At 39.3% G+C, this 144,179-nt stretch overlaps 2 protein-coding genes and 1 long non-coding RNA gene across 3 annotated transcripts; 2 read left to right on the top strand and 1 right to left on the bottom strand.

Annotated features, from left to right (window-relative positions):
• Positions 1 to 21,716: 21,716 nt before the first annotated feature.
• Positions 21,717 to 38,070, bottom strand: TMEM26 (transmembrane protein 26). Its single transcript, XM_058810608.1, has 6 exons — positions 37,812 to 38,070; positions 34,679 to 34,757; positions 29,430 to 29,543; positions 28,671 to 28,891; positions 27,626 to 27,702; positions 21,717 to 25,386 (listed from the first exon to the last, which is right to left on the bottom strand). Exons 1-6 carry the CDS (start codon positions 38,000 to 38,002, stop codon positions 24,974 to 24,976), a joined length of 1,095 nt encoding a protein of 364 aa, XP_058666591.1. The 5' UTR covers positions 38,003 to 38,070; the 3' UTR covers positions 21,717 to 24,973.
• A 42,608-nt stretch (positions 38,071 to 80,678) lies between these two features.
• Positions 80,679 to 85,849, top strand: LOC131561571 (uncharacterized). Its single transcript, XR_009275088.1, has 4 exons — positions 80,679 to 80,726; positions 84,011 to 84,157; positions 84,917 to 84,951; positions 85,592 to 85,849. It is a non-coding gene; the product is annotated as an uncharacterized LOC131561571 (long non-coding RNA).
• Positions 85,850 to 92,547: 6,698 nt separating this feature from the next.
• Positions 92,548 to 143,239, top strand: CABCOCO1 (ciliary associated calcium binding coiled-coil 1). The gene is made up of 8 exons (XM_058810689.1): positions 92,548 to 92,565; positions 99,351 to 99,499; positions 102,335 to 102,504; positions 105,517 to 105,661; positions 109,778 to 109,850; positions 139,200 to 139,259; positions 139,656 to 139,790; positions 142,515 to 143,239. Exons 1-8 carry the CDS (start codon positions 92,548 to 92,550, stop codon positions 142,554 to 142,556), a joined length of 792 nt encoding a protein of 263 aa, XP_058666672.1. The 3' UTR covers positions 142,557 to 143,239.
• The last annotated feature ends 940 nt before the right edge of the window (positions 143,240 to 144,179 follow it).

Raw genomic sequence — 144,179 nt, 5'->3', positions numbered from 1 at the left:
GGCCTGGAAACTAGAGGATGAGCCACAGGAACCACAGAACCAGTTTCTGAAAGAATTGCTGCTGTGGTCCTGCTGTGAACCACAGCTCCAGCTGGGAGGTAGTTGGTATAGGGTTAAAACCCAGTACATATCATCATTCTTGAATGCTGCCAAGCAGCATTACCCCATGGAGCAGTACTAATCCAGCCCACAAAAAGGGTTATCAACTGCAAAGGAATAACCAAACACAATCTAGGAGATGCAGGGCTGTCATAGTGAAAGTTTAATGCTGAGGTCACCCCAGAGTGACTACAGCAGGTACTGATGGGGTCTGAACCCCTCAGTGACAAGTAGGTTTCAAGTAATCGTTTCAATTGGCTAAGTTCAGCCAGATTCACTCCAGAAATTTCCCTTCAGAAGGCTCAATTATAAAGGCAAAATGCAGCCCCTGAAAGCAAAGTTTCCAAATGCCTTTAACATTATTTTTATCTAGCACATACTAGTTCATGAAGAAAGAAAGTATGTGCTTTCCCTGGGCTGTCTTGATACAGAATTTTATTCTATAATAAAGATTATGGTTATCAGTGCCTGTTGCTGAGGATGCTCATTAGACATGATCAGATTCAAATACAAGAAACAACCTTTGCTCCTACTTATTTCTGTGGGGGAAATGATAGCACACGATGATTTCTAGGCATCAGCCTGCTTCTCTGACTGTTAGGTCATGCAGCACACCTTAAAGAGATGTTTTTGCTTAAAGGAGAATTGAAGTGTACATATCTAAGTGTGACCTATGGCATGGGAAAAAATAAACAAGAATTGAAACAAAGAGGTAGGACTTTCTGATTTGTGTTATCCCTGAATGCTGTATGGATAATTAGGACTTTTTAAGAAATTGTACATGGAGGTTGGTTTATATACAATGAACATTTTTAAATTAATTTTTTTTAGTAATATAAGAGATTAATTGTCCAGAAGTTGAGAGGAAGATTCTGTCAACTGTAAATGTAAGTACTGAGTGATGCAATACTGCCAGACTACCTCTGTGTTTAAATCAGTCTTGATTTACACTTTCTAAGTGTTTGCATATTCTGAATTTTATGCTGCTAATTTGAAAAGAAGAAGGAAAAGATAGTAAAAAATAGAACCTTTACTCTTCTTGTTTAATGTGCTAAGGAAACTAATAGCTGAATGTTACATGTACTGATTTTGCACTTAGAAGATGACTGGATGCAGTTTCAAATCAACATCTCCAGTTAAAGTTGATTTGTTGTCAGTTTGTTTAATATGTACCATATAAACCAGCAGTAACAATCAACAGGGTGTGGTTAGAACATGGTAATTGTATTTCCCAAGGGTCTTGGAAAATGCTGCCAAAGTCTGCAATTCCATGCACATCTTAGAGCCTATAACTGTGCTAAGGCAATGAAGCATTCAGTATTATTTGGAAAATCTGATACTTAATTTTGTGTGTTTGGTTTCTGGAAAGTCAATTTTTTTGTGGATAATTAGTAAGCTGAGTCCTGTCTTTTCTAAATTCCAGCTATTTGTTCCATTCAATTTAGGTTATTTGCTTCAGAACCACATTTTAGTAGCTATTGAGCTGTGTAGGAAGTTAAATTGATGGCAACTTTCCTGAAACAACTTCCCTTCAAATCCTGTGGTAACACTGGTGATTGCTCTAAATGGCATTTGGCTCCTTTAGCCAGTCTGTATTTGCAGATACAACATGAGACGATAGAGAGACAAATCAGATAGATTTGTGTAATGTACACCAGAAATATTCCTACCTGGAGAGCATGGGGCTTCTCCTAACCCTCAGAGTAAAGACATTCCTTCAGTTCCCCCAGATCCCAACTCTCTACCTAAGCCTCCTGCTGTAATGTTACCACAACATTTTTATGGTCCATTCCCTCCTCCAAGGAAAGATGAATGGGAATCGATAGCAAGCCCTTTCTTAGTTAAATAGATTTAATCAAACAGCATAAATTTACTCATGGATTAATGTTTCATGGAAACTATTTGGGTTTCAGGAAACTTGTAGCAAAATGCCAAGTTTCTGGACAAAAAACTGCATACCAGTTGTTTTGCTTCTGCTTCTGGTGCTCTGATATTGTTGCTCCAAGAAGCCTTGCAACCAGGGTTCATGATATTCCTGTCTTCATGCTCTATACTCTGAGAGGATTCTGAGGACTTCTAGATCATTCTTACCACAGCATGGGAAAGGAACTAAAAAGTTCCTCCTGTCCCGGGTTGTTCCTAGTATAGTGCAGCATAAGGAGCCTCTGAAGATAGACAAACACTTCCTCTTTTTCCCCTACATTAAAACCCCCTTCTCAGAATTAGTGATTTTCCAGTTTAAAAAGTTAGTTTTCAGCTTGTTTTATATCCACAAGAATCTTTAAAATGCTAAAATTTTCATACTTTGCTTGAATTTGGACTTAGGAGAATTTTAAGCTCTAGTGGTTTCTTGAAAAGTAACACATTCTCAGCACTGAGGTATGATAATGTCTGCTTTTCATAACTTGTTATCTGACCAGAACATTCCACTCCTTGATGCTTATTTCTAAGGATCCACACTAAATAATAGCCATCTTTTCAGCTTCCATGAAACAAGATGTCTTTTTACAGCTGGGAAACTGAGGGCCAAGAGGAATGTCATTTGCAATGTCATGCAAGACTCAGTGGAAAGCTTGGCAAGAAAGAGCTTGATCTGATCTGACTCACAAGGCCTTCTACTTGCTCTTCCATGCACACTCCAAAAAAGAAAGACTACTCCTTCTCTCTAAGGAATAATGCTAGTAAAAGCTGGAAACTAAACACTCTGTCCTCTGCTCTTTCCTTTCTTCCAGTGCTAATGCCTGGAGCCTTTTAGTGGCTCCATATTGCCACCATTCCTGGGCACATGGCAAGCCTCTCACTGTTCTAAGGTGGTAAGGAATGGGAGGAAGTTCCAACCATAATCTCCCTTATTAGAATGAAGGAACTCTGCCTTTGGCCAAGATCTTTTTACCCTCTTTCCCATTCAGAATTATATTTTTCTGGGAAAATCCCTTTTGAGTGCAAGTGACAGCAGTTTTTTGCCTTTTGGTTCATTTTCAAGCAGTGAGTCTCTGTGTACAGCCAGGCCCTAAGCCTCGGTGTCTAATGAGCCTGTCCTAAGCTCAGGCCTTGTGCCCTCATGCATCCAGCTCTGCAGCATTGATATGCAGGCAGGTTAGGAAAGGTGAGAGTATAGTTCTGTAACACAAGCAGAGTGCTTAAATACAGGGCTCTTTTGTCTTTTTTTGTCTTGGTAAAAATGTTCAAGTGAAGGTATGATAAAAAAGAAGAGTGGCTCTATTAAAAGAGAAAAAATACATTTTTAAAGTGTTCCAAAATCTCCCTAAGATTCATCAAATCACCTGAGGGCAGATGATTGAAATAAATGTAAAAGTAGCTGAAATTCAGAGGTACTGAAAAGATGCAGAGAAAAAAGTACTTCTGTGCATTAAAATAATAAAATACTCATTTTCTTTGCTGGAAAATGTACCACAGTTTGGTGTTCAGTTAGTAGCTGATCAGGACCAGCTGTTGGGTGATGCAGTGGCTTGAGAAAAGAGCAACACATGAGCATGAGCTGGACATTCTGTGTCAGTAAGACACCTCTGAGTCACATCTCTGGCTGATCCTGAATGGGGGGGGGGATAACAATTTTCCTTCTGAGTTAAGTTAGAGTGATGACTAAAATGCCTTTCCTTCATCATCCACTACTGACTACATCAGGCAGCAAGGGGCTGGGATTCTTTCCATCCTTCTCCACATGAGGTGGTGAAGCTGTTGGAAGAACTGGCCTTCTTTTTCTTTATATTGATATCTTGAGAGTGGCAGAACTCACAGGACTCATTGTTCTGGGGTTTGCTGTTGAGCACACTGTGAGTTGTGATAGAAGCAATGCAACTGCTCTTGCTGATGTGTGCAGCTGTTGGTGCCCACCAGCGGAGCCCATGTCAGAGGTTTCTCCTTAGTGAGGGCAGTAATAGGATCTCCTTCCTTCAGCTTGCTGGTTGTTTTCTTGGAAATGGTAGGAATTTTTCTGTTCAGTTGCTGTTGCTGTGCCAGCTTTAACTAACATTGGCTAGTGGGTGTCCAAGCTATTAGGGCAAGAAAATGGTGGCAGGAAGCGATGAAAACATTTGCATAGTATGATCACACAAGGCTTGTTCTCATGTGTGTTCTTTTTCCTTTTTCTAAAGCCAAAATATTTCTGAATTTGGCATGAATTTTTGGAGAGTTGGCCTGAGACTTCAATTTCTTTGTCAAATCAACTATTAAAATATTTTCTTGAAGTTCCATCCAGTAGCCTTGGTTACTCTTCAGTGTAGGCTGGTAAACAGTTTGGACAAGAGTGGGTCTTTTTTTATTGCACCACTTAGACACACAGGTCATTTTATAGTGTAATTCAAAGAGTCTTTCATATAGCAAGATGGAGAAAATGGTACCAAGGCAGCAGGTACCTTAAAAGAAGACTCGGTGTCAGCTTCTGCTGCCTCCTGCAATGCTAATATTCTTGTTGTTGTTGTTGTTGTTGTTATTTTGTTTAAGCTGAAGAGGCATACCATAGAGCAGCATGACAAAGAAACAAGACAAAGAATTTGTTTAATTAAAAATCGGCATCAGGATCACAAATGTATGGTGAAAATAAATCCTCCTTTTTTCTTACATAGAATATGTGAACTTAATGATATTAAAGAGAATAGATATTAGTCCAATAAACAGAAATATTGCCTTTACTCAGTGTCTGGTAAATCTGTTAAATTCGTTGTCAAGGAAGATTACCTAGACTAATATTGCAGCAGGACACTTTAAAGGTGCTGAATCATTTTATGACCACTAACACTTCCAACTCCTTAAGCTATGTGAAATCTCATGCTTTAAATTGTACAGATAGCTAGCAAACCACTGTTCACTGCTCTTTTCTTCCTTTATATCAGTGTCTACAGTTTGGCTTCAAGGTGCTTTCTGCAGTAAAGCACTAAGTAGTGACAGGATTTTCAGGATAAAAATCTTACTGCAACTTGGTAGTTCCATAGTTCCTGCATATTTTACATGCACAAAAATTCAGCCATACTGTGAATTCTGTTATAGCAACAGAGAGCTAAGAAGTTTTTTTTTAAATTTAGACATTTTAACATTGTTAGTTTGAGCTTCAGTGCTGTATCAAACTCTGTAAAGTGTTGGTCCAAGTAAGCTTCTCACCGGTAAAATACACAGAGTCTTCTTCTGGACTACAATGGCATTTTCAGCTTCCTCCAAGAACTTTGGCCCTCCAAAATACAATTTTCAGCAGTGTTTGATATGAAGTAAAAAAGGAAGTTTTTGTACTACTTCTCACACAACCACTTCCAGATAAAGTCAGGGCTTCTTGCTTCTATCAACTTCTAAAATTTTTAAGTTCATATGAAGATCTTCTCCTCAGTCAATCTTAAGTCACCTTCTGCAGTCTTATGTGCACCAGATTTCTAAATTCTTCATTTCTTTTTAAACAGTCTTTTAAATGCATATTTGCTATAGAAATATTGTCATGTTCTCATGTCCAGCATGAAGGCATGTAGTCATATTTCCTGTAGTAGAAGTTCTGGAAAACTGCATTCCAAGATTGTATTTTGTATTAGGAATATGAATTTTCTTTTCTTTTTTTTTTTTTTTTTTTGAAGAGGGCAGTTACTATGGGGGCAATAGCATATAACTGTATTCTGTACAATTAGGTCACTTCACAATTGTCACTTGCATTTGCCTCTTCCTCTCCTTTCCCCATAAAGCAATCTACAACAGACACAAAAGTAAAATCAGATGCATCTCAGAAGACGTAGAATTCTTTAAGGACTGGGGTAAAGGGAGGGCCCTGTCACTGTGTTATTTGTTGTCACAGGCATGGGAATCCCAGGATGGGATTCGTGGCAAATGAAGATGAGGAAGACAACTGTTAAGGAGGGTAAAGTTTTTGACAGTAGAATAGCTCAATAGCTATTCTGGACAGATTGTAATCATCTGTAATTGTGCCTTTCAAAGAAGGATTCCTGTGCCTTCATCTGTCTTTCACTTTTCTTTGCTATCCAGAGTGCTTGAAAGAGAAGTAGTTTGGCTGTTGTTTTGTGTGGCCTATTGATTATACCCTTCAAGACTGGTCCATTTTGAAAAGGTTCACCATTGGTGTGCAATACTGTTACATCAGATATGTCCAGAAAAGGCTGCAATCTACTGCAGTCAGCAGACATGTAAAATTAGCTGTGATTTTCAATAAGTAATGTCAATTTCTGAACGATTTTAGAATCTTATTTTTCTTTAAAGTCCTATAATTTTATATTTTTTAGTGCTTGTGTCTCTAGGACTTTGCAAGTAGCAGTTGCAGGCTTTGGATAGACATCTAGAATTACATAAATTGGTTTGTTGCAATCAATTACTCTCTGATTTAAAAGTGCAGACAAAGCTGGGGACAAAACAACATATGACTTTGACAGGGTTGGCTTTCAACCCAAATAGGAACAGTAACTGACTTTGTTGTAATTCATAATACTCAGAAATGTTTGTCCTCTGTTCATTTTAAGAAAGTGGATTGATTTGTGCCCATGGTGTTAATTGAGAAAAGAGTGACTTTGCAATGGATTTGGCTCAGCTGCCCTGGTTTACCGGAGGTGAATGAAGTGTTGTGCTGAGGTATCTAATTTTCTGTCAAGTAGGCCAAGATTTTTTAGATGGGGGAACAGAATTTCACTTTGTTACCATTTAATGGGAAATTCAGTCAGCGTTGCTTTTTCCAGCAATTAATTTAAATCTAATGTCCAGGATTTTTATTGTGTTTGTTTGTTTGTACAAATTCAACATGAAATTTAGTTTAAAAACCCTACAAGGGTGTACAGCAGCACACAGGACTTTTCTTTGCAATGTATCACTGCTCTGCCCTGATGATCTGGACTGTTCAGTGGTCAGAACACCCACACAACCTGATTGTCCATTGATCTAATTTATCTGGTCCCATCTCTTTCCCACCCTGCTTGGCAAGGAGCAGTTCCATGTCACATAGGGCACACATGAGCTGCACTGCAGCAGCACTCCTGCGAGAAGCTGCCACTTTGGTTCCAAAGTATGGGTGCAGTAATATCCTTTGTTGCTCCCTTAAAGAGATGACTGTTTTAAATAATAAAACAGCAATGCAAAGACTAGAGGGAAGAGCTGTCACAGCCTAATTGAAAGTTCGTTATGCTGCTTATACCATTATCATAAAACTCTTTATCACGTGTCTGTAAATGTGCAAATTAAAAACCCAGAGGTAATTTTGTATTTTATCTGCATTAAAAAAGATTGTGAAATTATCATTTCTTTCATAGTTAAATAACTTTAACCTGTATGGTGACCTTTGAATATGCAAATAACATAGCTTTGTTGGATGAAATACATTTTGTTAATTGTAACAGGATAAGTGGAGAAAATCTGAAGAAAACAGGAATTCATTTTGAAGTAATCATAGTGGAAGGTTTATGAGATAAGGAAAAAGGAAACATTTTATATTTATGTGCAGGCTCAGAAGAATGATTGCCTACTGGTCTTCAAATCTGTGACTCTGCAGCTGTAATCAAAACCAGCAGGAGAATTTCTAACTTACATCACCAGCAGCAAACTTGGTGAATACATAATGCGTACTTGAAGAATTCCAATAGGTTCTTAGATAACAGGGTGCTTTTTTTTTTTTTTCTTTTTTTTTTTCCTCAGTTGGTAAGGCATCTTTGAAAAAAACTTGATGCTGTGACCATGAAACTGAGTAATAAACATTTTTCTGCAGGTCAGAATGATCATTTTCACATAAAGAGGAGAGAGAATGTAATGAACACAAGGAGAGAATAAGTTGCTCTTAGGCATAGTACAAGTTGGTTTTGAACAAATCTGTCTTGTCTCTTGTGCACACAAGCATGCTAAGATGCTATCCTGCTGTCTCCAGGCCTGCTGCCTTTCCTGTGCTTGTGTGCCCAGGGACATTTTTTGAGTGACCATGTCTTGATTTGGTGATCTCTGAAGTGAAGTGGGCTTGCATTTCCCTTTATACCTGTGACCTGACTAGAGATGCCAGTTTACCTCTCCAGAGGTCTCTAGTGGGAGTCATGAGCTGCCACGTTGCTGTAGCCATTCTGGAGTGCACCCATATCCCACATACCATAACACACCCAGAAGCAGCAAAGTTTAAGCAAATTTCACCACTGATCTCAACAGGAACAGCTGCAAGCTCTCCATGTTATTTATGGCTGACTTGCAAGCACAGGTTTGGAAAGAGCTGGTAATAAGGTTTGCGGAATACAAAGCTTTACTCAAGAGATCCTGGTTTGAAGGTGTGCTTGGTAGCTGGGGCAGAGGAGGCCTGTGCTCCTGGTCACTTGCTGCTGGACCCCCTTTCACTGGCAGAGTGGCAATTCATGACTAGGCAGAGCAGACACCAGTGCTACTCTAATAATGGTGCTTTTTAAGGCAGCTTGAGCTCTGTTGGATTATAGACAAGAAAGAATGACAGAATCAAATTCCAACTGTAAATGTGAGTGAATTCCATTAATGTATTTTCAAAAGCATTTACTCATTTTCATAATTTCCATATTAACAAATGTAAATTACAGTCAAGTCTTTCTTTCATCTCTCATTTACTTTTTTGAGTGTATTTATTCTCCATTGAGCTATACCATGACCAATTCAGATTCATTGCTTTGAGGCTGAACTGTTTGTTTTGCAATTTTAGGGCATAAAATCAGAAGATAACCTCCTTTTGTCTCACTGGATCCTGCAAAACTGGCTCTTTCTCACAGTAGATCTTTCTGATTACTGCTTACTCTTTAAGTTTTGACAGGAAGTTAGACAGACTTGGAATTAAGGTTCCAAGGGGCTGCAAGCACGCTATGTTTTGACTGCTGCATATGGATATTTTTAAAGGCTGAAAACTATGCTGTCAGTCAAAAATACATCATATTAGCAAAATGTGGATTCTCTGGCTAAAGTGTGAATGGCTTTATCAAGGGGCATGGACATTTTTAACAAGGAAAGACAGGGTTAGTCAAAGTGTCTCAAAAGAGCTGGCAGTAATGTCAATAATTCTTGATGATATTTTGCTGTAAACATTTTTTATAACATTCATATTCTCAACATCATAAAGAGAAACCTCTTAGGTTGTTATGTACCAAGAAGTGCAAGAAAGTATATGAAAGTAGAGAAAATTGAATTTTAACATGTAGGTAAGTTATGGACCACTGGTTGAAACAATCTAATATTTGCACCTGCCCTGTAATGTTTCATGAAGAAACTTCAGTGCTGCCATCATGCAAGTCACAGCAGCTAAATTTTCTGTCATTTTCTCACAAACTCCTTCCTATGGGTTTTCATTCCAGAGTTCAGTACTTCTGTTGTTACCTGGTTTTTGTAGGCATCCAAATCATAAAAATATCATGAAGAACTGGCGGCAAATTCAAATGTGGGCCAGACTTATTTCCTTTCAGTCATGGAGTGCACCTCATTCTTGACATCAGCTCAGAGCTGAAATCAGTGGGAATTGCATAGCTTACATTTCCTACAAAATTAAATCTCTTAGAAACTATGAAAATATCAAGGCGTTGAGGACTGAGGGCACAATACAGGAAATTATCACCCTTGGAAACTGTCTGGGCCTCCTCCCAGCCTCCTGCTGCTGGCTGGGGGCAGCTCCTGGGACATCACAGCTCGAACGCCCACCCTGGGGCTGTAGGGGAGAAAACTGTTTTACATGGGTCAGAAACATGCCAGAAACTATTCTGTCTGCCTAACTCCATAGATGTTCACACTGAACTGCCTACAAGTGTTTGGGGCATTATTTAATTAATTCCTGTGCTTCAGTGCAGCCATACAGGGCCAAAGAACTGCCATGAAGAGGCATAATCCAGCTACCCATCCACTGCTTTATGCACTCCTGGGAGTGCAAGCAGAGTTGTCTGGCAACAGCAAGCTGCAGGGGCTTCATGTGGTCTGAACTAGGATCCTGCAGGCATCTGCCTCAGGAACCCTCAATGGAAATTTATTTGCTGTGCTGGAAAAAACTTTGTTAGATAAGTACCTTTGTGTCTTATCTTGTATTTCAGCTTCCTTGGCAAAAAAGGTGATTGCAAAAGTGATTGTGGTGGTGTTTGGATTACTGGTAACGGAAAAGAAATTCTGTGTACTTTTATTTATTTTTGTGTTGCAAAGATAGGAGACTGCAAAAGTTAGAAACATGAGCAGAATAGTAAAAAACATGTTTGCTACTGGATTCTGGGGAGTATTCATATGCCAAAAGTTTGTTTGTGCCCTCATACTGATAAGAGGCTTATCCCACCAGGAAAGTCAAAGTGCAGACAAACAAATCTAAAAAATTTGAATTCAATAATGTTTCTACCTGCTGATTTCTAGACATTTTGAGGGAGAAAGTCAGCTGGGCCAGAGCAGGAACCTGTCCTAAGAATGTATGAAAGATTCAGCTGCCTATTACTTTCTCTTGCTCTGACTTTATACTAGCAATAGGAAATCTATTTATTGTTGCTGTTCCTAAAATGGAGCTGAGCTGCTGAGGACAGAAATGCAAGTGACAACTTCCCACACATCTTCCTGTTTCCTCTGTTACCAAAGAAAGCCAGACCTCATTTAATCATACTTACCTGAGTATTCTCATCCATTAGAGTTTAAAAAAAAGGAGTGCCATCCTGCGGGAAACCAGGGTTATCTCTTTCCAGAAGCTCCATTCCATCAGTGGGCTCATTTACCTTTTCAAAACAGAAGAGCTAATTGTACCTCTGAAAATGCAATATTTTAATATTTGCCATTATTCGGTATAAAAGTGTAGCCGTACATTAACAACTCCTGTGACAGAACTGAGAAGCAAACATCCTTGTCTTATGCTGAAAGGCTGCATTAAAAATAGGTACAGATTATTACAGAAACTTAATAGAAAAAAATCTTTCCCACCACCATATGGTTGTGATATAACACAAAGTGTTTTCCTGCCAAGATATCACATTTCAATGGCAGGCTGCCAGTAGCTTCTCTCTTCCTCATTTAAACAACAAAAATATCCAAAAAGAATTCTTTGGCTGAATGAGGCTGTTGCTTTTAAACATATACTATTGGCTGGTACTCAATCTACATCTCAGTTTCTCTAGAGGCAGTCCATTTCACTGTGTTTTATTCAGATGAGTACTGGAAAATGGTTTACCCAGCTCAGTAGTGCTAGGACAGTTCTTTCTGTTCCTGGCCTTAGAAAGAAGAGGTCTTACATGGCTGTAGTCATCTGCTCTGATTTCTAGCTCCTGCTTGAACTAATTTTGATGACGTAAATTTCAAGCCATCCTGGTCATCTCTCCTTGTCTCTACATTAATACTTGTGCAGCTTGAAGAGGTGTGAGGCCATTATTTTACAGTTTGGTACGGTTCATTTGTTCAGTAGAGTTCAGACTCAGAAAAGCCTGCTGAACTAAACCTTGTCTCTGGTATAATATGCACTTGTCATGGGATCTATAGTTGCTTCTTAAGGCTACTTTATGTGGTTAATATATGTGGCCTCAAATTGTAGTTTCTGTGTGTTAAAATGAGGAAGCTGGGAACCTTCTTTCTTTCTTAATACTTACAAGTAGAAAAAGCATAATGTTTTAATCACACATCCTAAGGTAGTCACTAATATCCCCAGCACCACAATGCATGACTAGCTGGGGATGCTCCTTCCTTACCCAGATTGCCCACAGTGGTGCTGATGTGTGTTCAGGAAGCACCAGATCTTTGAAACCACTGGTACCTGTTCCTCTACCTGAAATACTCACCTCTGGTGAGCACCTGAAGTCTTAAATGAGGACATGGGTGTATGTTCAGCCACATCCTCAGATGGTATAAACTGCTTTTTTAAAAAAGAAAAAAGCTTTTTTTGGCTTTTTCACAGACATATTCAATTTTCTACTTCTGAACTGTGTCTATCTCTACTAAGTAAAATGCTGTTAGAACTAGTTACTTTGTGACTTGATAGCATATCATCAGGACCACAGGACATCTGACTTCATTATTGTTTTCTCTGTCTTTATTTGCACCTTTGTTCTGTGTAGCTCCCTGGAGATCATGGTTATGTATCAAACCAAATAACTGTCCTTCTTGGGGGGCAAAGCAATATTTGCAAAATATTGAACAATTTGTCTTTAGGCAAAATAATTTCTTAGTGTGTGTGCTTGCTGAGCTTTCAGCCTTGTTGAGCATAAGGGTCCTATTTTTCATACTGTCCTCACCTCCAAACCAGTGAGAAACTGAGTGCAGCCCAAAGAGATGCTCATGTTGCACTACAAATAATTTTCCTCAGTTTCATCTGTGTTAGTATTAGTCACAGGTAATTTCATTTTGTGTGGACAGACTAATGTGATTAGCCACATTTAGATTTATGTGGATGCTGACTTGAGCTGCATTACATAGCTGGTTTTTAGGTGCAAATGGTATGGTGGATGATGTAATCATGTTCTAAATAAGTGTGTCATCGTGACACCTTGCTGCTTTTACTAATAACTACATTGCTTTTTAGTTCAGCTCCTTTAGATGAAGATTGTTCACATGTTCTTTTTCTCAGACAACTAATGCTGGAAATCTTTGGAAAGCAATTAATGAGTCATCTTGGATACTGCATAAATCTTTGACAATCAGCTTGAAAAAATCAAGAATGATACATGGAATGATAGACAGTGGTCCCCATGGCTGTCAGCCAACTGAGGGGTTGCCATTTTCTTGCAAAGAATTTGAAGGTGTATGACCATTATGATTGGCTGTGAGTTGTAACAGGTCTGATCCTGTCATGCTCTGAAAAGCTCTGAAGTAGTTTCTATTTAGCATTGCTCTGCTGTGATTCACACTGGATCTTGTAGCCTTCTAACACATGAACAAGGGTGGAGAGACTGATGTGTCTGCCTGCCAGGCTCCCTCCCTTTGGTCACCTGGCTCTGCAGGTGAAGTTCTGTGCTCTGGGACGGAGAAGATGCAGTGACCATTGTGTACAGAGCTTCAACAAGCATTTATGCTGGCATGCTTGTAGCAGATTGGAAGGCTGCTTGCTGGTAGATGCTCAGGAGAAGAAATAACAAGACTTTTTTATTTGCACTTGTAGTTTACTGAACACTGGGGGCCCAGGCCTAGACTTGGCCTTCTATGATAACAGCGCCAGCTGTCACAGTGAGACTGAGGGTGTTAGACCAAGTGCTAAATCTTGGTTCAGTAAATTGCAAGACAAAGAAATTTTGTTAGATTAGGCACAGTAAGTGACACATCCATTTCTTGAAACTCAAGGCTATGAAGAAATTAGCAAAAAATCTGTAGCCTCCGAAGGAAGAGTGGTCTATTTGCAGAGATGAATAAAGATAATTATAATATCAAAGTCTGTCAGAACCAGAGAAGTTGGTGGCTAGCACACACAACACCCTCTTCTTTATATAATTAATGACTGTCAGAAATTGTCATTGATCTTTAGCAAAACTCATGTCTACCCAAACATGAGGGTCCAGTTGATATGCTGTTGTAGTCATAGAGCAGCATGAATAGCTGACTGTCCACTACTGACTATTCTCCACCTATGGCCTGACAGACTGGGAAGGTTTTAGAAGACCCTCACTACACAGTTGTGTTTGTGCTCTTCATTTCTAGCCTCTATTGTCTTCCTTTCACTGTGGCTGAAAATATGAATAAAGACAAATAGAAAACTAAATTAATCACTTCATATTCAGGACAGCTGTGGAGCCCTTAAGAACTTTATATCTTGTAAAAATTGCCAAAGTGGGGACTGTAAGTCACTGTAGAAAAAAATCTCCTAAGTCTCAGACCTGTCTCTAAAATGGTGATTTAATGCAATTTTTTTCTTCTGCTCACAAGCCAACTACAGCAGTACTAGTTATTCCTTGTTAATCCTTTTTCCAGACACATTTGAATTCAGCCAGAGCCCAAAGTGGATGAGGCCAAAGAGATCTTCACTGTCATTGCCATGTGGGATCCCAATTCTCTTTGCTATTAAGGAAATATAGAGATGAGGGAAAACAATGGAAAACTGGCAGAGGTGCCGTTTTCTACTTGGGGAAAAGGGTTCATCTCTCTTTGGTCAGTTCTCTACTCCATTTTCTCATCAGTGTCTCATAGTCTCTTGTTCCAGTTGTGAGCACTTATTTTGAATAGATTTGTTTCATTTAAACCAGGAAAGAATCCAGCCACTGCTACTTGTCCTTCCTGGGATCCTTTCCAAGTGCAGGCAAACCTGAAGAGCTTTCTGCTGCTCTGTTCTGTTATGCACTGGACAGAGATAGCTTTGGATAATCTTCCTGTCATATTATGGGAGTCAGCAACGGAGAAAAGAGAGTTTCAAGTCAGTAACAATCCACTAAATGCAAGCCTCGTTGTTCAACAGTTAAGTATAGAAATAGTTTCCTGATCTGGCTCTTTCCAGTTAGGTTATGTGAATTGCCACTCATCAGGCAGTAAGGCAACACAGCTGAGTTTATGCAGCAACGCACAGCGCCTCCTTTCCCCTGCCTCTGCTGCTTGGTTTTCTGCTGAATTCTGTCCAGGAGCTGCCAATTGCCACCAGGTGAGCCCCGGGAGCTGCCAGGAGGAAGGGAGGGACTTGCTGAACTGGCAGCTGCAGGGTACAAACTTCCTCTTGCAGGGGGTGAATTTGATTAGGTCAAGTGTTTATGTGTCTGTATGTATTCTTGGGTTCTTAGATAGGAAGTGGACCACCCTGATATGGTAAGAGCATTTTCTGTTCTCCTGTGGTGATAATGAAATTGTGAATACAGAAGCTGGTTATTTTGTAAAGTTTTCCTATGCTCTTGGTCAAGGCAGACTCAGAAAGATGTTAATCATAACATGTATAGTCCCACAGCAAGGAGAAGGGAAGACCAAGCACCATTTTCTAAATTGGATGGTTTAGGAGGATTAATTTGAATCTTGAATGGAGTAGAGGGGAAGGTAACCCCTTCTAATGGGTCTTTGTCCTTTTTGAGTCTGTTCTGAAGGTTTCCCATTTACAGGACAATTGAAAGCAAAGGTATCATAGGTACAAGTGATGATTCCTACTTATCTCTTCATCCTGGAAGATGTGTGGTGTGAAGAGGTGTATGTTGTTCCATGGCTGTGTAAAATTGTGTCAAAGTTGTTAAGGAAGGATTTGAGTATGGTGACACTGGGGTTAACCAGGTGTACCCTCCCTTTGCTCCAGAGAAAGGTGTAAATGCATGTCCTGTTTCTGAGTACCCTTCTGCCCTCCCTGCTTCCCTTCCAGCGCCTATGGCCTCATTGCAATAGTTTTGTGTATGGGCAAAGCAGTTGAAAATGACATTCAATTTTATCTGAAATGTTACTAAGTTTTTGAAGAAGTCATGATCTCTCACTGTTTCTTTGAAATATGCAGGCAGAGGGTTTAGCTGCATGTTTTTGTATGAGCTGAGAACCTCCCTGTGGTGATATCCTCTTTTCCATGTTCATGTGACTGTTTGCTTCTCCTCACAAAGCAGTATTTCCAGCTGCAGTAACAGTGCATTCCACCAGGACAAGGGTTTCTGTTCCCTTTAGCTAGTGTTCCCAACTGCAGGGAGATGAAGTGGGATTTACTCATTTTTATTTTCAGGATTTTTGTAGTTTGGGACTTATCTTTCAGAAAAGTAGTAAGAAGGGATCCTTGTCCATGCAGCTCCTTGGAACCAAACCTGTGTAGGAGCAAGTGGATGAAAGGAATCTTGCAGAACAAAGAAAAAATGTAGAACAAGGAGCATTAACTACTCTTGCAGCCATTATGACTCAGTGAAGGACTTTTACCTTCATTTTTTTATAATATATTTTCCTCAATCTAGAATAAATTCCTTCATGCTCTAATTTGAGTGTAATGTTTAATATTGTCTTTGCTTCTGCTTAGACCTCTGATCTTGCAATGTGCTTATGATGGCTGTGTTGCTAACTCCTCACCACACTGTGAAGCTGTGGATTATCTCTTGTGGGATTGGGCTGTCAATTGAACAATGGATCTGGTTTGTTTTTTCTAGACATTATGAGGGCAGTATAAATGTGAGGTAAGGAAGAAGTGCAAGCAGAAGCAATTGTTTCTGATGACAATAAAGTAACCAGAAAAGAGCCTGAAGCCTATAAATAGGACATTACCCAATAAAAATTAGATAATGGGAGGATAGGGAGTGTAAAATACTAAAAGTGGAGAGCACATGGTGTTTTATAACCACAGGACATGTTTTGTGCTCTGTTGTGGCTATATTGTATTTGAGATCCAAGAGTTGCTGATATGCTTCAGACCTTTTAAGCCCTAACCATTCTGTGGGGAAAATACTGCTTTTTCTAGTTCCTAGTAGGCACCACTTTGTCAGTGAAGTACAATGAAGCTGCTTTTCTGAAATGGTTTGGTTTTCATGTGATGTGAGCAGTCGGTGTTATGGCACATCTGTTGAAACCACAGTGCCAGGCCCTTTAAATAGCAAAATGGAAATTTGCTGAAGTTCCTTATTGGAAACACTTCCATGGAAAAGCCACTTCTCAAGAAGTAGCTGAGATGTGTAGTCAGTTCCTGTTGTGTTCCCTTACAAGCCACATGTTTTTCCATTTTCACCGCTTTAAAGAGAACCTTTGCTGCAGAGCTGGCTAAAAGGACAACTTGCTCTAAAAGTCCTGAGTCCTAAAAGGATGACAGGTAGACACAAAAACATTTGGTGCAAATGAAAATGTCATCAGCTGGAGAGTTTTTTTAAAGGAGGTATTAAATTAAGAGGCTTCATGTATGGTATTCCATCTATCTTTAAAACATAAGCCTTAAAGTTTTTCTGGAGGAAAGAATAGAAATCTTCCCTTCTATGCCTTTCTTAATTTCAGAAGGGCACGTTTACTGTACCAGCTAACAAACTGCAGGGAAGTACTGTAACTTCTGAACTGTGATATTGGTAGCTATGTTACATGATATTTTCTGGAGAATTGCTCTGTGGCTTTAAGGACCTCAGTAGACTTCCAAGAGGTGAAAATAAAAACTTTTCCTGGTCTAGTTTTATGATGTTGACTGTCTCTAGGCCAGTCTACCTCTTGTGTTTTATGCCCTCTTTCTGCAGTGGAAAAAGTGATGTAGCTGGTCCTTTTTAGTAAGGAAATGGGTTTGAAATCATCTGATGAGTGTGCTGTTGAGGTAACACATTCAGGAGAAAACAAAGAGCTTTTTTAAACCTCTTAATTGTCCAATCGTGAATCCTTTCCAGAGTCCTGGAAAACTGTATCCAAATGTAGTCTTAATTTCAAGTGGCTAAATGTTGACTACTGTGATTCATAAGCTGCAGGCAGAGTGTGAAGGTTGAGTGTCTTCTCTGGAAGTAGCCCAGCCTCTTAGTGTCCTCCTTCAAAATGGTGTGTGTAGGGCAAGCTCTCTAGGCAGCCCCTCTCATTTACCAGCTTTTGCTTGGTGCAGTGCTAGAGATGGGATTTCTGTCTGCACGTTTATCCTTTTACCTCAGTGTTTGTTGCCCTGTGATAGACAACTGCCATTGAATTTTCCAGCCTTCACAAGCTTTGCCTAAGCTTATCTTTTGATGTAGGGTCTCTCTTTATTCAATTCTTCTCATATTTCAAAGGCATTGTCCCCCTTCAAATATCTCTTTTGAACTTACATGTTATTGTGGGTTATACTTACTGCTTCTTCTAATTATAATCTACCTGTGAGGTTTTGGGGTATGTCTTTGTTACTACAGTGAAGCTCACAGCCTTCTGATATAGGAATTAGTGTTTCTTTATAATGTAACTTTAGAGTCAGCAATATTATATGAGTGAAAATACATCTGATCCCGTGGAAAATAACTCCCATACCTTTAGTCATGTAAGCTTTCAGTTCTTAGCATTGTTCATTTGGAAAAACAGAATCCAAATCTAAACATCTCTTGGGTGTGTTTATTTGTCACAAATACCCACTTGTAACTTCACAGTGTATGTGTATGCATTCTAGGAAAAGTCAGTGAGGGCTTCAAAGTATCCTTAGGCCTCTCCATAAGTGGCTGCTTCTCCCATCTTAAGCTGTCCCCATGGTAATTTTGACTTCTTTCCCAACCATGTGTTTTGACAGGTTCGAGCTACAATCATTGCCCCATCTTCAGGTGTGGTGAGCTTTTATTTGTCTCCCTATGTAGCCATGGCATCTGTCCCTGTCCGAGCTCTTGCAGGGAACTGCCTGCCTCTGTAGGGTCCAGGTTTCTCCTCAGCATTTGTTCTATTACCTAGAAAAGGGTAATATCTTGAAGATGTGTAGGGGAAAAATTAAAAGTGCAAAATATAAGGTGATGGAATTATGATAAATATTTTATGTATATTCTCTGTGTATTTCATAAAGATTTTTTGGATCAGTTATTTTCAAACCTTTAGAAGAACCCTATTGTGCTCCTATTGCAGTATTCTGTATTTTAGAGTGGGTTTTTATGCTTGTTCTCTGTGTCAGCAGTCCCTACAAGGTTATTGAGTATTGTGCTTGAAGGGAATACATTCATTGTAATCAGGCTACTGCAGTGTATTGCTATTCTCTGAAAGCAATATTAGTATGAATTGATGGTGGTATAAGGGAGATTACTCTCTAGCCCCATTAGTTTAAACTTGGAGGAAGATAATCAAAACGAAATGCAGTAGTGAAATCTAGGTTTCATTATGCATGATTTCAAATAAAATTCTGCAAAATTGTTAGTTGATTTGTTTTATTGTTTGTGGATTGCTCTAAACTGGCATCTATTATTGTCAGTTAAGAATTCCCAAGCTATCCTTTACAACCATGCTATATTTTAAACTCATTTTATTGTTCTCACCTTCTCCTTTTCACTGTTCCCTAGCTTACACACTGTACTGCAACACTGAAAAGGTGCAAAAATTTACATAACAGAGTGGTAAGTGTATTTGTCCTTCTAGAACATACTCTATTGCAGCACAAGTACCTTGTAGTGTAGAAATTGCCATAGTAACTACTCATTTCTTATTGATTAGATGGATAAAAATTCTCATAATATACAAGCAGAGTAACTTGCTGGCATATGGCTTCAGGCTACCCCTGTGGCAAATCTTAGTTATGCATTCTCTCATTTTTCTGCATGTAAAAGTTTTTTTTTTTTAATGAATTAGTATTCCTTGGATTAGACCACAAATAATTCTTTCTTTTCTGCCACAATGGAGCTTAAATTTTAAGTTAGACTTGATATGCAGCTCCTAAGGCAGAATGTTAACTTGCATTGGTTTGTTACTGGATTACGACAACTAGATTTCACCTCAATGTGAAATCTGGATGGAGAAAGGAGACGAAAAAACCACCTCCCAGAGTGACAGAGAACTCTAACTGCTTCAGAGCTGACCTCTAAAGAATGAAATACAGTATTTTAGTTTGGCAGTTGTGATAAGTCTTTTTGGGAAGTGCTTTTTGAATGTTCTAATTGGTTGCCTGAGAAAATGAGCCCCGTTTTTTGTTTCTGTAGTAATACTACAGCCATAGCAGTGCTCTTGAGCTGTGGCACTGTGAATGTTTACTGAAGTTATGGTGTCTGACAGCTGTCTCGGTCCATGTGCTGCGCTTGCTGAGCATCCCATTGTCTCCTGCAATCCCAAAAGATGCTCCAACAAGGCTTCTACCAAGTTTGTTGTGAAAGACAAGCTTTTTGTGAATTCTATCAGGGGAATGAAATTGTGAAGCACTTAGGCAGGATGTCAGATAAAATTAAGCCAAGCACATTCTTCAAATGTGAAGCATCAGTTTATCCAGAATAATATAAAATGAAAGAACAGCAACACTCAACCAGTTTTTTACACTGTAAATCTATTCTAATGTTCTTCTGGAGTCTTCTGTGAGGCCTAGGTATTAGTTGTGATTATACTTGTTCTGTCTGATTTATTTTAGGATAATATTAGTTAGATGTATGGGAGACTGAAGATTTTAGAGCAATTTTTAATTCAGCTCTTCCAAGCTGCTATTACAGATGCTACTCATGCAGACCTGTTTTACTTGGCTTGGAGGCCTTTCTCATCTCCCAAAATTAAAAATGCTGAGTGAGGTCATCACTTTTATATTGTACCACTTTTCAACTCTGTTATCTTTACCTACAGCCTGACAGTCTCATTTCAAACTTTGTGTGACCTTACAGTTTGAAAGAGATAATCCATAGGGCTACAGGAAATGATGCTGCTCTTCCAATAAGTTAGTCCTTCACAGAGACACTGCTCAGGAAAAGATTCTTCTCCCTGTAGTAGGCTAAAAACAAATGGAGGAAATGCTTTGACAGCTGAAGATAGCTTTCATCTTTGAAAGGAAGAAATAGGCTTGGCTATTCTTAATCTTTGACCTGAATTCCTGTGTGCTTTTTAAAAGACTTCCAGAGGCAGCAGTGGGAGGTGCAGTGTTTAGAATGTTTTGTCTGTGCTGTGATCTGGAAGGCAGGCCCAGAAAACAGGCAGAAATGTGGATGAGCAAAGAGCAGTATGTAGAGGGTGAGGTAAGGATTTAGGTTGATAAATGAAGGGGTTTTTTTACAGTTGCATTGCTTTCACTCCCATGCCTTTTGCCCAGTCTGAAGGGAAAAGACACAAACCAGTGGAGACAAAATTAGGAAAAAAATTGCACAGAAGATTTCAGTGATACCTTCAAGAGAGACTTGGGATCACTGGAATTCCTGTCATAGCACCTTATTGGGGATATTGGAGTGGAGCTGGCTGTTGAGAACTCTTCCTGTGCTGGCTCTGAAGGGCCAGGAAATGTTTTCAGAGCACAGCTCATGTATGGTTATCTCAGTCATTAATATCTGTTCCATTAGGGGTCTGTACTGCTGTATTCCCCTGCTGGTGCAGTGACCAATCCTGGGAAAACCTCTCTGCTTCTTTTGCCTCTGTGAGTCACTTTTGTTGCCTTACCACTACAAACTAGGAATGATCTGGTTTTTTCCTCTTGAAAGGAAGGAGAGAGACTTCCTTGCTCATATAACAGTGTGAAAAAAAAAGTGGAAAATTGAATCCAAAAACAGAGGGGCCAGGACCTCTCCAGCCTCCTGATTTCAAAGCTTGCCTATTTTCTATTGACACAGCAACAGTGAAACAGCGTTGTGCAGTTTTAACACCTTCTGCTGGTGTGATGTTCTAATGCTCACCTAAAAAACTTTATTTTTGAGGGGAAACTAATGCTTGGGTAAATTTCATTCAACTGGGGAAATCTACATGGAAAGAATATATTCCAGGGAATTTTTTTTTTTAATCAGTGTTTTATTCAGAGTATGGTATGCTTATCATTTAAGTTTCAAGATACTCGTAATGCTTAGGTATTTTCTGTTTTGGAGGCATCTGCAGAGTGTTCTTACTGGCAGTTTCACAGATTGTTACAGAAATAAAAGCTGTATATTGGGCATTGCCAGGTGTGTGTGAGGGTATCTTAATGCATGTATGTATTTGTGTGTGTGTTTAAAATGCCTCCTGTGTGCAGATATTGAACACATCCTCTTGGGGACTGCAGTGTGACTTGCGTACTTGGAGGCAAAGGTTCGGAATAAAGAACCTACCCAGAACAGAGCGAAATTAGCTGCAGTTGCTTGTGGGTTTTCAAGGCAACAGCAGCAGTCAGAATCTGGCCTAAGTAATTAACTTACGAAGCATGGAAAGGAAAAGCAGCATGTGGAAGATATAATTAATAGGAACATATAACAGTCAGCTCTCACATAATAAATTGGCAGCTATGCCTGAGGTAACTGCCTTTTATTTGCAAAATGCTGTTGGAATTTTTTTAAAGTAATTGCACATTTTCTTCCATTTCCACATGGTCACAGAGAACATAGTACAGTACAAATACCAACAGGAACGCAATAAAATCATCGCTGTTGTTTGTTGTTTTTCCTGCTTAGGGCTATGATCTTATTTAAGCCAATGTCCAAACGAAAGGAGGAATACATTTTAGCCCAGGAAAAGACAAGTGGTAAAACATTTTAGTGAGGTTTAATATGGAATAATTTAGAAGGACAAGGCAGGAACAACCAGAATAAATAACAGTAAATGGTCAGATATCTGTTTGCAGAACAGATTTATTAATGTGGTCTCCTGGCTTGAGTAAATAACGGTTAAGAAAAATGTTCTGAAGTTCTTCCATTTTGGAGGCTTGAATTTTCCCCATCTGAAGGTTTACTGCAGCTTTTCCTGCGGAGCAAGCATGACATTTTTGGGTACACCACAGCTTCTGGCAGATCTTCAGGTGAATCCAGTCTACCCCCTTGCCTTGTGCAGAGCCCTGGAAGGCAATGGGGTGGCACCAGGGCTCCCCACAGCCAGCTGCTGCTTCAGCTGCCTCCAGCAGCCTGCTGCAAACACAGAGCTGCAGTCCTGCTCCCAACATTTGAAACAGGAAACTGAGGAGGGCTTGCAACTGGGGTTGGCTGCTCTGCCCAAAACATACAAGTTACTAGACTTTTTAATTGCCATTTCCAGGCTTCTCAGTGGAGTAGAGGGAGCTGCATGTCACTCCTGCTGCTACCTGGTGTATGTGATTCCTTTCTGTACCCAAGTGGGAATTTATAATACTGCTTTGTTAGCCTGGATTTTCTTTTGGTTTTAAACAATCTGATTGCCATCACTGCAATAGTGGGGACGAAAAAAGGGAAGCCCAAATCTACTTTATTGTAAACGCTAAGAAGATCTGCCCTATATTGTCTGTGAGTGAACGAGGATGGGATTTTGTAAACACCTAACACTGGAGTGAGTTCTTAGCACCATAAAGGTGATTAGAAGCTTTACTGCTGTTTAAAATTGAACAGCCCGAAGACCAGGAAATAGAGTTTGCTGTGAAATATTCCTGCTGTAACCAGTCTCTGTACTGCCGACCCCAGGGGATCTTGCATTTGCTGCAGGCTGAGTCTAGTAGGCAGTTTGTTGCTGAAGGAAGATTTGAAATAGCAAGTTTTAAAAAAGTACATCCTTGCAATTTTTGTGCTGATGAATTTAGAATAATGTTCTAGCAAGCTCAGTACACTCCAAATTAATTAGCAGTGATCCTTTTAACAGGATAATTACTATATCAGCAAGTGGTAAACTCAAAATGAATATGAGTAGTTCCGGCTTGCATCCACAAGGAAGAGCTGTCTTATGGTTCTACCAAGTGATTCTAAATTCATCCCAGTGTGAAAGGTTTTAGACAGCACAGATCATCATCAGAGCTGTCACATTTTTTACCTCTAGACTTGAATTAAAATCCAAAATGAAGCTGCATTCCATTTTCCATATGTCTACCTCACAACACCATGGCAAGTAGGGATTGGCTTTTTAAAACTGCTGCTGGAAAAAGGCTGAAAATAAGCAGAGGAGGAGGTGTTGCACAATATTACTACTATATAAAGGGTAGACAGGGCTATGAAGCACGTGATACTTCCTTATGGCTGTGCATTTTCTTCCTTCATAATGGAAGGGTCTTATCCTGCACAGAACAGTAACAACTCACAAGTATAAATGCACGTTCACATCTTTGGTGTTTGGGCTTTTCAAAGAATAAATGTATCATTGTTTATCAGGCTGTGGATAAATAAGTGTATGACTGCTGCAATGATGGCAGAAACACTTCCATTCATTCCTGAAACCAGACCCTGGTTTTCAGATAGCTAAGGCTTTAGAAAACAAGGCTTAATTTGGTGCTTTAATAGTGAAATTACCTTAATTAGGTCACTTTATATGCTTTTCTGCTCTCTTTCAGAATGGATGCAGGAATCTGTAAAAGCACCTGCCATTTTCTCTGAAAACAGAATTTTTAGGCAGACTTTCAAAAACCACTTATCTTACTTTCAGCTTCTCTAAGCTAAGTCGAGCAAATGATCTTACACTGATCTCAAGTGTGCTCTTGGGAGAAATTAGGGCCCGTGTTGTTCACTCCAAATGTGAAAGTAGTAAAGTATTAATTATTAGCCATTTCTTAAAAATGGATCTTGACACTCATCAGACCAGACAATCTCTCAGGTTATTTCATGGGACCTTGTGGTGCTTTATGAAACATGAAGTGCATGCCTAAATCCTTTGCCTTAGACTGCCTTCAGCAGCAGTGCTATCTTCTTTCTAGAGAGTGTCTGTGTCTGGGTCAGGCTACTAATAAAAATCATACAAAATTGAGACATTTAAAAAACTGTCTCAACTGTAAAATCAAAAAGAAAAAAGTATTTACAAATACTTTGGTGAGGTTTTCTCCATGTGTGTTGTGTGTATGTTCTAACTGGTAGAAATAGAAAGGCAAGCAACTCTGTAGAAAATGCCTGTAGCAAATGCAGCTGGCTTGCAGTGATTAGGGGGCTGATTTTTCTTTTTGTTAAGGTTTAGGTTATTCAGACCAGGCAGGTCACAAGAGTCTTTTGTATGTAGTTTCATGGTGTTGCATAGTTCTTAACTGAATCCAGCCAAAGATGAGGTAACATCTGAAGGTTTCCTTAAATTTCTGGAATGAACAATGTTCTCATGTCACAGTAACAGCACTAACATGCCTGCACAGTTGTTGCTGCTGAAGTTCCTTCTGTATATGGCAAATATATTGTTCATCACACTGTAGTCATAGCCCTACTATTTCAGTAGAGCTCAATGCTTTTGTGCTTCCTATAAAGGACAGGCTTGTCCTTCCACTTGAATTTGTGCAAGCGCATAGGTCAGCACAATGCCACCAACGGTAATAACCATTCTTGTTAGTGCTCCCAACCTTTCTTGATACTACAAACTATGGCTACAAAATCCCTGTGAATAATATAATATGGAACTAGTCAAAACGCACCATACAAATGGATTTTTAAAAGGTCCCATTGCTAACAATTTGCTTGAGAAAAGTTCCCCTACAGTTTAGAAGAAATGAATGTTCTCTTGATGGAAAAGATGACTTAGGCACTCAAGATGTATTTGATCACAGAAACTGACACAGCCCTTCTGAAGAAGCTGTGGGAAATGCAACCTCTTCCAAGTCAGTAATTGCTCAGTGATCTTCTGAGGGAGCTTGGGATTCCTCTTTTGGAGGAACAGCAACAAACTCTTTCATTTCATTCTCTTGGCGACCAGTAGCATGAGCATGAGCTTCATAAGGCTCACATGGGCAGCAACAGACTTCTTTCCTGCTCTTCTGCAGAACGGTGCTACGGAAGTCTAAGGTTATCACTGCCAGGCGGTACAACTGCAGAGTGACAACTAAGATATTCTTAGCTGTAAAAAACACCAGCATCTGATTGAATATTCTGAAGTGGCCCATGAGAATTGAACGCACAATGAAGAAGGGGCCATCCTGTATGAAAAGACTGACACCAATGTTCCACAGTTCCGCACTGTACCTGCACAGCAGCAGGCTGGGGATCCGCCTGGCCGACGCGCTTGGTTTGCAGCCAATATGCTGTACTGCAAGGAAAACAGTCATGTTAAAACAATTTTGTGAAGTGGAGCCAGGGTTGGCCTAAAGGGCACTCACAATACAGAGTACTCTGGATTATAAATACATTCACCTGTAAACTGTGCAACATATAGCATATCCAGTTTCTGGGATGTTTTTCAGCAAAACACGCTGAACTCACCTGAGGCACTTATGTGGTCTGACAAACAGGATTAAAAACCACTTCCCCTTTTGTATGCCTCAAACCTCCCAGTATTTATACCCTTCTATGACAAAAAGCAGAAAGAGACCACCTAATGATTCTTTACAACTTCCCCAGACCTTTTATTTGGTAAATCAACAGGCCAGACCCATATGCATCCTTAAGAAAAAAACTGTGCTGAAAAGGAACAGCCAGTGCTGTAGCAGTTCACTTTCTTCCATGCTAAGACACTGCTTTTAAAATATTCACTAGATAACCATTGCCTTTCTCACGTGTCATAGTAAGAAAAAGGTCTGTCAGTGCCAGGCAATATTGAGCACTTTGTGGTTTCTGTCTGCCATGTAAGACTTGAGGCACAGATACCTGTTTTTAGCCTTGTGGGTATCAATATCACACAACTGCTGGAACTTGCATACATGGGTTCCCCTTGGCTGTAAAGGTGATGGTGGGCTCAAATGCCCTCTATGGTGTAGTGTCCAGAGAAGGAGCATCAGAAGGGTTTGTGTGGGGAAATTTGGCTGTGTCTCACAGAAATACATGAAGCTTAATTAACCTGTCTCTTGGACAGGGAGATTTCATTGGTTTAAAAAAACATCGCTACTTGTGATGCGGTAACAACTGCCAAAAATTGCAGCTTGCCAAAAGAATTCTATTGTTTGAGTCAATGCTGGGGTGGGGGGAGAAAGAGATGAGACTCAAATGGAAAATGAGTTGTAAAATATAGAAATTTGCTGAATCCATTAGGCAAAGCTTCAGCAGCAGCTAATTTTTTAATGTGCTTCTGTGCCATTGCTGTTTAATAGTCCTAACTGCACTGCTGTAGTCTAATAATAAGTGCCTAAAAATTTCTTTTACGTCATGTTTGTGTGAATAAACATTCTGATGCTTGAACAAAAAGTACTATCTGTGCAACTGTATAGAACTACCTAAAATGAACTGTACCCATAGTAATTTCAGGGAAATAGGTGTTCAGTAATTTAATTTTAACTGGTAGATGTAATTAAATAAATGGAAAAGCAACGGCTAGATGAAAAAAATGAACAGATTGTTTAAGTGCTATCTGAATTTTTTTGTGTGGTGGTGATGTATATAGGATGCTTTTTATTTGGTTGGTTGAGGTTTTTTAAACCTGACTGCTGTGCATCTTTAATAGAATATATTTTAGCAGTAGCAGGAATTTTAGCTATGATAAAGCTGAAATGTGATTGCATCTGATTTTTTAGGAGGTGAGCTGCTGAGCTGAAAGGCTGAAATATTTTCATAACTTCCCTGTTGGAAACAAAGCCTAGCAGCATCCATGAAGAAAAGACTAATGAACAAAATAATATTTAAGGAATTTTTAATTTATTATTCTAGTCAGCGTGTTAGCCTAGAAATCTATTTTGTATAGATGGTACTGAGGATAATGCATTTTTGGACTGCTATGGTTGTTGCAAACTTGTTGTGATTGGAGGCCAAAATGGTTGGAACAGATGATGCTCCATACAGCTTTCATTGTTCTTTTTGGACAGGGAGAAGCTCTTTCTGCCCAGGAGCAAACACAGCCCTGAGCTGGCTGAATAGCTGGCCCTTTTGGATTAGGATAACATCATACAGTCCCAACATCATATGGTCCTTTAGGTCTCCAGTGAATAGGTAATTTCTCCTGTGCTTTTGGCTGCGCTGTTCTGTGGTTCACAAGTGCCTGCCTCTCTGTAGGGTCTAGGACCTAACCAAATTTGAGGCATAATAGACCAGCTCTAACGTGAGAGCTCACATAGTGAAGTTTAAGGCAGTAATAGGCAACTGGAGCAACACAATAGTGCAATCATTTTTTCCTTTTCCTGAAAGTAGACAGCTCAATGAGAGAGATCAGAGGTTAGCCAGAAACAAGTATTTCCTCAAAAGAAACCACAATGAGCTTTCTTCAAAAGCTGCTGAATATGAATTCCTCTCCATCAGAAGTCCTTAGTACAGCCTGTATGTAGTGTGTGCACAACCACAAGATGTACCAGCAAAAACTTAAGGGCATTTTTCTCTTTTCTTGTTTGTGTGCAAGTACTAACCTGCAAGATCAAGTGGAAACTGTAACATACTCCAGGTCCATACAGCAAGAATTGCATTTATGAGAGTGTAATTCTTCCTGTGGGAGGGGAAAAAGTGGTAACAATGAAGATGCAGTTTCCTTATGAGATCACAAAAAAGTTTCCTGTAGTGTTTGTAATAATTTAAAGGGTAGCTGAGTGAAACAGTGATTGGTTTATTTATATGTGCTTTTACAATGCAACACTAAGGAAAACAGAAGCACCTTTTTGTATGGAGTTTTTGCTGTTAAGGCTTACATGTTCCAGCTGTGTAATTACACTAAATATCTGAAGCTAATGTTATAATAATAAGCATATGAGAATAGACTCTGTGGCTCAGAGGGGATATCTTTACCCTTGTAGTGATTACACATTCTTTGCAAGCCTGAAGCTTCTCTGCCAAGTGGGAAGGACTGTTTTCCTGCTCTAAAAGCCTTGCTATGATACTTACAAAAAATAAAATAGTATTTGTTAGAGAAGATGAACATCTTCTGTGACTCTTTCCTTATGATGGATGTTCACAGCTCATCTCTCAGCAGTGTGAGGGGGAGGTGAGCTTACTTTCTCGGGGAGAGATCAGTGTTGAAAATTCACACCAGACTCTGCCATTCCCTTTCTTCTTATCTTTGAACACTTTGTCACTCTACCATGAGATAACCAAAGAAGCAACTTGGATAATGAGTCACTTAAGCCAGCTCTAGTTGCTTCCCTGCCCATCTGAAACAATTCATTAACCTGAAGGAGGCTTACTGTGTATCCAGTGTTTCAGCTCCTGTAGCTGTAAGAACTCCTGGCAGTCAGGCTGCTTGCTTGGCTCCCTGAACCCTTTCATTGTGATGATGTGACATGCTTCTCTGCTGGCAACACATGAGTAATCCCCAACAAAGCTCACAGGACTTTCACGGGGGAAAGGCAAGAGCAGGCACACAGAGCCCTTGAATGCAGCCTTCTGCTTTCTATGGGAAATGCAATTTTATCAGTCTGAACACTGCACATTACACAAATATCATCAGCAAAAAATCCTTACCGAACATCCTCAATGTCCAAGGTCTCACTAGCAAATTCAAGTATATCTGCTGCTGTTCCCACAAACATGAGAAGCAGCTGAGACAATTGATCCCGGGTGATTTCAACTCCAATGGGAAGAAGCCATCTCCCAACTACTAGCAGCAGTAGAAAAGTCTGGTGGAGAGCCAGTGTCCATACAGTCTCACAGATTGTGGAGAGCTGATTGACAAAGACTTTAGCCTGTTTAAAAGACAACAATAATGTACTGTAACTTCAGGAGACTGATGTTAGAGATACTGTCAGAGACTGTATTTGTCTTAGAGCCTGCTTTTGTTCTCTTTCACATTGTATGAGAACAAATAATTTCCATCTGGCAGGCCTGGTTTTAAAAGGCACTTTAATACAAACTTTGGATAATGAATATCAAATCTTTCTCTGTGTACTACTCCTCCTGTTCTCATTTTTCAATTGAGCATTGTGCTTTGCAGACTTGTTACCCAGGCACTTTCTAAATTCAGTTACTGAGATTCACAAGAGAATGGTAGGGTCACCTCTTCTTTACACAGAGACTGGTCTTAGCAACAGTAGCATGCTGTATTTTCACAATGTGGTTTTCTAAACTACAAATATATATAATATACATGTCCTGGGTTGTTTGCCTTTTTTTTTTTTTTTTTTTTTTTTTTTGGTTTTTTGTTTTGTTATTTTGTTTTACTCACAAGGTGCTTATCTCTAATTGTCATAAGATCTCTACCAGAAACCAGAAAAGGTGCCCTACCGTCTGAATGATGTGGTGATCTGTTCCCTCACTTCCATGACTGCTCTCTCTGGATTGATTGAAGTCTTGATTGCTGACATTGACCTGAACAGCCCCAGGCTCATTGCCACAGTACTGTTGTGAACAAAAACATGACACACGTGTAAACATCCCACCCAGGAGCAGATGTGCTCTATGGCTGTGTCCTGTTTTGCTGAACTGCAGAGGGTATCTGATGTTTGCAAAGGTCCTCGCTCTTAATGTAATTCCCCTCTTCTTCAGAAGGGAGGAATTCCTCTCATGAGGACAGGAGGAATGTGTTGGTAGGTTCCTAAGAAAGTACAGGGTTGTACTCCAGAAGAGCATGCAAATTCAAAGGCCAATGGAGTGGCCTTCAACAAAAATTTGTTCTCAAAATATCTGCTTCTGTTTTCTACTATCCAGGAAAAGTTCTCTGAAAATGTCACTTTTATTTTTTTGTATGACTTCCCTCAAGGCTGAAAATTAGGTAGGATATATGACTTGTATCTTCCACCTCTCCTGCCCCTGCTGTGCCTTATTTTGTATGGAAATTCATAGGGTGAGAGGTGAAATAAAGGAGTATTTAAGAGAACTAGACCTGTATTTTTTGCCTATCCCTTTGAAATAGAATAAAGGATATTTTTACTTCCTACAAGTACACAGTGATCTGGGAAATTGAGTGTTGCCAAAACATATTGTTACTCCAACTACAGTACAACAGTGGTGTCTGCAGCACTGTCCTGCCTTTCTACCTTCACACCCAAGGTTGGCCCAGGAGCAGCTGGGGGGCACGGCTCCAAGATCTGTCTTCATAACAATCCATAACATCTCTCTCCATTGCAATAAAAAGAGGATAATTAGAAAATCAAACCATGCTGTTACTATTTACAACCTGTCCTATTTTCGCCAGAGAATTGCAGATGATTTGCATTTCCCCACTGGGCCCCCACCATTTTTTTGCATGGGGATTGATTTTCTGCAACAATTGGAATGTGTTCGAGAGCATACTGAGTAGTTGTGTTCAGCATAAAGCCTGCCAATATCAGAGCAATGTTTTTCAGGAAATTTCAGATTCTACTTTGATACTTTTCTTGGTCTCTGATGTTGTTCAGTATCTGGGTAAATGCTGCCTCTTGTCTGACCTTATGGTAGATAAATTTCCTGTGCCTGGAAAAAACTGGAAAAAATGTCAGTGCTTGCTGCTTTTAGAGTTGGCGCTAAAGAGTCTTAAGCTGAATGCTTGTTTTATTTGAACAGTGGGTGTGAGAGTCTTGAAAGATTGACACACAGATGTGGGGAAGATGATGTTTCCATTTAGTCTCAAGTTCTGGGCATGGAAACAGTGAGATGGAGGGGCTGGTACTCTCTGCCTGGCTACAGCCTTGTAGGGCTAATTTCCCTGGGTTTGCCCTTCAACTAAAGGAGAGAGAGGGAACGGCTTGTTCAGAGGATGCTTTGGAAATGTAACTTAATTGGTGCTCTGAAGAGGCATCTGTATCTGCTGCCTACAGAAAAACCCTAAAGTCTAAGGAGACCCACCCCAAGGTCAAAGTCAGGCTGAGTTACTTCCACTGGCTGTGTGACACAGCTGAGGAGACCACAACCTGAAAATACTGCACAAGTGTCCTAACCACCCTAGAATACTAAGAAGTGAAGATCAACAAGTAGCCTGGGTAGGGAAAAGGGATGACTAACCTGTGCAGGAGGAGGAAGGCCGACTCTGACAGCCTTTGGTTTGTCATTAAGTCTGCATTTAAGCTCACCTCTCTGGCCCCTTGCCTGGTCTGGCATGGTAATAGGAAAGCAGCCACGAACCTGCACAGAACTTCACATCCAAGGCTGAGGAGCTGCAGGACTCAGCAGCTTGACTGCTAGAAGGAGGCAGAAGAAACCATGCCTTGGCTTGCAGGGGAGCTCTTTTAATGTTGTTCTAGTGCACAAAGTTGCAGGAAATACCTCTAAAAATTAATTCACATTATTGGTGTCTTTGGTAGGTGTCTTTCCTTCTATGTCATTTTTGTGAGTACTTTCAGCTGAGAGGTGTGTTACTATTTCAGAACAAGGCTCAGTGATCTTGGACTGATTGGCAAGCTCAGGGCCAGTCCACAGCTCTTCTCAATTGCTTCCAGACAAGAAATGGAAATCTGCATCTGCAAAGCCAGTCTCCTGTTTTTGTTTTTTTTTTTTTAAAGCAGGTTTCTGTTTTTTCATTTAAGTATGTTCATATCTTGTTTGGGTTTGTGCTTCTCTGAATATTTAATAAGTGGTGATTGTGAAATGATCTTTGAAAATCTGGAGAAGAGCCTTTTTTTACATCATGTATATGCATGTAAATAGGACCGCTGGTGCTAGGCATATTTACTTATTGATTTATGGATGTGCAGTGACTAAATGGGAATGTGACAATAAGCAAGTGAATACTGTTTTACTGTTTCATGGGCATTTGATAAACATGATTTGCCTTCTTATTTTAGACCCCAGTAAGTCCTAAATGTTGACTGTGCACCAAGCTAAATAAAAATGGGTTTGTTTTCAGGTTTTTCTGTGCAAAGATAAAAGGAAGAGGCTATACACATTTTGTATTAACTCTGACTTGGCTTACTTTATTTTGTTTCTTGTGAGATGAAGCTTACCGATTCATAAGCCATCTAATCAAAACGGAAATGCTGTTGCATGACATGGTGATGGCCTGCAGAGAAACTCACTGCCAGTGCATGGGGGACACCTGAAACACCAAACTAATTCAGCCAATTTCTGCTTGCACCTCATTCACAATCTATTGTTTTCAAATATAACTGAGGTTAGCTAAAACTTTTCATAATGGGGCCAGCACTGGGGTGTAAAATTGCAACTTGAATATTAGGGTGGAGTACCCTCAACCTATTAATGTGCATGGAGGCTGTCAGTCTGAGGACATTTTGGAAGAGTCCAGCCCTTCCCTGGAGCAGGCCCTCTGCCAAGCAACAGGTACCTGGCTTGCTGTCTGTGCTTTGCTGCAAACAGTGTGGCTGTCACTATGGAAACACATGTGATGTCAGAAATTCAAAGCACCCCTGACTGCTTCATTTTGCTCATACAGGAAAGCTGAAATGTAAAACATGAAACAAAGATTATCTAAGTTGTTTTCCAAATTGAGGAATATAATGGCTACGGCAAGGAAGGAGTGGTGAAAGATGTAAGATCACTTTGAGGAGCTCATTATGGTATAGTTTTAGCTGGTAAGAGAATCCCACCTCAGAATGAGGCTGAGGGAATGGACAGTGATATTCACTATATCCCCAGAGTGTTCAAGTTAAGGTGGTTAAAAATAATTACAAGGTTTACCCAGTGTCTGTCTTATTCCTGACTGGAAGCCTGCATCAGCTAGAGCCCTGGTAGTTGGGTAAGCCCTACAAAAGGTGCTCAGTTACTGCTTTCTGTGGCAGTGGCACACCAGGCATCAGCAAAGGTAACAGAGCCCTGAAATCCTGAAAGAATGTTTGGGTTTTTTAATGGATTAAATGGTTTCAATTTGCTTGACAGCAGACAGCAATTTTTTCACTCTGTACAGTTCAATTGACTTTATAATCTCTTCCAAACATATATTTCACCCCCAAATACATTACCACAAAGCAGTAGTTTCTATGCAGTCAGTATTTCACCTCTGATATATGAATGGCATTATATGTCCAGTTCTGCAGTACGCAGAGGCAGAATTGCCTCTGTCTTCAGGAAGAGAGATGCCTATTAGCACCTGCATTAAATAATAGCACTGACATGAGCAGCTGATGCTTCCTGGTAAGGATTCAACACAAGATCAAAGTTCTACTGCCTTAAAGACCACACACTGTTTTCATAGTGTATATATTAAAAGTGTGGATCTAGTGACCGTATAATTACCCATTCTGTTTGCATTTAAATAATGAAATCCCAGGAATACATCAGTTTGGAGAGTAGTGCTAGTCTGAGTGCTGTGTTTGAGATTAATTGTTAGGAAAGCTACTCCCCTTCTGGAGGTATTGTTTTTGAATCTGTTAGATTGTGTGTTTCCAGAACTCTCTATCCTATCTCTCCAGGTATAAACTAAGCTGTTAACTTGATATACTCCCTCTTTAATTCACCATAGCAGTATATCAATAAGAACAAAGTATGCCATGTTCTAACATCATTTTGGGAAATAAACTGCTGCCTTTGACTACAGAATTAGCCTGTTTCTTGGACCAGATTTAACTATGACAAATGTTCTCAATATCCACATTACCTGTCTGTGACTGTTTAAGGAGATTTGGGAAAACAAGAAGACAATAAATTCCTGCTGTTGTATTTAGAAAATGCCTGAGGCATTTTTAGTGTAAACACAATTTTGAATATTTGATTATGCTTCTGTGGAGTCTAACAATGTTTCAAAGGAGAAAATGAGGCACTAGGTCTGCTTAGTCTAATTTATGTATTTTCTTCTGTTACTTTTTGTTCTTGTTCCAATCAGAACCTTTACTGCTATGGATGTAGGGCACTGCATATGTGCAAATACAGGCACAGACAAAACTTCCTTTTCACTGCATGGAAGTGCTATAGGGACTTGAAACAAGCCTGCATGAGCTTGACTCAGTGAGACCTGTTGGGTGAAGTGGCTCTGTTCTGGCCCTAACTGACCCCAGAACACTTGCCCTTAAAAATTTTACCATATGCTTTAGTCCTGAATTGGAATCCAGCTCCTCTCTCTCCTAGATGATTATGCAACACAAAGAAAGGAAGGATATAAACATTTTCAGATGTATTTCCAGCTGTGGTAACACTCTGTGTGCTCTCCTATGTTGTAGCAAACATGAGACAATGTGAGTTTAAGACCCCTTTCACTGATACCTGTCTCAATTTTGACTTGCTTGAAGTTGTGGCATTTGCTTTTAAAGACTGTCAAACTCACTTTATTTTGCAAAGACCTCTAAAGCAATGGCATTCTTTTACCCTACTGAGCAAGATTCATGCTGGTAACCTGGGGGTGAAAGGCTGTGTTTTTCAAACCTGTAGTCCTCAGTTCCTCAGATAAATACAGATACATGGTCTCGTTTTTAGCTAGGAAAGAGTCTCATTATCTGATAATTAGGAAGTGCACAATAGTCATAATATAGCTGTAGCTAGACTGGGACACCCACCAATATGAAAGAGAGAACTGGAACAAGACTTTGCAGACTTCTGACTGCATGCCTGAAGCCAACCCATCAAATAATGCATCAATTTCAAACTATTCCATCTTGTCTCATATTAAATACCTGAGTCCCATGATGAATTTCTAGTAGCCATAGTGATGGTACTATGCAAATCAGATATAAAAATATTGCTGGTGAAAACCTGTGAAGGAAAAGAAAAGATATCTTGGTATTATGATACATCATAAATACTTTCCAATGCAGATAATGTTTGGATATATTGTATTTTGTGCCTCTGCCATATGGGATATTAAGAAATAGGGTAACTGCAAATAAGAATTGCTATTCTTGCTGGTTTGCTTGTGCTGTGGGAGTATTATAAACAGGTTTTATCTGTACATCCATCTAAGGTCATATATGGAAATTTATTAAAAATTTCTTTTTTAAGAGCTGACCAGAGGCACTTTGCTGTTGGTATTTCTATCACAGCATTTTCTGTATTTAAAAAGCCTGTAGCTAACATGCTCTTTCTGATTTCATGAAGAGTGAATTAATACATTGAGTCACTTCACTGAGTGATGCTGAGATAAAGGTTACTCACAATCCTGTGCATTGACACAGGAAAGGTAGAAATAGCATCAGTTTGCCTAAAACAAGCACTGCTTCAGTAGATCTTTTAGATGCAAGCTGTGCATTTAAAATGGGTTCATAAAAATGGATCTTGGCCTTGTTTCCCCACTTGTGCTAACAGTGGTAGAATTTTCTAGTTCTTTTCTCCCTGCCAGTGTTCTATATAACTGTGATGGGTTGGTGCTGGCTAAATGCCAGTGCACCCACGAAAATCATTTATTCAACCAAAATCAGCACAATAACTGATGTTGATGAAGCTTTGTTATCTTCAGCTTCTTTAGCTGGGTTTATTCAGAAGTAACAGAGAGATTTCGTAACTCCTACAAGTAGTGATTCTTGTGAGAGTGAGTTGCTGCTGTTTTCTTATTAAACACGTGACATTTGATTGAGGTGGGGGTTTTTTTTGGTAATTCTGTACTTCTGGAGTAGGAATGAGGTGCAATGCCACAAATTTTGTATCTAGCTCTGCATGCTACAGTATAGACTGGGCATTGCTGCAATGCCCTGGGACTAGGGGTGGGTCCACCTTGGGACATTTGCTTGGTTCCTTCTACTCTGCCTCTGGCACATTCTGCAATGAATTTAAACTGCTTATAAGTAAGCAACTGCAGCAATATTTTGGCCAAATGTCATTGCATTTACTGTTTGTCCCTATGTTGAACGTATCTTTATTTTAGTAATCATGACTTTTCCAGTGAAGATTAAGTACTGAGGAAAAACAAAATATCCTGGTGCTTAGGGAAATTACTGGGTTGCTAAACTGCTCTGAAATGTTTCAAACTATTCCCTCTAAGATAGTTTGGTTTTAATTGTGTTTTTTAGTTTTTCAGGGTTGAGGGGGTGTTGGTTTTTTTGGCAGTGGGTTTTGTTGCTGTTGTTAGCTTTTTTTTTTTCTCCTAAAAAAAAAAGGGGGGCTAGTGATTGTGTGGGTTTTTAGCCTGGTTATTTTGGGAGAGAACACACCTCTCATTTGAATGGAAGAACTAACATTTTACAGTATTTCCTGTAGGACTTCAGCACACAAAAAATCCATCCAGCTGGCAGGTTAGCAATACTGAGCTAATGATATCACATCAGGCCAAGAGACTTCAGGGGCTTTAACCCTGCCTTTCTTTCAGAAGGAGCAATCTAGAGGAAATATTACATGGCCAGGCTCACAAGAAGACTTTTTTTCCACATGTGCCATTAAATGTTTTAGGCTGGTGTAATAAGTAACAGTCCTCTGTCAATAATGAACAGAGAATATCAGGGTGTTGGAAACAGGAGTCCTGCTGCATAGCCTGCCCCTTGCCTGGATTGGTGATTTTCTGTGGAGTTGTTTCTACAAACACTGATGATGTTTGTTCTGTGACTGTTTTCCACTGGAGCAGAAAATTATCCTGATGCAAATAGATGCTGGCCATTTGTCTACAGTACTCATCTATATATGTACTTTTATTTTGCTGCTTAAAGTGTTGCACCACATCCATTTTCAAAATTTTCTTCTAGATAAATTTAGTCCAGTCTTCTATGTATGCATCTAACATGGATCTGCTTTTGGTATCTATTTTTGTTTGGATTTTTTAAAAGCTCCATTAGCAAGTCTTCCTTCATGAAGATTCTGCTGCCTCCTCTCCCAAAATAACTGGTACTGTTCAATCTGCCTGTCTCATAACTGCATTTAGGGCTCTGCTGTTGCTCAATTTTCCAGTGTCCCAGACTTTATCACTGCTTTTATTACATTCAAATTTAGAGCATGGAACTCTTGTGCGAATTGTCACACAACACTTCTTCTGTTATAATGACTTTCACAGGTTGCAATGGGCAGGATTTTAAGAACATGGAAATACTCCAGGGCTCTCTAGTACTCTATTTTTCTGAAGGCCTGCCTGCAGTTTGAGTTTTTAACAATAAAAGGTCCTAGTGAAATCTTGACAATTAGTTATGTGACCGCCTCCTTTTCACAGAGCATTTTGTTTTGGCTGCCTGAGCACTGATGAGCTGTAGATGACAGCAGTAATTCTTTAGATGCATGTAAAACCCCATGTGCTTGGCCAAGCTCTGCTATGACTAACTTTTTTGTTCATTTCTCGGGCAGCCTTTCACGCATGAAAGTTCCTCTCAAATCCAAGTAGTTAAGCCACTCTTGCTGTATCAAAACAGTTGCAACTCATCTTTTATTTTTTTACGAAGTTTAGGTTCATGCCGTAGCGTGGCGTTAGCGCTGTTGCACGGCGGAGAGCAGGGGCATACAGTCCTAGGGCAGGATGAGCAATGCAGGGCACGGCAGGATGGGTGTACATGCAGGGCATGTGCAGGGGCCCTCCTCACCCTGTGCCCCTGCAGGGCTCAGGAGGTGCCCGGTGCCCCCAGCCCGCTGCAGCCCCACAGCATCCGCCGCTTTGACTGCAGCAAGAGACACACACAGCCGCACGGAGTGCCTCCCGCGTAGTCTGCTGTACCACTGCCCCTCCTGAAAGCCCTCTGCCTGGCAGCAGATTAGCCAAACTCTACCAGCCCTCCATCCCTGCCTCCCGCGATCCCCGGGCGCCTGGGCCAGGGCAGCCCCTGCTCTCGGGGGGCAGCTTCCTATCTGCAGCAAGGAACATGCAAAGAAGCGAGCGGGGCTCCGGCGGAATATGCTCACCATTTGTAGCCTCTGCCTTGCTTAAATTTGAGGGTGAGCCCTGTCTCCAGGCACAGGAGAAGATTGAGCAGCGCCAGCAGCCAGTACTTGGGTTCCTTCTTCACGGCGGTCACTCTCCAGACCCCGATGAGCGAGTGCAGCACGAAGAGCAGGCGGGTGACCAGGGCATTGAGCAGCACCATCAGCTCCATGCCGCCCTGCCCCGCGCCGCGCTCAGGAGCCCTGGCGAGTTACCTTGGCAGGCAGCGGGGAGCCTGCGCCTCGCCGGCACACAGACCGCTTCTCCTCCTCCATCTCCACAAAGGGGCCCATTATAACAAAAAAGAAACAGCATCGCCCCTCCCCCAGACTTCCTGAAAACTTTTTGAAGGGGAAAAAAAAAAAAAAAACAAAAAAAACACGCTTCCATGCTGCAGTGGTTTGCAGGCTCGGAACAGCCCTGGCCGGCGCAAGGCAGGGGTGGGGAGCGTTGTTTCTGTCTCCTCTATCATCGCTCAAGGACCGAGCACGGCGAGGTTTTCCCTCTCGCCCAGTTACCATCGCCCTGCAGCCCCACTTGCTGCTCTCGCCTCGTGCATCTCCAGCAAAGACACAATGAAAGGCACTTTGCTGAAAGCTCCACTGCATTTCTGAGAGTGCAAACCAAACCCCTCTTTCTGCTCTTCCTGATTGGGAGCTTTTATAATTGTTTAATGTGGCAATATAGAAAGCAGAACTTGTATGCTTAGTTCAATACTGGAATCCCTCGTGCAGCAGAAGTCAGAATCTGAAATCTAGTCAAACCACTCTATTGTATGATCTACCCCGTGCTTCAGGACTAAAGCAGGCCAGGGCCAGAACTCCAGAAACAGGGATGAAATCTGGGCTAACACTAATTTTACTGAATTGATCAACAGAGGCATATACAAAAAAATACACTTAAGTTTGACTGTTAGGTCAGTTACCTCCAGAGGGACTTTTTGTATCCTGTGGGAAGGTGGATGAAGTACAGAATTTGTTTTAAAATTGCCTTAATGTTTCTCATAGAGATTATAAATTGTATACAAATTTAAACTTTTCTCTACCAAAGAGAAATATCTTCTTGATCAAAATTGGCACTGTGTTGTTCTAGTTGTGTGTTAATTTACTGCCAAAGCGCTTAAATTGAGATAGCCGACTGTAAAATGCAAGTGGAGAATCAAGTCCATGTGAAGTACTGTGGTGTTGCAGAGGTCCTAATTTCCTAGGTATTCTTCTGAGAGTTGTGAACTTTCTAAGAAGGTATTTTTCCTCAATTGCTAAGATCCAAATTTTCCTTACTGCAAAGCCAAGCCTCTTCCTTTATGAAGTGCTGATGCTGGCCAGCTGATATCCTTGGGGGTGGGGGATAAGGGAAGACTACTTTACTTTAACCCTGCCCAGAAAAAAAAAGGAAAACAAAAATCCATTCCACAGTAGAGATGACTCGCTTGGGAAATGCCTGAATAAATAAATGGACTGTGTGGCATGCCTTTTTGAAGGAACAAAAATCAAGCTCCTCACGCTCAGAGGAAAATGAATTCAAGTCAAGGACCTGCTATAGATAGTTTCTGCCAATAGCCACCCTGCCGTATCATGCCTGGGGTGCTGCTGGTTCACAGCCCTTCCGCTGGTGTTAAGGTCAAATGTAGTTAAAGAGGAAACTGGGAGCAGACAGATTGAAGAGATTGTTTAAACAAGATATTCCTCCGTGGGAGTGCTTAATGTCAAATGACTTGGGGAGCTGGTATGTCCTATTGTTCATGGAGATCCTTCCAGGGCAGACAGATGTCACAAAACTTGGAAAGATGATCAGTGCAACATTCTCGTGCTCAGGAAGGATGCAGAGAGCTTTGCTGAGAGCTAAGTGATTCTGTATATTGAGGACATGCGGGAGCTGAACTGCTTAACAAGGTAATTTCATCAATGAACAATCCAAACCTCAATCAGTGGAAGTCCTAGACTTAAGTAGGAAGAAGATACAATATTGACTCTGCCTACTCAGTGGTGGACCACGATGGCAGCACAACAGCCTGAGTAGAGGGGCAAGTACTCATGGACAGCTTCATTTCTTTGGCCTAGAAGAGGCAAATATTGCATCCAGACTTGACAGAGTGCATTTTTAGGTGTTTCAGTGGCTGTTTTGTGGAGCAGCTGGTTCAAGAACCAATGAAGTCAGTGCTTGACTTGAATCCTGAGTGGTTTATGGGATATGATGTAGGAAGTAACAGCTGAAGAGGTCATCTGAAAGGAGGATCTTAATGTGCTTAGATTTGTCATCCTGGCAGGAGTAAGACAAGCCAGAGCTCTCTACCATTGCTCTGCTCATCTTCAAAAAGGAAAACTAGACGCAGATCAGCAGGCATGTTGAAAATAAGACAGATGGAACACCTAAGTCTTTGCAGGGAGTGTGGATATTGCTTCTGTAAATCACATGGGGAGTGCAGAGATAATAACTGTGCATCAAGGGAAACTTGAGAAAGAGTGAGAAGAAGCCGGCATTTGCAGGGTAAGTGAGACTGCAGGAGCAAGAAGGCATCCTTCAAGAAGCTGAAATGCTGTCCAGCTGAAGAAAACTGAAAAAATTATGAATTCTAGCATGGACAAACATGATACGGCCGACTGAAGGAGTGTGAGGGACAATTAGCAATAAAACATGGTAGCTAAAATGTCTGTTATCTGTTCAAACATGTCGTGACTAGGAAGTCTTCCAGGGAATTGTTTGGTCAGTGGACAGCCAGGTGGCACAGAAGCCCTCAGGTGGTGCTGTTGCTGGGGGGAGTGGAGTCCCAGCATGAGTACAGATGTACACTGTAGTATGGGAAAGAACTGACTTCTGCACAGAACCTTATAGAAGGGGTTTTTTAGGATTTTTTTTCTCTAGGACTCTGTATGTGCTAGTGTTCTGTCATTTAAATTCTTTCATCGTTTCTACTGCATCTGCATAGTTCCATCTGCATCTTAGACTTGTCTGGCTAGTTGATCATGGGCTAGAGAATTCTTGAGGGAGAAACTTTGTTTACCTTGGTTTTGTACTCTTTCCCTGAGGATGGAGTTAGGTCTAAGGCTGGATGCATACAGTGGAATTAGATGGACCTTTACTCTGACCTGAAATGGCTGCTTTAGTAGAGACTTTCTGATGTCTGAAGAAATTGATCCAGAGTGGGTTGTAGTGTTGGATCCAAACTGAAAGCAAGACTTGTGTCTGTCTGTATAGAGGGCTGTACTAATGATATATCCTTTTTCCTAGGTTTTTTCTTTCTTTCTTTTTTTCTTCTTTTTCTGGAAACTCTGTTCTGTGTCTGGGAACCCTTGAGAGTTAATGTTTGCAGGAGCTGCTGTACTCTGGCAAAGCCTGGACACAGTGGTGTGAACATGCATCACACTGCGTGGGATTTTCATCCAAGACACCTTGGCAAGATCTGCTGCACAGCTTTGCCACATAACAGCCAATTGCAGCATGTTTGATGCATTGGGGAAATGTTAAACCTTACTGTGCCCCCACCACCAGAAGTGACCTTCTTTTTGCAGGAATAGGGAATCTGGCACTTTAAACACTGTGCCACAGGATCTCTGTGCTTAAATTGAATAATTCCTGCCTTTAGGCCAAGTCACTCTGATGATTGCACTAAGCAGACCCCATAACTTTCAGAAATGTGGAATTGCACCAGTTTGCAGAAACAAACTAGGCTTGGAGGTGGTTCTCTAGCTGAACGTGAGTCAGCAGTGATGGAGGGCCACGCTGGCAGGTAGATGCCGAGCTGAAACATGCCAGTGTCCATCTGGTGTGCTTAGGAGGGCCTTAGCTCAAGTGCTGCCCTACCTTGGCTCAGTGAGGGAGGAACCAGTGGGGAAGGGCAGGAGTGTTTCTATAGTAGGAAATTACTTACTTAAACAAATGGTTCTGTTTCAGACAGTTAGTGACATCCTTTTCAGGTTGAAGTACTCATAGAATCACAAGACCCCTGTTCAAGCAGCTGGACAGACTCCAGTTTGAGCTGGAGTGCAGGGCTTAGGAAATCCTGTGAGGAGGAATTCCAGAACTAAAGTTCTGTGAGATTTTGTGATAATATGCAGTGGGGTTTTGTTCTTTTTTAGGGTGGGTTTTTTTTCTTTTCATGGGAGCTCTGAACAAAGAGCCTCAGACTTGCTTACAAAATGGGATGTTTTAGGCAGTGAAATTTAGGGCTAATGGCTAGTTGCCTTTGGTTCAAGAGATTTTGAAGATGTGATTTACAATATTCATAAATAAATAATTATAGGGTATTAAGCTGGAGGAGACCAGGGATGAGAATGGGTCATAAATTCAGTGTGAGTCAGCAGCATTGTTCTGCTGTGAAGGAGGCACACTGGGATGTGTAAACAGACCTGTAACATGCCAAATTTCAGTTATTTCTTCTGCCTTCCTTGGTGCTGGGAAAAACCTCACTAAACTACCCTAATTCTAGTGATGCTTTTCCAAGGGAGAGCTGACAAGATAGAATGTCCAGAGATGGACAAGGCTGCTGAGGAAAGAATAAGATACCATCATTTAGTGTAAAGAAAATAAAACTGAGGAGAGATGGAAGTGGCCATGTGTTTAGGAATTGCCTGTTCACCAGGCCCAAAGCAGAGGGAAGGAAGTAAAAGGCTTAAAGAAGAAAAAAGGAAAAAATATGCAATTAGATGTCTGGAGACATATCTTGCTAGGAGGGACAGTGAAGCACTGAAATAGATTGTGAAGAGATATGTCCAAGTTGCAGGCTTTTAAGCACAGATTAGGGAAACATCTGTCAGGGATGACAGCAGTTTAGTTGATCACTTGGGATAGAGGGCTGACTAGATCATCTCTGGAGGTTTTTTCAAGTCTTTTACCTCCTAGGGCTCTAAGGTTTGTTTCTTTATTATCTAGTCATTGTCTTGAGTCTCTAAGGAAGTTTCTTGCTTAAATTAATTCTGTTTAGTTTTACTTGCATAGGGTTCTTAAAGAAGAGGAAATTGTTCTGCTTTCTCAATGCTTGACTGCAAACTGTGAATAATTATGACAGCCTTATAAAGAGATCACCACAAGTGGCAATTAACATACATGTTGAAACAAATGAGAATGATTTAGTCATAATGTGAAACAAAAAACTTTTCCAATACTGTCTTAAGTGAAAGCCTAACTATTGCTGATCAAATGCAGGAGGGGAAAGCCAAATCTTTCAAAATATGATATGTGATAGAAGGTACTAGCTATAGCTCAGTAAGGGTGTGAAGGAAATGGATAAAGGAATGAAAAAAACAGAGTATAAAAAGATTAGCTCTCTAGTAAAGAGCCAATATGATTGCAGAAGCATTAAAATCCCTGCAGGAGATTTACTGAAGACTCTGCCCTGGATTAGAATTTGATATAAAATAATTTAACTGAAGTCATACAATTTCTATGCCATTTGTAGCTGAGTTAATAGCATATGTTCCTGGAGGATTACAGTCAATGATTAAGGAAATTAGGTTTTGTTTGAATTTAATTTAGTTGTATAAAGCTGCTACAATAATTTACAGCTTTGATATTTAATATTTAATAACCCAGATCTTAAAAGAATCCGAGGTATAGCAATGTCATAATATATTGAAATATTATCCCCATAAGTCATTTATATTTGCTAGTTGAGAAGAATGTTCATCAACTAGATGGGCTAAAACAGAGCTACTTGATAAAAAACCAATGCAGTTTTATAGGTAGTGGTAGTGAAATTTTTCTGTATCTGTTATCCAGTAAATCATAATTCACTTAGAGAACTTCTCAATCTCAGTTTCAGTCTTCATAAGAATATAACCCTGATAGTTTTCTTTTATCTAATTTCCTAGCTTTTGGCTTTATGAACATCACAAATCCTGTCTGTTCTCCTATAAGCATGCTTCTGCTGCTCCCTCCTTTCATTTAAAAGAAGTAAAATGCTCAGTCTCCAATTTAGCAGGGTACCCTGTTCTGTTCAGAGAAAAGGAGGCATCTAAAAACACTCTCATCTGAAAATCAAACCCCCAGTATTTTCAGGTACCTTTCTATTTGCCCTTAAGTTTATAAGAGCTTACAAGGCATCCTATAAGAGTTTACAAGGCATGGTCCAAGTTCCCCCCCATACTGAAGCCAGTAACTGCAGAATCCAGTCTCAAAATATTCTTGTGTAAGCTTATCATCCAAAGCAAACATGCACCTATGAAGCAACAAAGCAAAAGGTTTCCAGTTGCCAGCCTGATCTTACATTTCTCCATGCTTGCAGCATCTCTTCTTGTGCTTGTAGCCCTTTCTCTCCTCCTCTGTACCCTTTCCTAGGAGGGGAGGACCCATCAAATGGTTGGTTGTTTTGGATAGCTCCCACCTGTTGTGGGCCACTGCCTTCCAAGCCTCAGATCTGATAAAGGAGGGGGAGCTTAGCACAGACTTCAGCTCGTTTTTAGCACACTGTGAGTGCAGACTTTCAGAAAGGAAGGTGGAAGCTCTGTCTGCTTGGCAGGACAGTTATGAGTGGCCCACGGGTCTGCCACAAACACCAGGCCCTGGCTGGAGTGTGAGGTGCTATGAGCTGGCAGAGCTCCAGACATCCAAACTTCTGCAGCCCCAAAGTAAAGCAAAGAGGGTTTTCCCCTCTGATTAAAGCTGGGGGAAAGCATGTCAGCAGTTTATAGCTCCCTACAGGTATACATCTTTTCTGTTGGTTTCATAGTTCAGAAAAAAAAAAAAAAAAGCCCTCTGGAAGACCATCTTTTTCTTGAAGAACAGAAAGAAAAAAAGAAAAGGTTTCAGGTATTTTATTAGGATTTGTAATTCCTCCTTCAGCCTGGGTTCTATTTCTGGGAACACAGAGTAGTTCTGCAGCACTGTATATTTCAAAGAAGAATAGAAGCAACCTTGTTCTGCAGGCACTGTTTCAACATGACTGAAGTGGAAGACCTGAAGTTACAGTGAAAAACTGTAACATTTGTCCTCAGCAAAGAGAAAAACTTTTAATTTTTGGCTAGGAATCCTTGAATTGTCTTCCAAGTTGTTCTGTCCTGTTTTCCAGTGTAAGGATAATGTAATGAACTGAGTGGAATGACATTGTTATTGTGTTTGGGGCACAAATAAATGGAGGCTGGGCACAGGTTCCTGGTAGAGCAATTGCCAGTGAAAAGGCCAAGCTCCTCTCACAGATGGAACAGAGGTTTAGACAATGGTTGTCAAGATAAGCTGTAAGCTGAAAACTGGTGGCACTGTTTTTGTTTACCCTCTGCATAGTCTTAACAAATCAGTTTTTCCTCCATGGTCTGATTTTACTGGAATTCCTATAAAAGTGTTTATTATGGCACCCAGCCTAAGCTAATGAGTCTGAAGTCAAGCCAATACAACCTGAGTCTCACTGCAACTTGATTTCTTGGGTGTGGTGTGCTGCTAATTATAATCATATACCTCTGATAAACTCAAGTCATAAGTAAGACGTATGAAAAAATATATATAAAAAGAAAATCCCCAAACCTGTAATATTTGGGCTTAGTACCTGGGTACCTGTATTGCGTCAGCTCTCACAAAGCCATGCTGTATCTCATCAGGAGACTCATGAAAGGACACTGGTTTCTGTTCTTATCTGTGCCTGATAAAATGTCTTTTTTTTTGATTTTTTTTTTTTTATTTTCAATGATGTTGTGTGTAGGTCTTTGCTGTGATCTGTGCTCAGAACAGTTGAACAATGGTACTTGGCTATGGTCCTAGCAAGCCACTTTCTTCCCTGCTGATATGGGGATCCAGTGATGATCATCTGCATGTATATTTTATGGGTATTTTTATATACCTATATAGATTTTGTCAGTCCCCTGACACATTTTCAGAATTTACTGAAGAAAATAGTCATGAAGCTGTGTGCAAAACTCCATAATATTTTTACAAGCTAATTAGTTAAGCTGATATTAATCTCTGTGCTGGAAGGGGCTGAAAGACAGGACTGTACCACAAAATACAGGTTGGCAGATTGGGAAATTACTTCACAAATGTAGCCAGGGGTAGGGGGAGCATGTAAAGAAAACAACTCTCCCATCTGCAAAAAACCCTGCTAATCATATTCATCATCACTGCAGTAGGAATATGATGACATGGGTTTTTGTCTGAGAGCAAGGCTTCCATAAACGTGTCAAGCTGCTTAATTATGGTCTGCTGCACTGGACTGCCACAACCTGCTAAGAGGAAAAAAAAAAGGTAGTTAGAGTAGATACTCCTTTTGAACCAGAATAGTGTGCTGACTTTTCCTGTCCTCTTGTTATCCGTGAAAACTTCCTAAGGACAAAAATTTCCACATCTTTGTTGGTTGCAAAACATATTCAGTTTTACAAACAAGCTTCTTCCTAAAGGCTGCAGCTTCTGAACAAACCATCTGTTCAATCATTTTCTATCCTGGCAAAAAGAGAGGCTGAGTGCCAGAATTTTTTTTTCCTGTGATGTTTACCCATAAGTTATTAATACTTATCTGACACCCACAGAGAGCTTCAAACTTTTTTGTTGAGTAAAACAATATTGCTGACTTGTCTGACAATATCCAAAAATGAGTGAGCCTTGTTTCTGATCACCCCCACCGTACAGCTCACAATGCCAGTTTGTTTATAAATAATGTCATCTGTTGTCTTCTCTGGAGTGTTTTATCCCACTGACTATACTTCCCTCATCCTTTATTTGAGACATCTGTCTCTGCTGGTCCTGGTTTGCATAATGACTTGAGAGGATGGGAATAAAGAGAGCTTATATGGTGTAATAGGCACATCCAAATGTGTTCTGGAATTTAGACTCAGCAATGTCACAGTGTGGTCCTAATGGTCTTTAAACTGCTTTGAAGTCAGATGTCAATTCTGAGTACTGCTGATGGGAAAAGCCACTTAAGAAAATCCAAAACCCTACCACCAAAAAAAAACCAACTAATGATCCCAGAGAACGGCTACTAATTCTTGTGGATTTGCTAAGTCTGATAAAACAGTGTTTGAAATAGCAAAATTTTACTTGACAGGAGAATCTTCAGCATCTGGCAAGAAATAATGAGATGTTTTAGACTTAGTTTTGTAACTAGTTGCTGACTTTTTCCTGTTTACTATATACTAGTAACAACATTACAGGGTTCAAATGAGATGGCAAAAGAAAGGGTCTGTAGTGATAGGTCTGGCTTGTGTTTATGGCAGCTTTATCCTCAGACTCCTTCACAGAAAAGTTTAGCACTATATCCAAGTATTTACCCCGCTAAATAACAGTCATGGGGCATCAAGCTCAGGTTTTTTGGAGGTTTTTTTATGGTAGTAGTGGGGATTCCGTTTTGGGTTGTTTTTTTTCCAAGAGTAAAAATTAACTATTTTTATCCCACTGCAGTATTTTAGTTATACCATCTTCTGTGAAGTTTCACAGTGAGGCGAGATAGTCCTGTTGCTCTTTAAAAAACCTTGGCAGATTAATATTCTCCAGTAGCTCTGTGTTCTGGGGGTCTGATTGGGATCTACTCATCTAGTGTTCTTACTTTAACTTTGTAGCAATCAAAGTTTATCCAAATGTAATATATTTTTAGAAAGAGTGTATTCTTTTTGTCAGCAACTGAATTGGAAAACAGAGGCTCTTCTAAAATTGGATTCATAAGATCCTTTCAGTTCTTTACTTCAAAGTCCCTTTCAGGGTCTCAAGGACAGACAACATGGTCCTTAATGCGCTTGGAAGAGTGTTGAAAGAACTGAGGGAGGTATCTTCTTCACAGAAGGAACTTTTTTATTAGTTTTGACTGCACCAAGTAAAACCAAAATCTTTTAGAAGAAGCCCATCTCATTGTAGATGACAGCCCAAAGACAAAGCTGCTACATTCACAAGTGCTACAGAAATGGACCACAATTAGTGTTACATCAAAAACCCTTGTGTTAGTAATTGCAGCTAGTCTGAGTGGTTTGAGTTTCAGGGGTTTGTTTTAGGTATATCAGAAGGGGGTTTTGGGGTGTGTGTTTATTTGGTGAGAGTAGGAACCAGGGAAAGAGAGGTGAGCAAGGATGGTGGGGGGCTGATCAAGCTGTCCCAAACTACTTTCATTACACAGAGGTAGTATAAATCATGGTAAGGTATGTTAGTGTGAACTGAAGCCCAAAATGCTCAGAAGCTCAGGATCCTGATTTACAACACTCTGGGCTAAAGACATTTTGCCAATTCTTTCATTTCCGTGGTGAGTCAGGAAATATTTAGTACTTTTCTTGACCATATTTTGAAATCTTGGGCTTTTCTTAAAGTTTGTCTAATACTGGCAGGAGAGGCCTTTGCAAGGCAGATATTCAGAAATCTTTATTCTTTGAATTCACAGAACATGTGGCTCCCAATTGTTGCAAGGAATGTTGCCTTGTGTGACTCTGGAATGCCATGGCTGTTGTAGAAGTCACGTAACACTTACTCTGCAGTGGTAGATGCAGAGAAGTACTGACCAAAGTGACCCAGTGGCTCTCCAGAACTGGAAACTGCCCTCAGTGTGCCAAACCTGAAGCACCAGTGTGACAGAATGGCACATGAGCATAAAAATCATAATTTTTAGATCATACTTTGAGGAAATCATACTTTGAGGAAATGTAATACATGTGAATCCTGTCCATATTGTGAGATACTGATGTTGCAATATAGTAGCTCTGGACTGGGTCCAGTTTCTGCATAAACTTTATAAAAAGATTTAACTCTTTAACTAATCTTTGCCTTGACAGTTCTTTTTCTCTTAACTGTCTTATACATGTTTGATGGCAACAATGAGCTGCAAGTCTGTGAGCTGTCACACACAAAGGAAACAGATTATTTCCAAATATGCATTTCTGGAACAGGAAAAGTTCAACCAGAAAGAGACATGTTTGTTTGTTTTTTTTATTTCTTGTTTTAATTATTTATGAGCATGTTTATTACATGGATAGGATGATAGTATGAGGAGTATCCAGGTATACACATTTATGATTCTCTTTTTTTGTCATTGTATGTTAAGAGCTTTCCTGTGGCACCATTTATTTCTGCACAGTATGTTTAATGAAACTTAATCCAAATTGATCGTCCATTCAAAGGATTGAAAGGTAGTGGGGACTGGGATTTGACTGGAAAATAAGGTGCAAAGTTGAATAAACCTTTTGTGTGTTGCTATGGACTCCAAGAAGCCAGGGAGAAAGTTGGTGTACCAAATGCAGAAGTTAGGTGGTGTTAGTGTGTAATGAGAGGTCACCTAGAGGTAAATTAGGATAATCAAAATAGGCACAAGTTGAAAGAGGCATCTGTAAAGGAAGAATTGAGCCTGGACAATGAGAACTAGACTTTGAAATCATAGAATGATTTGAGTTGGAAGGGACCTTAAAGATCATTTGGTCACCAGCCCACCACCACAGGCTGGACGCTTTCCCATAGACCAGGCTGCTGACTGCCCCGTCCAGCCTGGCCTTGGACCCTGCCAGGGATGGGCATCTGCAGTTTCTCTGGGGAACCTGTGCCAGGGCCTCACCACCCTCTCAGGGAAGAATTTCTTCTTAATGTCTGGTCTAAATCTACCTCGCTTCAGTTTCAAGCCATTCCCTCTTGTCCTATTACAGCATGCTCTTGTTAAAAAGTCCCTCTCCAGACTTCCTCATAAAATGACTCATCTGCTGGTGCTCCAAGTTCAAGAATCTTCCAGTGTGCTGACTGGACATGCATTCCTGAACTTGTAATAACAGTCAGTTCCTGAGCCTGATGAGGAACCAGAAAGGCAAGATGCAGCTGAGATTTCAGATAAGGCAGAGTTGAAGCTGTGTTGGAAATGTTGGAGGGCAGATTTAAAAATGCAGCAGGGACTGAGAGAGGGCAGCATTGTATGGTATGATGTCAGTAGTGAAGCATGAGTTAATATAGCTAGTAATAAATGTAGCACATTGTGCAGTGTCCTAAAGGGACATAGAGCATACTCTGGAGGATGTGGATGAACTGTCCACCCATTCTTGGCAAGCTCTTCAGTTTTGAAGTCCTACACACCAAGGTTACAAAACTGAACATTTAAAAAATGAGGCATTTGGGAACTGAAACCAGAGCTGCATTATGCTGTACATAAATATGATTACAATCAGAGCTGAGTAAAATCGAGTAGAAAGAATTTGTTTCTTATAATCTGGAGTCACTGGCTCTTCAATTTTTATTTTGAGGAAGCTACCCAAACAAAATAGAGAAATCATAGGATTACTGATTCAGTGGCAGCAGAGAGGTTTTACAAACTCAGCTGGAGTGGCAGGATTGGTATTTGATGGTGGTTTAGTGTTTTGTTGGTTGGTTGTTGTTTGCTAGCAGCTGTGCTGCAGGTTTGTGCAGGCTTTCAAACTCATCCTTTTCCAGCTTTCTTCTCAGAAATATAAATAGCTTTTTTAGTGTCAGCTTTTTAAAAAGAAAAGTTACTTTCTTAGTGCACCTGGCTTCGTCAGTCTGTCACGACCAAAACTTTGTGAGGGGGGAGGAGGTTATGTGCACACTTACCATTGATGCCTTTTAGCTCTTAATTTGCAGGATTATTGCATTCCAAGAACAAGATTTTCTTTATTTTAAGAATAAGATATTTATGCTCTGTCATCCATATATTGTACACCAAAAACATTTGGAAGAGGAAAAATGTCTCAGTAAAGCATATTAAATAAGGGACATTTCATGGAATATGGAAAATATCATAAGTCAAAGTAACTGGTCTTGAAAAACTGGCAACTGCTATTGCTATAAATACAGCTGTACCAAAGAGGTGGAAAAAGATGTCTCCATGGAGGTATTTAAAGGTATTTTAGTACTTCTGTCACTACAGTAACTATATACCATCCACAGGTGCAACTGTAAAATGTTCATGTGTGATAAAATAGCTAAGTAAAAAATACCAAATAATAGCACACAAAAAAGTATGCATTTTTCTTTTGCAATGTATTTATTGTATAAAACATGCTTTAAAATAGTCTGTGTCTGTGACAAACTTGCAGGCACTTAAATTAGGATTTTGAATGGGTTCATTCCATTTCTTGCATTAGCCTCCAAGAGCAAGCTTTTAATGGAATTTTGACCTCTCTTGTACTTGCACATCAGCAGGTTTGAGCCTTTGCAGCAGGGTGGGCTGAGCTGACTCTTGGGTGTTCTCAGGGACCTCTTCTAGACATGATGTCTATGTGAGCAAAGCTATCAGCACAGGCAAATCAGCTGTGTGCTAAAGCTTGGGCAGATAAGGCACTGTTGAGTTCTGATGCTGGCTACTGGGTTAAAAGTGGCCCGATGCGTTGCTGTGTTTCTGTCTGAAGCCATTGCTGAAGGAAGCTAAAGGTCAGACTAAAAATATGTTGATGAATCAAAACCTTCTTCTGGCTCTTGAGATGTCAGCCAGGAAATCCCTGAGTGTTTGGAGCAAAAGGAAAAAAGCATCTGGGGTGGCTTTTCTCCTTGCCATGGATGATGCTGTATCACTCCAGGTCTACAGGACAGTCCTGTAAGCCAATGTTACATGTAATGAAGTGATTCGTCAGTGTAAAATCATAGGCTGAGCCTGCATTGCTAAGCCAGACACCAGTTCTTAGACACTTCCTTAAAAAATACTCCTGGCCAAGTTTTAGATAATGTAATTGAAGTTTCATATTGCAGCCCTAGAAGAATCCTGGACTTTGAGGAGCACTCACCAAGCTTAACCAATTCAGCTGCTCTGAGGTGGTCTTGGTGAGCACTGGTGAGAGCTGTACTTCAAAGAAGAGCAAACTCTTTCCATTCCAGTTCTTGTCCAGCTGCTGCCTGCAGAGCCCTGGATGGCGAAGTGCTGTGAAGGTTGCACTCACTGCTTGTCTCTTCCTCCATGTGACCAAACCTGGTGTCCCACTACCCTGCCATGCCCCTGCAGCACAGCACAGTCAGTGGTGATGGACAGCAGATGGGAGAGGGTAAACCAGAGATGGGTGGCAGGGACTCCAGTCAGCCAGCAGGGGAATTTCTAAATGCCCTTGTAATAAGCTCAGCAGTACCTCACCATAAAATCTTGTGAGTCTTGGAAACTCCAAAGAGCACAGGAGTCTCCTCACCCCAGGAGTTCCCAGAGCCCATCAAGCCTTTTTTCATTCTGCTGACTTATTACTTGGCATTGAATCAAGTTCAGCTCCTCAGTCCTTCTATTCAGAGACCCATGACTTAGGCTCAGGCCTGCTACAAGGCAGCTGACTGCTTTGGGTTTGACATCTTTCTCTTCAGACCTGATGGAGCATCCTTATGATCAAGAGGTCAGTGCCAGAAAGTAGACTTTGCAAAAGGGGTGCTGTAAGAGCAGCTTATAAATTAAGCTGCTCTTATAATTATAAACACTTATAAATTACCCCAAGAGCTAGGGACCTTCAAAGAGCTCATACCCTGTTCCACATGTAAAATACATCTCCTTGGTCTTGCTTCCTCTAAGATAAACACGTAGCTGAGTGCAGGTTTTTTTTTCTTTTAATTTCCTACCAAAACAAAATACTTCACTGCAAATGCTTTCCCCCTTGAGGGATGAGAGTACTAATGACACATGACAGATGTTAGTCATGGTCGCTTTGTACACTACTGGAAGGCACTTGGGTGCCACAGAGATGTTTATAGCATAAGAAGTTTTAGAATAATGCAATTGGAGCTTATGTTGGTATTTAAAGTTAATCACTGGCTTTCAGGTTTTTAGCCGCTAAGTTGACAATTATTTTCAAGCCATGTGAAGGACAGGAATCAGGGAGAAAAATGAGTTATTTTTCTGCCCTATATCAGTGCATTAGTAATAAATCATTTAAGTTCAAGGGAACTTGAAATCCGGCCCATAATGGTGAGGTATGAGAAGTGTGTGCGTGTGAAGGGGAAAAGCAAATTCAATGATCTACTGATGTGAGTCTCTCATGTTCTTCCCTGGCCCACTTGCTGTGTTGATAAAGATGCTAATGGGCCTCTATTGTGCATGTATCTATTTTGATAACCATAATGCAGAGGGAAAAAGCATTAAGTTGAAGTGCTGCTTCTGCAGAAGAGACGAATATTTATTAAGCTGTTCTACAAAAGACAGATCTGGGCTCCCAGCTAAACACTAGTTTCAGATATTAAATTCTAGCTGTTGCACGCATGGCATGACCCTTGTCAGGGAGGAGCTCAGAGCCTGTAATTTTCACCTGATCCTACAGTCATTGGACACCACCTGGATGAATGCAAATACAGGCAAGTTCCTTAGCATCCCAAAGGGACCTTTCCTTCCTAGTCACAAGGCTCAGCAATTCTTGTGTACAACCAAGTCCATAATGCATTTCTCTTTCCCAAAGCCTTGTGAAAGATGATGGCTTAACTACTAGCGAGCAGATTTCAACTGTCATTTTAGTCAGAGACATACAGCACACAGTTTTGCATGCCTCAGCAAGAACATCTGTTTGGCAGCTGCTTCTGGTTTCAAGTCAAACCTCCTCAGTTACTGAGAGCTGCAGATGAGAGAAGTTAGCTGTGCCTTTCTTCCAGTTGTGTTGTGTGATCAGCTTAGCTGTGGGGCAACCAGTAATGTAGAGCACCCACCAAGCGTGGCTTTTTAGCTGTTAGATAATCCACAATGTGGATTTCTGTAAGAAAACTGAATATATGCAGAAAGTGTTTCCAATGTGTTTGAAAACTTGTTTTCAGGTTTTGGGGAGATAAGACCTCATCCAGTATCATGGAAGAGCCCTGAGGATTTCTGTGGTCCAAGAAACATTAAAGTACTTATTTAAATGCCTTGCAAAAAAGCTACATGCTCCACATAGAATATTACAGTATTTGTTGCTATTTGCATTTGTTTTTTGTAGAGTTATGTCTGTAAAATGGCTTTGGAGAAAAGGACTTGTTGCAGTATATATTTTGATTTTACCTTGTTATCACATCTATGAGGGCTTGCCACATGATCAAGGGATTTTCTAGATCCTGGCATACACCACAGTTTGCTTGAAAAGCACAGCATTAAATGGTTTGTGGAATGAATGGGGAGCTGAGATTTTTTTAGAAGAATAGGAGTTGATATAGCAGATTTGCCCAAAGAGCAGCTCGGTAAAAAATTCCACTGTCCATTTCTTTGGCTGTTGTAAGATCATGCTTGTTTTTCTGGTTTTTTGCTAACTCTTGTTCACCCAGCAGCTTGAGCTCATTTACCTCAGTGAGCCTTTCTATTGACAAATAATTGTCAGCTTAGTGGCTAAAAACTGCAGAAATGGAGAACAGGTACCTGAATGCAGCATCTCCCACTGATGCCTCCAAGAGAAGTCCTTGCTGCTAGAAGGAAAGTTCAGAAAAAATGGGCGATATAGATATTGGGGTTGAGCTTCAAACTACATGAGATTAGGGTAAATGATGTCATTAAAGGTACTTTAAAACAGTTTTCTCTGAAACTAATTACCAAGGGCTTTTAATTGGTGGGGGCATATTTTTAAGGACCTCTTCTTTAATCTTTTATGGTAATCAGGCTCCCACATTTACAATTCAGCAGTGTTCCTCATACAAATAACTAGATAAAATTCTTAATTAGATTATAGTGACTGTAGGAAAAAGTTGTTCTAAAAGTGAAATTACAGACTGTTATGACTAATGCTGTACAAATTAGCATAAAGTAGTTCAGACCAAATTATCCCTAAGAGTTTGCAATTAGGAGCACCTGCTATTAGTGCACTTGCTAAACTTTTATCAATTAATCATTACCTCCTCAAATAACAAGAACAAAACTGAATGTTGTGAATATTGTAAGAGTGATTAATTGCTAGTTGTAAATTGCTGACTAGCTCCATTATTACTTCTACTTTAAAGACTTTCAGAAATGTGTCTATCAGTTTTATGAATGCACAAATTACACTAATGTACTTGGTATCAGTTGGAATTTTTTTGTCCTACTTGGCTGGTAGCATCTGTTCTCAGATTTAGATAAGTCAGAGACTTGCAGAGTGTGAACTGTGTAACAGAAAATTGGTTTTACCGTGGATTTCTTTTTCCTCTTTTCTGTTTCAAAATGGACTCTAAACTCAGACTCCTAAATGCTGGGCAACTAAATCAATGACTCTGTTAGTTCTTTTGAGTACTGGGTACAGGGTAATTCCCTCATCTGAGGATACTGATATTTGACATCTGGAAAGATATTTAGTGTTATCATCATTGCCTGAACTTACCTGTTTGTTCCAGCTTTGTGGTACAGTGTTGTCCTGCTTCTTTTTCAATATATCAATTAACATGTGAGGGAGTATTACAACACTGGAGTGTAACTAAGGGGGATGTTTTAGTATTTTGTTTCTCAAGAAGTCTCTGTTTTCATGGGTCCTAGGCATTCTGAAAAGATCAGTGAAGTAGAATACTAATTAATGGTTCAATAAATGATGTTATTTGAGGCATTTTTCTTTACATTAACTGGGGATTGGAGTAGATGTTAAATTTTGCCAGTTCAGGGGTGCTTTCAGTCCTGTGTAATCAGAGGCATTGCAGCTCTAATGTGAATTGAAAAAATCTAAACCAGAGAGCACAGCATTACTGCTGTTGAGTGAAACAACAGCAGGTTGCCAAAATGTATGGTACTATGTTAACAGATTCCTAAGAAATATACAAAAATCTGGAACTGATCAAGAGTTCAAAATCAAAATAGCTAGAATTGTTTATCTTGGCTTTTCTGAGATGAAGTCACTACATGGATGGAATAATTCTAAAGTGCAGCTTGTGAAAACTGTCAGAAATTAAGATTTTACAAAGCTGGAAAAAAATGAGGTTGGAAATCAGCCAGCAGGGGAAGCAAAAATCCAAAAGCTAGATATTCTTGACATGCCTGAGAGATATAAAGGGAGATGGTATGGGTGAAAGACTTTTCTCATTCCCAGATCATCTGAGCTGTAAGGATGAACCACTTTCTAATAACCCTTTAGCTTCCTAGCATAAAATGTACCTGTCAGTTAAGTCTATGGGTTTCATTATAGTGCTGTTGAACAGGTAGTGCAGGTAAATATTGCTTCAATTACTTAGTACCCAAATGGAGACAACACAGGAGCAGCAGAAAACATGTAGCTGTCACTTAACCTAGCACCTGAAATGTTCTCAAGCTTAATCACATAATAAATGAGATAATAATAGCCTTTGTCCTAGATGTTGCAATCAGGCTACTTCACCTGGTGCTGTGGAAATTCCTCCTGGGAGCTCTTGGTGAGCCAGGCTCACTGCCTCTCCACAGAGTGCCCCTCACTGGGAGCATTGGGGTTCCATGCCCTGGTGAAGTGAACTCTCCTTTGTGATTAATTCCTACATTTCATGAAGGAAAGTGAAGGCAAATACCATCCTTATGTGAGGCATTTGGCATGTTCTGATAATATATATGCACAATTTTCAGTTATTCCATAATACAGTTATAGAAGTTATTCTAAATGAAAGTGTTTTACTGAGAGCTTCGACTGAGGCATGTGAACCATGGAGGTGCAAAGTGGAGCCCTGTGGGGGAGGGCTGGCAGTCATCAGAACAGAGGTGGTGGACATGTAATGCAGAAGCACAGTGAGGGAGTCACCCGCAACACTCTCAGGAAATGCAGTAGTCATTAGATAATTTCTTCTATAATTGATAAATGGGCCAAAAGTATAGTTTGAGTCAACAGCAATGAAAATTACAAAGCATCTAATTATGATCATGCTCAAAATCCTAAAGATTTTTGTTGTTTGTCTTGCTGTTGTTTTCTTACTTTCCACCTTAAAGGTGAGGTACTTTTGACAGATGAAAATTTTCTCATCCTCTACCTTATCAAGCATAAGACACACTGAATTTTTGGTTTTTAAATGAGCCATTTGTACAAGGTGGCTGTTTGCCTACCACCTTCTTTTCAGTAGCCTCAGGCTCTTGTTTTCTGCCTTCCTCTCCCTGTATGGAGCTCACTCTCTCTGCAGAGCTTGCACAAATGAAGCTGGTTATGTATGACACAGTGCTGAAGCCTAAGAACGATCCCCTTGTCTCCTTCAATTTACCTTGGATCCCACTCATATTTGCACAATGGTGCAAGTAAGAAATAGCTTTGGTCATGATAAGTGACTATCGCCATAATTCTTACTCACCTGAAGCTGCTGCCACACTATAATAAAAGAAATGGGGTCCTGGCTTTGCTCAGAAGAGGAAAACGAATCCTAAATCCCTGGGACAGGTGCTGAGCACAGCAGCACTGACTCTAAAGAAGCTGCAGTGATTGACATGAGTGGAGCATGTAACCACACAAGGATATCTAGGTCACCAGGGAGCTGAGGTTTCAAACACTCCTGCTAGGCATCCCCTTTGGCACTTTGCTTGGCCTAGTTGGGGAGCAAATAATGAGGAAAACAGTTGAGAACTCCAGTGACCACTGTGTAGCACTTTTCTCTCTCTGCTTCTCTATATTCACACAAATCATCAAATATTTAGTTTTAGCCTGTTCAGTTCTTTTTCTTTTAAACATAAGGAAGGAGGTGTCACAAGAGTAAATGTCTCTCATGAGAGTTTCAGCATTTCCCCATTTGGACTTGGCTGAAAGTTCTGCTACAAATCCTGATCTTGTAATACTGCCACTTTACCAAACAAACTTACCAACACTTTACCAAACAAACAAGTATCTTAAATATTTCCCCAACAATTTGTAATACAACTTCATGTTATTTTAGTTTTTAGACCAAAGAATGCAGCTGCTCTCACTTCAGTAAGCTAATTCCCTGCATTTTGATTAGTGTAGGCTTCTCTTTTTAAACTGTGCTGCCATGTGGCTGCATTTGAATTATGCCCGTAGCTCATTTGGAAAATTGTACATGAGAACTGTGCCCAAAATGCAGTACTAGAACGTGAGCTGTGCTTTACTTTGTGTGTATGTTAGTGTGTGTGATTCATATTCAGGGGAAAAATCAACATAAACCTTGGTAGGAACATACCCAAAAAACAACTTTATATGCCAATGCTTTTCTTGTTCAGTGATCTTGCAGCAAGCAGGTGAGTGAGATCTTGTGCTCCCCCAGCAGACCAAGGGATCCCCTCTCCTGAGGCTACACCAGCACCTCCATTTCGAGCTCTGATAGGAATGCAACTGGAATCAGAGGCAGTTCTGGTGCTCAGCTCCTGGCAGTGCATTCACATCAGAGCCCCTTGGCAGAGGCCAGAACAGCCCATCTGTGTGCTAGACTGCTCCAACCCAATCTGCTGAGGAGCATGGGTCCAAACCAGCAAGGACCATGAGCAAACTCTTCTGCTTACTCAGTATCAAGGAAAAATGGTTGTACTTCACTTTAGTGAAGATTACTCCTAATATATGCGTGTGTGTATATATGCGTGCATATGTGTGTTAACACTTTGTAAATCTAACATTTGGAATTCCTTCAAAAATTGCATTGCTATTTGGATCAGGTTTAGATTTATACAAGCAAGTCTGTCTGTTTTTTATTGTTCTGTACCAAATCACTGTTAGCTCATTTTGCCTCAATTTAATGACATCATAGAAGTTGGAGATTATCAAGTTTCTACGTGTTTTGCCAACTAGGAAAAAAGCTATCATGTCGCTTGATAGATGCTATGGAAAGTCACAGAAAAGTAGGAGAATCTACAGCCAAAGATATTGAAGCCAATCAATTGCAGCACACCAAACCTTAAAGAAATTTGTCTGTTACCCTGCTAGTTTTCCTTGGGGCTGAATGAATTAGTTTCACAATTCTACCCTTTCTGATCTTTTTCCTGTGATAATTTAATTGTCAAAAAGTTGTTTTTTACAGAAAGTCTCTTGATGATTGTCTGTTGCTCAGTTTCACTTTGTCAAAATTTGTGGGAATTTGAGGAGATCTTTCAAATACTGTTATAGTCAGGGCACATTTCAAAGCCCTCAGTGACACTGCAGAGGCTGAAGTACGTGACTCACTGAGTAAATGTGGCTCATGCTAATTGTCTGGGGACCTTTGTTCTAGTAATACATTGAGTTTCCTGCTCTGAGATTAGTTTAGTAAATAAAAGTCTGCTTTCTTTGAATGCAGGAAATAACTGAAACCCAAAACTGAGTATCACTATAATGGTCATCTTAGGAACCTCACAAAAGAAATTAAATTAGGTTATGGGCACAGACCTAGTTAGAGGTGACTGACTCTATTCCCTTCTTGAAAAAGTTGTTTCAGTTGCACAAATGCAAGTGCTAAGTAATTGCTTTGCACCATTTTTCAGTACAAATTGGCTGGTGAGAGTCAATATGGCCAACTCTTCTGGAGCAATATGTTGCTGTGTGCAAGCAGGCAGTCTCCGCTCTGCCTTTGCTGGCTGGCCAGGCAGGAATGGGAAGCGCTGTGTTGCAGCAGTAAGGATTGCAGTGCATGCCATGCAACACTACATCATCACTGCTTACAGCTCACTGATAGTGCCAGACCTCTGAAAATACCCTGGAAATGGTTAAATTCACAAGGACAAACTTTATCCCACTGCACCCTGCAAGCTATAAACAGCAAGAATGCTGTAATTGCTCAGATGAAAGGTAAACTGTAGTGAGTGCTGGCATGATTTATAGATCTTGGTTTGTGTAGGCAAAGGGCAGAGTGTCTTTGTGTCATGTATAGGTTGTGCATATCTGCAGAAACAATCACTACTTGACTTTACCCTTATTCCTGAGTAGCTCTGTGCTGTTTGCCTTCAGCAAACATTCTTTACTGGTTTGCATTAAGTATTTTCAGTGATTGATAGTTTTCTTGTTCAAGGATTGATAAATGTGAATCTGCTTTTCATCTTGGCCTAAAGGGACCTTTGATGGAGTGGAGCTTTTGGGGGTGTTTTTTCTATAAGCTTTGAAAAGAGACTGAAAGACTTGATGCTGAGTAACTGGGGAATGCAATTTATCATGTGTGGCTTGGTCTGTCACTCATTATGCAGCATAATCGACTAAGCGACCAGTTCAGATGGGAATAAAATCACTGGCAGTTTTCTCAGAGAACGTGAGTGGATGAATATCCTTTGGCAGACTCTTAGCCAAACTCCAAGCTGAGAAACAAACTATGCTGTCTTTATGAGTGAAGAGCAAAATCAAGGTCTGGTAGAGAAATGGTGAAAAACAGAAGTGCAGAAGGGGCATCTATGTGCAGATCAAAGCAGCTGTTTTGCCAGGTCTTCAGTGATAGCAGAGTTTGATATCTTCACTAGGAATAATAGTTTGAACTGTAGAAGAACATAGCTGCAAGGATAGATATGTGTGAGATATATGAGTCAAACCAGCAGGATTGTCCCAAAAAACCCATGAAATATGCAGACCTTGGAAAATCTGAATATAGTTTGGAAACAGTGTTCAACATAAGAGGAAACTCTCAACTAAGTAACTATTAAGGCTTAATATAAATGCTTATTTACACCAACATACCCAGAAACTTTTTAGCAATGAAAGTGTTAAGTGAAAGTGAACAGAATTTAAAGGAAATAAAAAGAGCATTTAGTGAATAGGGTTTAAAGAGGGCAAAAATCCATTATGAAGTTACCAGAATAAAAATCAAACCTTTCTGATCATCATGTAGCTTTTGCATCATAAAAATGTAAATGAAGAATATTTATTGCTAAGCCGAATTAAAGACTCAGCTAAACATTAAGTACACTGCTACACTAACAAAGTAAAGTTGTCCGTGTCACCAATGGAGAACAATGGTAATTCTTCAAGCTTAGGGTGGCAGCTCTGCCTTATGCTTGTAACCTCTTCCTTTTGCTCTGGTGGATTCTGCTTTCCCTGGTGGCCTAAGAAATCTCATGTCTCCTCCTGTGAATCAGAAGAGAAAAAAAACAAGCAGAGAGGTGAAATAGTTGGTTACACACATGAAACAAGCAGTAAATGATGTAGCTGCTGGGGCAGTAGCAAAGCTGGAATATGATGAAATGTTTTGTTTTACTATGCAAATGAGATAAAGCATAAACAAGAAGGCCTGAAATGAAAACATCTTGAAAGGGGAGGTAGGCAGGGCTGGGGAAAGAGGGTAAGTGTCTGACAGGTGGTTGTGTGTGGGAATAGTGAATTAGAGCAGCTGAACCAGAAAACATAATATACATGTGTTTCTCACTTCCCAAATGAAGGTACTGTTTGAATGGCAGTGATTAAAGAGGATTTCCAGGTTAAATGCAAGTACTCCAGTTTCCTGTAGACAATGTTGGATATGAATTTGTAGAAGGTATCTTGCCATCTACTAGACAGCAAACTTGTTTGTTGTGGAAGGAAACAGCATCTTTTGAACCCTTTAAAGTTGTTAAATAAATGTCACAAGGTAAATAAAATTTAAAGAATAAAGTACTTATAGAAGCTGTAGAAGAAAGTATATACAATAGGCTTCTCAAAAGATGCTTTTGTTTTGTATAGCAGTGGTATTTGAATTTTTCAAAAAGCATCTTGTTTAAAATATCAGATCCAAAAAATCTTTGGTGTGGAATGTTAAAAATGCATTATTTTTTTATGTTTCACAGTGAATTTTCATTTGTCGGCCAGAGGTTATTTAGATATTTACTTGATGTGAAACTAAGTGATGAGCTGTTTTTCATTGCAGGAACAAACATTGTGATCAAGGAAAGGAAAACCACATCTGCATTAGAACTAAGTAGTAGCTGCTGTTATTGGCTCTTTAAATCCAACCCAAACAAACAAAAAATATTTCAGCTATTATGTCTTACTCCAACAGGGGAGCACGTTATATCTGCTATTGTTGGCAAGCTGTGAAATAACATTTATAGATCAATTTACATTACTTTAAGCAAAGCATTTCCAATAGATGCTTTTAAAGATAATTTCATTCCAATCTCCTTCTTTATCCTCTATAGCAAGTTTTGCTAAGATGTTTTTATGCTGGGGTGTGAAGGCAGGCTTTGCTAAATCCAGCATTGCTCAGGACAAGCTTTCATGCATGAACTCCACATACACTGATTACTATCAGAGATAAGTTTAATACTCCAGAAACCAGGGAAGCTATATAAAATGAAACTGGGAGGTGCCACCCAACCCTTAAGGCTGTGAAGAGAAGCAGAATAGTAATATGCATGTGAAACACTCAGCTGGATTCTCTATGGGTTCATGGCAAGAATGGCCAATTTGTTTTGCACCCTTTGCAATTGCTTTGTTCCCACAGGGGTAGTGCAGGGCTGGACACACCAAACTGTCTTTGCACACAGCTGACCCCATAACCTGATATTTCCTCTCCCTCCCCTGACAAGTTGCTGAATTTTTCCCCACACAGTGTGATAGCTTTTTTAGGGCTTTTTTTTTTGAGGTTTGTTTTTCTTTTGCTGTTGTCCTACCAACAGTTCAAGCCTGACAAAAGTTTCCATATTAGGTTATTGGCCATTCCAGATTTGAACCAGTACTGTTCCAGTACTTCAACTGAACTGTGACCTGTATCTTCCCATGTGCAGGCTGCTCCTCAAGACTCAAACAGGATGAATGTGGGTTACCTAGTATGCTATCATCCCACTTTTCTTCTAGAGAGTGAAATTTTACTATATATAACACAGAAAAGCGGGATGGAAGTCGTGTTTCAGGAATTTCTTTTTGCAGCCTTTTTTTTTCACCCTAGCCTTTACTACTTTCCAGAGAAAAGAAGCTAAAATGACTGAATTGAATCTCTTTATACCTTTAATCAAAGTATTAGAATGAAAACAGAGAACTTTAAAAGTCAGAAGTCTTATCTGCAGGAAGCAGCTAATATCATCTATTCTTTAAAAAATTATTCATATCAAACTGTTGGAGCAAATTTTCTTTGGGAAAGGAATTGAAACAAAGTAATAGTGTGGGGCCAAATGCACTGCTTAACATAGCCTGATTTTACAGAGAGGCAGAGCGGGTGCAAAGCAGCTGAATGATTATAGAAGATAAGAACAGCAGTGGTTCAGATCTGTGACCTGCCATTTCATCTCAAGATCCAGCAAAAGCCTCTTCTTGCTCCCTCATCTTTGATTTCTTTTTTTTTTTTTTTTTTTGAGCAGAGCTAGGGGTAAGGATACCAAGCTGCCCATTTCTCTGGCAGCCTTTAATTGCACAAGTAGCAGATTTTGCTTCCTCCAGACTCTGTGGGCCATTTGAGTCATGTGCTTTGGAGGGAATGGGGGCTGCTGTAGGAGGGCAGGCAGAGCACTCAGGACAGGAAACAAGCTGAGAGATACCAAATCCTGCCAAATGCAGAGGAAAATGGGGCTGTGTGTGTGCAGGAGGAGAATGTAGGCCAAAGTTACCAATTGTTGCCTCAAGATGTTCAGTAACAGAAAAACCAGCTCATGGAAATGTGGTATTTAAGCAAATACCCCAATACTTTTGGTTTAAGACAGTCTGTATTTGGGTAGGGAGCACCATGCTGAACTAGTTATCCTAGCTTGTGTTTCACACGCTGCAGCTTAGGCAGGCCAGCAAACAGCTTGGTAATGCCACATGAAATATCTTGGCATATATCTGACAGCTCATTGGGAGAATATCCTGTAAAATTGATCACCTGACTCCATTACTCAAAATTGAGTTTGTGTAGTGAGGTAAACATTGGTGAGGGTGCTTCAATGCTGTTACAGGAAATTAAATCCTCTGCATATATGGCAATATTTATTTCACATTTTTTGTACTTCAATAGGAAATGAGCTCATATTTATCTTCCCTCCATGGCAAGATGAATTAAGCTCCAGAGCAAGTACAGCATCAGTCTCCAATGGTTTTCAGCCTAAAAAGCTGTATCCCTGAATCCCTGTTGTCTTGCTTTACATTTATGCTCCTGCATAGGATGGAGAGGGCAGAAGCCCTTTGAGATGCCTTTTCTGCTTGCAGGCTTACTTGTTGCAGTATTGTTGAGGAGGGAAAGAGGAAGTTAGATTAAGTTATTTCTGCATTTAGCTAGAATATCTTGCCCTCTTGACTCTCCTCAGATGTTTGACCAATAGGATTTTTTTGGCTGCATGTTCAATATCATCAGAAATAAAAGTCCTAATATATCACTCAGGCATTGGGTAAATTTTTGACAATTCTGGACATCATCTGGATACATGAATGAAATTGGTATTTGGTCTCATTAATCAATCTAAATAGCACAATATACTAAAGAGAAGAAAAAAGCCAACTTTTTAAACTTATTTTCTTTCTTTCTACATTAGGATCTTTCTGCATTAGAAATTAATATAATCTGTCTTGATCTGGTCCTGCTTAAGTAAGCAGCAAATTGCAGGGTGGAATGGAATATAAGATGTGTTTTACTTTGTGTCTTGAACTCATTTATTTACTGCACTTTATTCCTCATTCATATGACCACAGTGCCCATGACTTGAAATCAACAAAACACAGTTATCCTGTAGAGCCAAATGTGCTGGAGGAAAGTTTGCAAGTTTAGACCTTGTAAGGGAAAGAAAAGAGTGAAATGAGAAGTGTTTCTAGTGATAATTGAGCAATACATACTTGTCATATGTTAGAGTTGAGTGACCTTTTTTTCCTCCTAACTGTAACACTCAAAAATGTGATAGTAGAGAAATTATCTTATCCTGCTTCTTTATTCCTAGCTCAGTAGTTGTTTGGGTTCCACAATTTAAAAACTACTTTCTCACAGAAAGCCCTTATCTAACATATGGCATTGTCTCTGCAGTGACTGAACGCCTCGTGAGCACAGAGTGACTTTATTTTCACAATAGCAGCACCCTGAGATGAGAAAATTTTCAACCCTGCTAACTGGGTGGGGTAGATGGAGAGAGAGGAAATTAAATGCCTTGCTTATTTTTCTCAGCTAAGAGCTGCTGAGAAGCCTGTCTTTCCTTCCATTGTCTGTAAAGGGGCTGTGATTTTCACTGTTGTAGGAGGATCTTCTCTCTGTTAGGTGGGGGAAGCTGGTTGGCCATTGGTGATGTGGGACACAAAGCCACCAGCACATCAACATTACTTTAAGAAGCAAATATTGAGCCTGGTGATGGTATGGACAAATGGGGCTGTAAGGTCTCTGGCTTTTAAGGCTCAGAATGAAACTGGGAACCTTCCAGTTTAGCTAAATGTAGTGTAACAATCAAGTAGTGCACACCTTTTCTTCCCAGCAGCACCTGCTGACCAGTATTTTTCCTAACATTTTCTTTCTTCTGCCCATTGTATTAAAAACATACCTTAATCGACTCTACATCAGAAACCTGCCCTGGTGCTTCAGTAACCACTGTCATCAGCACAGGAGAAGGAGTCACCTTGTCCTGGCCATGTGCAAGTGTGCAGAACTGAGGCTCATGTTCCAGTCAGCTTGGGCCAAAATGCTGATGTAGGTGTTGCACCCAAGGACACATCTGCAGAGATGAAGCAGCCCCAGTGGAATATGTTCTGCACATTGCTAAAATTCTTGAAATTGCTACTGTGAGGTCCTTTTACCTTCCAGAGCAAAGAATCTGGCCAAAACCTTCCTGTTGTCATTTTAATCAATCTGCTGTGAGAGGTGGCTCACCAGCTCCTTGAGGCCTGTGGCCTATGACTATTTGACTGCATAGCCAGTGTTTTTACAGAGTCTTTTCTGTATAAACATGTGAATACTCATCATTCAAATAGGTTTTATTAAACACTTGGGGTTTTTTTTCTGAAAGCTCTAAGTATATTAATAGGTACCCAAAAATTTTTAGAAGCAGAGTAGGAATGTGTTTCTGTTGTGCTAACAACAAATACTTTATTTCTTCAGGCCTCTCTTTCTCTTCAACTTCCTTTCCTCTTTGTAGCACTTGTGAAGCATAATGCAACTGTTTTCCAACCTGTCTGTAACCATGGTTTTAGTTTTTTTGTTTCCTTTCCTAATGAAAAGAAAAATCAAATCAATTTTATGAAGCTACTGGTAAAGTACAGAGAGCATTTACTGTAATTAGGGCACTGCATTTCAGAAGTGATCTAAAGAATTCTGTTAAATGTCATTGCTCTTAGCAAAGAAACTACAGAAGTTGAAATGGAATTCTGAAAGGGAGAGTTGAGTAATGTGCTTAGCTGTTCAATCATGTTGACTGATGTACTCTTGAGCTGTGTTTTAATTTAACAAGTTGGATTTTCTTTCTGCAGTAAAAGATTAGGAGAACTCTTTGCTCTAAACCAGGTAATTCCACACTTGCCTGCTTTTTGTTTAGCAGCTGTTATGCCACCTTCCATTCATTCTGGCAGTTGGCACAATGCAGATAATGATGAGGTATGTGATGACAAATACTTTCATTGTCTTATTTCTGGCTGATTTGTTATGCCAGATTGTTCAAACCAGAGTAAGTGCAGTGCTGATTAGAGTTTGATTTTTGATTCTTTTCAAGTTTATTTTTAAGGAATATAAATTTCCTTCAGAATATGTCTGGTCCTTCAATCTTATCTATATGGATATAGCCTGTATCATTAATTCATTGGAAGTAGGTGCTTATCCTCTTGCCATTGTTGATTGGATTTGCAAGATTGGAGGCTTAATAAGAACCTGTGCATTCTGCAGTGAGGAAAAATTGTATGGTGAAGATCTGCTCATATATAGCACCATTTGGGAATTAATCTTGCAATCAAAATGAATGCAGGATTAGCTCTGAAGCCTTTCTTCTATCTGACACACACTAACCTACCTGTCTAACAGCCAGGCAACTGCTTTGGGAAAGAGGAGTCACTGCTCAGTTCCTATGAGCTGGTCAATACACAGTGGAAAAGCTTGGCCCTGGCTTTTCCTCACCTTGATTTACAAATGGTGAGGGAAAACCTAGGCTGCAACTTGACACAGAAGTCCACAGTTAATGGACTCATTCAGACAAAGTTTTTTCTGCTTACTTGCTCACCATGCCTGTTCTAGGCCTGCTTATACCTTGGCTGCACATGTGAAACCCCTCATTCTCTCATTCTGCTGAGAGGAATTTAACTTTCTGTTCTTCCTTCCCTCCATGAGTGAGATTGTATCCTCTTTTTAGCACAACTGTGTGGTCACAAAGCCCCTGAGCAATGCACTGTGGAGGTGATGATTTTGTGTTAAGTATGTTATTTTTTTCATCCCTTATAGAAACATTTCCTTAGATGGGGAACTGTCTGAATTTTGTGACATCAATCAAATGCTGGTTGGGTTGTGAAGGAACTCATCCCCATAGACACAGAGTATAATACTGAATATATCAACTCTGTCTCTCCTCGATATGTGAAATTTGAAAGAAGAGGATCAAGCAGTTCTTTAACGTTCAGATCCTGAAATCAATAAATTTTCATCTGCCTCCATCTGCCCTCCCCCACCTGCTTCTTAAAGATCTCTAAAATAGCTTTAGACAGAGAAATACATTGTAGTATTTTGGACTCACCTGCTTTGAGGATAAAGTACACTCTGCAGAACAGGAAAAGAAAGTGAAAAGAACACAAAGGCAAACATTCAGTGGTGATCAAATGTGCCATATTTGTAGACAGAATGTCAGGGTGAAATAGATTATTTTGAAAGCGTGAAGATCTGGCAGTTTAAAGGAAAATAAAAAGTATTCCTGAGAGTTAAACATCGAAACTTTTTTGAAAAGGGGTTGGTGTTGTAATGAAAACAACATCTGGCTGTGATTGCTAAAATTTGATTGCAAAAGGAAAAACTGAATGATGTTATCTCACACTGATAGACATTAAAAAAAAACTTGAATAAATGGACATTAGAAATGAAAGTTAGACAGATGTAGCAAAGCAACAGCTGTTGGAGATGGACAAGTTTTCTCAGGGGACCCATTGCCAAAGAAATATAAGAGCCTTATTCTGACTGCCTGTTGCTATAAATCAGCATTAGCTCCACTGAAGTCAAACTTGTCGTACCAGTGCAAAACTGGCGTAAGATCAAAAATAGGTATGGAAAACAAAGTCAAATAATAAAATATGGCAAAGTTCTGTCTGGAATCTAATTGGTTTGGCATTTTTGTCACATGTACCTGGCTTTGTAACCATGTTTATTTTTTATGATTGATGAACACACTCAAATATTAGCAGCATGATCACATTCCAAGTGGATCACTCAGAGGACTATTCTAGACACAGGAAAAGGAGAAAAGGATAGGCACAGGTTCAGGTTCATCCTCTTGTGCAGTATCTCAGTGAGAAAAAACCACTGCTACCTATTCTGAGGGATAAATAGGGGTAAGATGGGGGCAGAACTAAGATGACTTGAGCCTGCTGTGCTTCTCATCTTCTTGAAGGTCCTCAGTACTTGTTTCCAGAGATGGAGGATGGGTGTTCCCCAAACCAGGGGTGAGACATACCCCAATCCCCAGCTCCGGAGCACTCTGAGCTCTGCAGCCCCACAGTCTCATGGCAGAGCCATCAGTCAGTGTGGTGGGTGCTCAGACTGGGCACCAGGAATTGCCCCCTCCCTGCTGCTGTCAGCAGTTACAGACCCAGTGCTGAGGCTGCTCTGCTCAGTGCCCCCAGTGTGAGGAACACCTGCCTGCATGAGCTTCATCCCAGCTGTGGTAAAGTAAATAAAGCCTACAAGGAAGAAAACATGCTTCCCAGCCAACCTTTCTTATTACATTTTTCTAAACAATTCTTTTGGTTTATAGGGAGGTTTTATTTTTCACTCTAAACTGTGACTGTATATTAAGGGTGAACAATTTCTTCACACCTTTCTTGAATTGCTGTAAAGAGCCTGGGTGGAGGTTGCTGTGTTCTGGTGAATAATCCTTATCCTCTACATCATGGACAAATGCTGGCTGCAAGACAAAGAGCTGGAAGTGAGTGTGAGCAGATTTATAAAGTTGTGGTAGGGGAAGGGCGATATGGCAGAATTAGGAAGGGACAAAGTATTGGAAAATCAGAATATATTTCCAAAATAATTTTTAAGAGGCTGTTGTTAATGACAATGTTTAAACACAGTGTTTTGTTTCTGGGTGAAACAGAAAAGGATATGCTCATAGCCCCTGCTGCAGTTCAGAGAAAGGGAGCAGGGATGGAAATGATTAGGAGAGGGTTGATATTTAGAGGAGAATTTACATGGTCTGCTTTACACAGAAATCTTGTATTGGTAAAGCTGAAATCAGGACATGTGCACACGTGCCAGTTCACAACAATTTACTACATCTTCTGTTCTGAGTGCTGTAAAACCATAAGGATCCCAGAGAGAGCAGCCCCCCAGCACGAGCACAGAAACACAGCTGCCCCAAGCAGTGACAGCTCCCTATTAGTGCTGTCCCACAAGTGTGGTGTAGAAGTACAGAATACAATTTCATTCCATTGTATCTGCTCTCAGAGAAAACACAAGATTAAATAAGTCTCACCACTGCTAACTACTGGCTAACAGTAGAAAGGATGAATGTTCTGCCTCCCTTTCTCATCAGGCAGTTAACTGCATGCATCCTTTGCCAACCACATGTACTTCGTGCTTCAGCAAATTTCTTTTAGTTGAGAGGAACAGGAGTAATGTGGCTCATCAGTTGGGCTTTTATCCTGTTTCATCAGAATTCTTAAGCTTTCTTTCCCCTGGCTTTTTGATTTGTTTCTAAATCTTCTATCTCTTCCTCTCAGACCTATTCCAAAGAGCATGTTGTACGGTGCTTTTCTTCTACAGTAACCAGATTTATGGGATTTACAGCATAGGGGGATCTGCTTTGCAGGGACTGTTAGCCCTTGGGTATCAGTAGGTGCTTTCAATGTGAAGGTAGAAAATCTGTTCACATTTGTGTTGCATGTTATTGTTCAAAGTCTGGGCTTGAGATCAAGGGGGTCACCCAACTGAAAGTTATCCCATAGCAGTGCTTTCTTGCTGTACAGCAGAATAGTTTCCAAACACATTACTGGCCCTGGCAAGAAAGAGCAAAAGTGTCTTCCAAACCTTAATAAAAGAATCTTTTTCAGGAAAATAGTATCATCCAAGTAGTTCTGAGGGTTTAGGAGGCAAGGTAATAGCACAAAATTGTCCTCTCAGTTTGGATTCATTTATGCTAATTGATTTTAAATTGTTTTGTGGTATTAGGAGGCCTGGTACCTGGTTAGCTGGTTGTTTAATTCTGTGTGCAAATCTGCCATTCCTGCCTTCTGAGCTCAGGGATTTTTGTTTTAATGTTTATCCCCTTCACAGAAATGTGCTGTAATTGTTTGGGTTTTTCCCAGCATAGGCTGTACATGTGGGGATCTCTCTGCTGGACATCTCAGTACATATCCAGTGGCCAGGTACAGGTAGCCCTGTGTGCCTCTCCCCAGCACCCAAGCTGATGCTTTCCAGCCTGGCAATCCCTGCCAGCCTTCCTCCCCATGGCCCTGGCACCAAGGCAGATTGACTGCTGGAGCTGGCTGGCATCCAGTGCCTCTCTGTGCAACCAGGACTGCCTCTTTCTGTAGGTGTAGCTCTACATGACCTTTGATAGCAAACATTATTTATATAATGATATTTCAAGTATCTTTATTATTTCTGACATTGCACATTATCTTGTAATTTTTTTTTTCTTTGCATTTACAGAAAACTTCTTTTCTCTTTCACTGTATACCAAATGTACCCATTCTCAATGAATTTGAACTTATGGCTCACATTGCCTTCATAGGAATATAAAGAAATGCTATCAGCTCTTGAAGCAAAATTTCAATATTTGGTTGCAATTCCAGTTTATTACAGCTGGTGTCAGTCATAAATCCTCTCAGACTTCCATCCTTCAGTGGAAAGCTCAACAAATGACTGATTTCCTTTTGCTGTGTTTATTGTTTGCATTTGAAATACTCTAGAATGTTATTAATAGGTTTTAAGCACAAATTCAGCTTCATTTCATCAGACTCAAAATGTGGAGATGAATCTTGCCAGGCCTATAGTATATTGTCACTTAATGTTTAGAAATAGTTTATCACTTCTTGTGTTCTCTGCCACATACTTGAGGTCTCATCCCTTCCAGAAAGCCAAAGATTTCCTGTCTGCTGCAATCATAAGGAGTTTTTTTATATGGAGGGTAGCAATGGAAATGATGTCAGATTGCACTGGATACTGCAGATTGAAAGGGGAACGCACCCACATTGATAATCTAATTAATATTTTTTAAATATTTTAACTTTTTTTTGTGGCAGACTGTACCCCTTTTATTCCTCAGCAATGTCTAAAAAATTGCATCCTTGAGCTGGGCTGGAATCTTGCTCATATTTAAACATGAGCTGATAATAATTTTATGCATCATGTAAACCTTTACATAATGAAGTGCTTTAGCATTCATCTCATGCAGTAATATTTGCTTTTTGATGACAAGCTAAACTGTCACTGGTGTGTGTAGCATTCCAAATGCCCTCTACCATTACAGCCTGATTTGCTTTGAACTGTGTGGTTGCATTTAAAATTAATAATATAATATTAAAGCACTTATTAGAAATAGCAATTTCTGAATGCTTAGCCCTTCCCAACTGGAATATCTGTGGTTAAGTGTGGTTTGATCTAAAGAAGTGCTATTTTCCTATTGTCTCTCAAAGGACTTTCTCCCTGTTATTCCACAAGTGAATTTGACCCTCAGTTTGCAAGTCCCCATTCTTCTTTCCTTCTCATATGCAGTGTTCTGTGACAATAGAAATATAATGTTCAACCTTGGTTTGTCTTGTTAACAGCATGTGGTTAGAATATTATGCTGCCATTTCAGTCACATTTTTACACTTGTCCCCTACTGTCTTGGCTGCTTGCCAGCACGGTGATTTATGCTTTGTTTGCCTCCAGATGTGATTATTGCTTTTCTTTCCTGGATGGGCTCTCTGAAAGAGTTCTTCACTCATTAAAATGTTGAAGCTCTTAAATCAGGGACTTGCTTAAACTAATTTTCAGTGAAAATGAGTATAAAAATTCCTAAAGGAGCAGAAAACACCTGGATGAAATTTTGATTTCAATAAAAATTGAGAAACTAAGATGTCTTGGCTTTAAAATGATGATGTAGGCTATTAGAGATTCGATATAACCTCATCTATTTAAGTGCAGCCCTGGGCTATATTTTCTAGTGAAGGGAAACTTTTCTGTACTGCTTAGTATGTTTAGTGAAAACTCACACTTTCATGGTGAAAAGACAGCTTAAACATAAGATTTTTATAAGGCTTTGATTTATTTTTTCTTTTGCTTTAAAAATTACTTTAATGCCTATTTTAATATATTTGAACTTCAAGGAAGTTGCAATTTAATATTCCTAATCAGTGCTGCCTTCAGAGCACTTAACCTTACAAATATATTCTGTTTCAAGTAAGACTTCTTTTTCTCTACTTCCCCAAGCATCTGCAGAAAATAGTTCACCTAAACAAGTTATGATCACAGATGTTGAAGGTGAGCACAAAAATAATAATGCTTTAGAGGCCAAAGCTAAGAATTTTGAATAAAAAAGTACTAGTTTTTATCATTGGATTCAGCCCCTCTTCCCCACTCCATGTACTCTTGAATTTCCTGCATTTACATGTATTTTGCCTCTGACTTCGGAATGAATGATAGACTAGCATGGTTTTCCATAAGATTTCTCAAGAAAATGCATTTTTAATTTGGAGTAAACATTAACATCTTTCTAGGAAATGGCTTGGATTCAGACATCTGGCAAATAAAAGCATTATGTATTGACCTACTGTAGTTTGCTAGGATGCTGGTAACTTCAGATTAATTTGTCTTGGTACCAGTGGAGAGAGTATTGCAGATAAAACCAGAACTGCTTGCGCTGTATTATTTAGAACAGTACTCCAAAACCAGAGAAGAACCACTGCAGCTATAGCTGATCAAGCAAGATGCATTCCAGTTCTGCTGCCTTTAAATACATGGGGTCACCATGCGTTCCCTTGCAGAGACTTCTTCACTTCTGCAGCAGCAGGAGGCAGATCACCTGTGTAAGCACATACAGGTGGTGCAAAACTGCCCCACCAGCGACAGGGATTTCTGCTTTCTGCAGAGTAACTGGACCAGTTAATCTCTGAAAGTCCCTGACCCAAGGCAAAAAAGGCTTTTTTAAATTAAATAAATAACTGGAGAATACTATAAAATAACAAGGTGCATGTCTAGCTCAGATTCTATTTATTAACAGCAGAACTGTGCACCACTGGTTCTTTACAATTGTTTGTTCTCCCTTCAGTTACTTGCTGAGAGCCACTCAGATCCAGCCCTGTGTCATTGTTTGTATTGCACAGGAACATGAATCAAGTCTGTCACACTTGTGATGTGGCTGCCAAGTCAAAGCACAGTCATTTTAAGTACTTAGCAAAAACCCCCTCCATGTTTTCTGCCAATGAAAACAGAACAGTTTTTGCCCCTTTGCTTGTTTTTATCACTTTGTGGAAGATCCATTTAAAAGTGACATTTATTTGTCAGCTGAAAAAAATTATCTTTTCAGGTGTTGTTTTTAATTATAGATTTTGAGATTTGCAAAGTTCACATTTTGTTTTTCATTTCAGGGCATATTGTCTCAAAAAGCATAAAGTAAATATTACAGCCAGCATTTCAGTTTTGTATTTTCTTACTTTGGTAGTTCCTTTTAAAATTCCTCTATTTGTAAGGAATCAGATCTAGCAGTTCCACGAAGCAGAGGTTCAGACAGGTAGATGTGTACTGAATCCCAAAATACAGTTAAATATAAGCTATCCTAATCTCTTTATGGCAGAATATTAAGATGACATTGTCAGTTTAATTTCATCAAAGGCATAAATGTCTTTTTGCCTCAGGGACTCCAGGAAAAGGTATTTTCAGTTTTGGTCATTATGCCAGGCATAATAGTCTCTTTTCTGAATTGGTGTTATGGGTTTCAAATAGGAAAAGTAGCAGCATGCAGACTGCAGTATATAGAAAACATCCATGCCCTTTAATTTGGGATATCTGTAATGGACAAAAGCTCCAAGACAAGATAAAACTATGGTAAAATTCCAGCCCTGAAAATCAGGTGGTCTTTGTTTCTGTATCTAATACTGTTAATCTGGCAGTTTTCATTACACCTTGGAATTGGTTTTGCACTCCTTAGAGTTCAAATCACTCCTAAATAGTTGATGTAACTGAATAGTTGATGCCAATTCACAGTTTAAGACCAAATGACAGTGCAGAGGCTAAACAGATTTGGGTATCAAAGCACTTCAATAATGGATTTATGTAGTCTCTGAAATGACACATCTTCCCTGTTGTGTGGAAGAGTAGGCACAGTCCAGGAAAGAAATCAGTGAGTTAGCTTAATTGTTCCAGCCCTGCCACACATCCTCCTTTAGCTGTGACCATCCTCTCCTGCACAGGTGTCCCTGGAGACTGAAGCCATGATCCCAAACCCTTCTGCAGGGCTGTGTGTCCCCTGCTGCTCTCCCTGCAGGGCTCCACTGCATCCCTGATGTTGGGCTGCCTGGTTCTTGCACTCACTGCCTGAGAAGTGCTGGTGCTCACAATCTGCTCCTCTCCAAGGTAGGTGACTTCTCCACTCTCATAACTAAATTACTCCCTTATGCTGTAGCTGCTATAGCAGGTTGTTTTCTGTAAAACATGTCTGCAGTGAATTTCTCAAACCTCTTCACAATCATTCTGCAAGTGTCAGGTACTAACCTTGGAATTACTGGATTTAGATTCTCACCTACAGCCCATTTCTCTGATTTCTAATAATAACCATCAACAGTTAATTTTCCATCCCCCTTATTACATTTAAAACAAAAAAAAGTTAACTTCATCGCTGCTGCTGCCATTGGCCATATAACTCCAGCTGTAAGCTTAGTGCAAAAAAATGAAATGAAAATCAACTGCATCAACAACCACCCCCACATCCCCCAGCCCTACTGAAACAGCAATAAGAAAATCTGTAGCTTTGGAGAATGCAAAGATTTCTCAATTTGATTTGATACAATTTATTTTCAATAAGTTTCACAGTCAGGAGAAAAATTTAAAAGTTTCTCTGTTTAGACCATAATAAGAAAAAATAAAATTTAATGGATTCATTTGCATTTTTCTATCAGTTATCCATGATTCATACTTACCTCTTGGAATGCAATACACAGATGAGTCATACAGAGAAACAGCCTCTGCATAGGAAATTACACTGTCATTTATAAGTAACATTGCTTTCCTGAGCTGAAACAATGATGGACCACAGTAATCACAGATAAATCTCCACTGCCTTGGAGCACTTGTTTAGAAAACCCACTCCCCTGTGTGTGTGTGAAACCAGAGCCTGTCTCAGAGCATATGGAGCATATAGTAACTAATTCCCATTAGCTTTGGGCATCCTGGGAACCTTTCAGGATCACCACTTCAGCTAATTTATTTTTTATTTTTAATACGATACATGAAAGGACACCTTGCACTTTGGTGCCCTGACTGAGCCTCCTTGCAGGGCTGTTCTCTCCCTTTCTTGGAGCCCTGTGGTCACCTGGAGTCAGGCCTCAGACTCCTTGTGTGCTCCAGGCAAACTCCTCCCTTAGCACACTCTTAGCCAGCTTTGACAGAGGCTTGGTGAGAGCCCCAAAGCCAGGAGCATGTGCCAGGACAAGGTGGAACTGCCCGTGTCACAGCCTGGGGTGTCCCACATGCCACAGGGAGCTGAGCAGGGCTGGCCCCAAGAACTGGTTGTTGAAGAACCCTGCTGAGGAAGATGGAATTCCTGCTGGGGGAGATGGAATTCCTGCTGGGGGAGATGGAATTCCTGCTGGGGGAGATGGAATTCCTGCTCTTGTAAGACCTCTGATGAAGCTATGTCCTCCTAAAATTTCTGGAGGCTTGTTCTCTTTTTATGAGATCATCATTCAAGACAGAAGGAATGAAGCCCAAAAGCTTCCTGGTTTTTCCAGGTTGCTCTTGAATATTCCCAAATGATAGAAACAGGAGAGGGAGCGAAAATATCACACCAACAGCATCTGTTGACTGCCAAATGTGTTGTAATTCTCTGGCCTTTTAAATAAATGCTGTTCATATGTATTGCAAAGCCTGCAAGAGGAGGAACTGAACATACCAAGATTTGAAGCCTTGTACTCAAGAGGCTGAATGTCATTCAGGCTGTGGGTTCTGATCTCAAATATGAGTAAACCACAAATTTCCCAAACCTGGAAACACAAGACTGTGCAGCTTTAATCACTAGTGTATAGTGTACCTGATTGGTATTTTCAGAGCATCAGTAAAACTCACAGAGGGAAAACAGACATGACAACTAGAGTGTATGCTTGGAATATCAGTGATTATATTATATATGCATCTGAGATTTGTACTTAACTCAAGTCAGGATCTAATCCAGCTCCCATTAAGTCAGTGGGAATTTTGCCAGTGAAAACAATAGTAACAGGATCTGGCCAAAATAATTTAATCCACCCTCTTCAGCTGCTGTGCTCACAGCAAGAATGTTGCCATTAAGAAGTTTATATGGACATAAATATTCACTTTAATTTCCTAGAGTTTGTCTACTTGCTTAAAATTGCATTTGTGATTAAAAAAAGAGCAATACAGTGTACTATGGCAGCATTTTAATCACTCTAGGTTCAGGAATAAATAGAAAAACATCTTAAATATTTTATACAGATTATATTGCAAAATCTTGAGTTAACAATTTATTTTGGAGTTGTTTATATCTTTTTCATTCTCTGTTGCTTTATTTTTCTTCTGTTGGTTCAGGTTTCCAAGCTACTCTGTGAGAGTGATAGTGATGGGTTTGGAATTTTTCCTCCTATAATCACATTCTGGAAAATTGTCACTATGCATGTTGTGTCACTGAATTGCATCTTGGCTCCTGCTGTGATTCTGTTTCGGGAGGAGGAAAAGTTTAGGGCTGTTTCATACTAATACTATGTTTAATGGACTGCTCTAAGCCTTTGAAGGATGCAAGAACATCATCAGGGGGAAGTCTTTAGCAGCTGAAGCATTTTTGAACAGCATTCAAAGGTTTTATTACACCAGACCCTGCTCGTCAGTGCTGCCCTCTCCCCATGAGCTCCGTTAGGAGCTGCACTGACTGGGAATTGCTCAGGTGTAGCTCCCTGGCTTAGAACTTCCTGAGGAGAACAAGATGCCTCTTCTGGAGACCTGGTGGCTTGTGCCCTGTGCCTGGCATCTTTTCTGAGCTGACCACCCTTGATACTTCTGCTCTGTGCCCTTCTTTTCCTTCCCACCGCAGGAGCAGCGGTGAGCCCTGAGCTGTGAATGCACTGCAGCTGCAGTCAGCCCTTCTCAGAGAAGGCCAGCACTGGTGTGCTCCAGTAAAGCTCCAGAATGGCTCAGGAGCGAGGGGAAAATGCAGTTCTGCAATTGGCAAAGAGCTTGGGAATGTGTAGGAGCTGACCAGGAGTGGCAATGGGGGAGCTGGGGGCTGTGGCAGCTGCTTGTGCTGCTCCCAGGATCCTGCCTCACTTTACAGCCTGTCCCGTGTGCCCCTGCAGGCACCAGTGCAGGCATCAGGTACATTGCACCTCCTGGCACTGCCACTGAAAGCATTTAGGATTTGAAACAATTGTCTCTGGTTTGTTTCTCTGCCAGCTGGGCAGTGAGGGGGCAGAAGCCAACCGGACAGAATGCACGTGGCTGTCATTTCTGAGTAACCACGGGTCTAAAAGCACCTTGCACTGAAGGTGGCCGTTTCCTGTCCTGGCTAACTTCAGTGTGGGTATGCATATTGTCCATGACTCCCAAAGTTTTTTCTCCTGATGCCCCCACAGCCTTGGAATATCAGCATTTCCTATGTTACTGTTGTTAAAAAGTGTTGTGGTTTGACACTGGCCCAATGCCAGGCACCCACTCGAGTCACTCACTCACCCTTCCCTGCTACTGCTGGGCAGAGGAGAGGGAAAAAAAATTAATAAACACTTTATGAGTGAGATAAGGACCAGAAAAAATATTTCAAGGGGAAAAAACAGGCTCAGCTTAATTAGCAAAGAGAATTTTATTGCTAACAGAATCAAAGGAGGATAATGAGAATCAAAATAAACTCTTATTACAAGACCAAAACCCCCAAGCCCTGTCTCCCTGCATTGTTGGTGGAAGGAGGGAGGGGCTGGGGGACAACAGGTGTTTAAAGGGCTTATTTTACTTCTCATTATCCTCCTTTGATTCTGTTAGCAATAAAATGCACTTTGCAACTTAAGTTGAGCCTGTTTTACCCCTTGAAATATTTTTCCTTGTCCTAATCTCACGAAGTGTTTGTTACTTTTTTCCCTCTTCTCTGCCCAGCTGTAGCAGGGCAGGGTGAGTGAGTGAGTGACTCTGGTGGGTGCCTGGCATTGGGCCAGTGTCAAACCATGACAAGAAGTCACTAAAATTTCAACTCTTCTTCTACTCTCCCTCTCCTTTTTTTTCCCCTTAGATGTATTTTCTTCAGTTTCTCAAGCCTTGAAAATCTTTGGGGGTTGCGCTAAGGCAAGAACATATTATGCATCCATTTTAATGCCTCCTTATGGTCCCACAACAATGTCTAATATTGTTGTTTTTCTTGGCAATCTAAATTTTCTTCGTTTTTAGGACCAAACAAAAGAAATCCATCAGGGCACGGCCTGGTGCAGGCAGAGGGGCCCGTGTGAGGCAGTAACTGTGGTTAACACTCTATACTGGCTGTGTGTGGGTGTTCCAGCTCATGATCCCACTGAGAGGGTGAGTATCTCCACCTCCTCATAGGACAAACTTTAATTTGGGTTTGCTCTAGGATTTTATTCTTTTCAGTCCTTGGATGTAGTCTCAGTGATGGTATCCAAACCCTTCTCTTTGCCAGTCCTGCTGATTTTGATATAGTGGCTCACTTTTTATTTCCCTTATTGTCTAGTCTTGCTTCCTAGAACTATTTCTGTACAGCAGTATAGAGATATGTGTATTAGTTTTTGGGGTTTTTTTCCTTTGAAATTAATATTATAAATGCAAACGCTGTTACCCAGGAAATGTTTGAATCATTTCACAGTGGATATCTGAATCCTATTAGTGGGTAGTGAAGGTTACAAACTTCTCATACTCTCTCCTAAAAATGTTTAGGAGGATTTTATGAGTGCCTCTGCAAAACTATTTAATTCTGTATTCTGACTATCTGGTTATAAACTTGATTGTATATTACATTTGGTTTATGAAATAGGCAGCAAAATTCAATGCATCAAATTAAAACCCTGAATAGGAAATATAAAAGCATTCCTCCTGGATATTTTGAGTTATGAGTTCTGTGACTGAACATTATTTTATATTTATATTTGGTGAATTATTTATTCCAAATAGATTAATTATAAATATGACTAAAAAACCTCCAAGATCTCCCAATGTATAGTTGCTTGATTGTGGGGGTGGGTGGTTTTTTGATTATCTAATCTATTGAGAGAATCCATGTATCTTTATTATACTACTTAATGGCCTGGAAACACATTACAACGGCATAGTAGTTTATTCATAGCTATATAAAGTTGAATTACTTTTAATGAGACATTTGCATACAATTATTGCAATCATGCTGGAAATGGAACAGCTACTTCAGCACATTTTTGAGACTTTGGCTCAAGAACTCTGAGGATTTCCCTTTGCAGCTGCTGGTAAAAGTAAATTTTTTTACCCATGCTCCAGACTGTGGTACATGCTCTGCCACTGTTTCTGGAGGGAGGGAGCCCTTGTTGCTCCAAATTAAAATGTAAACACTGATTCCCCTGAGAAGTCCAATAGGCTCAGTGCAAAATATAAGCAACTAATATTTTTATGGATGTCAGCTCCCATAGTAAGTCTGTTTTCTATTTCAATTAATATTTTGCATAAATCAGTGTCTCAGTAAAATAAGCAACACCACACTGAAAAGAACACAAGGCAACTGTAATTAAGCCATATGTTTAGTAATGTGCTGAACAAACAATGGAAAAAATTACTCTTTGGTTACTAAATCAATTGTAATCAACCTCATTCCACCCACTGATCCACCTCTAGGAGCTGATAATACCTCTGTAGATATCAGGAACAAATCTAGCAACTAAATTAATAATGCAAAATTGGTGGTTCAGCTACATGTGTCAGCACGAATGTATTGCTCCCTACAGCTTTATCTCTACAAACATCTTTTTGCTCCCAGAGGGCACTTAAAAATCCATACTGGTAAAATAAAGAAATTACTCAGCTTTATAATTACAGCATCATTTAAGAATTTGTCTGCCTTTTGCCAAACGGGTTGAAATTTGATGGATTATTGCTAACAAACAATTTATCTCCAATAGTCAAAGAAAACCTATGAGCTAGTATTGCTTTAGTTTATACCCTGTGAACAAGGCTGTTGGAGTATCTGGTTTGCTGTTAGGCAGCTTGTCAAGCTCACAGTGATGGCCTGAGAGAGGGTTTTTGTGGCACAGGGGCTGCCATCACATGGTGCAGGATAGCAGCTCAATGTGCTGCTGCCACTTGAAGGTAAATACTTGATAGTAATAGGGTCATCTTTATCAAACCTTCCCTCATAGATGTGGGCAGAGGCATTTCCTGCCTACCAGACTAAGGGAGATGATGCAAGGGAGGGATGGGTTTAACATTTTCTGGAGCCTGAGGCCAAAAATTGCGTTCTTGTTAACTTGGCAACTGGTCATGTCTGCTGGCTGTTCTGCTGTGGTGTGTCACTGGTTCCTGCCAAGAAGGAGTGGTGTTGATAACTAGCAAAGCATTACAAAAGTGCCTGCTCCATGTCCATGTGGTCACAGGAAGGAGCTCAGCAGCATCCTGGGCTCAAGGCAGCCCTGCTGTGCCTGTCTGGGAGCCAGTGTGAACAGAACTAGAGCACACAGAGCCCTGATTCATTTTAGTGTGTGTAACACAGGCATGGCTGGAATACATGCACAGGCCTTTCTAACCCTTGGGAACTGAAACAAGGGGATGTCAGCTCAGTTCCCAATGGCTCTGGTTTGGTTATTCTGCAAATTGCTGTATTCATGTGTGGAGGGATAGCATGTAAGAAAATAAAGATAGTGCAGAAGGTGGTCCCACACCTGAGGAGTTGCAGCTGTACTCATCACCAGAGATTGGGAACAGGCCTGCCCTTAATAGGCCACAGCTGTGTCCAGTAAGAAGATGAGTGCTACAAAAGAGTGGGTTAGCTGGGTGAGGAGAGAGATGGAGTTTGTTGGTTGTACTGTGAAGGAGTCAGTGCTGTGAGGAGTTGACCATGAGGAATCATCAAGAAGGTATGGGAGCTTTGCAATAAGATGACAACATTCATGTATGGCAAGAAGTGTCTGGGAATTCCTATCACGTGAAGTGCACACAGACAATGTGTTTAATGCTTTTATCTTATTAACCTGTGACTGTTAGTCAGTGAACTATTTAAAGAGCTAAGTGCTATTTAACAATAAAGGACATTTCCTCGCCAGCTATTTGTCTTCAAAGAGTAGACATGGCTTATGGGCACAAAAAAGAATGAAAGGAATAAGCAAAAGTCTCTAATTCCTGGGTTGAAATTCCCTGGAGGTGTTTGTCCAAAGAAGGGAAATTCATATCCCCAGAGCTGATTCCTAAAGAGAATGTAAAACTGCATTACTTTTCTGTATTTATTATGTAAGATTCCACTAATCAGGATTTCCTGGATAAAGGAGTGTCAGCTAAATCTTAATTTTTGCTGGCTTCCCACAGAATAGTGCTTATTAAATCCAATAAATACCTCCTAAAAAAAAAAAACATATGCAATGCTAAAAGTATCATTCTTATTGTAGGAAAATAAGCTTTACAGCTTTACTTGTAGTTTATAAATATTAATAATTTTTAGTAGAACCTTGCGAACTTAAAAAATATTTAGAAAGTGTGTACAATTATTACATAATGAAATCAAGGGTTTGAAGGAAGTGGAGACAAATCCTGAAAGAAAATTTAAGTTTGCTTGTAAGGTTTTGATACATATCTTTAGTGATTTTTAAAAACATTTTGAAACATTAGTGTCTTGATGATATTGAAAATCTTGAGTGCCTAGTTTTATATGAAAATAATTTTTAAAAAACATTAGTGGCTTGATCAAAACCACAAAAAGTAGTGAGAACTTAAGAGCTGGAAATGAATGTTCTTATTTTCATTTTTTAAATTACTCTGCTGTAACCAGCCTGTGTGCTTTGGACTGACTTTGCTTCAGCTTTATTTACTCCATAAATATACAGATGTTGTGATATGCTAGTAGGTCCAGCTTGGAATATTCAGTGAAATATCACTATGGAGTCTGTGGGTGATGATGAGACATCACAGACCTCACTGGACCTTTTGCATCCAAGTTAGCTAAAAAGCCAACTCCAGCAGCAAGCTCATGTCTCCTGCTCCTGCTTTGAATTTTTGGGGATAGAGGCTACAGTAGCACCTAGATAAAAACAACTGAAACTATAGAGAAACTGCAGTAGCACCAAAGAGTTGTCAGTGGCTGTGGCTACAGATCTGCAGTGGGAAGTGGGAATGGGACAGGTGTCCTACAAAAGCCCAATTACTTCTTCAAATGTTCTATTGTAAGGTAGTCAGAATAATAAAAGGTATGCAAAAAATTCTGGTGTTGGAACAACTTGGAATTCCTTTAGCATACAACTGCCCTTCTAGGGAACGATTTGGGTGCAACAATGTGGATTCTGCTGCACCAAGGTGAGACAGGTTTATTGATGAGAGGCAACTGGAGGACTCTTGATGAGTAAGTAAGTACATCTGTCCCTACTACATAGGCTGTGAAGGCCAGAGTTAAAAAAAAATCCCAACAGTTCTCAGCAGACCTGAAGTCATTCCAGAGTGAGTAGCAGCCTACTGCTTCTTGCATTCCATCTTTCCTTAAATGGCAGATGGAGAGTATGGGAAATATTGTGACTGCATGAAGTAAACCCAGGTGTACCAAACGGACCATGTGGCAGCTTGTTTGAGAGGTCAGTTCTGGGAGCTGGTGGAAGGAGTCACATCTTGCCTGGTGTCACCGGCTGGCATGGGGCTGCATGTCCTGTGAGCAATCCTGGAGTGGTACAATGACAGAAGCGGTGCCAGGAGAGCTCACACAGCTGAAGGCTGGGAGGATGAAGGGGTTGTTAGTCAGCCCCGAGCCAGCCGCCCTCCGAGCGGCCAAAGCAGCTTCAGTGCTGCTGCCAAGGCACTTGAGGGGTGCACACAGCTCTTTGGAGACCCTGCTTACTGCTGGGGAGCGATGCTGGAGGAGCTCTTACACCTTGTTCCCTGGCATCTGCTGGTGCCACAGCTCTGCTGAACTCTCTCAAACTGTGCTTCAATCCATTTAAATCCTTTGTGTCTTATGGTGGCACAGGCACTGTGAAGTGAGGGATGCTCACAGGAATGTCTGAGCTGCCCCAGCTGGGCCAGCAGACTGAGATGTGGGGCATCAGTTTCTACCTAGGAGTGGAAGCACGGCCCTCCTGAAATTACAAAAAGCTTGGTGGTCTTACAGTGTGTTTACATACATTTAAAATAGAATGAATCAAATGGAAGTAAAAGATAAAGAGAACAAATGTGGACTTCATGAAGATTTATAACATGTCAAAACTAGGGAGAAAAATTCACAGTAATGATCTAGCAGATGAAAATAAGTTACTTTGCATTACTAATGGACAGTTTATATTGCAAAGCCACTGTCCCATATTGCACACATTATAAAACCTCCTTGCTATCTCAAATAGATAAATAACATTAGCACAAAGCCAAGAAGATTTATAGCATGCATGAATCTCTCTCCATTACTCTTTTCCGACTAAGTTTCTGTAACTCTTTCTGTTGCATATGAGTCACTTCAGTGACCAAGCTAATTCATGGATTAACTCCCTTGGCTCTAGTGGAAGTACTCCAAAGATGATTTTGAGGTGTACACTAAAAAAGGTCATACAGTGAGTAAATGGATGTTATAAAACAAAGTGCTCGTGCTATTTGGCAATGGCATCATCCCATCTACCCCAGAGCAAGTGGATTGTTCCCAGCCTCTGTTACGGATCTCTATTACAGACAAGTAATTTATTTTCTTTTTCTATCTATTGTTTGTGTACTAAAGCAATTAGCTCATTGGAAACTAATTTTCCTTTCATCTGGGGACAAATGCTATTTTTGCTTATGTTTTTATAGTTACTCCCTAATTTGACTTTGGTCATTCTGGTAGAAATGTACTGTTGGACTGTCTGTCACCTATGGCCCATCTTATGCCTCCCAACACTCAGAAAGTATATAGGTAATTTTATAGATATTTAATAGACAAGAGGATTTCAAATTCTGTCTTGTCTAGAAAATTCTAGTTTAGAGTTTAGAGTGCTTGCCTTTTGGGAATGATCCTTGCATATTCACATCCCAGATGTTCCTTCTGGTAGAAACCTGAGTGTTGCTTGGTGGACTGTGCATCTAAATGGACTTTCTGTTGTGGGTGGAGGTTACATCAGTGCACTGATGGTTTTGTATGGGCCTGGGTCTGCTGCAACAAGCTGTTATATTTCTCCCTAACATGTGTTTCACATCAATGCAGAATTAGCACATCATCACACAAATGATCAATGCTGGGTTCAGTCCAGGAAGGAACGAAATGTAAAAGGAAACTGCGTGTGCACGAGTTCAGATTTTTAAATGGGAGCTGCTGCTAAAGGCTCATAGAAAAATCCTGGCACATATTGAGGTAAGAAAAATGTATTTACAGTTTCAGATCAAATTTCTCCAGAGTTCTTAGAAGCATTAATCAAGATTTAAGAAAAAAGCCTAAGTTGTGTTAATTATGCATGTGTAATGGTCTGGGAAATGTGGAAAATCTTAAAGTGATGAGAAAAGAGTTTGATGTCCTATTTAATATTTAAGTTCATTGACACCTCCTGCCCCCAAAATTAACAGAAAGCTAAACTGTGCCTGAGCTTTTTAAAATGCATATGGACTGACACTAAGTATGAACAGTCTTAAAGGAATAAAACTGAGAAAATGGCAAGCAATCAGAAAAAAAAGTTACATTGCATGCCTAACTATTGTATCTATAGTGGCCACTACTACTGCCATTATAATACACAAGAGAATTTGAAAGCATTTAGATTTGCCTTTTCAGCTGACAATCTGCCACAGGTGCTGTGCCATTATAAATAACTATTCAGCTGTTATGTGTTATTGTCTAAATCACCATTTTTAACCTGAAGTATAAGCTGCACAACCCATAGATCAAATCTAAGAAATTGGCTCTTGTTTGCAATGTAGTTATTTTAAAGGAAGAAAATACCCAGTAAATCAAACTCACAAAGAATTTTAATTACGCTACTTGTTCCTAGGAGCAGTATTACAGTTTTACATTCCGACACTGTGTGCATGGGAAATGTAATACACAACACCTGTTAACAATACATACTCTGATGAATGCTAAAAATTGGTGTCTGTTTTTTTTTTTTTAATTATATAGGGTGGAGAGAAAGAAGATTGAGTCCATTTTTTTCTGTAAGTAGACAAAAAGTATCTATTTAGTATAATGATTTATGTTTTACCATCAGATGAAATCATACAGGGAATTTTTTGGTCTAATACAGAAATAATTATGGTTGTTCTATCATTATTACATGAGTGATAGCAGGATTTATGCATAGCAGCAAAAGGTGTAGGTAGCACTGGAAAAATTGTTTTCATTATAATTCCCTACTTGCAGCCTCTGATTTTAATTCTTATTTGGCACCAAAAATATACATGGTTGAGTTCAACGTAAAAAATGCTTTATTTGGATTGTATTTAATTTCTCTGTATTTTCAACAAAACTTTTCACTGTGGCTGTGAGAAAAATATTTCTCTGGTATGTATATAAAACATTCAGTTACAGTTAATATTTTGAAATGCAGCAGAGGCAGTGAAAATTTAAATAGTCATTTATCAAGAGTAATGTCTGGCTTGGGTAACATGCAAAAGGTAGTTACCAAGAAGGAACGTGTGATCCATGTGCTAGTGTAAAAGCAAGAGGTAGAAGAAAAATTACATTGTGTGTGATAAACCCAGGAAATAAAACTTTGAGTCAGTTTTGTGTAGGAAAACCTATAATCGTCTTTTGAAGCTTAGTCTGGTTTTGGAGCTTGATCTTCTTTTCATCAAGGCGAGTTTGAAAATTTACATCGGAGGAAGCAAAGAGGCAGAAATCAGAGCTGAAAGAGCATCCCGATCCTCCATTTTGGGGACTTTCCATTTTTGCTGCAGCTGAGTTTTAACTGCAAGTGTTATAAATAAGTAATGGCTCAGTCCTCCCATCCTGGCTCTGGCTGAGCTCCCGTGGCTTTGCCTGTGGATGGCTGAGCTGCTGCCCTGCTCAGGTGGCCGCAGTGCTGAGGCAGGGGAGCCCTGACAAGGACGGCAGTGGGCGGGTGCAGCGCTGCTTCCCAGCGCACAAAAAGGTTGAACAGAACAACTGGAGATATTATTACCCAGGCAGCCTAACAAAGCCGTGTGCTTCTGAAGACAAATGTTTTCACTGCAGGGTTCCCAGGAAACAAAGGGAGTCGTGGCCTTTACAAAGTACTCAAGTGGCAGAAATACTTGTATACAAAGTCTGACTCACAGCTCATGTAAAGAATATGACAAACTTCTTAGTCTAATTCATTAACTCTAAATAATGTCCTTTCAAATGCCATCCCCAGAAGCAGTTTCTATTGGAGCTATTTTTTATCCTTTTGCCACAGATTGTTTTAAAAGAATTATGGGAAATGACAGCTGTAGAACTAAAGTTCAATTTTTCACAGATGAAACTACAAAATGCATGGAGTAATGTAATCCAGTCAGACAAGTGAGTAAATTATATCTTGGTTGCAACAACGCACCACTTGCTGAATATCAATAAGGATATGTTTCCTTCTTTGGAGTAAAAATATTTGCTGTTAATGTAAACGGTTCTGAATGTCCCTGGCAGTATAGGCACAGATGCCAAACAGCATTAAAACTGAGCAGAATCTCATATGTTTTGTTTGTGAGGAAGAGGAAGACGGCGTTCACAGATGTTAAAACAAGGAAGATGATTCCTTTTACATTGCTTTACCATAATGAAACTCCATTAACTTCTATCATCGTCTTTCAAATTTCAAGTAAATGAGAAAAGCATAAGCTCCAGTTCAAGGAACACTGTCAAACAGTGCACTCAGTATTTTCATTCTCCTTCTAAATTTCCTAGGATAAGTGTGTGGGTAACTCTGCTCCCTGTGTACCAAAATACCCCTATTCTCCATAACCCAAGTCACAAGTGTCAGCAGAGTATATGAGAGCTGTGCCACATCTTTCTCTTCCTTTGAATTTTGAGTTCCAAGATACTGAGCTCAAGAATGGGTTAGAATAATCAGCTTTCCATTCTAAACAGGCTAATTCTCCCTCATCTAAATCAATAAATTACATTAATAAATACCTTATGGAAATATTTGACCCCTGTTCTAGAAGAAACCCATAATGTTCTATATGACATCACATGCAGAGCTCATGTGCAGTTAAAGTGATATTCTTAGCACAAATATATGTGCTGGCCTTGGATCCTCTGCTCAATGACTTTTTATTTTTACAAGAAGTAATATACTTAAGCTCTCTAGAGCTCTGTGAATTCATTTTTTGCATGCAACTACATAATCTTTTTGGAGTGAATATGGACATTAACTCCTCCTTGCAGCTCTCTGTAAACATAGGCTTGCATAGCAGATATTTCAAATTCAGAATCTAGGAAGGAAAGTGCTCCCAGGACTGACTACTGAGTTATATACCATTTTATTTTAATGTACTTTGCCAAGATGAGTCCATAACCTCAAATGAGTCAGGGAAATAAAGGGGAAGGGCAATAACAAACAGCTTCATCGTAATTTTAACCCTATTGCCTAGTGATCACAAAATAAGCTTTATGCTTACATATTTAAGGAGACCACATGGACACGTTCTTCTTGAACATGCTCATCCACTCCTTGGGATTTGTACTCTGTGTTTCCAAGTACACAAGGAGAAGACACGTGATCCACTTTGTTGCTTAGATCTGGTGGCAGGGATACATAGGATGTATTGCCAAACTGCAGAGTGACACATTTCACTCTCTTGGACAGGCCTCTTTCTGTAAAATGGAGACTCATTTGCCATACTGACTCTCCAGGTGTTGCTGCTGTGGGATCCTAGTCCAAGACATCACTTAAATATGATGTAATTATGTCCCAGTAATTCAGGCTTGCCAGTCCTTATTAAATAACTAAAGAAATATTGAAACACCTTGGAAGCTGTTTGTGTAGTCCAGCAAACAAACAATTCACAAATAAACAAAAAATACAGTTAGCTTTAGTATACAAGACAAGTCAAGTCTTGAGTAACTAGTCTCTCTATTAAAATCCTCCTGTAATTTCAGCTGGATGTATTTTTTCACTTGCTGCCCTAAATTGTTATATGTTATTCTAAAAGCTGGTTAACATCACATGGAGAAGTTGGCAAAAAATCAATAGAGCTTCACAACAAAGGCATGAAAGGAGTAAAATATGAAACCTATGAAAGAAATTATGTTCCCATTTGGGGGCAAAAGGGCAGGGACAATGGAATCAGTGAATTTATATTTTTTCTGTAGATTTTGCTGTGTTACTAAGATGTAATACTTCACGTAGTTGTGTCTTTCTATCTTCTTTGGTCTGCCAACAGAATGAAATAGCAGTTCAAATGGAAAAGTCAAGTTTTGTCTATCAAAATGAAATTTCAAGAGAGTTTTCCCAGGAGATTAATGTCTCATCTTTCTCATGGAGTGAAATATCCTCCAGTTCCTGTGAACTTGCCAAGATTAGCAGTAGTTTATGTCTTTAGAAAAGATACAGAGTAGATGGGAATCTGAGCTGAAGTGGCTGTCTGAAGAGAGAATATATGCGTGTGTATTATATAGTACCAATACTTGAGTATGTGTTTAATATGTAACATTTTATATAGAATATGAATATACATACTCCTGTATTTTACAAGTATTATTTCTATTTGCAATTATAACTCGTTAAATTATTCTTTCTGGTGATTTTCATCGCTACGTTAATTAGCAAATGCTGTACTGCACAACATGTCCTCCTGAAGAATGCAGCTCTCTGCCAATGAAACAATTCTCTCATCAAACCCAAAACCCTACACTAACCTTATGATAAATTATTTGTCCATTGTCACCATGTACTCATGGCTGTATAAGACTTAGGGGACTTATAGTCATTCAATGGGCTCTTCTTTTTGTCTCTTTTCTTGAATTTGGGACTTCTGAGTGGATTGTTCTGGTTTGAATAATAACTATGAGGAGTTCTTGAGTTGTAGAGATTTTAGGTTTTGTTTCATCAATTGATGACCTTGAGGGTAGGTAGTTTGAAATAGCTATGCTCTAAATTATCCATATTGCTTTATCTTATGCATCAGGTGTCATAGTTTAGGTTTTTGTACTAAGAGATGTTTAGAGGGGAGAAAAACCTAAGCTTTCTTAGTTCACACTGATGGTGAACTGCAATGTTATACACACATTTACATTATTTCTACAGTTTAATACAAGTAAGGAGGTGTCTTGAACTACTGGATTAAATAAATTCCTATTTCTGCTTGAAGTTCTTGTTGGCAGGAAAAAGTACAGGTCCCCTGGAGATGGGTTACATGTTCTTATAAGTCTTTTCTATCTAATTTTTAGGATTTCTATGAACTCAATTCAGTTTCTTGGCAATAGATATAGCAGTCTTCTGGCTATGATCAAGAAGAGAATCAATCTAAAATTTGCTTTTATCCTACATTGAGCCACTTCTCTTTATGATGAGAAGATAATGGAATCATTGATAGAATACAAATTTTACTACTTTCATTTCTTTGTATGCATATTGTTTTGAATAATTGAAAAGTTATGATTTGCTCCATTTAACTTGGAATTTGTTGCTGGGCAGAGTACTAACTTTACAAGTCTCAAAATCACTGTCAAATCACATGGAAACTTTGCCTACCTATTAATTATACAGGCACAGAGAGGTACTGAGCTGGATTGTGTTGACAGTGAGCAAAAAAGAAGCAGCATCTGTCCCCAAGTAACTCAGAACTCTGTCTATCCTGCTGCTGATACACCAGTTATCCTCTCATACCTGTATCTCATTTTAATTGGATACTGCCTGAGAAATGGCAGAATTATCTTTTTGTTTTAAAAACAAGTTTCCCTGACAACCTGGGATTTATGTTTTTCATTTCCTAGTACATAATCATGTCCAGAATTTTTTTCTGAAGGTGTGTATCTATATATGTAAAACAGAAGAACATTACCTAGAGGGAATGCTGTTCCCTGGATAGAATATCTGCAAAGAATGTTATAACGGAGCCAGGAGGGGATGATTAATTACTGTGTTAATGCACTTATGCACAGTAATGCAGGGCTCTTTATTAAGAGTCACATAGCGCTAATGTCCTGTTGCTTTCACAAATTACCCGTTTGTTACTGGGAGGGTCAAACCCAAATACTGTGTGCAAGTCCTCCACATATGCCTGTGGTTTCTTCTCAATTCTTGTATCACAGGGCATGAGTATAAGCAATTTGTTGTCATAAGGGCTGGCAGCCAGAAGAGCTATATGTCCATCTGATGTTGATGTAACAAGCAAGGCTCTGCTAGGAATTTCTGTCTGCTTTTCATCCTGAATTTGCCTATGGCTAACTACTCTGCTTGGTGATGCTTAACTAAAAGTGACTGGAAACGTGTTTGCAATTGAACATTTTTATAGGATCTCTGTCAATAGGAGGATGTTTTGTGGGCCTGTTTTTTGTTACAAAACCTTTGCTTTGTAAAAGGCAACTTCTGAAAATTCATTCCTTTTTCTTAAATTAATACGCTTCATTTACTCCTGAAATGCCAGGATCTCTGTGATGAGTAACAAAATCAGACTGAATCACCTTGGCTACTAAAACTTTGGAAGGTTTGCTGGAATATTTTGGAGCACTTGCAGCTGCTGGATGTGTTTCAATTGCAGGTGGCCTGTACTATCAAAGCTTTGCTTACAGCTGTGACCTTTATTCCCTTTTTGACAAGGACTTGTGTGATGCAGGAGAACCTGCTCCCTGCCCAAAAGATGGAGTATCATGATGAAGAGGAAAGTATTTTTAAAAAGATAGCTGTGTAGTTCACTGTACAGAGAGCAGTGTGGAATTGCTATATTGGTGATGCTTCAGTGCATAATTAGCAAAATGAAAATTTGGCAACTTGAAGAAAATTAAGGGGAACAACCAGCTCTTTGCCCAGCCCCTGCCAGGACTGAGTGTTAGTGGGCTGTGTGGTGGTTATCTTGTACAGGCTAGAGGTGACCTAGGCACCATGAGCTAAAGAGCTTTAATCGAAGAGAGACAATAAAGAAGTGTGCCTTCCACGATGCTCATGTTCTGAGTGACACCAGTCTTGGCAGAGCCTCTCCCAAACCTTAGCTCTGATTGCTTCTCAGACAAATAGAAGAGCACTTACGGTGTAAAGCCAGACTTTCAAATATGTTCTGCTTAAATGACATATTTTAAATATTAAATAACAGACACTTTCAGGAAACCTTTACATCTAACACAACTGCACCAGCGGAGAAGGAGCTCTGCTGTTCTCTAACCTGGGTCTGTTTGATGATTAGAAATCATATGAAAATCTACCATGGCTACCTGTAGTAGGAAAGGACTCCGTCAGCATTTTAAGTTTAGTATTTCTGTGTTGCACTTAAAAGTTTTGCATTTGAAGGAAATCAAAAGCCACCTTAAATATTTACATACACATGAATGTGGTTTTGTAAACATGAAGGATCCACATGAAATTAGATGGCATGGTTTGATGCAACTGTTGAATCCTTTTTTCTGTTTCTAAGCCTTCTGAAACCAACTATCTAAAAATCTAAATTGAAAAGTAGGAAGTTTAGGAGCTCACAACTGGAAATGTGGTTTGAGCTTCAATCAGCACTCAGCTTCAATCACCTGCTCAGTTCAGGTTTTGTGTAAGAGAGAATTCAATCTTTTTATATTGAGAAACAGAATTAGCTCTTTCTAAAGGCTTTAAGCCCCCCAAGTCTTTTACATTGAAAATGTTCATGGAAGTCAATGGGCATTTTCAGTTCCAGAGGAGTGCAGGGTTAAGTCAAGAATCTACCTGTTACCAACTAGATAACATAATAATGAATGTACACAATCTTGCATTGCATCCACTTAATTCCTCAGTTTTAACACCTTACTATGTGCAGTGCTTGCAGCTCTGAATAATGTTCTTATTTGGTTAGATTTATATACACTGTAAAAGGGGCAGTAACACAGCTGTGCAGCTATCAGCCACAGAGCACAGCACAAATTGTAGGAATTCTCAGTGTGGGCTCTATTTCTTTAAATTCACAGTGTGGGCTCTATTTCTTTAAAATACTATGAATAATTCTACAAAACACTGCAGGATCCAGCTCTCTGAACCTCAAAGATTTCTGACTCCTTTTGGAAGTGCGATTGGTCTACCTGTGTCAGTGAGGGTCAGGGTGTTTGAACAGAACAGGAGCTACAGACGTGTTGAATCTCGCACTATACATCACAACCTTAGTGGGTAATGGGCATGTTCTTGTCTCCTGTGCCTCAGCTAGGACACAGGTACTGTACTTTGTGGTTTGCACATTTTAAGAAACTGCGGATGACAAACTTCTGAAGGTGGCAAACTGCTCCAAAGCAGTGGCACAGCCTGAAAGAGCTGCAGAAAATCCCGGGAGGCCTTTGCTTTATGTGAGGCACTGCAAGGAAGTTGTTTTGTCATACCAACTCCCTCAGCACATCCATAAACTTTGCAAAGTAAATTACTTCTTTCTTTGTTCTCATTACTGTTCACCTACCAAATGCTTGCATTTTATTTGATATTGCGGGTAAATGCTATTACTCTGAATTACTGTTGTTGCGTGCAATAGGTGACGGGGAAAATGTTTCGATGTAGTTTTAGTTCGCTACTGTTCCGAGTTCGTTAAATAGAAACGGCACGCGCTGGGCCCGGCCGCGCGGCCGTGAGGGGCGGGCCGGGCTCTGAGGGCAGCGCGGGCGGGGCGCCGTTAGGGGCGGGCCCGGCGGCCATGGCGGAGGGCGTGCAGGTACCGCCGGGGTGGGAGCGCTTTGTGGTAAATTGTCCGTGCTGAGCTGCACCAAGGGCCGCAAGGATGGTGAGGGGTCTGGAGCATCTCGCTTGTGACGAGAGACTGCGGCAGCTGGGCCTGTTTAGTCTGGAGGAGATTGAGAGGGGTTTTATCAATATATGTCTCAAAGGTTAGGAGGATGGTGCCGGCCTCTTTTCAGTAGTGCCCGGTGACAGGAGGAGCAAGGGCCATAAACCACAACAGAGAAATTTCCACCTCAATATGAGGAAGAGCTTCTTCATGAAGAGGGTGGCAGAGCACTGGAACGGGCCGCCCAAGGAGGTTGTGGAGTCTCCATCTCTGGAGAGAGGCATTTGGAGACATTGCAAACCCCTCTGGACACGTTCCTTTGTCACTTGCTCTGGGTGACCCTATCTCGGCTGGGGGATGGACTGTATTACCTCCACAGGTCCCTGCCAACCCTTACAATTCTTTGTAGAAAAGAGTGTGGCGTTAAAAAAGCTGTGTGTCTGTAAATACGCATATGTACATATAAAAATACACCTGTCGTCACTTTCAGTTCCCGGTGTCAGTTTCCCAGTGTCAGTTTCCAGTGTCACTATCGTCACCCAGTCAGTTCAATGGAGAGACAGGGCCTGGCCCGGCAGCTCCTCCAGCAGAGACTGCGGAGCCTGGGCTGGCACAGCCCAGCCGGGTCTGTCCCTCGCACAGAGCTGCTGCTCGTGTGTGCCTGCTCCACCTCTGAGCTCCCACTGCCTCGCCAGCTTTCACTCGGTTATCGACCCTTCTTTATAAATGTATGGTTATTTCTTGGTATATTGGGTTTGTGTGGCTTCGGTCGTAGGGAGCTACAGGAGTGGTTTCTGCGAGAAGCTGCTGGAAGCTTTCCCATGTCCACTAGGGCCAATGCCAGCCAGCTCCAGGACACACCCACGGCTGGCCGAGGGTGACCTCACCAGACAGAGATCTGGGATAACAGCTTTAGGAGCGGGAGGAAGGAGGCCATACAACAGCAGCTGGAAGAGGGGGATGCAAATATAGCTGCAAACACCGAGGCCAGCAGAGAAGGGGAGGCAGGATGTGCTCCAGGTGCCAGAGCAGGTTTCCCCACAGCCCATGGTGACACAGCTGTGCCCCTGGGCCCATGGAGGTCACGGTGGAGGAGACACCCATGTTGGAGCAGTTCACGGTAGACTCCCTGGTGGGGGGCACCCCATGCTGGAGTAGAGTTAGAGTGTGAGGAGTCTTCCCTGAGGAAAGGAAGGGAATAAGGAGGCAGCAGGGTCAGATGCAACACGTGCTGAAATGGCTGCAAGCACTTTACCCCATCCCCCTGTACTCCTGGGGGGAACTGGTAGAGAAAATTGGGAGTGAAGTTGAGTCTGGGAAGAGAAGAGAGGTGTTTTGAAATGAAGTTTTTATTTTGCATTATTCTACTCTGATTTCATTGGTAACGAATTATTTTTCTGCCCAAACCAAGACCCTTTTGCTCATGACAGTAATTGGTCAGTGACCTTTCCCTGTCCTCACCTTTTCCCACAAGCCTTTTGTTACATTTCCTCTCCCCTGTTTGACTGAGGAAGGGGCTGGCAGAGAGGCTGTGGTCAGCTCCTGGGCATCCAGCCTGGGTCAAACCACTATAGTGGGCTTTTTTGTGGTGGTAGGAGTCTCCTAATTTTTGGTTGCTGAGGAAAAGGCCTGTGGTTTCCTTTTAAAGAGCACTGGGGCAGTAGAAGCAAGCTTACACTTTCCTTCCAGCAATATCACAGTTGTATTTCTCACCTTTCATTGCTTTATCTTGCTATCCTCTGGAGGATTTTACAAATCCACAGTGTTTGCATTAATATTTGCTTTATTTGCTTGTCTTTGGCCTCCTCCCTGTTTTTTTCCTGTTTCCTTTTTTTACTTGGTTGACAGAGGTGTGGTTTCTGACAGGCAACTCATTTCATGCTGCTTGTCAAGAGATATAAAATTCATTCCTCCCAAGAATGCATGAGGTATTGCATCAACTCAGAATTTCTCCCTCAAGCCTGTCTATGTAGTTGTAGCTACTATAAGATAATTTTCTTCTGCTTGAGCTGCTTTGTTGTCTCCACTGGCCAAGAAGTCGCCGTGACTGTTGTGGGAGTGATTAAGCGCCTTCAGCCGTGTCATGGTTGTGTCTTTGTCAGTACAAAAGCTCACCATTTAGGTTTCCTTAAATAAATAAACAAACCCTCTTTCCAGTGAAATGTGTTGCTAAGTATGCTAAATGCTTTATGAAAAATATATGCACCTTTCACAGAGCTCCGTTAGTGCTCTCTGTAAATATTTTGGCATTGGAGCAGCGTAACACTGGGGTAATGCAGTCAGATTGCAGTAAAAGGATACAGGCTGTGCTCTATGGGACACGACAGGCTGTCAGAAATATATTGTACATCTGGTTGAAATGTACCATTGAAATTTTTGTCGATTTTACTTCATGGCTTTATAAAAAGAATCTTTAGAGGAATTCAGTAAACTTTTTTTTCCACGTGTTTTCTGTTCCTCATGTATTGAAGCTTGTTCTACACACAGTAGCTTACCTTTGTGATATTTCTGTCTATCCTTTATGATTTGTTTTTAGTGGAAACCATGTGGAATTGTGTGTTTTTATGATTCTATAGTCCCTAGTTTTGGCTGAAGGTAGCTTAGCATGGTCCATATATAAGGTATAGGAATCACTATTCTGGTACTGTTTCTTTATATAATTTCTTACATTTTGAGACAATTCCTTTTATTTAAATTGAATATTTTTATAATTGCTACAGCTTGTAATGACTTTCAGCAGAAGGTCTGTTAGAAAATCTGAATACTGATCTTATCAAGTCTTGCTGCTGCTTTATTTTTAACCACATTTTTCTCGTAAGTAGTCTGCAGCTGTGAAAACATCAGTAAAATTTATTGTCATGATACGTTTGGTCAACCATAAATCATGATATATGGACTGTGACATTTTTGAAACATGTTTTGTTATTAAAAGGACACTATCATGTTTATAGTGTTCCTTGAAAGCTTTCTTTGCCCATAGGTTTTGTGTTTTGCATTTGACACATCTGCATATTTCCCTTTTGAAGGTAGTTGAAATTAGTGCTGCTATTTTTATTTCCTCATTTGTTTGATGACAAAAGAAATGTTTATGATTAAAAATAGCAACTATTGATCTTAACTTCCCATTGTGGGAGTGGACAAGTGGGGCCTTTTAAAAACAAGCAGGAACAGTGAATGTGTTTCTGTTTCTGCCTTAACTATTTGTGTAGAAAGCTTCAGGATTTTCTGCTGCTACTGAAGCATTTGACAGCTTGATAACAAAATGTGTATAATAATACAAATAACAGCCTGTGTTGCTGGTGTAGTTTGGTTGGGGTTTTTTTCATTCCCATTTTGATTAAAGTTGTAACTGATATACAGTGCTCTTCCAGGGTACATCTGCTGTGCTGTCAGCCCAGGCAGAGCAGCTGAGCTGGCTTTTCATGAGCTACTGGAAAGTTGAGTCCAGTGTGATTTCCCTGCTAGGGTGAGGACAGCAGGATCTTGGGTTCCGTGTGCTTTGAGTATTCGCTACACTTGGTGGGATTTGCTGTTCCCTGTGTATTATGTGTTTGGAAGCCATTTTGCAAAGCATGGTGGTGTATTGTCAAACAAATGCAAATGCTGTCTTCAACCACTGCAGAAGGCTCATCCCAAAGGACAAGCTTATTTTTCTTGAGGAATGCTGGTGCTCATTTCAGTTGCTGTGTTTCAGGGTTTGGCCACTCTGGAAAGGCCCTCACCAACACCCCAGGTAGTGGCGCATTTTTCCTAGCCAGGGGTGACTCAGTGCAGGTTTGAGGTTTTGAGAGTTCTTTCCCACCCCTGTAAACATGGATGTTTTTTGCAATTTGCTGTTTATCATGCTGCTGCTGCTATTTCCTGCTTCATGGCAGTGAAGAGACTGAGATTTAGAAAGATCTTACTTTTTGTTTTAGAATGTCTGGTTTGGTGTTTTTGATTTGATACTGTTAACAAGGGATGCCCACAGCATTTGGAGCAATGTATTGAACAGCCAGAAACATATTATGCATTCAGAACAGTTAAAAATCCTTCAAAGGAAAATAAAACCATAACAAATAATTCTCTACTAGCAGCCTGTATTTAAACAAGCAGTTTGCTGCTGGGAGTGGGTATTGGTAGGATTGGTCTCAGGAGTTTTTTCCTGACACATGAACAGCATTACTAGAATTAACTCACCTTGGATTACCTCAGTCAGTCACTGCAGTTAATACTAAAATGAACAGTAAATTCTTTGACACCAGTGAGCACATATGAAAATAATCTCCTGGTACTTTTAGTAGTGGTTAAAGAGACAAAAGTAATCAATCAAAATAATTGTAAGTTTTAGTCAGGTGTGTGTGTAGGTTCACCCCAAACAGAAACTGTCTATAAACACAGGATTGTTTAAATGATTTATGGACCTTCAATACTTTCTTAAATTACAGAAACATTGCTGATTTAAAAAAAAATTAAATCATGTGCTTTCTGTCCCATAGCTCCTAATCTGTCATTTGTGACACTATCTCTTATCTGATACCTGTGCTTGTTATGGTGGACAGTGGTGCCCAAACCCCATCTTATCATGAGCATTACCAAAACCAGTAATGCATTGGTGGGAATGTTGCTGCTGGGAATGTTGTTCCAGCCCCCGGGTAATGAAATGGATCTTGGGAAGCACTCACCTTGCCCTGTAAACTGTTCTGGTTTGATGTGCAGATTAGGGAGCCTTATCTGCAACTCTGAGTTAGTTACAGCAGCTGCCAATCTTTTCAGTTTAAACTGCAGCTTGTAAAATATTAGCATTTTGCCTTACTAACAATTGTCCCAGTAAGATGTTGAGTGACTGACCAGTCATAGGTAATTTATATAGTGGTGGTCACTGTAAATAATAAAGTATTCTATGTATTGAACATCCTAAGAGAAAGTGAGGGAGGAGCTTTAATTCTGTTTCCAAAACATTAATATCAGTTATTAATTTAATTCAGCCCCTACAGCTTCTAAAGAATCTCATGTTCAACGAGTTTTTCACCACTGCAGGAAAGCATTTATATTTTTTCTTCTTACTGAAATATGTCTTTCAATAATTGTATATTAGCAGGTAGTGCTGTTGTTTTTTCCCTGCAGCTTCAGTTAGAGCAGCATTACTGACTGTAGGAGTATTTTTTATGCTGTTTAAATTACTGCTAATAAAAGCAAACTAACATCGTGCTTTTAACCATGTGAAGGAAGCCTTCACTTATTTCATTCCTGTTCTTATGAGATAGTGTATCTGAGATTGACTTGTTTGCAGTTGGGAACAATAGTTTTTCTTATTGAGGTATATGTGAAAGTACTCAAGTACTTAATTAGAGGGGAGGAAATAGTCTGTCCACTGAATCAATGTTCTTTACAGCTCTCAGTCTTGTTTTGCCCCTCGTGTCTGTGGTGGTTCTTCAGCTAGTCCCAGGATTTCAGTACATCTTGTAGCTCAGCAGCAGCAGGGGGAGTAGTGTAGCTTTACTTGGGGGCTCTCCTTGTCCGGCGCTGGAGTGAGTTGCTCAGAGCAGTGCTGGTCAGGCTCAAAACTGTGTGTGTCAGGAACTGTGCATTGGTCTCCCTGCAGGAGCTGGGAGCAGGATTCTGCAGGCTTTGCCTTGCTGCACTTCTCTAAACCCCAGATCCTGCAGATGTACAAGTGTACCTGCTACAAGCAAATTGTGCCAGGGGTTTGTGTGGTCAGGCCAGAGCAGGAGGCTGGGAGGCATTTTGGGACTGGTTTGCTCTTGATCAGAGCTGGGCCAGCACCCAGTGCCCAGGAGGGCTTTGTCCAGTTTGCTCTTGAAAGCCTGCGAGGATGGAGATTCCTCTGCCTTTCTGGGTTATCTATTCTAGATACTGAAATATTTTCATACTGAAATATTTTTCTTTATCCTGCCCCATTGTGGATCCCCTTCCACTGGAGCACGCTCCCATGACCACTATCCCTTTTTCCCTGAAGTGCACCTCTCTGAAGGGGCTGCTTCATCTCACACCTCACTTTGTCATCTACATATTCTATTGTGAAACAGTTTTATGGGATTTATTCTACTGGTTTTTGCATTTCATAGATTTCTTACTGAATTTTCCTGTTTTTTTGAAGACCATTGCATTGTTAGTTCATACTCAGTTTGTTCTTCCCTAAACCATGTCCATCCTTCCTAGGAGCAGTAGTGTCAGATCCCTATTATTCTGTTGCAGCAAGCATCTTGGACCTTTGTTTGGCTAGGGGAAGGAGATAGTGTAGACAGTAAATTTGAAAATGCAATCAAGTACATGGTGGAGAGCAAATAACATAGTAATTTTCATGTATTCTCATAATATGTTTAGAAGAAAGTTAATTTTAAAATTTAATTATTGTGCAACACAGTATCATGTTGGTCAAATTTAGATTCATGGATTCTTTTGCACCTTTAAATCTCTGTTGTTTTTACTTGCAAGTTAATTCAATCTTGTGCAGCACATAATATGTCAGTGTGTTCCCATATGAATTTATGACAAAAATACTATGTCCCATGTATCTGCCCAGCTTTTCTCTGGTGAGAATGTGTTAAGGTATTGTGTTACTGCTGTATAATTACAGCTGTCTTGCATTTTTGGCATTTGTTGAATTAATCCCTTGCATACCTCCTCAATATAAAAATGTTATTTAGATAAGTTAGTGACATAATAAAATAAACAGTTTTTAAATTACATTCCTATGTCCATGTATGCAGGGTGAATTCCGAGATCAGGATGAAGTCCACGATCAGGATGAAGTCCGAGATCAGGGCGATTTAGGTGGAGCAAAGATTATCAATAGGACATTTCTTTCTCTTTCCCAAGTAACTGCCTTGTCAGAAGAAGATCTGGAAGGAGTTGAAAAGTAAGTAGCAGTGACAGCAATGCTGGAACCCATATAATAATAAAATAAAAATTGTTAGATTTCTTTTGTGATGGTTATGCCATTAGTCTTTAATTGTTCAGTTAAATCATTGATATTTAGTATTATTCATGAAAGATGGCAGAAACACTTTTGATCTCAGATCCAGCCTGGTTTACTGGTTTTCCTATATATTTTAATTTTGCTTAGACTCCTTTTTTTCCACTTGAATTTCACCTTGTCGTGGTTTCTGAATTTACAATAGCTTTAAATAGGCTGTAAACAAAACACAAAATAAGAACAGGCTGATACTGAGCTCTTTTTGGTAAATCTCTCTGAGTAACTGTTTTTGCTAAAACATTCAAGATTCTGTACTGTAACATGAGTTACCAAAAAATCAAAAAGGTCTTGAAAGTTCAGCAAGGGATGGAAAGCTTAAGAAGGCATTAGTAGGTTGCCATTATGGTGCTCTGGGGAAATGGGAGGCAGCCAAAGACTTCTGATGTCAGGCTGCCTTTGTGTTTCCTGTACCAACACTCTCCCTTGTTATTAGTGTTAAATAGCAGCTAAATTTAGGAGGCCAGAAGTTTGATCTGAGACTCCAGATTTATATTTGAAAGATTGGACTTCTCAGAAGTGCAAGAATTATTTAGGAGCATTTGTGTCTACTAGTAGTTCTTAGGGAATTGAAAGGCAAAGGGCTGGGCCGCTGGTCTGGTTTGGGAAGGAAGAGGTGGGGGTGTATAAAATCCAGCTTTGTTCCTCTGAATAGGTGACCATTTAACAGAGATTAAAATATTCCTGAAACATATTCAGTTTTTCCTATTTGTCACTATTCTAGGGAGAGAAAGTTTTTCTGGGATTTTTTTTTTTTAAACTGGAAAGAAAATTTGCCATCAAATAATAATAGAAAAAATTCTTTCCTTTCCTGTTTTCTCTTGCACAATGGGCCCCTTTAAATTTAGAGGAGACTGAAGTGTACAACTCATGGAGACTAAAATGTGCTTAATGTGCACAATTCTTTGTGCAACTTTCTCATCAAGATTAAAAAGAAAAGCACTGAAAGATCACATGCTCTTTTAGTCTCAGCTGATCACATATGTATTTATATATACATGCTGTACAGGGGGAATATAAAGTATATACTGCATCTGACTGGAAGGAGCATAGTTACAGGGTATTTTATGCACACTAAGCAGTTTAACAGCAGCATTGAAGTTTTGTTTACCACAGTGCAGTGTCTATTTACAAGAGCAGTTTGAGGGCCACAGCTAGGGTTAGAAAATCAGAATAGATCTGAGTCCGATAGTTTTGATATCCTGCATTCCCATCTATCAGGGAGTTTTGTACTGCTGTCCATCTTGGTAAGACTTGAGCCCTGTGAAGAAAGAAAAAGCAGGGAGGGTAACTATAGAATGGAGCTGCCCCATCGTTTCGCAAACATGTACAGATACTGTTGTCAGTGACATGCCTTACAGAATATTGGAAAGATGAGCACTGGCATTGTTAGCAGAATCAGAGAAAATCTAAATCCCTGAGAAGCTCTGATTATGAAAACGCAGAGTTGGCAGAAGCTTCAGAGAGAGAGGATATGGACTGTTTCAAACCTTGGAAAGTTCAGCTGGCCATGTTCCACTTCTATTCCAGGACACAGGCTAAGTGTTTTTAACCGACTTGCATGTGTGCAGCCGTACAAATTTGTCATGCAGAACAAAGGAATACATGTTTTAAACAAAACTGATTGGATTATATGCTTTACTCTGTTAGCTATTGAGGCTTTAATTAAAGAAAGAAACTCATCTCTTTTGACAGCATATCTGTACTGTGTCGGGTAAAGCCCTGAAACTCTAATGGCTGCAGTCAGTAGGTCTGGGATTAATGTCCTTCTTAGGAAGGAATGAGAAGGCAGCAGGGCTGGGGAAGACCTTGCTTTTTCACACAGGAGTAGAAACTCTGCTCACTGGCACCTGTGTCCTCAGCTGTAGTTGAGAAGCCAAGGATTGCTTTAACGTAAAACTTAAGTACCTGAGACATGGCCAAAGTTACACTGGAAGAATTGAAACCGAGTCCTAGCCCCAGTCCCGTCTCTTCATGTGGAAAAAAGCACACAGTTATTATAAAAGATGTAACTAATTCTGTGTTTGGATAGAGTAGACATAAATGTGTCAGCAACAGTATGGCCTCCTACAAGGGAGTGTATTTTTTCATAAATTTTGCGAGTTAAAGTGAGTGGAAAAATTTTCATGGTGTGCCAGTAAAATGGGATAAGCATCTTTTTAAATGTTTTGACCATTATGGAAGTGCAATTTAAGCTTCTAAATATTTTAGCTACTTTCAGTAATTATGTATTATATTATTTCCATTAATTTTCAGATGTAATTTTTCATCAGAGGCCACATGAAAAATAATCTTGAAATGTAAACAAGACCTTATTATACTGTAAAACTATCTAAATCTGAGTGAAAGCATGATAGTGGAAAGTGGAGACTAAGTGTATCATTTCATCCCACAAACCAATTCCTGATGAAAACTTTTTTTCCTCTGGAATTTTCTATGTATTTCTCTTTGGTTTTGTAATGCCCTGATTTTTGTTCTTAACACTTCAATAGTTTTTGGTGAAGCCTGCAGGTAATTGTTTACTTTTTGATATGTCCTCTGATCATAAATGCAATCTAGGAATTGATGTAGCTAAATTCATGAAATGATGTACATATGCACATATGAATAATGTAGCAACTAAACAAATGTTATGGTTATAACTGCATGCAGGCCAAGTAAGACTTTGGAATCTGTAATTTATTTTTTTAATTTCATTGTTTTACTCTGCAACTTTTTTAGGAAGATGGCAGAATTTCTGAATCTTACACAACTAAAGACATCTTTGAAAGAAACTATTTTATTCGATTATTATACTGCAGGATTTTGGTGGGCTAAAGAAATGAACTTCAGTCTTATCCAGATCTCAGGATTCATGGGTCTATTAAATTTCGCCTTGGAGAACCTCAGCAGTAAGTATAATTAAGAATTGTAAAATAAATATCTGAAGTGGAAGGCAAGAATGTTTCCTAGTCATTTTAATAAAGTGATATTTAATTACATGTAATTTTGAAATTATTTATTTTCCTCTTGAATGTTGCTATGTTAGACCTTGTGCCTGAAAAGAATTCTTACTGGCAGATCTCAAGTCTTTTGAGTAGAATATTCCTCATCCTTTGTTTGTACAATATGTTGTACAAATGGCCCAAGTCCTGAAGAGACCTTTTCTTTGCTATGGTAAAATAAATAATAATTACAGTAGAGTGAGAGCAGGGAGCTCCTAAATTCCAATTCCAGCTTTCTCAGTGACTGACTCACTGTAGCCTTGGGCACATTTCTCTGCTGTTTGAGATATTCAGTACATCCTGTAGCGTTATAGCAGGTGAATTACATTTTTTTTATCCTCAGAGGTCAGCTCTCAGCTTCCTGTATGGCAAATGCTGCACTTCTGGCACAGAATCTATGTTAACTAAGGACTGGTGAGGGAAGTAAACTGGTATTGCTGCTGAAGATGAAAATGACAAAGGACTGTAGCTCCTGTGACTATGAGGAAATTTGCCACAAAGCATGAAGCTTGGTATAGCGGGAATGAAATAGCCAGAAAAAAAATGGTAGCACTGTCCTCTAAAACCTTCTTTGTCAGAGATTCTAATGCTTGTTTAACATTCACTTTGAAGGTGATTATGTTCAGAAAAGTCCATCCCAGAGGAAGAGTGAAAGGATTCAGCAGTTTCATTCAAAAGAGAAGGCAAATATTTTAAAATCAAACTCATAACATTTATTACACTTGTTCACTGTAATTTAGTTCAAGGACCTTTCTGACTTGGAATTTTGACAGAATATGTACGTGCTTTATGATCATTGGAATTCCAGTTGTCCTTCCTGTCTCCAATGAGAAAGTATCTTAACATATGCTAACTATATTACTATAACAATGGAGCAGAATGGGAACCCGTCAGAAATCAGCTTTATGAGACCATGTAATACATGTGTACACAACAGGCTGGTAGCACAACCATTATTAAAACTGACTGACCTTTTTCAGGAATGTCATCTTAGTTACAATAAGCTTTGCCAAACTTTTAACTCTTTAAGCTTAAGAAATTTTCCATGGCCCTGTCTGCGTTTGGTGAATTTTTATATATAAAATTGCAAGTGAAACAGTTCAGTGGGCTTGCAGACAGAGACTGTGGGGAAAAAAAAAAAACCACAAACCTATTTTGTGTCTTTTTTTTTTTTTTTTGAGAGGTCAAATGCCCCGGTGCTTTGAAGTAAAGATAAAGATTTGGCAAGCAAATATTGTGAATTTGCTTTTTGCTGTCCTGTGAAAATCCATTAAGATTTGGCTAAGATATACATGGTTTTTAGAGAAAGAAAATGTAGTTTTTAAATGCTTGCAGGAAACTTCTTATATTTGCTTCACAGCCCAGGGCTGAGATGAATTTTCTTGTAATTACCAAACATTTCAACTGAAAGCAAAATTCTAATGTCTTTTATATTGATGACTTTCTTTTCCTTTCCCTGCACTGGACCCAGTTAGCCTGGAGAATTTAACTGACTTGGGCATAATAGCAAGAGTAGCATTGAGCAGAAAGAATGCATTTAGAGAGGGAGGGTAATGGAAATGCATTTAAGGCAGGTAAAGCAGCAAGGAAAACTGGAGGCCTTTCTTGACGGGGAGTCAGAATGAGTTACATGATTTGATTCTCCTCTATCCATCGAGGGTAAAGTACTCCTTACCTCACACAAGTGCTGCATGAGTCTTCCTGAGACAGGTGGTTGGGACTAAAAATCAGGTGTGCAGAAGAAAGAAAATTTGGATGAGTTGGCAGCAGACTCAGGGCCTGGGTGATCTGTTATTTGCCTTCACTTCCCTACAAAGGGTATTTCTGGTTCTGTTGCTTTTCCTCATTTCCTATGGCTTCTGTTTCCTTTGCATTCTGTGTTTCTTTCTTGTCCCTTCCCATACGGTTATTTATATTGTGCTGCCTCTCTTACTGAAAAGTGAGGTAGAATTTTCAAGCCTTTGATTACTGTACCACTAAAGGGCAAAACTATAAAAGTAAAGAAATCTTCTAAGTATTTTAATTTGTTTTCTGTACAAAAAACCCAAGGAGTGTATCAGTAGAGACATAAAACAATGAGGAAAATAAATCTATTTCACCACTGGCAGATATTTCCCCATTTTTTCTGTAGATTTTTTTAGACATAAAAGAAAAAAATAAATTGTATTTGAAGCTTTTCTATTTTTAACTTTCCATGGTACTAGTGATGGCAGACACTGTGTGCAAATCATAAAGCTGAATCCTTTCTTTTTATGGGTTCAGCAAGCACTGATAATTTCAGATTGTCCTCTTTGTAAGGACAGTTATCAAACAGAATTTAAATTCTAATTCCGACCTGTTGTGGCATTTGTTTTTGATTTCCAGGGTAAAAATGTAAAGTAATTATCTGGTTTGGAAGGATGCAAAAATGTCTCCAAGTTTGATGATGCATGCAGGGTCTTATGCATATTCATGTTTAATCTATTATGACTGTAAACACTTTAAAATATTCTTCGCCCTTTTTAATATCTGTTCCTGTATTAATGGCTTATGTTGCAAGGGGCATGGTCCAAAGAATAATCTTTTACAATTCATAAGAAGTAGTCTATTTTAAAGAAAAATATACCCTGCCTCTCAAATTTGCATGTTATTCTGCCTGTGCTTCTCCCAGCACAGGTAAGAGGTGAAGCTGTAGTATCTTGAACACCCATTATTGTGATCCTTCCATTGTGAAGGCAGAGTGGTGGTTTTGTAGTGAAATTTTCATGGACACTTTAGTGATGGGAATAATGGCAATAGAAGCATTTGACTGCTGTTGGCTTTTAAGTGGTAGGTCATAACTAAAACTACAAGAAGTCTTATAATTAAAATGGACCAAAAACTCCCATCCCACCTTGTCATGTTTATACATGGTTTTTGTTCTTTGGGATTACTTTGCAGTCAGACGTATGACCTTGGGAGACAATGTAAAAGAACTTGAAAAAGCAGTGACTGGAATAAGAGAAACTGAGTCAGAAGAAGGAGGTGACGTGAATTTATTCAGCGTTGACCAAGGCAAAGCAATCATTGATTTCTTGTTTTCCAGGTATTTATTTCTACAGAATCTGTTTTTATTTCATTAATCTAATATAGTGAGAAAATGACTGATAAAATAACAGCAATAATAAGAACAACAACATGAACAATTTTAAAATTATTATTATATTTACAGTACTTCTACTACTAGTATTTTGCTCTTATTTTACTGGATATCTTCCTACTGTGCCAACATACTGCAAACACCAAACTGTAAATAATGAAAAAGAAAAATATGCAAGGAGCAGTAAAGATCTGGCCTCAGATGTGAAAGTCCAAAAAATAAATTTGGACTGGAAGTTTATAAAAATATAAGATTATGCTGAAAATATTCCTTTAGGGTTTTGTTTGATGTGCTAAAAGAAAACAAAGTGATGCATGGGCAATAATCTTGTTTTGCTTTTAAGAGCTACTTTTAGATTCCATCTGAATAAAATTGTAGCTCTTATTTATCTTATTTAGATCTTATCTTGATTCTGTTACTCTAAGTATTTGTATAGCCTTGGCAGTTATTGTGGACTGAAGTGATTTAAAGTTTTGTACTTACAAAATTGAGGTTCTGGTCATATAGGAGTCGTAAAAATGTTGCATTTCAAAATCAGCAAAAGTCCAGTATTTACGTGAAAGGGTTTTGTGGCAGGTCTCAGCTTTTAAACAGAGACACAGAAAGAGATGCAAACAGCTCTACATGCGTTATTTGTTTGAGAAAAAGACTGAGTCTGCTAGCACCAGTAATGCCCCTGTATAAAGTTGTGACTGTGTAGCCATGTGTACACCCCATTTCCACTGCACTGCTGTGGTTCAGGCAGTGGCTGCACTGACATACCCCTGTTTGCAGCACATGATGGACAGAACGGTTCTCAAGCTGTTCAACCATTCATCAGTGTCAGGGGCAAGGAGATGGAAGATGGATAAGTTACTCCTGTAGAATATCCACTGTACTGCAGCTGTAGCCCTTCAGCCCATTTTCTGACCCAAGTGGGGGTGGAGGGATTTGTGGCAGATGGGCATAAAAATTGAGTAAGGTCATGGCTGATCCATATCTAGATTTGCTGGGAATTTTCTGACTTTTCTGTAGGAAAAATGTAACACAGCAAGGTGGGAGTTTTTAGGGTGTTTTCCTGAATGCAGAAAAGTATTTTCTCTTGAGGGAAGGCAAAATACTAGGGTAGCCATTAGCCTTCCAGTTTAAAGTACTTGGATTTAAAGGGGGATTTAAACCCATTGCAGGCAATTTCTCTTACAATCAGGCTATAAAATATGTCTCTTTTTCCTACTCTCTGATTTTTTTCTTTTGTTTCTTTCTCATGGAAAATATAAAACACTTAAGATTCTTCTCATAAAAAATGGGAACATCTCTTTAAATCTCAAATTTCTGTAGTCAGGCAAAATAATGTCCTGCCAAGTACTAACCCTAAACTAAAAGGAAACTTGGCATTTAAGATGTCTCCTTTTACTTCTGCCTTCCTGTCTGTCTTTTGTGTATTATATGGAACAAATGTTCTTTCCAAATAGCACATCTATAACTCTTGTGTAAATTATCCATTGAGAGCTATCTTGTCCATGAAGTAATTCCTTCACAGTCGGAAGAATTTCATCCAAGAGATTAGGTGCTCCATCCTACTTTGAACCAAAGTATTAGCTGGGCAGAAATACAATCAGGCTGCAAAACTTTTGCAGCAGAATGATATTTTGGCCACCAGATATGGGTTCTATGTCCAAACTGCTTAATTTATTACAAATGGGTGCTGTGGCGATGCCATGGATGTACACACATACAGTAAAATGTATCATATGTGTCCAGTTTATGCCATCCATTATTTCAGTTACTGGATTTTTTTTTCTAAATAAGAATGGAATTTGCACACTTAAATGGGTGTATTTTAAACTTTATTAACTCAGAAATATTTTGAGTTTTATTACAATTCAAATTAATGTATTAGTTCAATACATTTTTTTTTCTTGTTTAATTTTAAATGATAAGCCTGTAGATTTTTTTCTACTCAAGATAGTGTGACATGTTGTAGTTCAGATCACATTTTTACAGATGAGCTGTAAACCCATGGGATTTATAATGGAAACAGGGACAAATGCTTAACCACATTGGCACAAACTGTACAGCAACTATAATGACACCTTCAGGTTTGGTGGAAGGTGACAGTTATCATCTTTTTATCTTGTCTCCTTGGGCAAACACACATCAACGTAGCTCCTGACATTTTCTTTTCAGGAAGCAGTGGAGCTGGGGAAATATGTCATTGTTAATCACCTTCAGATTCTCATATGACATCATAAGAGGGCTATTATTAACAATATTACTTACACAAGTAAAATTATTTCTGGGTAATTGCTAGAAACACTGGTATGGAATTTTTAAATTGTTCACAGCAAATTGAAACAAAAAGGGGCATTTTGTATAATGTCTGATAGAAAAAAGAAAATTACACTGTTTTTCTAAATAAATGCTGATGTCTGATTTATGTAATTTGATTTCAAGACCATTAAATGGAGAAATTTTTTCCTTCATACAGGATTAGGGGTGCCAGGTTGAATAGAGATATTTTTAAAAATAAAGACATAAAATTCAGAAATGCCAGAAATAATTACTTATACATTTGGGTATATATTTTAAATTATATGTACCTGTAGCATAGTCCATGAACAATATCATAACACATTTGGAGGGGAGGGGAAAGAAAATACCTGACTTTTAGGTGCTGCAAATCTGGCTTATTTCAGAAACACTAGGATAAGAGAACAAGTTTGAAATACTAATTTCTGCCAATCCAATTGGAAGGATATATGTCTTATTCCCTGTGTGTCTATGATGTTCATAAAATATTTTTTGTCTTTTTTCAAATAATCCCTATTAGAATTTTACCAAATTACAGGTGTGTATGAAAGGGGACACATATTTACATAAATCAGTGTGAGTCATTTCCAGGTTAAGTCCTGAACTCTCTTTAAACATAATTTCTGTGTTTCCACTGAAACATGTCAGGAATTCTTTGGTGAAGTGCTGCAATAAAAATGTACTTAAATGAAATTGCAAATACTGTTAGAACTTAATTGCCTGTGTGCTTTGGGTTTGGGGGAAGGCAGCCTCTAGCTGATGGCAGCCAGACTTCTTATGTGGGCCTTGCCAGTACCGAGCCAAAGGTATTGCTGACCCAACTGATGGGGGTCCCAAGAAAAGAGCCTGGGTTCTGTCCCTAGGCAGAAAGCACAGGAACCAGTTACAGAGGTTCCCTGCAAATATTGCTGTACCTTTCATGGATACAGCAGGCAGGACAGCAATAAAGTCCTGGAATCATTCTTCAGCCTGGACTTGGTATGAAATCACAGAGCAACATTTTAAATCATATGTCAAAATGATGTGACAGAAGCCAGGAGTTCTGTATCATGATTGTAAGAGAAGAACTAATTGTAACAGACTATGACAAACAAAACTTTTGGTTAAACAAATGCTGTATCATTGATCATTAGAAAAGGAAACAAAATTATTTGAAACATGTGAAATGGAAAGCCATACATGTTTAAGGAAGGAATATTTTAGACCATTGACAAAGTCTATTTAAAGTTACTTTTGTTGTAGTACACAAAACTGCTGTGTGTTAATCTATTTTTTTAGTTTTTCTTTGAGGAAATACTACACTGATTTTGCAAAGTGACCTTGAGAGAATAAATACTTCTATTCTTTATTGTTTTTGTGTTCCAAGACCAAACTTTCTCCCTGTACTGGCAGCCCATCCCAGAATCTGAAAGCTGATTTGGCTTTGTTTCCTTCTTGTCTGCTATTGCTGATAATAAAGGCATAAGTATCCTGGTGATAAGTGTTTCAGGAATTACCTTTTTCAGAGGAGAACTTTGTCTTCTCGGAGTTCAATTTCATAAGGACTAAGTGGATGTATTTTTAAGTAACATGCTGTATTTTCTACAGCCATCTGATAATAAATCCTGCAAACTGAATATGCTGCTTGTTGTTTTTGAAGTTAAACAACTGTTTCTTTTTAAAATTTGGACGGTTACCATGCTGGAGGGTACCTCTTGGTTTAAGAAAACTTGTAATATTGTTACCTTTCCAAAAACTTACAGCTCTGATAGTCTATGTTATGTTGTTTTTCAGCTTATTCCAATACTATAAAGCATATGAATACCTCTTCCACGTTCGTAGAGAAGATCTTGTGCTAAGTAATGAGGTGAGTCATTTATATAGATGGAACTCATTATGCAGAGTTCCTTAACGAGTGCACCATGGCATATGTTTTATATTGCTCAAAGCAACTTCATGTCAACATCCCTGCATTACTAACGTAAAATGGCTGATTAAAGAGCGCAAGTTAAGATGTTTTGATCCTCATATTCAAAATTAATTTGGGATCTCAAAAAAGTGTAAATGCATTGCTTGGTTAAGTCATTAGTTGTGTTAAATCAGGAACACTTTTGTGTAGGTATTTGTAAGTTGATGCATGTAATTTGAATTAGCAACGTGAGTCTGACTCTGCTTTAAAATCAGCAATCAAAATCAGAAAATGCTCTGTGCCACGCTAGTCTGACCACAGCCCTCATAGACATGTGTGCATGTGCAGAGTTCTGTACATGCTTCTGTAGCCACCAAGAGTTAATTATACTGACTAGAAAGAAAGAAACAAGCTAGAAACTGAGCATTTTGAAATAATTCAGTTAACAATAGTGAGTTGGCGTCACAATGAGCTTTGTGATGTGTTCTAACTTACATGTGAAAAACTACATAAGAATGTGTTGATGCAAAACATGGCCTTTAATCAAATGGACAGGTTCAATTAATCAAATAAATCTTCCTTTAGCTTTTTGAGGATATTTGTTATTATACATTAAAAAATATTTCCATTTTAAATTTTTATTAGGAACCAACTGATGGCCCAGAGGGGCACAGTAGTGTATTATTTTTGATGGTACTTATATTTTAGCTTATCAGTACACAATGAAGTTAAAATTAGCGCACTGGAAAAATTCCTTTGCACTTTCAGCTGGTATTTTGACTCTGGTGATATGAGATAATTGCTTTCCATGTTGCTTTTAAGTAGCCATATTATAAAATTACTTTTCTTGACATGGATAAAAATATTTGGAAATTATTCTTGTCATTTGCAAGGTGGGTTAAAATTCCAACTGTGATGAAATTGGTGACAAAACTGTCAATACAAAGGTGGAGCAGAACTTCAGCGTTACTATGTTAGGGTGGGGGTTTTGTGTTAGGTAATCAGATCAATGGGTGGTTAGCACTTCTTAATTGGTAAAATCGATTTTAATGGGGCTTTGATTAAGTAATTCTTGTGTAAACTTGAATCATGAATCTTAGAGGGTTTCAGACTAGCTTTAAGGAAATGTGTTTGGGTTTTCTGAAGTCACCTTTCTGGATGGGTGAGATCATCATGTGCAGTCCCAGCCACAGGACAGGGCTTGCCCTGGGCAGACTCTGGGGGAGCACCACCTCTGCTGAGGGTACCAGCACCTCTGGGCAATGGTAGGAGTGGATTTCAGGGAATGACTTCAGTGATGATCCATCCAAGCAACAAGTGCTGTCTGCAGCTACAACTGTCACAAAACCCTGCATGACAATCTTTAACTGTAACTCCTTTATGGCCTTCTCTTACCTATGGTGCCACTTCACTTCAATCCATCTGTTTTGTATTCTGAGCTACATGGCAGAGAGCTTTTAATTTGTCCAACTACACTCCAACACCCAAGAAAATCAATACTTATATTCTGTTAGAGTTCATTTTGATAGGGTGATGCATTGTTCTTCAATAAGTAAAAGTTTAAGGTATTGAAGCTGCACATACAAATTTATGGCATTATTTGCACTTGCTTTATGTGTTAAAATGTGAGGAGAGGTGAACTCAGCATAGACTTCAAGTTCTTTTGCTGTAACTTTGTTTTATTTAGTAATTCTTATACATAAAAGAGATCATTACTTCTATTTTGCAGTCCCTTAGATGAACAGTTTTTTGAGCTGCCGTGGTTTGGTGTGTGTGGCTGTGGCAGGGACACACCTGGGGTCACTTTCTCTGCAGTGCATCTGCTCAGGGAATGGGAGATCAACTGGGAAATCCATGTGCTGAAAGTTTGGCTGCTGTCCTGTTATGTAGGCCAGTGTCTTACTAAAAAAAAAAATGCCCTTGCAGACACACGACAGCCCAAAGCTGGATCTGATCCTGACTCTAAGCTGAGTGCAACTAACGTCTAGGAAGTTTTCCTTTAGCTCCAGCAATAAAAGCCTGTTCTCTTGGAACAGGACACTCTAAATTGTAATGGCCAGATTTGCCCAAATAACAAGAAGCGCAGTGTTCCAAGAGCTTAATTACAGCATTATCTCCTTTTGCAAATGAACACTTTGAGACGAGTCAGTGAAATTACTTGCTTCAACAGAATTGATTTGCTTCCACTGAAATGGCTTTAGCTCAGCGAGTATGTGCACCGAAAAAATTACCTACGGAATAAAAGCCCAGCACCCTCAGGAGAAGATCTGCTGCTTTAAAAGAGATACAGCTACAACAAATAAAAGCTGTACTCAGTGTTGTAATGGATATCCTTTTAGGGAAACCACAGTGTGTGTTTTCCAAAGAAATCTTATAGCGATGGGTTGTAAAGTCATTGGAATTTTTTTTTCTCTAGCACAGGCAATTATACAGTGTTCTCAATCAAGTTTCCTTTTTGATCTTTCACTGCATTTATTTTCAAATGACCCTGTCATTTCCTGTGTAGAATAAAATCAGACAAGAAAAGGGAAATGACTCAAAACTCAGATTATGCATACAATATCTGTGGTCGTGCCACTTAACAAAATGTAAGTTATTTAAATGTAGCACATAATTAGTGGAGCTTCACAGTCTGATTAATATTCTGCATTTGATGCAGCTAGCGTAATAAAGCCACCTCTGTAAAACACAGACAGTGTTCAAGTCTTAAAAAAAGATTAAAAATGCAGGCTAATTTAAATATATTTTTTATTTTTTTTATTTTTTTTTTGCATGGGCTAAAGCCTTTAAACCTCAAACTGCCTAAGGTGATCATATTGCCTAGGAAAAAAAAAGGTTAAAACAGAAAGACATGAATGCTTGATTAGATGATAAAACACACATCACACTTCTAACCTACTTTGACAGTATTTAAAATTTAAAACTTGCCTTTCTAGCTATCAAATCCCTTACTTCTCCTTCATTCCAGATCTACAAAGACCTATATATTATGTATGCATGAATACCTGTTAGAAAACATGACGGTACAAGGAATTGCTGAGAAGTGTTAAGATTGCCAATTAAATTCATTGCTTTTTTTTCCTGTTACTATTAGGAGCAGTTCCCCCCATTTAGAATGATTACAAAAGAAGCTCTGCTTTAGCTGTTCTGTGGCTGTGATCCAAAATAAAATGCAAGCAGTGCTGCCATACCAGAGTTCTTCAGGAATATTGCTGTTAAAGATACCGTTTTTTTCCCTTCTGCCTGTTCTGGACATTTTGCTCTCTAGCTGTGATTTAGTACACCTATATTGGCCTGCAATTTCAAGGAAAGCAAAAGGAGTACAGACTAAATATTGATGTTCAGGGAGTCAATGGAGCAATACTTATTAACACGTCAGATCTTAGAACAAAGGTTTAAATTGTTAATACGTGAATTGTGTAGAAGTTAATTCTTCTCTATTTCTACATTTAGTTAATATATTTTGCTTTGATAGGATATTACACAATATCTGGCAAATTTTTTTCTCTCATTTACAAATTGTACCTTATTCTGCAGTTCATGGTTTTTGCTCCTCTCTGTTTTGTATTTTTGGATGGTATAAGGCTAAGGTCTTTTGGGATTATGTCTGCTTTGAAACATTTCCTAATAAAAATAATGTGGTTGGTAAATCTAGTTTTATTCCTAGTTGCTTTAGCCAGCCTGATGGAGTAATCTGCTATTTTATGGCCCAGATGACTAGCTAAGTTTGACTTCTTGAAATAGTAGTGTACAATGTAATTTTCTTTAGAGATGTCATAGTGGGTCAGGTTGCAATAAAAATATCAAAGATTAAATTTAATGGCAGTGCAGATTCAGTATTGTAGCAGTCACTAGATATCATCCTCTGTACTTCGAGTTCCAAACTGGTTTCCATTAATGCTTTCGTTCTATGTACTCCCTACTTTCTGAAGCATTAAGCATTTGGGCTATGTCTGGTCCCTATCCAGTTATGGGTTGGGGTTGTTTTTAAGTTAGAACAAAATCCCTTCTTTGTTTGAATTTAAGGAGATGGATAGGAAGAATATGCTTTTTGAAAGCTAATAAAGCTTTGTGTTCTTCTGATGGCAAAAGCCATACAATCTGGGACTTGACTTTGATACGTAATCCTCATTAGGTGTTGCATATTTAGATTGGTTAATCAATCATTGTTTAAATGAATTTGATCCATGACTTCTTGAGAACTGCATTTTAGAGATGTATCAAACCAGAATATTTCCATAAGCATATCAGTTCACACTACAGAAATTCATTCCCCAGCTAATGGAGTGCTTTTCAAAGCCTGGAGGTTTCAGATATTTTTAGTGCCTAAAAACCAGTGAGTTGATGTTTTCTAGCTTTGTTTTCTAAATATCACCATGGCAAAGACATCAAGAAGAACATAGGACTGGAAGGGATGTCTTCAATTGTTAACTCTCATGCTGCTTTCTCTTAGGGAAACATTCATAATCCTCTTCAGAAACCTGTCAAACTCCAGTTTAAAAAGTTAACTTTTTTTTTTCTTTGCTCTTCAGTTAGGAAGTGCCCTGATGCCTGGTTTCTGTTATTGTTATAAAACCTCAATTCCTGGTCAGGGTGTATTCATGACAAGCTTATGTGCATTTGTCCTTGTGACAATTTGTGCTGGTATTGACCTTTAGCTCTCGTTCCATCCCCAGTGTTTATTTTTCTAGTGCATAAAGAGACAGCAATCTTATTGTCAGCCTTCATTCAGCTAGACTAGAAAAGCCAGCCTTCTCTAATCTTTGCTTTAAAGGTAGACTTTGATACACATGTGCTTACATCCATACCAGCTTCTTGTCATCCTGTTGGCCTTCTTCTATAATTGTTCCTCTTTAAATCAGTTTTGTTAGAACATAAGTGACCAAACTGACATAATATTGTTGCTGAGATAAAAGCAAGGCCTTGTAAAATATCAATAGTGCTTTCTTTTCCTCTGCTGGGAATAGCCTACGTGATAGGTCCTAGAAGCGTTTTATATCTGTATCGTGTGCCTATCTCATTGTACATCTGCTATTCTAGTTCTCCTTTGTTATTGTATTTTCTAGCTGAGATACTCCCAGTGCACTATAGGCTTTAAAAAAAAAAGATGTCCCCACAATGTCACCTCCCAATTTGTCATTGAATACAAGAGTGAATAGACTTCAAGGGCGTTCAGTCCCATCTGTGTGGTATTCCTGTCTACTCACAAATTGATCATGTCTCTCACATTGCTTTTGTCTAGAAAATTATTTATTTAATTTACTATGAAATTAGTCTGGCATCGTGTATCTTTGATAAATTGATGTTGTGTTACATTCCATTTCTCTTTAATTTCCATGCTCTTATTTAGTTTTTCCTTCAAAACATGTTCCTCAAGCCTTTGCTGCTATGAAGATCAAAACTACAGCTCCAGGAGTAGGTTCATTATTTTCTGATTGTGGATGTTTAAAACTGGTACTCAGTCTTTTGATGTCTGAAGGGAAATTTTTGATGTCCATTACAGAAGTGTGCCATACCCAAGTCCAGATTACTGAAGTAAGCAGCTGGAGAGCCAGTGGGTTTTTGACAAAATTCACAGATATCCAGCTCTTTGATCTTGAGGCTTGCTATGGCTGAACTGGAGATCTTGAAGGATTTGTGATTAGTCTGAATGAAAAGTAGAGTCTGTTGGAATTTTATGCAGTGCTACTTCAAATATTTAAGCATCTGTTGTCTAGTAGAAACAGCGTTTGTTTTCCAAAGCTTCTATTGGTATACTCATTTGTCAGTAGGGGAGCTACACTGATGCTTAGCAGTTAATTTCCATGTAGGTCACATGCTGATGATCTTCTAATGAACTTTTAACATTCCCGAGTTTTGGTAGCTGAACTGCTCTGCCCTAAGAGCTGATGAGAGCTCCAGAGAGCTGGTGGAACTCATAAGCCAGTGCTGAGTACTTTTACAAGGCTTTAGAGAATGATTAACAAAACGTTTTTTAAATTATTTTCTTAGGAAACATCAAATACAAAACAAGCTTGCTTCTTAACTCAGTAACATGCGTGAAGTCACGAAAGAAAAGAATTCAGGCAGAAAAAGTGCCAAATAACTGACATGGGCTGTGCCTTCAGTGTGCTGAGCACCATGGTTCTGACCCAGCCAGTCTTAAAAAATTGGGAGCTTTAATTTCAATGGACCTATTCACATACACAGAATTAAACTGAGAAGTGACTGAGGTCACATTGCTCAGCACCCTGGAGGATGAAAAACTAAATATATTAGAGGAAAAAAATAGAGGCTCATGATCAATTTACTTCAGTTGTACAACTGACAAAGCATCACATTTTTTGACTGTATGATGTTAGAGAGAGAGGGGGAAAAAAAACTCAATTCTTGGCAGAAAAACAATTCTGGAACTATGCAGGAATTAATATATACACAAATGTGCTCTATGAGTTTTTAATTATTTATTTAGAAAGTTGCTTGATTTCCATATGTATGGAATCATGTGTGTGTGTATGTGTTTGAATGTATGTAAGCATACATAGTTGGGATAAGAGCAGTAATGACTTGTTTATTTGCTGGAATGCAGGTCAGCTAGGAATTGTAGGCTTTGATTGGAAGGATAGTCAGTGCATTAATGACAGCCTGTTTCTGCTATTCATCAGAATGTTCTATGACCCAAATGATGAAGCGCTCTATCAGAAGACTACAGCACATTTAAAAATGGTTATCAATCAAGATGTAAATTTTAATAGAAGACATTGAGCGTGGCAGAAATGTATTGACTTGGAGACGTTTTTAAGTGGTTAAGCAAAGTAGCTGAGGACAGACTATTAGGATATGAATTTTGTTTTACTTTTCTAGTATTTCAGAATACCTCAATCTGTTGATGCCCTTTGCAAATTCTAATTGTTTAACTTGACCAGCATGAAAAAAGTACTTGGAGCTGAGCAAAGATCGGTAATTTTGTTTCATAGGAGAATCTGAGAATTTTGAAGTTTGATTTAATTCCAGTTTAAAACAAAAAAATAAACACTTAAGAGGATTGCTATTCTTACATGTCTGTGTTTAAACTCCCTGACACAAAAGCAGTGCTTTTGAAGGTGATTTCAGAGCCCCAGCTCCATCATGGTGCCATACAGCATAGTTGGCTCTGCTGGAACAAGACCCACACAGTCTAGGGGTCCTCAGCTTGCTTGGGGAGACAGGAATCTAGAAAACAGGATTCTTTATCAGCCAGTGTGGAAAACATTGGAAGGGCTTTGTACATATGCTGGTGAGAGCCAGGTAGGTCACTGCTGGCACATTGGCAGAAAGTTATTCGCACAATAACTCAACTTTAGGAAGTTCAAAGAACGTAACTTGAAAGGAATCTGCTGAAAAAAAGTAGAGACACATTTTATTTTGAGCCCAATGCATTATGTCTGCTGCAGTACAGTGCTATTTTCAGTGTCAAATTCTTCCATGTAAAGTAGCAGACATCAAGGAGTTATTCAAGAATGTGCCACATTTTGTTTATAATTTGGTGGTTCAAATTTAGCTGCCCTTTTTAAAGTTGTTTGCCAGAAGGTACCATTTTGGTGCCTGTACAGTTTGACTTACTGGAGACTGGTTTTCCAGAGCAGTTGCCCTGTTTCCAAGATTTCCTGCATAATATTTGGTAATTGACTGACAGCGATCCATGACCTTAAAGTACAATTAACAACTGTTTTGTACCCCTTACCTTTATCTGCAGCTTTTCATCATCTTGAAAATCAAATTGCATTCATAAAAGTATCGGTAGAATGGGCAAGTGATGTAATATTTCATGGGAATGTATCCCCATGGGTGAATATTTAAGTATCAAATTCATACATCTTGTGACCTTATGTTATGAATAACTTGTTGACCTTATTCATATAAATAAATAGCATGACATTTCTTTACCATGATGATTTATAATCAATATACATTTTAATAAATTTTCATCCATTTAGTTGATGTTATGAGGACAAATGTAATCCAAGTCTAAATAACAGACAAGTTTTACAATCCTTTAAAGTTCCTTTTTAAAATGCACCAGAAAGTTGTGTCTTCTAATTCCACCTTGAATTTTACAACTTGTCATAAGGTACAACATAAAGTATTTTTACTGAATATTGAATCTGATGTATTTGAATATTAATTCATAAAACATTATTTTGATTTCCTATAAATATGCTAAGCTCAGCAAAATGTAGTGTTACTCATTAGAAAGCTAAGTTTTATAGGATGTCTCGGTATTTGAGGTAACTTATATTGCTACTTAGGTTTATATTTAATAAACCTTAGCTAAGAAAATTGTTTAAATTTCAAAGGAAAGATAATAAATAAAATGAGGGCATTGAATATTAATGTGAACTGTGCCTTTATTTTGTTAAAGCATTCAGAGCTAAATAGTGGTGGTCTGTTAACAATCTAGGGCTATTTGGCAAGTCTCTAAACTTACTCAATAATCAAAACATAAAAGGACAATGGAAACTTTTCACAATAAAAGAAAAAGGAGTTGAGTACAGAAACCAAACAAACTATTCTCTGCTTTTTCTTGCTAAGGATATGAACTTTATAGGAAGGGCAGCAAGCTCTGTGTTAGGGTTGCCTTTTCCTGCCTTTGTTATAAATTACATCTGTCTGTGAAGAATCCTCTCCAGTTACTTCGTGGTTCATGGCTACGGGGGAGGTGAGCATGTCTATCTGGAATGGGGCAGAGAGAGACAGATTGTGGGGGAGCCTTTTCATTTTAACGGTTTGTTTTTCACTGAGGAAATGGCAATTCTAAGCATTAATTTGCCTTGCTTACTAAATATACAGATGGATAAAATTCCTAAGGATCCAGCTGTGTAAATAGAATATTAACAAAACAACTGTTTTCTTCAGCATTTTTATTATTTGTTCTTTGAAGCTTGCTAGACTTTTGGAAGACTTCAGCACCGTTTAGGTTCAGTGTAATCATTCAAAATGTTTTTATTAGTGCTTAAATGAGGAAAACATTTGGCAAAGGGATGGAGTTTATCCAAAGCATAATGTTCGATCCTTTCACGAGAGTCTGAATACAATACTGCAACAATATTGTAAGGCACCAGAAATATGGGAATAAGCTGCCAAATGGTACTGGAAGGAGAGCCTGTACATACCCAATATGTTGGGTGTAGTGTGGTCTCCATGCCCTCCTTCCCCTGCACTGGTGAGCAAAGAGATCAGGGTGAGGTAGCCCAGATGTGGCAGTGCAGGGCTCTGGCCCCTTTCTCTCCTGTCTGCACAGTTTCCTCCACCATTTGATCCCAAGGCCGCAGTCATTTGCAGGCTGCTAGTGACAGAGCAAGGTGGAAATTCTGTCCTTCCAATCCCTTCTTCAGTGTGGGCTGATGGCCACCTCCCACCAGCTCCAGTCCACTGAGCCTCACTCTCTCCTCTTCTGATTTGGGAAAGGGGCTCCCATCTGCCTCTTCCATCAGCCTTAACTAACCTTGTGCTGCCTGAGTCTCCCACAAGTCCACTGTGTTTGTGTGGAAGCTGAGACTCCATTATGTGTTTTGAGCACTCAGAAAACATCAGATAGGCTTGAAATCACAACAGCTGGAGCCTTTTGGTGTTCTTCACAGTTAAGATTATTATCTAAAATATTTTTTGGTTTGGATTTCCATGTGTGCTGTTGAAAATTTGGTAGTGAACTCATCCTGAATCTCTTCTTGGCCAACTTAAAGCAAAGAGGAGAAATACTTAATTGTTTATACTTACTGTTTGCTCTTTCCTACTTGTTAGAGTGGGCAGACTGTTTGGCTGACATTAAGGTGCTTATATGGTGAGTGCTCAGCTTTTTTTTTTTTTTTAGGCTGACTTCATCCTCATATTTTGTCCTCTGACTGCAAAGCCTATGTTAGAGCTCATGTAGGTTCTGCAGGGTTACATTGCCGATGGTGTTGTGTCCAGGATAAGTCCTAAACAAACACAGATGTTTTTGGCTGAAATACCTCAACATTCTGCTTTCCATTTTTATGACAAGTGGTCCTTTTGACTTCTTGCTTGGTTCTACAAGAATCCCACAATATTGTAAATACACATTGCAGAAAATATTGTTACTACTCCCACAGAACAGGTCATTCTGCATGAATTACATTCTGATACACATATGACTATTTTCTTAGTGTTAGAATTCCTGTGCTTGATGTGTTGATTCTGTTCTATTCAAATAATACGAGGTAAGGAAAAATATCTCCTGTGCACTTGCACTGTCATTTATTTTGACTGTGCATATCAAATTTGGCCTGTGAACACAATCTAAGGAAATGACATAGATTTTAAGTGATAAAGATGAATGTTGCATGCTTCATTTATAGGAAGGCCATCCAAATATGGTCTCGGAGTTGTGAGAACATCCTGTGCTTAATATGTCTTGAATTTTGCATTGATCAAGGCTGTGGACAAGTTTCAGGCATTAACAGGCTGGAATTCAGGTCTATTTCTAGATTTACTGGATGTTGTGTGTTGTGAAAAGATTGCAATACATTGCAACCAATGCATATAGTACTCTTATATAATAAAAGGAAAGAGTGCTAAGGATGTTCCTTAGAGATTATTCTACTTTGAATATCTACTTTACATTCCCTCAGCGTTTTTCTTAGCATTCATTTTGTATTCATGGTGCCCATTTATCATTTTTGTCTCTATCTGTTATACATTTAGGATCTTAATGATTTTCTTTTGTTCTAAGAAAGATGTGCCAGCTTTTTGTATTCGTCAGGAATTAGGATATAGTTGAATACTTACTTTTGGAGAAATGTTAAATTACCTGTAATGATCAGATTTCCAATGAAGTAGTGTTACTCTCATAATAAACTATTGTCAGTTTTTAGTCTTACTGTTGTCCTGGCAGATCTAGATTAAAAGAAAGTGAGGACTAGAACCTAGGTAGCTGACTTTGGGGTGGGGAGGGGGGTAGGAGGGGATGGTTGGTTTTTTGTGTGGCTTTTTTTTACTCTTTTTTTTTTTTTTTTAATAATCCTACCATTGGTTCACTGTGGTGCCCTGCAGTGGAATTTCTAAAAATGTCATTATGTTTCTGTCAATTTTGAGAATGACCCCTTGAGTCTATCAATACTGCATGCCTAGAACTGTGCACTGAACCATTAATTTCTGTTTAATAATCATGTTTTGTTTGAGAAATCAAGAAATTGTCAAGGTGGAAATAAGGAGCCAAATGTTACTTATTTTACCATGACACAGATTTTATCTTTTGTCCTTCCTCCTTGCTTGCAAATAGAGCTCTCTGAATTACTGAATATGAAATTAATATCCTTTTCTTTGCAACCCTAACATGGCCAAACACAATAGGAGTAGTTAAAGACAGGATTTCAGTCTTATCTCTGTGTTTCTGAACTACTGCTGGTTTGTCTTCAGTTCCTACTCTTGTTATTCATACTGGTTTTATTGCAGTATATTTAATTGTCTCTTTGTTCTGATCAATCCTCAGTTAAATGGGTAAATAATAAAAGAAAGAGAGTATATAATCAAATTACCAGCAGTAATTGGTCAGCCCAAGCATTACTGGAACTTTATAGTGGGTGGAAAGAACAGGGCTTTGGTATCAGAGTCAAAAAGGCCAAGCCTTTAAAACTGACAACATAAATACATTGCTACATTGGCACATCTTTGTGAATTTAAATTACAAATTATTGTGCATAATCAGAATCAGAGCAACTGGAAAATCATACAGCATGGATAGACTTTATTAATTTTTGGATACAAATGAAAGACATTGGACAAGCTTAGAAATCTGACAGGCTAGGAGAATCTTAATATTTGACAAATTTAAGATAAAATGAGACTTTGTCTCCTGGATTGCTGGGGTTTTTCTTTCTTTCCTAGTAGTGGAAACATTACAAAAAATAATAAGCAGCAAACCATATGCATTAGAAAAAAATGTAGAAGTCTGTGGTAAGGAAGGTTATTTGGGAAATGGGAAAGTTTAAAGGTTATACATTAAATGATCAACAGGGCATTGTGTGTTACACAGGGGACTGAGTTGCTCTAGGAATTGGGAATTAAGCCCTAAAGTTTTTCAGAGCTTGATTGCCATTTTAATACATTTAGGGTTTTGCAGACCATAACATGAGTTGGTTTTGTTTCATTTTGTAGTGAGCCAATACAATTAAGAAGACAAATCTGCTTTCTTCCTTAACATTTATCTGTTAACATACTAGCAATTTTAGTAGCAAAATAAATTGCTCAATCAGATAGGTACCAATAGCTCTAACCTATACAGACATACAGAATTTGATTTTTTAAATTTTCATTTTCTCCTTCCACCAAATCAATTGGAGAAGAATGGACAAAGAGTAATGAAAAGGTAGCATGACTTAACAAACTAAACCCTGCTCTATGGAATTCAGTTATATAAAAGGTCATTTTTATAGATTTGTGCTATTTAGAGGATTCTGCCTGTTACATCTGATAAGATCAGTATGGTGGGGAAAAATTAAAGCTGCTCATGAAAAGTACACTGAACTTGACCAATGCTACAATAAATAGTTGTGTTTCAGCAGGGTGTTGCAGCTTCATGTTTACCTGGCTTTCAGGTTGACTGTCAACTACTTCCCAGTTAAGATCCAATTTACTCAGGCTGCATAAAATCTTTGATGTGACATTAATGTGCTCTGGAACTCTGTCTTCAGGGAACAGTAATTTCTATTCATCAAAAATATCTTGAATTTGAAAATTAAAGAATTTGGGATGGTGACTTAGACAAATTTTTCATGCGATATTGCATGAGAAGGCTTGCAAGGTCTGTCCTTCTGTTACTATTACCTCATTGCTGTAAGGTCTGTCCTTCTGTTACTGTTGTCGAGTATAACATTTTGAGTGAGCTTCTAAGACTTACCATTCAGTTCATGTTTCCTCAATACACTGTGCCCCAAGTAATTTCAGGGGAACTGCTAGGATTGTATGGAAAATAAACAGTATATTACCATGGTGTGTAATGTGCAAAATTTGGCCTCAAACTGAAAACTGTTACATTAAAAACACTCTCCCTAATGCAAACATCCCATATTTACAGCTGTAGAAAATACTACTACAACTTTGTGATGTGTGGTTGTATGTGTGTATGTGTAAGTAGAGTAGAAAATGCTGTATTGGTTCATCTTGTGGGTCATTCCCAAATAAGACTTCATTTGAAAACATTTAACTAATTGTGCTTTGTGTTTTCTGTAGTGAATTAAGGAGCCTAGTTAGTGTTCAGCATTAAGAGGAGGTTGCTGCAGTATATCTGCAATACAACGGGAATTATATTTGTTAATGTACTTTGGGAACATTTAAATTCTAATCACGCAGACGAAAGGAAATTTCAAGTGATGGCAAGTAAATTTAAATTACACAACAGTAAAGACTTTCATACCTTTGAAAATATTTCAGCACTGGCTTTTTTTTTCACTTGCTTTGATTATCCATGATCACAGCAGCAGAATTCTATTGCTGTTGCCATAATTTCTGAAGCATAACTGTGCTAACATGAAATATGTATATACAGGTACATTTGCCAACTTGTTTTAATTTTGTCGTTGGCTTTCCACCTCATATGTTGGGAGGGGCTGCTGATCAGTGTGGTGGTTGAAGGAGAAGGCAGAATTGTTGCAGGAGAGAATGAAGATAAGCAGGCAACATTTGCAGAAAAAGTAAGCACTTTTTCTGTGGTTTCAGGGTCAAGAAAATAAGATTTCCATCCCATAAAATCTGTCTCTCTGACCTCTGGGAGCCCTCTGTGGCCATGCAGGTGTGAGTGTGGCTCACAAGCACTGTGTAAGGCAGGAATTTTATGCCACATAAAATTGTCAGCTTTGCCCTTGTTGAGCAGTCCTCTGGATCAGGTCTCACAAGCTGTGTACGTCCAGTTATCTAATGGATATAATTTGGCTTATCCTGCAAGCCGGATCTTGGCTAAGGTAGGAAAATGCAATACAAGATATGTAGTGATTGTGGAAGGGGAGGACAATTCTTTCCAAGGAAGCATTTTCCTACCCTTCTCAAGCTCAATGTCCTCCTACCATGAGTCTTTTCACCTCTTCAGCAACACCTGCTTATTGTAAAAAAAAGAGAGGAAAAAACTAAGCACCACTGTGACCAAAAATAGAATTCCCCCCCCTTTTTTTTTAATTTCTGTGTTTAACCTCTGCTTTTTGAATCATATGCACAGCAAGAAAAAGGGGATGTGCTCTAGCAACTTGTCAGCTATGAAGCAGTGCAATTTTTTAGGTAGAAGCATGCTATCAGTTGGAAATAAACAATAGGTCTGCACATATTTAATTATTTACTAAATTTTGAGTTATGCTATTCTTTTAATTATGTTAATCAGGCAGGCTCCAACATTGCAAGCCTTAGGGCTTGAAGTGCAATTTCAATGCTTTGTATTAAATTTGCTGAACTTTGGAAAAAGATGAAATGGCTCAGTATTAAACATTTGCTTGATTTAAATTTTACTAACCCATGCACTTTATAACTCATATTCTTTCAGTTCAATGTACAGCCCCAGCAGAATGACCATAATAGTGAGTAAGTGTTCCTTTTGCACACAGGTTTTGCTTATAAACTTGATGAATAAAGGCCTGGCTGTTGAGGGAATGGTAAAGAGCTATTGTGCCTTGCACTTCAAGGTCATTGGTTCAAGCACACATCATTAAAGGCAGAAACTTAACATCTGACTGGTGCTTCATAACATACATTAAATGAGTTAGTGGTGTCAGTGGAGACGAAGAAAGGAAACAAGCAGTTTAATTACAAGAGAAAGGGGTAGGACTAATGCACACTTCCAAATATTTGGAGGAATTGGGAGATGCTCAATGTCTTCCCCTGCATGCAGTCCGAAGGGTTTAGTCTTTTTCAGTCTGGAAAGGTTGTAGCCATCCTCCTGCTTGATCTCATTCAATGGCATGAGCTTAATGAGTTGAGCTGGATGAATACTTAGGTGGAAAAGGATCCAAGGAAAATGCAGGTAGAAGATGGTTTGGCGATGAAGTAATAGTGAACCAGTTTGGTGCTGCACAATGGGCTCTTTGAAGGGAACTGCCACACTGATATTCTGGCCACTGGTCATTACCTCAGGCATATAAATCACAGGCAGAGAACAGTTGGGCATGGTGTCCTCATGACTGCCTTCAAGTGAGTAATTACAGCCTGCCAATGGTAGTTCCCCGGAAAAGTTAATGGCATGAGGTGCCCTCTCTTTTGGTCAGTTGTGCAGTGTGATTGTTGCTTAAGGCTCTTTTAAAGAAGTAGTTGCTTTTCAGTGATGTGATTCCTTTATGTGAGACTTTTATGAATGTTAGGTGTGTTTAGAGGAAGGAGTTTGTGGAACATGGCAGTGATTTTTTTATTAGCCATTTAATATTTAGTTGTCAAAAGGAAGTAAATCACTTCTGTCTGCTCTAAAAAGTGCATTCTTTTTTCCTGCAGCTTTTTCCCTTCCTTTGGTCTTGTTGTTATTGTTTGCTTTGAAATCTGGGTTGACACTGGACCCAGGATGTCTTTACTTAATGTATACATAGGACTTAGTGAAAGAAATTATTTCAGCCATTATAAAAGAGCCCTGTGACATTTTCTCTGTGGTACCTTTATTCAGTAACAGATCAAAGGGGGAGGGGGTATCAAATAAAAACTTCACCTAAGTAGTTCCTTTATTAATAAGCCCCCATTAGAACATTTTGTGAGTAAGAAAGAAAATAAGGTGAGAAAAACTAGAGAAGGAGAAACTCAACCTCCCCGACAAATGAACTTCCAGAAAAAAAATAAGGGCATATGCAACCCTGGCTTGGTTTGGTTTGTTTCTTTTGCCCTTTAGCCCTTGTTACTTGTATAACATAAAGTTCTTATACCTTTGGAAGATGTTTTAGTCACAGGTTTTTTATAGTTTTAATATGAGTATACATTGAAAATACTTAGTAATATTTTGGATTTAATGTTTTAGATTTCTTTTTATTCTCAACACTTCACTGAAGCAGAAAGCATTTTTGGAAGAGGTCTTACGCATCTGAGCCCCTGAATTAGTCTAATGTCACAGTTGTTAATTGAGAGGTGTTTTCACTTAATTGTAATGGGGAAAAGCCAGTGGAAGATTTTGCAATGGAATTTTATGAATGAAATCTTGGTTTACGTTTAAATAAGTATGCAGTGCTCAAGGAAATGATCTCTGGAACTTTTGTGAATATTTTATTCAATAACCTTAGCCCATGTTTGTTTTTTTGTTTTTTTTTAATGAGGATAGTGAAGTTCCAACTGTCCTTTTTTAAATTTAAAATGTCAAAAGCTTCTCTATAAAAAATATATTTCAACCTCTAGGTATTCAAGTATTGCAAGAGTATTATTTCTTTTCATAAAGGATTCTATCTAATTCCACATAATAACTTTTTCTAAAGTAGACCGGGGGGGAACATGCATAGAATATGTCAATTCTTTCCTGAAAGAAAACACCTTGTTTATTTTGCCTCCAAACTCGAATAGGAAACTTTTTTGACATAAAAAGCAATTAGGTTTTAAACTACTTGTCATGTCTGTTAGAAAATCACACAACTTCTAAGCAATTAAAAAAAAGAAATCTTCAATCTCAAGTTATGGCAACCTGTGATATTTAGTTGGAGGATTTTTAGGATTAAAAAAAAAAACAACAGAACTTTTATATTTCAAAATATTAGTGCATCAGTTTATTGGAAAAAGCTGCAGTTGTTCAAATGATCTCAGTAAAACAATTTGGACTACGGTTCCCGGAATGCTCATGAAGCTGACATATCTACATGTTCTCAAAAAGTCATAATCCATCATTCTTATGCTAGATCGATGGATTATGACTTTCTGATGTCAGATCTGTGAATTAAGGCTTCTTTGAGTACAGCCTGCTATCCAATTATTGCCCCTATTCATATATTATAAATCATTATTCCTTCACCAGGTAGTCAGCAGTTTCTATTTCCTGAAGTTTCAGAGCATTCTTTTTTTAGCCATTGTGGCACTCCCATTGAGCAATCAAAAATGGAGAGCGCTGACCTGAAAAATAAAGCTTCTATCACAGCAAATTGTTGAGGGAGCAACAGTCGTTTCTAATTCTTCTAGTTTCTGTTGAAACAAATCTCATCCCCTTCCTGCACAAACAAGCAATATAATAAATTAGTACAAAAGTCAGTAGTTGGCACACACTGACTTCATTTTTAAGTGCTTACGCCTGAGTTTCTTAAAACTGATGCTTTCTTCTGAGAAGTTTCATTTTTTTATGTGAAGAAAGATCAGCTTCTGATTTAAAGCTGGAATTTGCCAGTGTGCTGCCTTAAGTGACTGTGTCTATTAGGTGCTGTTAAACTGAAGCTCCTTTGAATGAATTATTTATAATGTAATACTCACCTCTAATGTAACAAAATGTATGATAAAAATAAAAAATGCTTTACTGTAACCAGTTTAAGTGTCAAATCAAAACACATTTAGGACAACTTTATTAAAAGATACTCAGAAAAACAAGAGGAGTTGTTACAGGACCTATCGTGCATTCAGAAAAGTCATTAAATGAAATGTAATCATGCTGTGTTGGAGAGTTATCTCAACTGATTTCTCAAGCTAAGGGAATTTAGGTCTGGTCTGTGTGGATGGAGAAAATCAATAGTATGATCTTGTTGGTTTTTATTTCATTTTGCTGTACTGATATTCTTCATTAGGATACGGTTTTCACAGTAGATGGCTGTGCATAAAATATGCCCAGTCAGTACATTGCTGGTGGAGTAGTTGTCAAAAAGGATGGAAATCGATGAAAAGGAGCAAGGTGTAATGAGTGGAGTAGAATTTATCTTTATTAACTGTTTGTTCTAGTCCTGTGACTGTTGTGAGAGCTGTCGTAGTGTGGCTCGTGCCTCAGTTTCTCCTTTGGGTGGCCACATGGATTCTAAAATCTGTGTTCCAAGACTGTTTCCTTGGCACTCTCCTGATAAACAGGCTTGTGTATCTTGTGTTACCCCTATTGCTCTTCAGTCAAGGATGTTATCAGAAACTATACGAGAGAGTTAATCGACATTTTACCTGTTCTGCCATTAAGTAGTTGGGGGGCAGTTTGTATTATTTTAATATAAAGGGGAACATTGTCTAGGCATATTTATCTCATTCCTTATTTTTATTTCAGGAGTTCTGGTCATTAATGGCATCCTTGCTCTCACGTTCCGTTTCCTGTAACCTCTTTTACATTTCAGATTTTGGCCACCAAGGCTTCCAGGGTGCTGCAGAGCACTGGGAAGAGGTGGTTTGTTGTGAGAACAGAAATAGTTGTTCTATGAATACCTCTGCAGAAAACATTATTTCAAGGACAGGTGCCAGCAGAGGGATGGAACTGGGGCGGGGCTCCAAAGCCCTCCGTGTTTCAGATAGCCCAGTTCTGCTGCTGGGGAGTCGCGTGAAGCTCCCGCCGCCCACGGAAGTCTGCTCCAACCCATTTTGAAATTTCCTGTAAACTGCAGATGCCCACTAGATGGAGACATAATATTTTCTACACTAGTGGCTATACAGATGGTAATCAAACCCACCAGCTGCTGCCTGCGCATTCCGGGCACCGCGCCAATTTACTGGCAGTATGTCGACTGGGAAGCAGACAGTGACACACTTTGATCGAAAAGCTTGTATGATGATTTTTTTTTTGTTGTAATATTATTGTTTTTTTAAAAAATGATAAAAGAGATCAAGATGTGTATCTTGATCAAAGGGTAGTGCTGTCTGCTTTCCCATCAGCAACTTCTAATTTATAGAAATCAGATTGTATGGAAGGCAATCAGCAAAGGTTTGAGGTCTTTCTTGTTCTCACTGCCAAGGCACGCTGACAAGTGAGAAAATTAAAATCAGAGAAGGTAGGGAGAGAACTAGTAAAACACTGGTTGAAATATAATTATTTAAAGTTCACAATTTTAATAATTTTAGGGCTGTTAAAAATCCAGTTAAAGTGCTCCATTTGTCATTCACTTGTATTATAAGAGCACCTCAAGGTCTTTCTCTGATGGAGGGTGTTGCTTTGAGACTAATTTAGCACGGAGAGAGAAATATATCTATTACTTGTTGTCATGGAAAAATAACCTGTCTCTGGTTCTGGGGCCAAGTTTTTCAAAGGTACCTCCTATCAACTCTGTTTCTTCCATATGGAGCTGTGCATCCAGTATGACTTATAAGGGTATACATGATACAATGGACACCTGTAAAGAACTCTTAAACCAGTCAGTCCTATAAATGTGGAAATACTGTCATTTTTGTTTTCAGCTCTTGGTATCGACTCCCTCTTTAAAAGCCTTTTTGTAATTTTATTTTTCAGTCCTTTCCTATATATATGCAAATTAGCAGTTACATATGTATATATGTGTGTGTGTGTGTGTGTGGACTGTTTTTCCATGCAGGGGTCAATATTTCTGGCCAACATAAAAGCACAAACCCAGTGACAGTGGTGAGAATTGCTTCACATTCTGCCCATTTTTAAGACCAAAATGGAAAATGGCATCATAGAAGGACTGAGATATGTGACATTTTGTCTCAATGGAGCAAGGGACTATTGGAGGGAAGAAGCTTAATGTAGGTGAGGAAGTTAATGGGGCCCACCTCCAGGAGTCTTCAGTGTGAGACCTTTGATCTGATCTCTGGGTTATGCTCAGCCTTACTGCCTCTCCTCTGCCCATGGGATGTGGTTGCTGCTTCCCATCACTCTTGCTCTTTTCTTCCACAGCACCAAATGAAGTCCTGTGTCCTCATCCAGCCTGCCTTTCTCTGTGCTGCTAGCCAAGCTTCCCAGCGATTAGTGATTTTCCTATCTTCTCCTCCACTTCTCTCCTTGGCAATCCAGACACATTGGATTTTCCTGCTGAGTGCTTTCTTCTAAGGGTTAGATCAAAAGACAGCAGCTTCAGAGTAGGAGATGTCATGTTTCTGGGAATGGCTCTGCATTCTCAAGAGAAGATGCTGCCATTGGGTGCTTGCTCCCTCTAGGTATTTATGACATTGCTATTTAGGAAAGCTGCCAAGGAAAAGGTGCTGCTGAAAGGAATAAATAAAACCCTTTGGCATCATTGCTTCATTTTTTCCCATCAAAAGCTGACACATTGTCTTTATCTCATCAGGCAAACTGCGTGCAAACTTTGTGGTCATGTGTTCTTTGCCTATTTTTGTAGAACAGAGTTTCTCAGAGAGACAAAGCACAAGGGGAGGAGAGGAAAGGCTGCAGTGTACAACTCAATGCAATACCCTTTATCTTCACTTATTCTATGGCTGGCTCTAGATTGTCACTCCAGAGCTGAAAGTGTTTGCTCTCTGTTCTGAGTGATGATACAATTCTGTATGATTGTGGAAATCTTTGACCAAATGTTAGATTTTTGTTAGTTCTGTTACTTGTGAGTATGGTGATTTTCTATAAGATGTAGTAAACAGAGTTTATAAGGGATAAGGAGTTAAGAGACTGTTTTTAATTTGTTTTTTTTAATTGGAGAGAAATTATTCAGTAGAAATGTTTGTTTCTTCCCATGCATTGTTGAAACAAATTCTAAAAATCCACATTGGATTATGTGATTTGTCATGAGCTTCCTAACAAGTCAAAGCAGAATGAGATTTATGCTATTTTTCAGCAGAAACCATTTCATGCCCCAACAGAAATGGAAATGACTGTTCTCAGAAACCTTCCAAGTTGAAGTGGGAGGAGATAATCTGCAAGGAGAAGTTACCTTCTCAAAAACAACCTCACATCATCCAAGGTGTGGTTGGCTTTGGCAGTTTACCAAGGGGAAGCTTTACTAGATTTCAAATCACCCACCTAGCCAAGCTGTGCTGAGGCAAGGCTTTGTTTAACTCCTGCATTCACAGACCAACCCTGCCCTTACCCACAGCTGCGTTTTTATCTAACGTGAATGACAGGATTCTAAGGGAGAGTTAAAACAAACACAGGCACACACACGGAGATGCAGCATAAACAGATTTATGAACACATATGTAATGAGAGAACCTCTTTATATTGGGGCACAAAATCATATAAGGAAGGGAGGGTTTCTTTAGACTAACAGGCCGTGGTTACAACTCTGCTGATTGAAATTCCATAGAAATAGAGTTGTAAAGAAGCACCGATACCTTAGACTTATGTGGAGGGTTTGTGTGTGCTGATCAAATATTCTGGTGTTAAAATAGACTAGTTTCACATTGAGAGGTGACTGAAAACTGTAACTCTGAAATTTCAGAGAGCTGGCTTGCTTCTGCATTCCTACATTGGGAAATATATGCTAATGGCTTAATTTTTATGATAAAAACATGAAAAATAAGTCCCTAAAATAGTGTTGAATCCATTTTCTGATAAAACAAATTTGTTTTCCCATTTGTGATTAAAATGACCTACAGTAAGATTATTTTTTTTAACTAGGTGTTAATTAAAAATATGGAAATGGATTTAAAAAACCTTGCAGTTCACAGTGGAAGAATTACCATAACCGATCTGTTCTCAGAGCCATGCCTGTTCTGAGATGTTTTTAAGATGTCTAAGTTACTGGTTGTTTTTCTGCATGATTGTTTCCAAAGCAAAATGTGATTCCAATAAAAACAGTAATTGAATTTACAGTCCACAGGACAAATTGTTGTTTTAACAGAAACTTACACACTCAGGCAAAGATCTTATGTTTTAGGTCTAATAACAAAGAACACAAGCTCCCCATTTTTATGTGGCCATATATTCTGCAGTTTTCTAATGTGGCATTTTTTCTTTAAAAAAATCTATATTGTATTTTTGAAATTATGTGAGCAGTTTCTTCCCCCTTTTAGCACTGGATCAATATTCCTTGGGTTGTGTTGGTTTGGGGTTTTTTTAAAGCAACCTTTTAAATGTTAGTGCAGCTATTTTCTGTAGCATCAGCTGGGGGTGAATCAATACAGACAAGCCTATCCACATCTAATGCACCTAATGACTGAGAGGAGTTTGGAGAGAGCTTGTTCATCTGGCATTTGGTGCTGAGAGAGCGTGCAGAGCACAGGACAGTTGTGTGAGGGGCTTGTCCATGACCAGTCTTGTGTGGAGAAAACGCTGATTTCAGAGGAAGTGGGTAGAAAGGGAAGGCTGTCCAAGAGCAGTGGCAGACAAAGGCAGGAGGTGGGACCTCTTTCCAGCATCAGGCAGTGACTGCCCTTCACTGTGCCAACAGCAAAATGCTATTTTTCTGCTCTCTGCAGGCGCCCCTGGGCTCTTCTCTAGCCCTTTTTGTTCTAAAAAGTGGAGGGATTTAGTTTTCCTAGGTTTTTGGAATCTTGGTGCCTTTTTTTCCTGTTTAGGTAAAGCCTGAAGTGTGCCTGCTGAACTGAGAGAAGTTTGGTGGTGCTCAGCTGCAGGGGCACACAGGCTGCTCTGAACTGGTGTGTGCAGAGCCTGAGACACACTGGAGATTCACACATGCTGGAAACAGGCATGTCTACATTAGCAGGCTTTTTTTGGAAGTCCTGAGGCTGACCTAAAGCCCTGTGGAACAGTAAGAGTTGGTGAGATATTGCTGCATCTCGGATGTAACACCTGTAAATAACAGTCCAGGATACTGCCAACAGCTGTCTGACTGTTTCCCTAGACACTCAGGGTGCAGGAGGAACACGTGGTGCTGGTAATCATCTCTGAGTTCCTACAGTGACCATTTGAATAAAAAAGGGAATATTTCATGCTTCTTACACCAGGCAAACCAGGGACTCCGAGTGAGCTTTCCTAGGTTCCCCTTGGGAAAAGGCCAGAGAGCAGGCTGTGCTTGCTGCAGTCCAGGGCAGGTACATTAAGGAATTTTTAGGTTCTTAATTTATCTTAGTTGACTGTCTCTCAGGAGAGGCAATTGTCTTTGCACTTCCTGCAAGCAGAGGTTTAGGGGGTTGACTGAGCCCCTAAAGCAGGTGTGATGAATACCAGCCCCCCAAGCAATTTAATTCTTATAGGCCATTTCGTTGCCAAAGGCACGTGCTCTCATGCAAATTGGTTTTCTGAGAGTATGGAATTGCAGTATTTATAAAATGTTTGAAGCCTGGTCCCTGAAAGAGGTGCAGAGATGCCCCTGGCCAAATTTTGTTTCACGTTTTTATCATAATGTTTTCAGCATTCATATTGGTTCTTTACTGATAAAGTAATGTGGTAAAAAAGATGCACAACAAGTTTAAAGCTCCAGCCTGATAAAGGTGGATGCCACTGCCTGTTTTTCATTGGGTTCAACAGAAGTTATTTTTGTGGTTTTCAGATGTGATCATATGAGTAATAAAAGGGCCTTCATTTTTAAAAACCATTTGTAGCTCTAGATAGGTGGTTCCTGTGGGAACGGTGCTTGTGGTGTTTTTTTGTTTATTTTTTAAATGACTTTAGATCCCTGTTGATTATGATTGTGTGGCCAATATAGGAGCTGGTTGTTCTTTGCTTTCCATGGCTTGTTCCATAGCCCCTTGAAGTGGAAAGGGGGGAGTTCATACTTTGAAGAGTCCAGACATGCAAGAGTTGCACTTTCAAGAACAAAGAAACCAAAATTGTTCACCCCTCCTGAAAATCTGTACATATTTTTTAAAGGGTTATGTTAGCCTTGAGTATTTAGAATGATGAGAGGTATCCCAAAAAATAATAAGTTTCTTAAAAATAATTGTTTGGTTCTTTTTCCTTGCTGTCTAGTTTTTTAGCTTTTAAGATTCATGTTTTCAATCTTTCCTCTGCAACCATAAGAGCTAACTTTATTTTTAAATGAAAGCTGAGATTCTCTTGTAATCCCATAACTCTGGGAGATTTGGCAATGCTAAATGCAATGTGAATTTAGAGTGACCATTCCAAGGTGAATCATTCAGTGATGTGTCCTCAGCATTAAAGCCAGCTGGGATTTTTTGTCTTTTATTTTGTCTTTCTAAATAATCTGCAAATTGGCAGCAATAACTGGAAGCTTGGTGAAAGCAGTAGAAGACAACTGCAGCCTAGTAAAATCAGGGGGTTTTATTGTTGGGTTTTTTTCCTGGTATGTTAAGATAGATTCTTACAGAATCTAGGCATTAAGGACACTCTGCATTAAGATATCTCTGGAGATGAAGGCTTTGGTTGTTTTTGTAGAAGCACCCTTTTCTACTCAGTCAAGCATTAAAATTGGCAGCAGCTCCTGGAGTAGCAAGAAAATCCTGGTTGTCCTCATGTAGTTACTGAAAACAGTAAGAGGATATGTAAAAGCTTTAACTCCAAGGAAAAATATTTATAACTGTGACATTGTGTTTCCTTACAGTAATTTATGGGCGAAATGTAGGAAAGGAGGAACACAAGCTATAAATAATATTTCTTATGTAAACATAATGGCAGTAGCAAATTCTTTTTATTTAAAAATTAATATTGATGTTCATTAATATAAATTACCACATTTCAGATGACTCTGATGTCCTTGAGGCCAGATGTCACTGACTGATTTACAGCTTCCTGGGGGGAGGAGGAGATCCTGTTTTGTCAATGTAGGCACCAAATTGCTTCAAATAGCTATTTTAGACTAGATTCTTTACTAATGTATTGTCAGCAAAGTCGATTCACATCACAGATCAGAAACATGGAAAACTCTTTTAGAACATATTGACTTGGATTTTTGAAATGCAGGAATAAGAGCATAAAGCCTACCTTTGACTCACTGAACCCCTGTTTCTTTTAGGAGTAGTGGTTTGAAAACTCTTGCCCAGGAACACGCACACAGAATTTCCATGTGCATCATTAGCAGCCAGGGACATCCTTCAGAGGCAGAGTTTTAGGCCCTCATTGATCTTAATTCTACTTTTAATATTAATACAAATGTGTGTAGTGAGGGTGTGCAGGAGGAAGCTCCGCCACCTCAGTCACACCACAGAGATCAGGTATCTGGATTAAGTTTTTGAGTGCTTTGTAAAATCCTTTGGACCTCGTGTACTCAGTTGCTGCAGAAGAGGATGGCAGATGTGTTTGTAGAGCTATCAGCAGCTCCCAGGAACCTCCTGTGGGAACGCTCGTGGGCGATGCCTCCGCAGGCAGGTGGGGTGGATTTGTTGAGTTTGCATATGCTGGCAGGTAAAAGGGGAGGGATTAAAAAAAGCAGGCTGGTTTGAGTCAGTGCATCTCTGTCCATTAGGTATTCATTCAAATTCAACCACATGAAATACAGGCATCCAACAAACCACCTCTTGTAAGTGCCTTTTATTGCAGCAGCTGAAATTCAGCACATTTGTAGGTGTGGGGCCCACCATGTTTAGCATGAATAGCAAACTAATGTAAATTCTGTAAATCCTCTGTATTACAGAGTTTGTTTGATAGCAAAGCTCACATACATATGAGAGAAATCTGTGCAGGCCTCTGGTAGGATAAGGTCCCATGGCATACAAGTAAAAACTGCACAGGTGATTTGAATATAAAGAATAATGCACAAAGAACTCCCTTTTTGAAATTCATCTGCCCTTCATATAAATCAAACCTATATCCATTGAAAGGCTTGGAAAGATGTTATGAGACTTTAGAAATGGTCCATGTTGAACGTGGGATCTTTTTTCCAATCCTTATAAATAATTCTTTTCCTGTGTTTGGTAAGTTTAGCTGCAGAGAATTTATGTTAAGACTGTGTAGAAAGGAGTAAGAATTTCAGGTAATATCAAGCTGAGAATTTGGTTTTAAAATATTTCTGTGGTACAAAAGCTTTCTATCAAAGAGGCAAATGCATCACCCCCTCAGTCTTTTTTCTCGTTTATGAAATAAGTAAACATAAACTCTGAATTCTCATTTTCAGTAAGCATGTTAGTAAAGCCAAACTGACCTTGACCTTAGCTTTGCTAATTCCCAAACTCTGATATTTATTCCTGGAGTAGATTGTTCCCCTTCATACCACATACATAAATACTGCAAACCTTTTCAATGCCTTGAATTAGAGTGTAAGTAAATAGCTAGTTTTAATCTACATAGTATTTTGAGAGCAGACATTCTGTGCTATGACTATTAAGATATTCCCAGCAGCCATTTCTATAATACTAAAACCTCTTATATGTATTATTAAAAGTAACACTATCAGCCAGGGCTTGTTATATGCCACAGAAACTTTAAATAATAAAATACAGAATGGATAAAATCTGTAATAATAGTAACTTAAGAAAAATTAATTTAAGTAAGAGATAACATCAGGGAGAAAATGCAATGGTATATTGGTAAGTTATGCAAAGCTAATTTTATTATAACTACCACATCTGTGGAATTCATCTATTAGAACGCTTTACCAATCTTCTTTCCTGTTATCATTCTGTTGTAGAAATTTCCCTCTGTACTATCTTACTGTCTTTTCTCTGCCTACATTTGTAAAAAGGCAATTTGCTACCTCTCAACAACAAGAAAAGTGTATGAGTTTATGTACAGAACAACACAGCGCTTTTTATACAAACCTGCCTGTATGCAGACTTGTAGCAGTAAGAATTGCAGAGCAGGGCTGTGGCACGGGGCTGTGCTCTGAGAGCAGTGTCTGCTCTCAGCCAGGCTGGTGCCCTGGGCTGGGGAGGTGCTGCTGACCCATCAGCCCATGTCAAGCTGTGCTGACTTCCCGGCCCAGCGGCCTCCTGGCACCCCACCTCACCTCAGAACTGGTAAGAATAGTGCACCTAATTGTCCTTTCAGTCTCTTTCAGAGCAGCTGACACTGATATGCCAGCTACATTTGTGCAACTGCCTCACAATGTCTTGATGTTTGAATTCCTGTGGACCCGCTGGACCGCAGTGTGCAGGAAAATATTGCCAATTAATTTTTAAGGCATTATCATCTTGCCAAACTGTTCCTCACATTTCGATAGTTATATTGATTCAAGAGGACACTTTGAGTAATACATCTTTGTCATAGTGAATAATGCTCACATAATGACAAATCTTCAGGAATTAAAAAAAGGAGAGTGAAGTTTTTAATGTAGGTCAGTGGAAGTAATTCACCATAAATTTACTCAGTCTTCAGAAACTAGCAACATTTTTTTAAAACCTTTGTAACTGTATAAAACTTACTGTGTCTGCTTCTCTGTTTTTAAATAGATTTTACTACAGAGCCATTGGTGCTATTAAACATGATGTTTTGTTCAAAGGAAACACAAAGACTTAATTGTATTTTTTAAAGGAAAGTATTGCATCAGAAGGATTCATTTAAATACGTTTGTTGGCTTCGGGCTCTCACCACAATTCATTCGTTCTAATTTTCCTCTGGACTTGTTAAGGACACAATGTATAGAAGGGAGCAATGCAGAATGGCATTTTTAGGTCACTATATTTTGGCTGTAAACTGTAGTCCTGCTCATAAACTTGTTATTACTAAACAAAAAGCTTCATATTCTACACTGAAGTTTCACAGTCTTTAAAAAAAACTTTTGGCTGACTGTTGGGACTATTATGGCTCATTAAAGAGACTAGTTCTGCTGTAATTTAGTTATTTCTTAATGATCCAAGAGTTATTATTAGACATGGAACAGATGAGTAAAGAATGGCTCTCTGTAAAAAGACGCAGTGAAGTAAAAATATTATTCAGAAAAACAGAACCTCTAAAAAATCTTATCCATGCAGCAAAAGTGTATTTGATTGGCTTGGAATTGATTCTAAAAACATGGTCTATTTTTATTACATAATTTGATTTTTTTTTTAATTTGGACTGGAGAAAATAAATGGAATGATAATTTAATCTAAATAAAAAATATATTTTTAGTGAATAGGTTACTAAGCAAAAAATATTATTTTAAGGAAGCAGAAAGTAATTTTGAATTGTCATCCACTTCAGCTAATATTTTTAATAAGAAAATATAAGGGAAGAAAATTGAGATAGTTGCTAAATTAAAAAAGCTCTAGTTTTTTAAAAACTAGAATTTGAATACAATGTGTCTTTGTTTTTGAAAGAAATACAGTTTGAGTCAGTTTTTTCATTTTGATTCCAAGCACAAACTTTCTGACTATTTCTTTTGTGAGTATGTAGGCATTGACAAAGTGCTGAAAATTTGAATTACAGTGATAAAAGAAAATGCTTCTATAACTCTGTTTTTCTCCTCGGTTACAATCTGCAAATCTTTCTGTCAGCCTGTTAGGTTCTTATAAACACGGGCTAATGCTATCTACCTACTTTACTGAGCTCACACATAACAGGGAACCTTGGTGGTAGTGACAGAGTCCAAACAGAAGTTCTGAAAAGCTTTTAGGACTACAAAAGAGATTTTTATTGTAATGAAGTGGCTAGGTCTAACTTTGTATTTTCAGTTGTTGCTATCACTTCTGCAGATGTATAGAAGCTTTAATATTTTCAGCGTGTTAACTGTAGCAAGTAACTAAATGACCCAAATATCAACCTAGCTAGAATTTCAAAAGTATGAGGAAATTAATTTATGGGAATTGCAATTACCCTGATGTGAATTAATGTCGTTTACTTACACCATCCAAGCAAAATCCTGTTTGTAATCGCTGACTCAGAACTGGAACATCTGCCTCGTATTCTCGATGGGCACTTCCCCTGCAGAGGCCCCAGACACACCATTTCAGTGCTGTATCCTGCTCCTTGCTTGGCCACTAATGCCTTTTTTCGCCCTATTTGGCACATATGTTTTCTGTCATCCATTTTTTTAAAGTAGGACACAAAACCTTCTTCCTTTAGAGGACACAGGGCTGCCTTGTGCATCACTCCTGAGAACCTGAGCGTGGACTTGGTGTTCCATCCAGCTGCTCCAGGTGGGAAAAGCCATGCCCTTGTCAGAGCATTCCTGGAGCTGCAGGTCCCATGGTCCCCCTCTCTGCAGTGAGGTTCCCACGGTCACAGCAAAGCAACAAGAAGAAGCAGCAAAACTTGGACCATTAGCAACTCTTAAATTATAGTTACATATTAAAATAGTTTCCTTAGGGCCTTATTTGATTTTGTGTCACTGCAACTTCACTCCAACTGACTCCTTTGATACTCCCCTGCAATTCCAAACTGCAACAGTGTCCCCATTCAGAAGTGACAAATTTGCAGTGGGAAGACAGAATGTTACCTAAGCACTGTGTTTTCTAAACGTAATTATCCACATGAGTAAGAAGCTGTAGTGTTATGAAATTATGAAAATCATCTGTTCTTTCCAAGCATTATAAAGAGGGCCCCTTGAGATGCAACTAGAAATTAAAGCTGATCTATAATCATTTTCAGAATGCTTTCCAGTTCTGAGCACCTGGATAGTAACAGAAAAGGTATTGTTTTTTGCTGTTTGCCAACCATTTCATTTCCATTTAAAAAAACTGCAAGAAACCTCTGAGCAATAATTAAACCTAAATTACTTTCTTCTTTTTTCTTTTTTTTTTTCTATTTAATACTACCAGGATGAGATTGAACTTGACCAACCTGCACTTTCCCCCTCAGCTTCAGCAACAGAATCTCAGGTACAGTTTTGTTCCTTTTAGTTTATTGGGGGCAAGGGGGGAGGGGTGTGTTTAAGCTGTTTTTCTATGAATTTCCATTGGATCCCAGTCACTGATGGCATTTATTCTCTAGAACATAGCATGCATTCTCTTGCAAGATTGAATGAAAAGACATTTAATGCAATAATGAGTCAGCAGAGAACATTTATTTGAGTGAGCCCATCTGGGCTCTCACCCTGTGGGAGGATGTGTCTGCCTGGCCTGGGCAGTGTGAGACAGCCACGATGGTCTCTGTCAAGGCAGTGCTTCCCAAAAGCAGCTCTGTGTTGTTGCCTCTCTTCGTGCTGGTGCTGCTGGGTCTCAGAGAGGACAGGAGGATGTTCTAACTCAGTGTTTCCTCTGGCTGGTTGCTGCTAGGGGACTGACCAGGGGGATTGCCTGCAAGAGCCCTGTCCAGGGGCAGAATCTTCCGAGGCTGTAGCTGGTGTCACTGCTGAAGAGGAGAAGTCTGCAGTGTGTGAAATCCCAAATGAAATTATTGGCAACCTTGAGGTACTATTACTAGAAAGCTATTCACTAATTCTGTCTATGGTTAATTAGCTAGCTCAGTCTTAATGAATATAAACTGTGTTTGTGCTAAAGCTGGCAAAAAGCACATCCATATGCTGTAAAAATGGGAATTAGCCTCTATAAATAACTCCTAGTTTAGTCAGCTTACATATGATAAGATAAAAAATACTCAATAATATGACAACATATATCTTCAGCCTTACTATGTGTCAAAAACACAGGCCAAATCCTGCTCTCAGTGATGTCAGTGATAAAATTCCTTCTTAGGGGTTCAGGACCAGCTGCTGTACTGGAGTATATGCAATGTGTGCTTAATATAAATTGTTAGATGCATCTATGTCACACATCCTTCAATTTGTGTAAGAAATTACTCACTTATGCCAATTTTAGGCTTTGTCTGGTAGGTGTGTGACTACACAAGAGCTGCCTTAATGAAACAGATCAGCTGTCAGTATGTGGTCTTCAGACTCTGAGGAGTCTATGATTTCTTTCTGTGAGGTTCATGGAAGAGAAGGAAGCTGCTGTCACTGGAATTAACAGGAAATGATTGAAAGCCAAAGAACAGATTTGCTAGGACAGATTTGCACCAAGGAGCTGCTGGAATTTGGTCTTACTGGCAAGAACCAGGTGGCATAGGGCACTTTGAACTTCAGATACAGCACATTAGACACTATTGACTAAGCAGCAGTTTAATAAATACCTAATATTATCTGAAAATACTATGGTATTGGTAAATTGCTTTGCTTGTACTATGCATCAGTGGGAAATATGAATTAGAATTATTGTATGAATTATTATATAAATTAGACTAGATTAGATCATTAGATGAACCTATTTGAGTTCATATTCCATTTCAACATGTCTTTAGAAATGGGAGGGAATCTCTGGCCTGTGTTATCTCATTCCTGTCCCTATCAATAGAAAAGAGTAAATATCTGGTTTTCACTTGACCTTCATGCCATTAACATCAGTGCTAGGAGGTTTTTTGGTTTTTTCTTTACAAGACTGCACAGATGAGAAAAATGCCTTTTTTTTTTTTTTGGTTTTTTTTTTGTTTGTTTGTTTGTTTGCAACTCTGGTTGTATACAAAAAAAATAATTTCCCCTCAGGTTTTAATTCTTTCACCAGTGTATCATTTTCACCTGTTTTCTCAGTTTTTTGACCTCCAAAGCAGTCTTATAATTAGATTTTTACCTGATTCATGATCAAACTCATACTGTCCTTTGTTATGTGTGAAATATAGTTTCACAATCTTCATTATGTCTCAATATAGGCATTAACAATGCAACTGTTGCACTAATTGAGTCTAGAAAATAACTTTTGGTCTGGTATCACAGTGCTGACACTGAGTGGTCTCAGCAGCAGCCATAGCAAAGTGTGGTGGCAGATGATTTTCAGTAGAGGTAGGACCAGAGCCAGAGGTGTGTAAAAACTGGAGAAGAAAAGGCATCTGGAGTGGCTGGGAGTTGAGGATCTTTGTTAGCCTAGAGGATCATTGTTCCAGCAACCAAGTATACACATCACATAAAGGGATGAAGACGTATTTGTAGATTCTTGAATTGAATATGGTGAAGACCATTTCCAAAGATTAAAAGTTGAGAGACAAATTCCAGCCTTTTGGTTCTAATCTGAGCTACTGAGAACTTTGAAAACCTTTCAGCTGTGGTTACCCATTGATATATTGCAGAATAGCACTAACAGGGATTTCTAGGACTGGCAAGCCACAAAAGTTCCTAAAATGTCAAGTTACTGCAAGTGCTTCTGGTACAAATCCATGCTTCTGGTACAAATCCATTTGCTTTATCAAAATTACCTGAATTCCATTAAGAGTGTAACTCTGAGTTTTGGAGCAGTTTATGTAGAGTCTGTAAAAGACCTGTCAGCCTGTCCCAGTTGTTTGAACAAAACTTTATGACTCTTAGAAATACTGTCATTGCACTCTTTCCATGTCTCTTGTCTTTTTGCAGTGAGCAATTCTCATACTGAAAAATATACAAGTTACCCATAAAACACCAGTGTTTGTGGCCCCTTTTTCCAGTGATCCCACATTTCCAAGTGCTCTACAATCAGAGGTTGCTATGCATTATCACTGCCAAAGATTTCATTAGAATACATCACAACCCCTGTACCTTCCCCACAAATGTTACATTGCAAATTAAACACTCAATGTCTACAGCAGTTTGGATTTCCAGAATGAGATGCATATTCATAATTGTGTTTGTAATTAAGACAGACAAGCAGCATCACAGAAATACGGTTTTTTATTGTTCATTTTCAGTAATGCTTTTTAATTCCAGCACTGTTTCAATAAAACACATTACACTAGAGAACAAACATCTGCAGCAAAGGCAAACACTAGGAACAGCCCGGTCCCAAAGCAATTTTTCTGATTTGGTGTCTATTGGTAAAGGCTGTCTGGGAATAGAGGAAAATTAGCTTATCTCCAAGACAAGGTTAGGTGAGGAATGGCTGTCCCAGATCCCTTCCTGCTCATGGCAGCCGTGCCATCCATCGGAATGGTGCAGGGCAATGTGATAACGCGCTATCGCCTAAGGACAGACGGCAACACCGGTCTGTCTGCAAAACAGGAAGGTGTGGAGGATAATGGCTGCCTTGCTGCTCCACTCTGTGTCAAGACCACAAAGACAATGTGCACCCTAAGATAGCTCCATCATAACCTCTTCTTTCTTCTGATTTGCTTTACAGGCAGACTTAAAAGAAAAGCTGCAAATGCAGGAAGAAGCTTAGACTTGGTGAAGAGAAAAATTGAAAAGTCCTAAATAGCCAGATAAGAAAGGTGATGCTGGGTTTTGCAGGAATTGGGCAGTAGGGGATGGCACATACAAAGGCTGGCTCACTACCTGAATCAAATTACTTTTGTATAGAGGAAAATGGTTTTGTTAACATTTACTTTGAAGTATTTCATCCCAGTTCCTCAAATTTATGGTGTTCTGCCAGCGTTGTTGTTTAGTTTAGACTTAAGTTGAAGATTATAAACAGAAGGGCAGGTAATTAAAACACGTTGAAGTTCAGTTTATTTCTGAATACAGTTTTAAATTCTGACTTAAAAAAAAAAAAAAGGTGCAGTTTTATTCTTCCAGTTGTGAAATACTTAACAGTTTCTGCTTTACACCTATGGTTTTTTTCAGGAAATGTTGCTACAAGGAAAATACATAGAGGGAAAACATTATTTTGAGGCACTGTAGCTATAATAAGGGGAGAATTTAATTAACATGTAATTACGCACCTTGCACTGTAGCTGTTCATTAATAATATGTATGTTATTTTGTTTTAATTTGCTTCCTATGCTTTAAAAAAAATTTAATAGCTTACACTTCTTTCTTTCCACCATATTAAAATTGCATAACTGAAGAGTTTGCACTTAAGTATTCCAAGAAGAGGTTCTTTAGATTTCAGTGGATTATTTTCTGGAATGCATGTATCCTTTCATCTGAGAATGTTTCCATATTTTGTCAGACATTATAGAAATGTTTCATGCTCAAAAGGAATCCAACCAAATAAATGACCTCAGAAGAACCAGTTGAACATCTATGTTTCAAACTTGCAGTCTGTATTTGTTGTGTCACAGAACTCTGTGCCCTAGAAAGCATGTGAAATACAAGTCATGCTTTGAAGCATAAAGGCTGGATTGGATTGCATGTTTAGTGGAATACATGAGAAACAGAGTATTTTATTCATTGCATTTTCATATTTATTGACCACTAAGTAGAAAGTTAGATTTTGTTTAATTTCATCCTCATTTTTTGATGGTGGTAAATGAAAAAAATTTGCAAGCCTGACTCAGCCAGTCCAAAGAAGAAAACAGCTTGTAGCAGTTTTCCTAAAAGGTCTGATTTGATGCTGCCTGACTTTCAAGGCTGGTGGGCACAGGGCTGAGCGTGCAGCTGGAAGGGTCATTGCCATGTGCCCAGCAGGACGTGGTCCCACAGCTGCAGACAACACCCAGGAGCTGTGCCTGGGCACCAGGAGCCTGGGTGTGCTCTGCAGAGAGCGTGCCCAGTGTGGGCACAGAGCTCCTGCAAACCAGTGGTTCACTGGTTGAAGGCACAGAGCATTTTGCTTGGTCTCATGCACTAAGAAAAATTCTTCCCCTGGTATGTGATAAGGAGAAGTAAGGCCTGTAATGATTCACTTCCAAGTTCTCTTGATTGCTGTTTCCAGTGCTGGCCAGAAAACTAGTGAGAGCTTCCATTCAGCTGTTAAAAGCTGACTGTTCTGCTTTGAACAATGAAGGAATTATTGAAGCATTATTAGTTTTGTCTTCAAAAAAAATTTTGATTCCTGGTTATGTTCTTTGTTATTTTATTCCTATGAAATATGATTTTTTTGTTAACGAAAGTTTCTGAAATC

This window comes from Ammospiza caudacuta, chromosome 9 (assembly GCF_027887145.1).
Source record: "Ammospiza caudacuta isolate bAmmCau1 chromosome 9, bAmmCau1.pri, whole genome shotgun sequence".
Taxonomy (NCBI): domain Eukaryota; kingdom Metazoa; phylum Chordata; class Aves; order Passeriformes; family Passerellidae; genus Ammospiza; species Ammospiza caudacuta.
This window is presented reverse-complemented; position numbering and strand designations above follow the sequence as displayed.

What these genes read in the sequence shown, in the direction of transcription:
- CABCOCO1 (XM_058810689.1), top strand. An exon ending in CTTCAGCAACAGAATCTCAG is followed by an intron (nt 139,260 to 139,655) that starts GTACAGTTTTGT and finishes GGTTGCTGCTAG; the next exon opens with GGGACTGACCAGGGGGATTG. An exon ending in AAATTATTGGCAACCTTGAG is followed by an intron (nt 139,791 to 142,514) that starts GTACTATTACTA and finishes TTTGCTTTACAG; the next exon opens with GCAGACTTAAAAGAAAAGCT.
- TMEM26 (XM_058810608.1), bottom strand. Translation starts at nt 38,002, where the DNA reads ATGGAGCTGATGGTGCTGCTCAATGCCCTGGTCACCCGCCTGCTCTTC. An exon ending in AAATTCATCATGGGACTCAG is followed by an intron (nt 29,544 to 34,678) that starts GTATTTAATATG and finishes TGTTCACAACAG; the next exon opens with TACTGTGGCAATGAGCCTGG. An exon ending in GTTTCCACTTGATCTTGCAG is followed by an intron (nt 25,387 to 27,625) that starts GTTAGTACTTGC and finishes TTTTCCTTGCAG; the next exon opens with TACAGCATATTGGCTGCAAA.